At 34.2% G+C, this 124,001-nt stretch overlaps 2 protein-coding genes, 1 long non-coding RNA gene and 1 pseudogene across 20 annotated transcripts; 2 read left to right on the top strand and 2 right to left on the bottom strand.

The window, feature by feature from the left end:
- Nucleotides 1–57,240: 57,240 nt before the first annotated feature.
- LOC115979754 lies at nt 57,241–57,948 on the top strand (annotated as a pseudogene).
- Nucleotides 57,949–61,629: 3,681 nt separating this feature from the next.
- On the top strand, nt 61,630–65,667 carry LOC115979018 (alanine aminotransferase 1, mitochondrial-like). 9 transcript variants are annotated; one of them, XR_004088917.1, is made up of 7 exons: nt 61,630–61,963; nt 62,871–63,023; nt 63,191–63,253; nt 63,352–63,462; nt 63,931–64,001; nt 64,436–64,543; nt 64,686–65,667. XR_004088917.1 is itself a non-coding variant. In XM_031100955.1 (6 exons), exons 2-6 carry the CDS (start codon nt 63,000–63,002, stop codon nt 64,467–64,469), a joined length of 303 nt encoding a protein of 100 aa, XP_030956815.1. In that variant the 5' UTR covers nt 61,630–61,963; nt 62,871–62,999; the 3' UTR covers nt 64,470–65,667. The 9 variants fall into 9 exon arrangements, 3 of the variants coding, with proteins under 3 accessions (XP_030956815.1, XP_030956816.1, XP_030956817.1); XR_004088921.1 differs by adding an exon at nt 63,661–63,797 and having other exon boundaries at nt 64,436–65,667; XR_004088919.1 differs by adding an exon at nt 63,661–63,797 and having other exon boundaries at nt 63,931–64,874; nt 64,982–65,667.
- A 1,941-nt stretch (nt 65,668–67,608) lies between these two features.
- On the bottom strand, nt 67,609–70,512 carry LOC115979709. Its single transcript, XR_004089162.1, has 4 exons — nt 70,262–70,512; nt 69,703–69,796; nt 69,499–69,616; nt 67,609–67,953 (listed from the first exon to the last, which is right to left on the bottom strand). It is a non-coding gene; the product is annotated as an uncharacterized LOC115979709 (long non-coding RNA).
- Nucleotides 70,513–70,522: 10 nt separating this feature from the next.
- Nucleotides 70,523–111,649, bottom strand: LOC115979708. 10 transcript variants are annotated; one of them, XM_031101768.1, is made up of 13 exons: nt 111,523–111,649; nt 110,930–111,341; nt 107,792–107,860; nt 99,766–99,996; nt 99,239–99,307; nt 94,854–94,888; nt 91,713–94,769; nt 88,095–88,607; nt 81,727–82,464; nt 78,486–79,565; nt 71,988–72,503; nt 71,285–71,839; nt 70,523–71,109 (listed from the first exon to the last, which is right to left on the bottom strand). In XM_031101768.1, exons 7-13 carry the CDS (start codon nt 94,548–94,550, stop codon nt 70,693–70,695), a joined length of 6,657 nt encoding a protein of 2,218 aa, XP_030957628.1. In that variant the 5' UTR covers nt 94,551–94,769; nt 94,854–94,888; nt 99,239–99,307; nt 99,766–99,996; nt 107,792–107,860; nt 110,930–111,341; nt 111,523–111,649; the 3' UTR covers nt 70,523–70,692. The 10 variants fall into 10 exon arrangements, with proteins under 10 accessions (XP_030957628.1, XP_030957636.1, XP_030957627.1 ...); XM_031101776.1 differs by having other exon boundaries at nt 91,713–94,888; nt 107,792–107,879; XM_031101767.1 differs by having other exon boundaries at nt 91,713–94,888.
- Between the last annotated feature and the right edge of the window lie 12,352 nt (nt 111,650–124,001).

Genomic DNA, 124,001 nt, shown 5'->3' with positions numbered 1-124,001 from the left:
TAAATTGTTTGATGCTAATAATCTTTTGAACAATGTGAAAACTGAAAATATGATTTTGCTTGATAAAGTTAAATCTTTGGAACTTGATTTATCTGTTGTTAGATCTGCTAGTTCTAAACTTGATCAAATGCTGAGTGTTCAAAAGTCTTCTTTTGACAAAACTAGATTAGGTTATGTTGATAGCATCTCTGTGTCCGCTCCCCATTCCACAAAGTTTGTTCCTTCATCTTTTTCTTCTGAACCTTCAGTGAGTGAGATAGTGAGTGAAATTGTCAAACCCCCTGTGAGTGAGGTTGTTAAACCCTTAGAAGGTTCATCATCTAGGAAGATTAGGGTTGATCTGAAAGAGTCTAAGTCTAAGAAGCCTACCCTATCTAAGGATAAGACACATGATAAGCCTGCATGGGTTTGTCACTTTTGTGGAAAGTTTGGACACATCCGTCCAAACTGCTACAAGCTGCAAGCTGCTAAGAGAGAAAACAAACCAAAAGTACCTGTGCCTCAAGCACTTGATCCTATGGTACTTATTGGTGATTTGGTAAAGGCTTTAAACCTTTATTCCAATCTTGGAGTTGGTAATCATTCTCATGTGAATAAGAACTTCAATGCTCGTGGTGCATCTAAAAGGTTTTGGATGCAAAAGACTCGACCTAACTGAGTCTTTCTGACATGGTCCTTGTGCTTCATTGCTCTACCCTTTGTGACCATTGTTCTTTGGTTTTGTTTTGTTTTATTGTTTCTAGGATTTGCATAGCATAACATTCATGCATTTCATTCTAAGTGTTTTTTTTTTTAATTTTTTTATAAAAAAATTTAAAAAAAAAAGGAAGAAAAAGGAAGCACATTTTGTTTTGTACTATTCTTCTTGGCTTTTGTGAACAAGGTTGGTCAATTTATTTTCACATAACATGTCTTTCGTACCTTGTTTAGCTTTGATGAGCTTATTTATTGCACTTTACTAGTTGAACTTTGTAGTGCATGTTGTGTGGGAAAGATGTTTATGGCTTTTGATTACTATGTCTTAATCTTGAAGTCACATGTTTTTAAATGTTTGACTTGAACTTTTAGAGAAAGACATAAATAACCATCTCACCACTGTTCACTAGCCAATCATGAACACCTTAGTGCATATCATAAGATTTTGTGCTCGAGAAAGTGTAGCACATGCACAAAAAGAACATAAGGTGAAGCCTCGGGTTAAATTGCTTAATTCTTAAAATCAAAATTGGTGTGTACTATTAGGCTTGATGCCAAACTCACATAACTTAAAATTGGAATGTATATTATGAGACATAAATACAAGAAACTTACATGATTGCAAGCTTATGATCTAGGAGATATGGGAATTATATGATGTAACTCTTTAGGAAATAGTCTCTTTTAAATTCTTTGTGATGAATTTTGTAGACTTTGTGATTGATTGCTATTCATATATCACCTTACATGTATCTCAAGCTTTTGCTAGTTGCACACACTACACAAGTTACTCTTTGCTAAACATTGTACATGTTATTGTGTGTGTTTATGGTCTGACCAACCAAGTTGTGCAAATACTTTGAATTTTGTGCAAAATTAATTTGTTGCTTGAAAATTTGTGGAGAATGCAAGAAATTTTGTTTTGGGAATTTTGGGCTTAAAATTCTTGTTTTGAAAATCATATCATCTCATACTCATGCATTTTTGTTCTTAAATTTCAATGCTTTGAGTTAAATCAAATTGTTTTTCAAAAATTGTGTTTTTCCTCAAAAATATGGTGAGCCTCTGCCTAATTCGATCGATCCATTCTATTTTTTGATCGATTGAAAATTTTTAAATTTGAGAGAGAAAGTTTCTGTCTGTTTCAATCGATCGAGGCTGATTTTCAATCTATCGAAACTCGTGAATCAGGTTTTTTTAAAAGACAGATTGGACTTTTTCAAAAAGTTTTCAACTTTTCTCCCTCTCCGCGTTGGCTCTAGGCTCCACCATCAAATTTTTTGTCGTTCTCCTTCAAGAGTTTTGCAAGGTCTTTGTCCTTGGAGGCCAATAAGTCCTTTTTGCCCTTCCTTTTCAATTTTATTTCTTGATTTCATGCATTTTTCATGCATTATAATGGATATTTTCGGCACTTTCAAAATATTGGAGTTTTTGATGATTCGAACCTATTTTGGTGAAATTGATCAATGAGTTTTTGTTCTATGATGCTATAATGATGTTCTTTATAGTTTAATTTGATCAATTTTGTGATTTTTGAAAAATTGGAAATTCTAGGGTTTTGAATTTGATCCGAATTGGAGATTTTGTCTAATTAGGGTTAAATTGATGAAATTGGCTTATCAAATTGATGTATTTGGTCATTATTTTTGTTTTTCTATCATGTGTGATGATCAATTCGTCAATATTTTTTCAAATTGATCAAGTGGTTTTCCAAATTTTGGGGTTTTTGTGTTAAAACCTTAATGTTCAAGCCAATTTTGTAAATTTGAACCTTTTGGACTTAATTCACTGCATTAGAACATGCATCATGTCATTTACCTTGTTCATGCATCATATAGATTTTTATTCTATATTCTGTTTTTGTGCTAACTTGCAGTCTGCCCTTGATTGTGGTTTTGTGTTTTTGTTCTTTTGTTCTGTGTTTTGGTCCTTATCTTAGCACCATGCTTAGGAAAACAAGAGCCAATAGGACCCCTTCCTATTCCTCTGTGTCTCCCTCTAGGGTTGAGGAGTTTAGGAATGAGAAGTGTCGTGAGGCCTATGAGACTTTGAACCGTAAGCGTAAGATTTGGGCTGAGTGAGCTATGGTCTTAGATGAGCTTGATCCGGCCATTAGGGCCAATTTTGAGTCTAGAGGTTGGTTGCCTCTCTTAGAGATAGATCATCCACTCCCGACCGCCCTGATTAGAGAGTTCTTCTCGAACCTCTCTTGCCATATCTATGATTCCAACACCCTTGTTAGGAGTTGGATACGAGGTGTAGAGTTCACCATTACCCCTCGGGTAGTGGCTGAGGCTCTTGGGGTGCCGGTTGTTCAGGATGCTGACTATCCCTATGATGAGTCACCCTCATTAGATGTTGTCATGTCTTACATCACTGGGTCATCTATCCAGTGGGGTTCTGATCCTCGGATCACGTCTGCTGAGCTTACCGAGATGACCTATCGCTATCCTTGTGGCCTATCTCTCACTTCCATACCATCCCTTTAGAGTGATGTGTGTTTTTGTATGCCTTTGTTTCTGGAGCGTTTATCAGTTTTCCTCACTTGTTCCTTTGTTCTTTGAACGAGGTTCATAGGAGTTCTGCCGTAGGGCATGCGCTGATTCATCCTATTTTCATTCATAGGATTTTGCTCTTCTTAGGTCTAGATGATTTTCCGTTTGGTGAGCCTGTTCATGTAATTGCTCCGATAGGTGCCACCTTTCTTCGTCAGAGGGCTGCTTAGTTGAGAGTTGCTCCTTCTCATCCTAGAGGTGCATCATCTAGTGGTGTTCCCCCTCCTCCCTCTTCTACAGGTATAGCTACTGCTGAGACGTCAGGTGCTACTGCTGATGTTGATGTTCCTCTACCGACTGCTTCGGATGATTCAGACATTCATCGCACGTTAGATTATATCTTGACCGTTCAATGGGCTCAAGGACAGATTTTGGTGGACGTGCTCGATGAGATCCGTGCCTTGCGTGTGGATTTGGCGCAGTTTAGACCACCTCCCTTTTGATGATGGATATCTTGTTTGCCCTTTGGCATTCCATCACAAAAAGGGGGAGTACTTTGTAGAGTTTTTGTTTTCAGGGGGAGTTTATTTGTTTTTGGTTGGAGCTTATGGAGTTTAGATTGTATCTAGGTGCTTCACTTTGTACTTACTTTTTTAGCTCTTGCTTTGTTTTTGATGGGATATTCATGTTAGGGGGAGTTTTATGTTTTGTTGGTACCTTATTTGTTTCTTGTTTCAAACTGCTTATTGATTTATATTTATGAGTTATTCATTGATATATGTCTTTATTTGTGTGTTGTTTGAAATCAAGAAGTTATTTTGTTTACTTGTATTGTTTCCACACATGCGGTTATGCATTTTGTTTAGTGTTTCAAGAAATATACAGGTTGATTCAATTGAGCTGCTGTTTACACTTGCAACTGATGGATAGTAGTTAGGATTGAATTTGCTTTATGAGCATTATTTTGTAAAGGACTTTTTATTTTGTAAACTTTGAGTTTCTAGTTGTGTTTTGTCACGGATTGCCAAAGGGGGAGTTTGTTAGGTTCTAAAGTTTAGGATTTTATGTATTTAGAACTCTAATTTGTATTGTTGGCAAACCATAATAAAAAAAATGTGTTTAGAAGTGTCTAAGTCTAGCTCAAAGTTGTGCGTCTTTGTAAAGTTGGAATCGAGTTAAAGCAGGAAAGGATTGTGCTTTTTGGCCTGGCTCGATCGATCGAAAGACAGGCTCGATCGATCGAAGCTCGGGTAGAATGTTTTATTGCAGATTCCTCCAACTCAGCCCTAAGTGTTTTAAAATGTTTTTAGGGTTTCTTATTTGTCCTAAGTATAAAAGGCAAACCCTAACCACGTTTTAGTGTTGCTCATATTTGCGGTTTGTGTAAATCTCTTATAAGATCTAGAAGAGCTTTCCTTTACACAAACTTAGGGTTTTCAAGGAGAAGATTTATCTACGCCTTGATGATCAATTCAGTTTCCGCCATTAAAGCTTAAAGAAAACACAAGCGGGTGTGCTTGTAGCTGGTGGTGAATCCAAGAAAGAAGGAGTCCGTGAATTCAGAGCTTGCACATGGTCGTGTCAGTAAGTTCTACTGGTTGGTAGCAATAAGAAGTCGAGCGTGGGGGCTTATAAGTCTTATTGTATGAACTTCGATTCTTTCAAGATAGTGGATTCAAGTTTACCTTGAGGATAGCTAAGTTAAATCCTCCCCAGGTTTTTACCGGTTTGGTTTCCTGGGTGATCATATCTTGTGTTATTTATTTTCCGCTGCTTTGCATGATTTGATCTTTTATATTGTGATAACCTAGACTTATTTAATTGGACTAAGTAACAACTTGGCTAATTACCTAGGTTTAATAAATTGTTTAAGGGGTCTAAAAACTATCAGGGGTTACTATGATTATGCATGTTTATCATGTTTTGATAATTGAATGTGTTTTACATACTTTTCCCCATGAGTGTTTGTTCATGCATTGATTATGTATCTCACATGCACACTAGATGTACACACTCTAACACTTGACATGTTTTGCATTCACTCATACTAGTTAAGTCTTTTTAGACCTTTTAGCATATATAATATGTTCTTGTGTCTATGCCATGCCTTGGTCTATATCTTGTTTTCTCATCCTAGCATGTCATGTTTTTCTTTATGCTTTGTAGCATTGTGTTTTTAAGGTGTTTTGTTTTTGTTTGAGCTTCATTTTCTTATTTATCTTGCACCTCTCATGCATCATTTCCCTTCTTCATATTTTCTTTTCTTTCCCTCCTTCCTCTTGATTCATTTGTCTACTCATGACAAAAAGGGGGAAAGTATACTAGAAAGTATACCGGAGTGTATTGTCATTTCTATATGACTCATGTACATATTCTCAGGGGGAGAAATTCTATTTCAAGCACATTCGTAGGAGGAAAAAGACATAGGGGAGATGCATATATCAAGGGGGAGAAGACATTTTTTTTATGAGAAAACCTTGTTTTGTTTGTTTTATATTATGTGTGTCTTCTTGTTTGCTATATGGTGCTTTGAGTTACATTTAGTATCTATGCTTTGTTGCTCTCATCGCATCGTGTTTATGTGTTGAATATGCATATATCTTTATGCCATTGTGCTTTATTGGTTGCATATTTAGATGAATGTTTTGTGTTTAATCAAGTTGCTTATATGTTTCACATTATGTGTACTTGATCGCATTTTTACTTATTACATTATACTTATCCTTTTATTACTTGCTTTACCTTGAGGGTCTAATGTGTTTTGTGCAAGTGTTTTAAGTTACAGGTATATATGTTCCAAGTTCATCATAGGTTTTAGATTTAGGTGTGAATGAGTTTTGCCATTGTTCCCAAATTCATGTTTAAGTCTAGAGTCCGTTCTAGGGTGTTTTTGTCATGGAATAGCCAAAGGGGGAGATTGAAAAGTTGTGATTTACAACTATGTTTTATGTTGGCTTTATTCCATGACAAAAAATGTTGTAATTACATTAATTTATTTCCTTGTATTTTGTGGGATTTTATTGTATTGGGTTTAGTATTAAGTTCGTGAAGAATCGAGCATGAAATGAAGATCAATGCAGTTTCACGACTAGCTCATAAGAAGTTCGCGAGTAAAGGTTCTTGCGAAAAAGCCACATGAGAAGCACATGTTGGAAACTAAAGAGTCAAGTATCAAGCTGCATTTTACGAGTACTTCGGGAGACAAGCTATCACGCGAGGTACCCACGAAACTCTTTGCTTAGAGGATTTTAAGTGTGACTTTCTTACCTTTCACCCATATTATATATACCCTCATTACCCGCAAAAGTAAAAGAGATTATTCAAAGAGAAAATCCTAGATAGGTTTCTACAACACAACACACCCACCTTTTAGAGAGAGAGCTACTCATCCTTTAGTAAGAAATCATTGTAGCCTCTTCTCATTCCCTCTCCCATTGTCATACCTTGAGAGGAGATTTGTACCCAAACACAGCCTATACCTTTTCAGGGTGTAAAGAGTGTTTTAGAGATTGGGAAGCTTTAGGGATTTGCCAAAAGAAGCCAGTGAGGCTTGGCGGATGCAATCGGGTGGTATTGTGGGATCCGGAAAGCTAGTGAAGATAAGACTTCGAGAAGTCCGTTGGTAGCAGGAGCTTAGAGGGCTCAAGTACTTTGGGTAGACTAGGATTGGAGGGTCTTTTGTTATTCGTGTACTCCAAGTTATTCACTAGTGGTGAGTTCTTTGGTTTCCTTTTCGATAACACATCTCGGTGTTATCTTGTGTTTGCATTTCTCTTTCCTTAATTTTTAAGCTTTATATTTATTGTTGCTTGCTTGCTTATGGCTTAGAGAGTAGATCTGGTGATTGCGCTTCATTTACTCTTGTTCCGCACTTAGGTAAGTTAGAGTAAAAACAATTAAGTCGTAATTTTAAAATTTGGGGTTTGAATAAGTTCTTGTGTTTTAGCACAAATCGGAGCTTTCAATTTTGATATGTATTAATATGATTTTGGGTTGATTATACTCTGTTCTATTTGTTCTTGTGTCTTTATTTTATTCTTATGTTATATTTAATATGTTCTTGGTGTGATGTTAGCTTAATATTTATGTTTTGTTTAGTTCAATGATTATGATATTGGTTTTGTAATATTAATCTAACCTTGATGTAGTTTTTATTTAGTTTTGGTGTTTCCATCTCTCTCTCTCTCTTTCTGATTTAAATCAAGAAAGCATATGATTCAATAACATGTGATTTTTACTGTTTCTGTGTTAAGGATGCGTACGCATACTCGAGTATGTGTACACATGTTTTTAAACATGCATATGCATGGTTAAGTATGTGTACGCACCCCGAACCCAGATTTGGGCAAAAATCTTGTTTCTATTAATTTAGTTATTTTTCATATGTTATTTGATTCTGTTTGACTTTGTTTAAATGAATTATTTATGTTTATTTTCTTTCCATATTTTATTTGGTCAATCTTGCCATGTTTTTTTTATTTGATATTTTTTCCTTGTGTGTTTCATTTAATTGTTAGTTTTCATGTTTAATAATATTTCTTTAATTTAATTTTAATGTGTTTCCTTTTCAATTATTGTGTGATATTTAACATGTTATGTGTGTCATTTTAATTCAGGGCATGATGTATGTTTAGGTTAAGGATCAGGGCTCTCTTAATAAACTTTTTAATTAAATATGGCCTATCAACACATAATGGAGGTTGGCCCACAAGCCGGCCGATCTTGAATGCCTAACACATTCCCAAGTCGTACCTAAACTTCGAACCCACAATTTGGTATATAAGCATATGCGTGTGATAACGCCTTAAAATGTATACTTGTTATATATTTATGTTGGCGTTATCTCCTTATTACTATGCTTAATTTGTATAATTAGGCCATGATTTGCATTGACCCTATTATTTATCTTTATATAATTTCTTCAATAAGATGCCATTCATTGTGTGTAATTTTCTACTTTTAGGAAATCATGTGAGAAAGATGAGTTTACAAGAGTTTGTGAGAGAATGGAGGTCAAACTAGAATTAAAGTGGAGCTAAAGGACCATGCTTAAATGTCTAAGGAAGTGCAGCTGGAGTGCTTGGGTCATCTACCATGTTTGGAAGCTTCAAATAAGGAAAGAAATCAAAGAGGCAGAATTTGAAAAGGAAAAATCAGATTTGAGCACTGATCAGTCTTTTGGGTGTATCTCTCTCTTCAAAGATTCAATTGACACAAGACTAGATGGGTTGGAACCGTGACTTAAATATATACAACTTTCCAGTTTTGAGTTTTTCAAAATTCACAATTTTTGAAGGCCGAAATTGACTCACAAGTTACTGCTGTAAATTTGGACGAAAATTAAAATAGTAAAAGTTTTATTTTCTTGGGCCACTTTTTACGTTAGGGTTTTAAAGGGAGGCTGTGGAGAATGAATTTTGTCAGAGAAAGCCTTGTATTTTTCTTTCTCTAATGGTAGCTTAAACTCTTTGCTAGGGCTAGGGGTTATGTTTCTTCTATATGATATGAATATTCAATGTGATTCTTTCTAAGATTTTATCAACAACATATTTGATTGTTCAATTAGATTTCTTTTGATGTATTAGTTCTTCCATGCTTTCAATAAGTTCAATCATGTTTTTCTTATTGTTTAGATGAATTTCTAATTGTTTCAAATAGAAATCAGGTTTTAAAGTGAATAGGTTTTTCTGAAAACTTTTCTAACCACATTATTAATCTAGGTTATCATATGTTCTTGAATTGTCTCAATTCAACCGAATCATAAATATTTAATTGTAAAAGAACAATCAATTATGAAATATATAATTTCTTAGATCAGAAAGAATTTCATATCGATATAGGGAAACACCCCGATGCCCTAGTATTATTCTTGTTAACAATCACCAAGCAAAAGTATTTTTCTTCTTCACCCAAATTATTGTTTAATTATATTGTCTTTGAATCTGTCCTGCTCCTTGTAATTTCGACCTCGGCACTCCAAGAATTATATTGCTACAATCTCCTGCACTTGGGAGTGAGCAAGCAATTTTGGCGTCGTTGCCGAGGAGTTGTTGCATATTCAAAGGCAATCTTTTTGGAGCAAAGCATAACTAGTGTAAATTCTTCCATTGGTAACTTCGTTCCATTTTTCCCTTTTTTTAATTTTTTTTTTCTGTTTGTTTTTATTTAATTGTGCATTCATTGTTGCATGAGCATTTGGGTTAGAAACTAGAGAGGCAGATTAGAAATTTTTGAAACTTACTTTGGCAATCTTTTTGACACATCATCACCTTCACCTTCTTCATCAATCATGGGTGACGAAACATGTAATAATCATGAGGAGAATAGAAGAACTATGTATGAACTGTTGCATCTCACACAAAATTCTGTTCCTTCATGCATCATGTTTCCTCCTAATGCACCACATGTAGAACTGAAACAAGGTTTATTAGCAATACTTCCTGACTTTAGGGGACAAGAAAATGAAATTCCTTATGTCCATGTTAGAGCTTTTGAAGAGGTAATCAGTAGTTTCTATGCACAAAATGTTATTGAGACTGCTAAGTAACGTTTCTTTCCTTTTTCTCTTAAGGGTAAGGCAAGAAGTTGGTTTTACAACTTGAAACCTAGGTCTATAGTTTTTTAAGGCAAGAAGTTGGCAAGAAGATGGCCCAAGAGTTTTTTAAGAAACATTTTCCTCCCCACAAAGTCCAGCAAGTAAAAAGAAGGATAGCTAGTTTTGTCCAAGGAGAAAATGAGACCTTATACCAAGCTTGGGAAATGTACAAAGATCTTTTCAATTTCTGCCCAACTCATGGGTATGAAGATTGGAGGTTGGTTAGCTATTTTTATGAAGGACTTACACCTAGGGACCGACAGTTTGTTCAACTCTCATGCGGAGGGGACTTTTTACAAAAAAGAACCCGAAGATGCAATGGATTATCTTGATGAGATAGTTAAAAACTCTAACACATGGACTGGACCTAGCCCTATGGACTCCACTGATAGGACTAGAACTAACGTTACCACTTCTAGTGGAAGTGTTTTCAAGTTGAGGGAAGATGATAACATGAGTGCAAAAATCAGCATGTTAACTAAAGAAATAGAGGCACTCAAAATGAAAGGAAGTAAGAGTGTTAGTGCTACCTTTAGAGAGGACCCAATGGAGGTGTGTAAAATCTGTCATGATATAAACCATGCTACAAATGAATGTGCATCACTTTCATCATTCTTGAATGTGCCAGAAGAACCATTTCCTGCATTTAATTCATACTGGCCAAATAATTCTTCATATTCTAACAATTATAACTCAAATATATGAAACCATCCGTATTTGAGTTATAAGAGTGACAATGTGCTAAATCCTCCTGCTCCAAGGAATTTTAATTCACCACATGCATCATCATCATCTAGACCTTCCTTGGAGGATGCACTTAGTACTTTCATTCAAAGGCAAAGTGAGCAAAATCAAAAGTTTGAATCCATGCTCACTAGGCTAGATGAAGAGGTAAGAGAGACCAAGAGTCATATAACTAGGCTTACAAATTCATTGAGTGGGATAGAGAGAGGGAAGCTTCCTTCCCAAACTCAACCCAATCCCATCAATCAAAATCTAAAAATTGACTTTAAGGATAAACATGAGGAAGTAAAAGTTGTGACCATTTTGAGGAGTGGTAAAGAGATTAATAAAAGTTCTCCTTTAGTAACTAAGAAATCTAACGAGACCCCAGTTGAAAAAGAGAAGGATGAAACTGAGTCACTTGGATTTGGTGAAATTGAAAAATGCCCAATCCCTCCACCATTTTCATAAGCCTTAAAATTACCTAAGAAATTGGACACCACATTTGAGATATTAGAGCATTTGCATCAAGTCAAGATAAATTTGCCATTATTGCATGTTATCAAGCAAGTGCCTACATATGCCAAGGTAATTAAGGACCTATGCACCATCAAGAGAAAGCATCATGTGAAAAAGATCGCATTCCTAATAGAACAGGTAAGTGCAGTTATCCAACATAAGACCCCACCAAAGTATAAGGATCCAGGTTGTCCAACAATCTCTTGTACTATTGGAGGTTACATCATGGAGCATGCATTGCTAGATCTTAGGGAAAGTGTTAATTTGATCCCTTTTAGTGTATATCTAAAACTTGGACTTGGTGAGTTAAAACCTACTTCAATAACTTTACAGTTGGCTGACTACTTTGTAAGGGAGCCGAGAGGGATTGTTGAGGATGTGTTGGTGAAAATTGAACAATTATATTATCCAGTTGATTTTATTGTTCTAGATTACCAACCTGTTTTACATCCTAGTGTTCATACCCCTATTATTTTGGGCAGACCTTTTCTTGCCATAGCTAATGCTTTAATTAATTGCAGGAATGGAAGAATGCAACTCACTTTTGGTTCCATGACTTTGGAGCTAAACGTATTTCATATGGCTAAACAACCACATGAGGATGATGACTGTGCTTATGTGAACCTTGTTGGGGTGGTGGTTCAAGAAGAGTTTAATAAGAATTGTTTTTCCAATCCTCTTGAAACTCTTCTTAATAATTCTGTTGGTTCTTATGATTTAGAATGTGTTATTCATGTATCTGAAAATTTTTCTTTGTTGGATTCTTCACAGGTTTTGGAAGAACAACAGATGATGGTAATTAATAAAGGATGGAAGCCTTGCTTTGAGGAGCTACTAAAAAATGAAAAAAAACTCGTGCATTCAAGTGAAAAGGCACCATAGCTGGAGCTTAAGCCACTGCCCGGTGGTCTTAAATATGCATATTTGGGCCTAGGTAAGCTAAAACCTAGGTGGGATGGCCCTTTCATTGTAGGGGAAGTATTTAACCATGAAACTGTAGTAGTTGAGGACCCATGGGATTGTAGGATTTTGAAAGTATATGGACAAAGGTTAAAACCATTCTTAGGGGTGAGTTATACCAAAGGAGGAGACTATGTCACTGGAGATCCCTACCTATTGGGATGCTACGTGAAATCTGAAAGAGCCTTATGAAGTTGTACCATATTTGTTTTAATTTTCTTTTCTTTCTGTTTTTTTTTTTCCTTTTTACCTTTTGTTTTTGTTTTTGTTTTTTTGTTTTTTGTTTTGTTATTATTATTATTTTTTTTTTGTGAGCTAACATTTGCAGGTGTGAAAGAAATTTCAAAAAAAAAAAAAAAATTAAATGCTTAATGTAACTTCTTCCCTTTATACTTGAATTTATTTGGCTTAGATACATTGAGGACAATGCAATATTTTAGTTGGGGGGAGAGGTCTATACATTTTGATGCACCTTGCATTATTTTTTTTTCTTTCTTTCTTTCTTTTTGGTTGCAACTTTTCAATTCTTAAATAAATAAATAAATGAATAAATAAATAACCTTGAATTTGAATGTAGAAGAGTTATATGCTTTATTTTTATATCATGTGATGGAATGAATAATGCTGAGTTGGTTATACTATTTGCTATATTAAGACTCTTTCATGAAGAGCATAATAGTCGGGTTAGCAGACGGTAGGATGTTGGATATGCATCAATCATAAACAAACTAGATATAAGTTGAAACTCAACCCATATAGGGAGTTCTTGAGACTTACTTTTTTTTGTGAGAGTATATCTTTGTTTGAACTCTTAAATTTCTCTCATATGCTTAAATTTTTGTAAAAGATCTCTATATTTTTTTGGTTGACTATGAGAAACATTATGTGGAGATATACCATGATTCTACTTATTTTTGTCCTTAGGAATGTTGGTTTATGTGGAATTTTAGGAGATGAGATCCTAAGGCCATCAATCTTTTGTCACCAGCTAAACAAATATTCAACCTACCTTGACATTAACCATTGTCACCGTCATTTGAGCCATGAAAAATATTTCCACAATACCAAAAAATATTTTTATTTATGAGTGTTCTCTTGGGGGTTCAAGTTTTGAGCTATTGAAGCATTTAGACACTACCATTGTCTCTCTTTTCTTACACCAACCAAAAGAAAAAAGAAAAAAAGAGAAGACATACATAATCAATCAATAAATCATTGGTGTCCTACACATCTATCTTTCATGTGTTTCAAAAGGGTTATATGGTTGAGTAAAGGTTATTTTGATTTAAGTTGGTTGTTACTGCTATGGGTTGGGTTTGGCTTGAATTTTCTGCATTTGATTCATATATCTCATATTTCAAAGAGAGCAGTTTGCCTTTACCTGGCCATAAGGTTATACTACCACTGAGCTTAAAGTCCTACTAGATCCTAAAGGTGCATGGTTGGTATGTGTTTGGAATAAAAACTAGGGATGAGAATGGTATTAAACTCATGTTTCCAAGAATTCAACATCCTTTCCAAGAGATCTTTTTCCGTAGTTTTAGCGGCTATTTTTTGTATACACATGTGATATTCTTAAAACTTCTTCTTTCCTTTTTGTTCACATGTGATTTGAAGAGAGAGAGAAAAAAAAGCCATTACTTCTATGTGTGTTCTTTCAGAGTGTTGATGACTTAAGAGAGGTTTTGGAGTAAAGGCTCTAATCTTGAATATTCTTGGTCTATGCATGTTTGGAAAAGCCGGTTTGATTGGATGGGCTATGCACACACACACTCCAAAAGTGAAGCTAGTGAAAACTCTTTAATATGATGAATAGTATCCTAACTCAAAACTGAAAGTTCATTTGTATGATATAATAATAAAGCATACTAACATTTGCTGCAGGAATTTTCAAGAAACCTTTGACTTTTGTGGGTAGAGTCACTACAAACCCTCATGAGAGTAAACTCATCTACTAGGGGTGACCTAGGGGTTCAAAGACTTGTTGCACATGGGAAGTGCAGTCGTGTAGCCTATGAAAGTGGCTTGTATTTTGGTTTTAATTTTTCACTTTTAGTAGACATGGGTGCTTTGTGGATTGCTAGTGTAAGGTTGAATTTAATCAACCATCTTGTTGGCTTTTTTTCGTGCCAAATTTGATTGTATTTCAGCAATTAGTAACCCTGTATTTAGGTGGGATTTTTGTAAGGGTAGTAAGTGAGATAGTGTGAAGAAATGCTTAAGAGTGTGCAAGAAAAACAGAGACTCGTGACTGGATCTCGCGGGTGACTCACGGCTGCAAGCCCCCAGAAGCTGCACACGTGCCAAGCATGCCAAAAGTTGAAGCGTCATGCTAGCTGGAGCACTACAGGACAAAATAGGACAACTGGCCGTTCAGTTATTTTGCGGTTGGATCTCGCGACTTAGTTAAGCCGCAAGGCCAAGCCGCGAGCCAGCCCTGTTTTGAAAAACCTGACTCTTCACATTCCATTCTCACCCAAGTATAAATACCCCTTATTCCCACGAAAGAAAGAGAGCTTCCAGAGAGAATTTTGAGAGAGAAACCCTAAAAAAAAACAAGATTGATTCATCTCCAATCTTCATTAAGAGACTCTTCAAATTCCTCAACTCTCTTCCTCTCCATTGTTAAATCCTTGAAAGGCTTATTACCAAAACCTTTTCTCACCATATCCATTTCTGTGAGAGGGTTGTTTGGTGCTTTGGGAAGCAGTTAGGAAGGAACCAATTTCACATTGATTGATGCTATGGTCAAGTAGCGGAATTCGGCAAGCTAGAGAAGAAATAGGTTCGGTGCAACCTCGTTGGAGCAAGAAGCTTGGAGGGCTTAGGTACACTAGGTAGATTAGGCTTGGATGGTCTATTGTTGTTCATATATCTCAACTACATTTTCTAGTGGATTACTTACCGCTTGGAGGGTGGTGGAGAGGTTTTACGCTGAGGGCTTCGGTTTCCTCTTCGATAACACATCGTGTGTTATCCTTGTGTTTGCATCTCTCTTCCCTTAATCTTTGCCATTTAATTTATGCTATGGATGTGATTTTATTTGGTTTAGATTTTTTATCAATTCTGTATTAAGCTTATTCATGTTCCACACACTTATTATTTGTCATAAAGTTTGAATTGGTAATTTTGTTATTGGGGGTCTAAATGTTCATAGTGTTTTATACACTATTTGAACTTTCAATTGGTATCAAAACAGGTACACTTGTTATGGTTTAAATACCTAAGTGTGATCCTTGACCCCTTATGTTTATTTGCCATGGATTGTACTTTGTATGCCTCTTTGTACAACTTGGTTGATGATAAATGTAGCATGTCACGTGTTTGTGAAAATGCCTTTATGAGTGTGGATCCTCATGATTGTGATGCTATGTTGCATGAATCATTTGATGTTGTTAATATTCCAAATGACGAACTCTTGAAGAAAAATGCTAAGAAGTTTCAAAAGAATTTGAGCAAGTTATTTTGTGAAAAGGATGATTTGATTGCTAAGCTCAATGAATCTAACAAATTGGTTGAGAAATATAAAAAACTTACTGAAGATTCTCTTGAAAAGCTAAAAGAGTTTGAATGTTTGAATATGGACTTGGATGCTAAACTTGTTTTGTCTAACAAACTTGTTGATGAGTTAAAATGTGAAAATGAATCTCTTAAGATGCATGCCAAGTGTTTGATTGTTGAACCCATTGATAAAAGGGATGATAATATTTGTTGCAATCATGTTGTGGTACCCGATCTTGTGCCTATTGTGTGTTCTACCTCTAAGGACAAATCGGTGTACGTTCCTCCACACAAAAGAAATCAAAAGGTGGAGAGAAAGGTTGTTAAGTCAAAACCTTTGTTTAGGTCTCAACTTAAGGCTTTGGATGGATCTAAGTTTGTTCCAACTTGCCACCATTGTGGTGTTATTGGTCATATAAGACCTCAATGTCATAAATTGAAGAGGGAACAAAACTATATTGCTAGATCCCTTCCTAAAAGGCCTAGTGGACCTAAACACATTGTGTGTCACCATTGTGGTGCCTTTGGCCATCTAAGACCTCAATGCTCTAAGTTTCATGCTTTTAAAAGAATCAAAAGAAAAGAAAAACTTGAGTTTTTTGGAAATTGTGATAAAAAAAGTAAACCGGTTTTGAGTGAAAATAGCATGTTGTTAAAGAAAATGTTTAATGCTCTTAACTCCTTAACTATGTGTAGCTCTGGTTCTCATTCTTCCAACCCTCGTTTCACTTCTCTTAAGACACTCATTCTAAACAATCGTTCCGTTTGGATGAGGAAGGGTTCCTATGGTTGAACTTTTGCTATTTTGGTCCTTGATCTAATTCTTTCGATCTTTGTAGGACCTTTCATGCATTAAATGTCATATCTTCATGTATTTTGTGCATCTTGCATTTATTTGTATGCATTGTTTTGTTTTTTATCTTACTTTTATATTTCAGTTTTGTATGAGTAAAAAATCCAAAACCACATAAAAAGTGAAAAATTCAAAAAGTTTGATCGTATATGTTTGAGCACATATCAAATGTGAGTTTGACCTTGTACCTTTGTACAAATGGCTTTTTGCATTTTTTAACTTAGCTTGTTATTTTTGTACTTATATCTTTGTGAGAAAAATCTTGATATCTTTGTGTGATTGTTGTAAATCGATCTTCACACTTGTCATAAATAATTAGTCAATAGTCATGTTGGTTTTGATAAATGTGTAGACTTGTGCTTATATCTCTTCCCATTCTTTTATTTTTATTGCTTAAAGAGCTCAATAAATGTAAATCTTAAAATGAAAAGAGATAATGAGCTGCAAAAGCCGTCGCACATACTAGTATTCGACTAGGAAAAATGGAAACTGACTTATATGAAAATGTATGATGCCCAAAAAGCCAAAGGCTTGTTCATCAAATTTAAATATCACAAATTTTAGGCATCGATCTCAAAATGAGATGTTTTGATCAAAATGATCAAATGTTATGAATTGTAAAGAAGCCAAATGAAAAGCTTCATCGTATGTAATCATTTTCTTGTGGGAGGTCATATATGTTCATTTTTATAATTGAGATAGACCACTTGACTTAGTACTAGTTGTGTATGACTTGATTGAATTGATCATTGAAGTTTCACTCTAGACTAAGGACTATTCCACATTTGATACACACACACAACACACATGCCTAATGTTCAATGAATGTCTTATTTATTTGTTAGATTGTACTTGTCTAAATGTGATGTGTGTGTGCTCAATCTTATATGGATTAATCCAAAAAGATTTTTGATCATTTTATATGTTTTTGGAAGTGATTTTTATCACTCGTTGTGTTCATGTTTAGTGCTTACTTTGTTTTTCATTGTTTAAACATGTTCTATTTTGAAAAACAAGTGTCAGAATGTTTGGCTACTTGCGTAAGCTACCAGTTTTGGCTACTCGTTTTGGTGACTGCAAGCTGAGAGTTCAAGCCGTGAGTTTTACACAGAATGGTTTCGCGACTCACTCGCGACTTAGCTCACGACTCGCCAGTCGCGAAATGCTCAGAATCAACTTTTTAAAGAGCCTTTTCATGGGAAACTTGTTTTAAACCTCTCCCATCCTCTCTAAAACCCCTTTTTCAATATTTTTACATCAAAACCCAACCAATTTGAATGGATTTTCATTCCATTAACATCTCTAAAGTAATTATAAACTCTTTTCATTAATTTTGATCCTTAGATTATGTTTTGGAAAGTTTTGTGCTCTTGGTTGGGATTTTCATCATAGGGGTTGGGAAAAATTAATTTTTGTTAAATTTTTTTCATGGGATTGGTTTCTTTTGTTGATTTACATTAGATGTTGGCCCCTTGTGACAAAAAGAACATGTATTAAGGGTGGATTTCATGTTGTTCATGCATTGTTTCACATTATTGTTCATAGTGTACATGCTAGGTGTTTGATAAAATGTCTCTTAGACATTTTCTCGCTTGTTTGGACTCCGATGAGCACCAAACTTTGGGGTTTCTCATGTTTCCTCATTAGGAATATGATTGGTTCATTGGTTGTGTATTTAACACACCTTGCCCCACATGTGCATTTTTCATACATTGGTCATGCATTGCACATAGCCACCTCTTGCACACACCTTTACTACCCTTGTCATGCATTGGTCTATACCTTGTTTATTCATTCTAGCATGTCGTGTTTACCTTATGCTTTGTAGCACTTTGTTTTGTCTTAGGATTGAGCTTCATTTTCTCATTCATCTCACACCCCTCATGCATCATTATCATTGTTCGTTCCTTCATCTGTTGCCCTCTTTTCTCCTTGACCCTTTGTCTATTCCTGACAAAAAGGGGGAGAGTATACTCTAGAGAGAATACCAGAGTGTTTTTGTTATTTCTATATGACTCTTATGCACATCTTTAGGGGGAGAAATTCTATTTCTCATGCACATTTGTAGGGGGAGAGATATTTCATAGGGGAGATGCATATACCAAGCGGGAGAAGACATTGAGTTAACAATAAAACTTTATTCTGTTTATTTCTCTTTATGTTTGTTTTCTTGTTTTGCATCGTGTTTGTGTTTTTGGACATGCATATATCTCTATGCTATTGTGCTTCATTGAATGCATGTTTGGATGATCATTTGTTTTGCTATGTGATTATTGTAGTCATTTCTATATGACTGTTTTGGTGTATGATCAAGTTGTTCACATGTTTCACATCATGTTTACTTGATCGCATTTTACTTGTTACATCATACTTGTTCTTTTATTACTTGCTTTACCTTGAGGGTCTAATGTGTTTTGTTCAAGTATTTCAGGTTACAAGTATATATGTTCCAAGCGCATCACAGCTTCTCATCATTCTGAAGGGGAGAAACTTTAAGCACTTTTAGTTTATATTGTTTAAGTTTATATTCTGTATTTTGTGGTTTGTACCCATGTTACTTCTGTAAGTTTTTAGGGTTTATTTTCAATATCTGTAGGCTTTATGGTTTGTACCATGCTTTATGTAGCCTTTATGCTTTGTTAAATCAGTACTTCTAACTAAATGTCATGCATTTCCTTATTAAGTACTGTTACTCTTGTGCCCTTGTAGGATTGTTCCTAGATGCATATACTTAGTGTATTATGCATTGGTTGAATGTTGGGCATACAAGTGACTTGCATTGTTCTTGTTAGCTTGTATGTCCAAGTGTCCATTCCAAGTGTGAATGAGCATTGTGGTCACTACCTTGTAGTGATTAATTGTTTGATCAAGCCATGGTTTGTTTCTTAACTCCATCTTTGCTTGATCACATCATGCCTGCTTCATATGCATTTCATACTTTTCTGCATACAATGATCATGGTGTATTGTTATGTTTCAGGAGATTCATGTTCATATGATTCAAGAGCTTCATAGTTTCTAGAGTTAGGTGTGAGTGAGTTATGTTCAACTGTTCCCAACTCACATGTTAAGTCTAGAGTCTGTTTTAGGGTTTTGTCACGGAATAGCCAAAGGGGGAGATTGTAAGGTTGAATTTAATCAACCATCTTGTTGGCTTTATTCCGTGCCAAATTTGCTTGTATTTCAGCAATTAGTAACCTTATATTTAGGTGGGATTTTGTAAGGGTAGTGAGTGAGATAGTGTGAAGAAATGTTTAAGAGTGTGTAAGAAAAATAGAGACTCGTGACTGGATCTTGCGGGTGACTCGCGGCTGCAAACTGCCAGAAGCTGTACACATGCCAGGCATGCCAGAAGTTGAAGCATCATGCTAGCTAGAGCACTACAGGACAAAATAGGACAACTGGCAGTTCAGTTATCTCGCGGCTGGATCTCGCAACTCAGTTAAGCCTCGAGGCCAAGCCGCGAGCTAGCTCTGTTTTGAAAAACCTGACTCTTCACATTCCATTCTCATCCAAGTATAAATACCCCTTATACCCACGAAAGAAAGAGAGCTTCCAGAGAGAATTTTGAGAGAGAAACTCTAGAGAAAAACCAGATTGATTCATCCCCAATCTTCATTAAGAGACTCTTCAAATTCCTCAACTTTCTTTCTCTCCATTGTTAAATCCTTGAGAGGCTTATTACCAAAACTTTTTCTCACCATATTCATTTCTATGAGAGGGTTGTTTGGTGCTTTGAGAAGCAATTAGGAAAGAACCAATTTCATATTAGTTGATGCTATGGTCAAGTAGCGGAATTCGGAAAGCTAGAAAAGAAATAGGTTTAGCGACAACCTCATTGGAGCAAGAAGCTTGGAGGGCTTAGGTACACTGGGTAGATTAGGCTTGGAGGGTCTATTGTTGTTCATGTATCCCAACTACATTTTCTAGTGGATTACTTACCGCTTGAAGGGCGGTGGAAAGGTTCTACGCCGAGGGCTTCGGTTTCCTCTTCAATAACACATCGTGTGTTGTTCATGTGTTTGCATCTCTCTTCCCTTAATCTTTGCCATTTAATTTCTGCTGTAGATGTAATTTTATTTGGTTTAGATTGTTTATCAATTCTGTATTAAGTTTATTCATGTTTCGCACACTTATTATTTGTCATAAAGCTTGAATTGGTAATTTTGTTATTGGGGGTCTAAACGTTCATAGTGTTTTATACACTATTTGAACTTTTAGCTAGGGACTAGCAAGATTAAAGTTGGGGGGGGGGGGGTGTGATAACGCCTTAAAATATATACTTGTTATATAATTATGTGGGCGTTATCTCCTTATTACTATGCTTAATTTGCATAACTAAGCCATGATTTGCATTAGTCCCCATTATTTATCTTTACATAATTTCTTGAATAAGATGTCATTTATTGTGTGTAATTTTCTACTTTCAGGAAATCATGTGAGAAAGATGAGTTTACAAGAGTATGTGAGAGAATGGAGGCCAAACTAGAATTAAAGTGGAGCTAAAGGACCATGCTTAAATGTCTAAGGAGATGCAGCTAGAGTGCTTGGGTTATCTACCATGTTTGGAAGCTTCAAATAAGGAAAGAAATCAAAGAGGCAGAATCTAAAAAGGAAAAATCAGATTTGAGCACTGATCAGTATTTTGGGTGTATCTCTCTCTTCAAAGATCCGATTGACACAAGGCCAGATGGGTTGGAACCACGACTTAAATATCTACAATTTTTCAGTTTTGAGTTTTTCGAAATTCACAATTTTTGAAGGGCAAAATTAACTCACAAGTTACTGCCGTAAATCTGAACGAAAATTAAAATAGTAAAAGTTTTATTTTCTTGGGACACTTTTTATGTTAGGGTTTTGAGGGGAGGTTGTGGAGAACGAATTTTGGTAGAGAAAACCTTGTGTTTTTCTTTCTCTAATGGCAGTCTAAACTCTTTGCTAGGGCTAGGGGTTATGTTTCTTCTACATGGTTTGAATATTCAATGTGATTCTTTCTAAGATTTTATCAACAACATATTTGATTGTTCAATTAGATTTCTTTTGATGTATTAGTTCTTTAATGCTTTCAATAAGTTCAATCATGTTTTTCTTATTGTTTTGATGAATTTCTGTTAGTTTCAAATAGAAATCAGGCTTTAAAGTGAATGGGTTTTTTTTGAAAATTTTTCTAACCGCATTATTAATCTAGGTTATCATGCGTTCTTGAATGCCTCAGTTCAACCGAATCATAAATATTTAATTGTAAAAGAACAATCAATTATGAAATATATAATTTCTTAAATCACAAAGAATTTCATATCGATATAGGGAAACACCCCGATGCCCTAGTATTTACATTATTGATTCAAATCAGTTTTTATTATTTATCTTGTTAACAATCATCAAGTAAAAGTATTTTTCTTCTTCACCCAAATTATTGTTTAATTATATTGTCTTTGAATCTATCTTGCTCCTTGTGGTTCGACCTCGGTACTCCAAGAATTATATTGCTACGATCTTCTACACTTGGGAGTGAGTAGGCAGCATGTAAGTAAGTGGCCTAAAATGCCTAATTTGGTTCCTGGACCTAAACCAGGTGGTGACTCCATTTTCGCCCTCTGCCTGGTCTACTCAAGGCCTAGGCGTACTTCCCACAAGAGAACCCCTTGATCTATCAAGACAACCTTCCGCCTTCATGGTAGCTAGCTTGATACTTCTCGATCTATTGAGCTTCACGTTTCATCAAAAATTGGCAACACAAAAAGGCCCATAACTTGTCCTTTTGAAACCCGAATTGAAATCCATTTGAACTGGTATTTAAGGGAAATTATAAGACATATATTGGAAGGCTTTTTAGAGAGAGAAAAACTCTTTTTGTGCTGTTAGGGTTTTTGTAACCAAGTTCTCTCAAATTCACCATATTGAAAAGTTTCAAAGTAAATCTGAAGTTCGTTTAGTGAAGAAGTTGAAGCCATAGCAACCACCATAGACTTGCTGCTATGAAGAAAACCCTCAAGAAGTTCTTGAAGTCAATCGGAGGTTCTAATTGTGTTTATGGGTGTGTCATCCATGGAGCGTTCATATATTATAGAGTTCAAAGGTTCTTATGTGGTAGAAGGTTTCTATTGTAAGTTCATCTATTGAGATTGTAAAGTCTAGAGACAAAAGTTTTGTACTAGATCTTAAACTTCTCTTTACTATAGTGGATTGCTTCTTGGAAAGGTTTCTGCTCAGGTTTGTTTTTGCTATGAAACTAGTTTATTTCATTGGTTCTTCTAGGTCATCATATCTTGTGTTCTTTACTATTTCGGTGCACTGGATCCAATGAGATGCCAATACATCACAATTTCTAGATATATGGTAGCATCTTATTGGGTCTAGTGCACAGGACATTGGACCCAAGCCAAATCCTTTTTATAGTGTGTTTGGATTATCTTTTTTTTTTTTATTTGTTTAAAGTTGACAAAAGAACAATATCTTAAAAACCAAAGGCTTAAAAAAGATGTATATAACAAATAAACTAAAAGATAAAGTTAATCCAAATGCATGCTAAATGGACTGGATTTAAAAATATATATATATATATATATATATATATATATAATAATTTTTCTTATGACAATATTATTACTAGATCTCAATTTTAAATAAAAAATTGAATATATAGGGTATTTCATAAAATTTAGTGAAAATTTCTTTTAACTTAGCGTGCGTTTGGATTGCAATTAAAATTATAAATTATTTCACTATTCAGCTTATTTTTGCTATTATTCATGACCCCACTGCACTTTTTGGTACTATTCATAGGCTCCACTGTACTATTTCAACTAACTTTTATATTTATCTACAGTACTTTTAGTAATAAGTTTTCAATTTCAGTAAAATAAGCGATATCCAAATAGACCCTTAATTTCATTCTTTCTAATTTCTCCCAATTTTTGGGAGAATGAAAATATGAGGTTTTGAGGGAATAAATAGCAATTAGTGTTTCCTCCTATCTATTATATTTTGTTAATTGCATCAACAACTTATTGTGCAAAATGAAATTTTTTTGAAACTCAGTGACCAAAATGAATGCTTTTATAAGTACCAAAATAATAATTTCCCAAAAATATAGGGGGGAAAAGTGTTTTTGTCAACATTTTATTCTTTCTTTCTTTCTTCTTCAGCCCTTTCTTTTTCGGGGACAGTAGATGCGAAGTAAAACCAATTGGGGGCTTGACTATGATGAGTTAATGACTACCGATGTAAAGCCAGATAATTGAATCAAACGACAGATTAACGAGTAAAAGGAAGAGTATCATTGCCCATATAAAAAGTACCTTTCTCTATGCTACCAAATATTGACAATTGAGCCAAAAAGCAGGCTGTTTACCATTCCTTCACACAAACTGCAAAGAAATTGATCAACTACAGTAAAAAATAAATAAATAAACATTTTTCAGTGTTTCACTTTCACAATAAAATGATTACTAAAGAACAAAATATCTTTAACTAGTCTGGGATTTAGTAGGCCTTGTTATCTATTACTATTACTAAAAATAAAAGCAGTTGATCAAGTACGGTCAATATGCTGAAAAATAGATACAATTTTTTTTTTTTTCTTTTTAAACTTTTTTTTAGAGAAGTAGAGCAAATAAAATCAATTTAGAATGGCTATAGTCAGCAACTGCAATAAGAATAAAAAATTAAAATCACCCATCAAATAGAAAATCCCAATGGGTAGCACAATTGATCGAGAACTGCCCTTATGTTTACAACAAAATTAAAATCAAAGAAAAATTAAAATAAATAAAGATTCTAAAGGAAGTACCTCTCTCCTTCGCAAAAAAGTAGCAAGCTATTTTTCTGGAAGATCACGTTGTTTACTGTGAAAGTTGGGACTTTTTTTTTTTTTTTTTTTTTTTTTTTTTTTTTGAGTTAAGTGGAAACAAACTGAGAGGATGACAGCATGAAAACTGCGACGAAAATTAATTCAAAGGAAAATGAAAACAAGGAAAGGAAAACAAAGAACGTATTCTCCTTCAGGCTTCAGCTGGAATCTATGGAATCAAAACAAAGATGAGGGTTGCACTAATAACCAAATGAGAGTCAAAGAATGATATTTAACTTGTGAACTTGGAAGGTAAGAAAAAAAGTAGTCTGTGAATTGCATGGTGTCTAGATGCAGAAACTGCGTATGTGTAATTAAGAAAGAAAGTCAACCATCAAAGCATATTATTAAAATTTCAAATCCAGCTACTATGATAATGACAATTAACCTAATACTGTATAATATAATTTGAAAACAACCTAATCTCTTCTTGTTAACAACAAGAACGGCTTGATGTAGTTGGAGGCTTAAAATGAAATTGAAATTGAGGTCTTTTATATATTTAAATATGACTTTTAAAATAATTAAATATTATTAAACTTTATTATCTTGTTTTAAATACAAAATTATTTTGAATCGACATGAACCACGTAGAATTTATTTTTTAAAAAGTCTATAGACACTAAAAATTTGACAAAACTTTTCACAACTGTTGATGTAAGGACACGATTCCTTTGCGGCCCACTAACATTCTTGGGCTGACACAATAAAGGTCCCTCACAATATGATTTGTAGAGAGTGGGCTTGAGAAGCTAGCCGCTGGCCAGATGGCGATGCCCGGTCATGGCTCTAGAGGAATTCATGTAGAAAAAGGGAATTGGGTGTGAACGTTTAAGCCCTAAGGCATCGTTCCTCGTGGGGTGGAACTCCTCGGAGCTGATCCGAGGACCTTTTGGGGCCTTATCCCGGTTACCCAACGACGGACTTTCTTCCGTGAAGTCCGGTGTTGCTGAGATGTTTTCCCCATGTCGTCTTTCTTTTTCTCCCTCCAGGTCTCCCCCCCTTCCCAGATTTACTTACTTCCTTATTTTATACTAGTTTGCATTCGCTGTCCTTCGTCCACGTGTAGGGTCAATCTTTACAAACACTGACATTTGTCCCATCAGTCCAATCCCGGAATTGTTGGGGATGGTTTGATAAAGCTGCAGAGTACGGCTCTGTCAGGCGCTGGGTCTAGTCTGGAAGGGTAGTAAGGATAACCTCCCCAAGGTATTTTGGATCTCCTCTTGAATCCGTCACTATACCAGTTTCACCCCTTTATTCTGGTGGGATTATGGATCTGCCGAGGACTAAACTGTCCTCGGCTGCCTCCCCAAAATTGTTGTGTGTTCTGCGTTGTAGAGCTTGGGCCACAGCTCTCCTCGGATTGGGCCTTCGGACTCTCTAAGGGCAAATGGGCTTGGTCCACGAATTGTTGGGCCCCACAATAGCCCCTCAAAACCCTTCTATCTGACTTCCGGGTTGGAAAGGAGGGTTTTGGCAAACCCGGGCCCTTAATATGGCACATTTAGTTTGACCCCGCATTTATGTGAGCGGTTTCCCAGGAAGTCAGCCGGTTTTCAAGGGATTCCGTTTAATCCGCTCGTGATCTACTCCTGCCGCTTGGATATCCCAGACGCGCCCTTAAATGAATTCCCTTCACGAGGCATATTTATGTCCGGCGGCTCATCTGATAAGGTGGGGAAACGGAACGGGCGCCTCTTTTTTCTTCAGATTCTTTTGGAAACTCTGAACGCATTTAATTCCACCCGTTTTGCCCCTCCTATAAGAAGGCAAGCAGGAAGCAATGACTTTCGTACTGACTCCTCTCCTTCCTTCTGAAATCTGAAACCCGCATCCTCCTTTAGCGTCCACTTAGCCCGTTTGTTACCATATCCGCATACGCCCTCCATAACAAATGATGAAGGAAACACACTCTTCCTCAAAACACCATATTCTGATAAAACTTGAAATGGCTCGGTCAGGGCAAGGGTGGCGCAGACTTAAGATCTGTCCCACCTCTCTTTTAGCCAAAATCCGAAGCAGGGGCTCGTCATGTCGAATTCTCGGCGTGACTGAGTCGAGAACAACCAAGACCAGCACCACCCGACTCCTCACGAGCGTACCTAATATGGCACCAGCGTGTTAGGAGTCAGGGCTGAGGCAGAGGCTAAGTGCTTCTGCTTCTCCCTCTTTTGCTCCCTGGTGCCCTCCCCCGCCTTCTTCTTATAGTCTTCCCAGCACCAGTTCCGCCCTGGTGCTGTCTTTTTCCCTCTTTTGCTCCTCTCTTTGTCTCTTCATCTCTCTCCCTCTTCTTCTCCTCCTTCTCTTACTCATGTCCTCCATTTTCTTCATTCATCTCCTTCATCTTCTTCATTGATTTCTTCCTTACTATTTCCTTCTTCTTCATCCATTTTCTTTTTGAAGTGAGTTCCCCTCTTAGTACGAGCAGCAATGAGGCAGAGATTAGAGAGACTTTGAAGACGAGTTTAAAAGGCACCTGACCGTTTGCTTATCTGTACTGTGGATGTTAGTGCCGCTTCGGCAGCCCCTCTTTTGTATAGGCTTGTTGAAGCCCCTTTTTGTACATTGTAATAATCTTTATATTAATAAAAGTTGTTTCTATTTCATTTTGCACGTTTTGTCTCTGTTTTATTAATTTGCAAGCGCCGCTCGACACAATAATATAGTATTTATATCAATGTCAACTAAAACCAAAATACTTGATAACAAAAAGATGTCGTTAAAACTCTAATAAAAGCGCTCGGCGCAACAAGGCCGACCAGTGAAAAGTAATAATTACCCATGCTAGCCGAGGAGAGAGCTGAAGGCTTGATGCCGTGTGAGAAATAACCATTTGAAGACATATCACCCACCAGATGAACAGCCCTCTTGGGCCAATAAATACTGGGGCGTTCTAGCACCTTCCTTACTCCTTCGTTGGGCCTAACCCTTTAGGGTTTTTAAGCCGTGGATGAAATGACCTGACCTTTTTATCAAGTAGCCCATATTGCGAAGTTCAAACCTTTTATTATCCGAGCAATTGGTTTCCCCGTAGGTTTGGGTCCGAGGAAAGTACAACGCCTTGGTTCTGTCCAAAGCTTATAATAATAAAAATTTTTGTACTTGGTTTCCCCATAGGCTTGGGTCCGAGGACCATGCAAGGTCTTGGTTCTGTCCAGAACTTGTAATAATAAAAAACTTTTGTACCTGGTTTCCCCATAGGCTTGGGTCCGAGGACCATACAAGGCCTTGGTTCTGTCCAGAACTTGTAATAATTAAAATTTTTGTACTTGGTTTCCCCATAGGCTTGGGTCCGAGGACCATGCAAGGCCTTGGTTCTGTCCAGAACTTTATGCCCCTTTTTTTTTTTTTTTTTTTTTTTTACGCACCTGGTCTTCCCTTAGGTATCTCACAAGTTTCCGAGCGGGAGGTTGCCCTTGGCAACAGTTATTCCCTGGCATGGGCCGTAGTTCGGGGGCCTCCATGTAGAACGGGCCTGAGACGCGAATTAACTAAGCCCACAGATTTAGAGGCATTTCCTTGGTCCTTGGTCACGCGGTACTTCCTGGTGTCCCGGTGTTCGAGGTGCGCCTTCACGAGGCTCCTTTAAGGTTGCAGATGGCATGGGAAATCGAGCCGGAGACATTTTGTCCTTAGCGTTCCTTGGGACGTGCGTGCATTAAATGCCACCACTTTAACTTTTTGAATAAATAGGAGTGAAAGCTGTCTTACTTGAACGCAGGTCCCTCAATTTACTCCCTGAGTTTATCATGTTTGAGGCGGGAGTTTGGGAAAAAGAGCTCTCTCCGCCATGGAGGCGCCGTGTCCTCCTGAGACTCAGGGTAGTGAGTTACGGGCAAAGGAGGCGTAAATTCAAAGGAGCACTCTGCTTCGTCAAAGGGGAAAGGGTATTTCTCCCTCTTTCAGCCAAAATCCGAAGCAGGTTCTGTTCACGCCAGAATTTTGGTGTGTCAGAAGAAAGATTCTCCGCCGTCAGCACCTCTGCCTCTTTGCAGGCAGATTTTTGGTGAAGGCTCCTCAACTTCCGGCTCCCTGCACCTTTCCTTCAGCGGCGTGGGGCTCGAGTCGGGTTCTTTTGCTGCCTGAGTTATGGGCGTGCAAAGGCTTTGAGGAGGAATAAAGCCTCGAAGCAGTAGCCAACCTCTCGTCTGAGATATCTCCTCGGCTTTACCTTCACTCTCTTGTATTCTTCTTTTACTTACTTAGTCAGCTCTAATGTGAGCTCATTTCAGCTTTTCATTGTACATTGTACTGTTCATTCGTCTTAATAAAAGATGTGTTTATTTCTTTATACATACTTTTCTCCTCTGCAACATCTACTTTGTGCATGGACATTAAATCTAAGTCTGCTTTTAATGATACTCCGGGCAGGAAAATGCCTTAACACAGATTCTTATTGGTTTAAACTCACAAATATCATCAAGCATAACAATGGTAATCCTCAATAGATTAAACTTTTGGAACTAACCGGGATAACTGCTGAGTGTTGCGCGACGCAAGTTAGACCAACGTCCGAGTAGCGAGGGAATTTGACGGTGCTTTTGGGTGATATGTTGTACCGTATCGCATCAACCCTTTTTGCACTGGAGATCCGAGGGTAGACCGGGGAACCCGTGCAATTGAGGAACCCGTGCAATTGAGGGAGTGACCCCGCTGTCAACCAGGAGTTCTCCTCGGATGGAATTTGAGGTTTATATGCCATAGTAGTTTCTTTCTTTCTCTTTTGTAGTTGGTTTCCCTATAGGCTTGAGTCCGGGGACCATGCAAGGCCTTGGTTCTGTCCAAAACTTAAGATCCTTTTAATGTACTTGGTTTCCCCATAGGCTTGAGTCCGAGGACCATGCAAGGCCTTGGTTCTGTCCAAAACTTAAGATCCTTTTAATGTACTTGGTTTCCCCATAGGCTTGAGTCCGAGGACCATGCAAGGCCTTGGTTCTGTCCAAAACTTAAGATCCTTTTAATGTACTTGGTTTCCCCATAGGCTTGAGTCCGAGGACCATGCAAGGCCTTGGTTCTGTCCAAAACTTAAGATCCTTTTAATGTACTTGGTTTCCCCATAGGCTTGAGTCCGAGGACCATGCAAGGCCTTGGTTCTGTCCAAAACTTAAGATCCTTTTAATGTACTTGGTTTCCCCATAGGCTTGAGTCCGAGGACCATGCAAGGCCTTGGTTCTGTCCAAAACTTAAGATCCTTTTAATGTACTTGGTTTCCCCATAGGCTTGAGTCCGAGGACCATGCAAGGCCTTGGTTCTGTCCAAAACTTAAGATCCTTTTAATGTATTTGGTTTCCCCATAGGCTTGAGTCCGAGGACCATGCAAGGCCTTAGTTCTGTCCAAAACTTAAGATCTTTTTAATGTACTTGGTTTCCCCCTAGGCTTGAGTCCGAGGACCATGCAAGGCCTTGGTTCTGTCCAAAACTTAAGATCCTTTTAATGTACTTGGTTTTCCCCTAGGCTTGAGTCCGAGGACCATGCAAGGCCTTGGTTCTATCCAAAACTTAAGATCCTTTTAATGTACTTGGTTTCCCCATAGGCTTGAGTCCGAGGACCATGCAAGGCCTTGGTTCTGTCCAAAACTTAAGATCCTTTTAATATACTTGGTTTCCCCATAGGCTTGAGTCCGAGGACCATGCAAGGCCTTGGTTCTGTCCAAAACTTAAGATCTTTTTAATGTACTTGGTTTCTTTTTCGACCATAAGCCCCTTCACCAGGGCGAGAAAAGTTGGCCTGAGGCTGGAAGCCCCTAGAGATGCCTGTACCCTTAGCACTATGAGGCGTAGCCCCTAGCAGAAGTTTAGGTCGGAGCAGCAACCATATGCCGCCGGAGATGGAGGAGACCACAAAAATTCGTGCTTGCCAATGAGCTGATTCCACCGCCACCTGCGCCCGCGCGCAAGCTTTCCCACAGACGGCGCCAATTGTAAGGACACGATTCCTTTGCGGCCCACTAACATTCTTGGGCTGACACAATAAAGGTCCCTCACAATATGATTTGTAGAGAGTGGGCTTGAGAAGCTAGCCGCTGGCCAGATGGCGATGCCCGGTCATGGCTCTAGAGGAATTCATGTAGAAAAAGGGAATTGGGTGTGAACGTTTAAGCCCTAAGGCATCGTTCCTCGTGGGGTGGAACTCCTCGGAGCTGATCCGAGGACCTTTTGGGGCCTTATCCCGGTTACCCAACGACGGACTTTCTTCCGTGAAGTCCGGTGTTGCTGAGATGTTTTCCCCATGTCGTCTTTCTTTTTCTCCCTCCAGGTCTCCCCCCCTTCCCAGATTTACTTACTTCCTTATTTTATACTAGTTTGCATTCGCTGTCCTTCGTCCACGTGTAGGGTCAATCTTTACAAACACTGACATTTGTCCCATCAGTCCAATCCTGGAATTGTTGGGGATAGTTTGATAAAACTGCAGAGTATGGCTCTGTCAGGCGCTGGGTCCAGTCTGGAAGGGTAGTAAGGATAACCTCCCCAAGGTATTTTGGATCTCCTCTTGAATCCGTCACTATACCAGTTTCACCCCTTTATTCTGGTGGGATTATGGATCTGCCGAGGACTAAACTGTCCTCGGCTGCCTCCCCAAAATTGTTGTGTGTTCTGCGTTGTAGAGCTTGGGCCACAGCTCTCCTCGGATTGGGCCTTCGGACTCTCTAAGGGCAAATGGGCTTGGTCCACGAATTGTTGGGCCCCATAGTTGATATAATAGAATGATAGTGGCAAGTAAAATAATGATGTTGGTGGTGGACCTAAGTGAGAACTAGTTAAAGTTGGCAAACTCAACTATTATGAAAAATGTTATGAATTTTTTGTATATTGCTTTTTTTTTTTTTTTTTTGGAGAAGTGCTACATTCACATTATTTTTCACAACAAATTTTAGTTGTTAAGTTATTATTAATTCTAACTTGAACTCATCATTGAAATTATTTTTTTGCCATCAATAACAACATGCTATTTAGGATTTGTTGTAAAAGTGTTGTAAAAGTGTTATGAAAAATGTTGTGAACGTAACATTTCTATTTATCTTTTTTTCTTGTTTTTCATTAGGGGAAAAAAAAAAGATTTTACGTCTACAACATTTTCACAACAAATTATAAGTGGTTAATTATTATTGGTTCAAATTTGAACCTAACACTAAAATTACTTTTTTGCCCCAACAATAATAATCAGTAACAACTTGTCACTTAAGATTTATTGTAAAAATATTGTGGGCATATCATTTCTATAAAAAAAAATTTATTTATGGGCTAATGTTTGAGTTTAATTAAATTAAAATTTGGGGTCTCTTTATACTCGTGGTCATAGGCGACTGCATCAATGACTTATATTGTTAAGCCGGCAATGGTTAGCATTCCAATAATTTAAATCCTTATTATCTGTCATTCACGTTACCCCCCTGAACTTTCTTAACTATAATTTATAACATTAAAAACAAAAATTATAATACGGTTCATTGCCAAGTTGCAACTAACAAACTATATTCAAATTATAGCTCAATGCCAAGTTTAGTGAGGAAAGAAAGTTCAAACAAAGAAACAAAGCGTGCTATATTTAAAGTTTTGAGTTGTGCCTTTTATTCAGGTGAAGATATTATTTTGGTCACTGATGATGCCGTAATATCACCAGTGAGCAGCACAATCCACGCTCGCTCTAATAACCTGCAAAAAGAAAGAAGTGATCTCGCCGTGGGCACCGGTGTGGTGTCGACTGTCGACCAAATACCCTCCGACGGTCAAGTTAGAATTGTTTTCAACTCTAGAGTGCTAGAGAGGGTAAATTATGCGTACCTTGATTTGCGAGGGTATTGAAGCTTTTATAGTAGAAGAAAATCGACTTCCCTTCCTTGGACTAGAAGTCTTTTCCTTATGGGACTCTTCCTCTAACAATCCCAAGCGTGATGGACAAGTATTCCTTGTAGAGTGGGTTTTTTACTAAGGCGGATCTTCTAGAATTCTCTTTGTGCGAACATCCTGATTTTCCTAGGGTTCCCTCGGATTCCAAACGTGTACACCAAGTATTTTAAGTGACGCTAAGTCCTCGGCCCACGCTTAATATTGGCCCATGAGTCCGAATCCGTCAGGCCCAATGTTCCGCGATTTCTTACCCCATCAGTCACTATATTTTAGAATTACAGTCAATTTGATCCATGTTATTTCCAATTTGCAGTTAATTTGATCATGTTAACTCATAAATAGAAAATGTGTACACGGTAAATGGTGTGCATAACTGGCATACTTAGTGTTGACGTAGTTAACAAAATTTTTTAAAAAATTAATAAACATTAAAAAATGCGTGAAAAAACAAAACAAAATAATTTCCCACCAAAGTTCTTTCATGTTCTGGAAATCAATAACTCATGTTTCTTGCAACATCTGATTATACAGATCATAAAACACCCATTAGCTCGGATTTACAAAGAATTGTTTCACAAACTTGGCTCTAATCTACTCAGATTTACGAACAAAAAGGCAAAAAATTAAAGAAATATCTGAGCCTAAGATCTGAGGGTGCCACTACCGTCATGGAGGTTCAAGAAGATTGAAGATTTTTCGCTCTACTGATCTAGACTCGATCTCTGCCACTAGCAAAGCTAATCAACATCAGTGCATCAAATTTCCACTCATTCACGCAAGTGACTAGTAGAAAAAATCAACATCGAACCCATTTCTTGGTCTCCTCGATGATAATGCAAAACGTCAAAGTTATATATTTTTGAATTATATCCTGGTCAAGGTCAAGATTGGATTATGCCTAGGTTAGAAAATTTTAATTTTTGTACTAGGAATATTCTTGCTGAAATGTGTGACATATTTGGTTGTTCAGTGGAGGCGTTGGCCGAAGCAGAATATCACTCTGAATATAGTACGCTAGGCTTCAAAGTTTTGTTTTTCCTCGTTTGGTTTCTAGGAAAATATGGGAAAATTGATGAAAGTTTATTTTTCAGTTTCGGTTTTCTTTTTCTCGTATCTTTTACAATTAAGAAATAATTTTTCTTTTTCTTTTTCCCTTTAAATGTTGACATGGAATTTTTAATTTTTATTAAAAAAATTTATTATTTTTTATGAAGAGTATTATGTGTGGTAAGTTGTTATTAATTCTAATTTGAATTTACAACTTTTTTGTTATTGATTTTAATTTGAATTTATAACTTTTTTTTAAGAGAGTTTCAACTTATATCGGTTTTTGATGTTGATGGAGGAGATTAAACTCCAGATTTCTTATTTAACCATTAGAGACTTTACCAGTTGAGCTAATTGGAATCCACTGAATCTTCAACTTAAATTACCCATAACAACCAATAATAACCAATAACAATCCACCACTTAGGATTTGTTGTAAAACTGTTGTGAATATTTCTCTTATTTTATTAATTAGTTACGTAAGATTTAAGTTTGCCAACTATATACACAATTTGTCACTTAGGTATTTTTTGTTAGTGAGTTAACAGTAGAAACTAAATTGACTGCAAATTGAAAATAACAAGAACTAAATTGACTGTTACCAAAATTTAGGACCAAATTATCTGTGACCCCAAAATACAGTGACCAAAATAGCATTTTCGCATATATTTTATTTATAAATTTTTTTTTTTTTGGTATGCATTGACTCTCTATTTAAAATTTTAACCCCAATACTCTGGAACTCATAGTTCAAGAAAACCACTTGTAAAATTGGGAAAATTCTTAGGTACTGCTGAAATATGAACAAATTATGCTCCCTCTTCTCACATTTGTGGTGGACCCTACCATGAATATAATGAGTGGACCCTACTATGAATGTGAGACGAGAGAGCATCATTTCTCGTGCTTCGAGAGTATTTAAGAATTACTTGTAAAATTAGATATTCTTTTAAAAAATAAAAATTATATTATCTAAGAATTTAATGAGTGGACCCTAAGGTTTTTTTCTATCTTACCCATTTAATTTTTATTTGCAACTCTTTCAAAATAACCAAAACAAAACAATATTATCTGCAATAAGCCTTTTATTCTACGGTACATGTTGGGAGAAATTACCCACTTCTTGATAGGAGCAAAGTCTTAACTAATATGATTAACCAAGTGTGAATTTACCAACACAAAGGTATTCTTATAAATAAAAAGAAAACCAATGCAAAGGTATTGAAAGTTAGCTACAATAAATAACGGCTATGCTACTAGCAAGATATATAAATTGGAATCCTATAAATTGGAATCCAATTATCCAAGGGTGTAATTATCAAACATATAGAAAGCATCCACTGTTAGGTACAATAGGTTTAGGGTCACAAGAACAAATTCGAAGCAGGAATAAAATATCATATAAGGAATTTGTATGGTAATAATTTACAAGTAAAAGTGGTCACTACAACAAATTTGTAAAGCAAAGTAAAGATGGACAGTAGAAACACTTACCTCTCTTTACTCCTCTGATTTAAGAGTCCAAAGCGAATGAACAGTTACTAGCCTTGAACACGAAGACCCAGATTAAAGTTTTGCAATGAGGCGTGACGGGTAGGGAAATAGGCAGAACGTAGAGCGTGAAGAATGAATCATAGAAGATGAAAAACAAGTCAACACTGAAAATTCATGGAAGAAAGGGTGGAAACAACGCATCCATAAACAAAAATTCTAGGAGTACATTGTAAACCAAAATTTTTGTTACAACTATATTCACATGACAAAAATGTGAATGGCAAAGAAAAAGTAGTAGGTCTATATGAAAATTACAGACATCCAGTTATACTCTGCTATGTAAAATAGTTGATGACATTTTATGCGGTACTAAAATTACTCATTAATAAATTACCCAAAAGAAAAAAAAATAAAAAAAATAAATAAATAAATAACACAAACAACTTATCAAAATAAAAAGGCACAAATAAAAGAGAAAGATTAATGCTAGAGATATATAAAATGACACAACTTGTACCACAAGGACCCACCACCACACTTCTATCACTTACAACTCACCACGTTGGCGAATAGTGGCACAAGTTATGCCATTTTATGTGTTCCTAACATTACTCAAAGAGAAATGATGTGACCAACTGGATCCCACCACAATAAAAATCCAAATAATAATAATATAAAGGTAATAATATGACTTTTGTGTTGGGGAGATAAATACATTTGAGAGCTTTCATAAATAATTAATACTAGCCTCATCACACAAGATCTGCATGTGCGAGGAGGCTCTTTTTAAAAAAAAAATTATTTTGAGTTTAATGTAATTTTTTTAATTTGAATTTATCTATTGTTAGTGAGGTTATATAGGAAAAGATTTTAAGAAACTAAAATTTAGGATTTCAAATAAAGTAAACGGTTAGGTTTAGTATATGCTAGTTTTTAGGAAAAAATGAATCAAACATGCGTAAGATATATTTAAATAGAGACTGTGCTAATTTTAAGGAAAAAAGTTATCTTGGTAGTTTTTTTTTTTTTTTTGGTGAGAATGATTCTTGAATTTTGTTGAATTGCAATATTAACCCTAATTTTTATTTTTTAAGAATAAGGATGATCTAATTAGATTTGGGGTATTTTTGACATTTTTTGAAGTAAAAAATGACTCTTTATTTAGATAGTTTTTTTTTTAATAGGAACTTGGGGTAGTTTTATTTTATTTTATAGAATATGGGATAGTGGGAAGTTTTATAGAACTTAGGGTAGTTTTGGTTGTTTCTAATTTTTGTCAATTTACAATTTTAACCTCATTTTTATGCTTTAGAAATAAAGATAAATTAACTAAATTAGGGGTATTTTTGGAAGTCAAAAACACAATAACTAACTCTTTTTTTTTTTTCTTTTTTTTTTTGAGAAACCAACCTGGAAGTCCAGGAAGGAGCTTTATTGAAAAAACAAGAAAACAAACTTAGCATATATCAGCAAAAACCAGAAGGGCTATTTCCCCAGGCATGTCATCTCGCCGGACCTGTAGTTCTAAACCAGACTTAGCTTTCTTTGCCAAAACATCGGCAACTTTATTACAAGACCTATTAACGAAACAAAACTCACTAGAAGTCAAGACAAATGAATGATGAGTGATATCATCTATAATATGCCCATAGGACGAAAATTCTACAGAACCACAGTTAATAGCTTGAATCACCACAGCAGCATCACCCTAAAAAATGACCTTGCGAAGACCAATTTCAACTGCAAACAAAACTGCACGTCGACAAGCAAGGACTTCCACATCAGCAACAGATTGAGGAAGGGGAACACACATCGGAAGAGCTCCTATGACCACTCCACACCAATCTCAGATCACCATACCCAGGCTAGCAGCGTTGCAGCTTCGAAACACAGCTCCATCAAAATTGGCTTTGTACTGGTGTGAGGCTGGTGGGCACCACTGCATTGGGCTTGGCATCTGGATAGCTTCACCCTTCTTTTCTTAGACGCTGAGGAAATCTTGCAGCATGCCTCCTGCAACCGAGATGATCTGTGACAGAGGCTTGGTAGAGAGACCAAGGCGCAAATTATTGCGTCTAGTCCACAGCAGCCAAGTCATAACGATGAAGATCTCTACTCTATAATCGTCGGACACCTGTAAAAAAACCAGATAAAAGGCTAGAGAAATCCCCTGGTGGGGGATTAGTTGCAGGGTAAGCCCAACTCAGTTGTCTCCACACCACTTCTAGCTCCTTGCAGCCCCATATAGCATTAAGGGTGTCTTCAGGCAGTGAATTATAGACTTCACAAACATCAGATGCAACAATGTGGCGGCAAAGGTGATTGACCATCGTGGGAAGGGCATCATTACAAGCTCGCCACGCAAAATGCTTCACCTTAGAAGGTATACGTAGCATCCAAAGACCTCTCCAAAAAGATTTCTGGGGGCTTAGATTTGAGCTACTAGGATTATTGGCCATAGCATCACAAGCCAATAACTTGTAGGCACTTCGGGTAGTGAACAACCCAGAAGGTGTTTTAGACCAAATCAGACGGTCACATGGGAGATTTAAGCTCAAAGGAATTCCCAAAATGATCCTAGATTCATATGGTAAGAACAATTGGTGGATCACATCTGTTCTCCACTCACAGGAGGCCGGATAAATGAGACTGCTCACCTTGGCATTAGGTGGAATGTCAGGGAGAGGTCAGGCCACTGTTCTATAGCATTGGTTAAGGATCCATTTATCCTCCTTGATACTAACCGAAGCACCATCCCCAATAATTAACTTTCTGAATCTTCTTAATATATAGAGATAATATATAGAAACATACTTTAACCCAAAATGTCTAAGCCTAACAAATATGTGCTAAATTTTATATATATATATATATAGCAAAAGTTGAGAAAAAATTTAATTAGATTTCAATTATGGGCTAATTTTGTGCCATGTGTCTACTTAAATTTTTTAATCTTTGTGTCAAATGAGTTAATGAGTGCAAAATACTAAGAGTTCAATATTAATGAACTATAAAAAATAAAGAATTAAAACCAATCGTATATCTACCTAACAAAAATCACTATATGTTCTATCTTATTAAAATTAGAATAAAAATGATCATAAGTAATAATGTTAAATTTAAGCAGGAATTTTAACATGCATCTAATTACATTTATTTTTTTTCTAATAGTTTGATTAATTATGTTTATTTTTATGATAATAAAAAAATGTGTTTATTTTTAAATTTATTATGCACGAGTTACAAGCTAGTGTTATAGTAATTACTCATTCTTGTCATCATTACTCAATGTGAGACTTCACTCACATGTGTATACCCAACAATCTCTCTCTTATTTGTGAGTCTTTGTCTTTCTGTGGGCCACGAACAAGTAACACTCACTCCCCCTTGCCTAAATGAGCTTTTTCATTTATTAGTGCATCATCCATGGGCATTCACATGTCAACTCCACACCTCACTATCATTATTGTTTAGCACCATTGACAAATATCCTTTGTTGGTCCTTTTTCCAATATCATCAAGATCGTTTGTGTGGGCTTTATGGGCTTTTCTTGTGTCCAATATACCATATCTACTCATTCTTCTTATCATTATTTAATACAGGACTTCACTCACATGTATACTTAACATTTTAACTCAAAAACCAAAGATATGGTTGGTACAATCCACCACCCAATATGAGCCATCAGATTCACAGTAGTTTGTTTCTTTGACATGGCAACTACTTGAATTCTAGCACAGCTATAATTATCCAATAATGGTTACTTGTAAATTTATACTTAATTATAAGATAAGTGTATGTTTGGTAATGGCTTATTTTCGATAGTTTATTTATATAGTATTTATCAAAGATATAATTTTTTATGTTAAATGTGTGACAAAAAAAAAATTAATATCTAGTTTATTTCAAAAAATCTAAACATTAAAGCAATAAGCTTTTAGCTTTTAAGCAATTCACAAAGATTATAATGTATTTGTAAACAAAAGAAATTAGATTTAAACATACATAATATTATATATTACATGTATACTTATATAAAAATATATTTATATAAATTAATAGTAAATTTTCTAATTCTATAAATAAATTCTTAAGATATCAAATTAGTATTTAAAATTTATTGATAATATAAATACTCAATTTTTAAAGATACAATATTAACAAATCTAATTTTAATAAGTTCATAAATGAAAATCATTTTATCTATATAACTCAAATAAGTAGTGCTGACTTTCATTCAAAATAAAACTAAATGGACAATTCTGAATTTTTAATAATTAGCTTGATTCAGTTCATTTACAACCCTATTTATAATAGAGTTCACTTACAACCATAATTATAATAGATTTGTGGCTTACATTTGAAAACCATGTTTATTTGATGTTCAAGTGACTTTGTCAGACTTTAGTGGCTGTTTAACAACTGTTTCTCTTCCTAATCCTTTTCAAAACCTCACATGGCTGTTTAACAACTGTTTCTCTTCCTAATCCTTTTTAAAACCTCACATAATTCCATGAGGTGCATGATTAAGGTTGGGCTTGGCTAGGCTTTTAAACTAATGGCTCATTTGGATGAAGGGGGGAAGGAGGGAGAGTGGAGGGGAGTAGCGTAGAGTTAACTAAAAATAAGCTAATTTTAGGCTATTTTATTTTTGCCTAAATCTACTTTATTCTACTCTATTCCCCTTCCCTCCCCCTTAATCCAAACAAACCTTAAGAAACCTCCACCCATGGGAGGTCTTTGAGTCCACTTCAATTACAGGTGGGCTACATGCCCGGCTTTGGTTGGGAATGGAAAACTTTTTAATTTAAATTAAACAATTTTTTTTAGAAGGAATTTAAATTAAACAATTAGTTCCATTTGTTTAAATTAAAGGTTTACTTCCTCCCAACTAATCTTTTTCCTATTAGTTTATTTAGTAATTACATATCAGATTTTTATTTTAAGATGTAAAATGACCATATTTGACTTATATTTTTCTTCGTGTAGCTAGAGTAATAATAATAATAATAATAATAATAACTAGTCGCTAACCCGTGCGATGCACGAGAACGCTACCAATTTTTAAAAATCAAAATAAATAAAAATTATATCCGTAATAAAAGGACATGAAATATCATTGCTGTCCAAAAAAGAGCATCAACTATAGTAGAAACATTAACTCGTATTATTCATTCCAAACATCATTTTTTTTTTTTTTTTGTGCAAAACTAATTACTCAAACAATTAAACTAAATAAAAAACCAAGCTTGAGATAACCCAAACTGTGCATATCATGAAGACAAGCATGTAGAATGGTAGATAAGAAGGGCTGCCATGTCATAGTCCACAGAATAAGAAGGCTTATGCACCCTATAAGCATTACCTCAGCTGCTTATAACCATCTTAATATCCTTTGCTTTATAAAAAAAACTTTGAAGCAAAGCTATATCCTCTAATAACTAAATATAAGAGTTTAATTCCTCTCTATTTCAATTTAAAACCAAACTGTGCATAAAAGCAGAAAATTTTCCTTTATTCCAATATGTAATCATCATCTATTACATAGTGTGCATACTGAGAACTCCTTCCTTTATAACTACTGCATAACCTGCATTCCACTGTTTGTCTAATACCCGCAGTACGTTGACTACTTGTTGTTGGGTACATTATCAGAAAATTTTAAATTGGGGATCAAGCACTTCATACAGCTTTACTTTTGAGTTTTTAGGGGGGAAAAAAAGAAGAAGAAATAATTAGTAAAAATTATGACACGTACAGAAAAGTAGGTGAAGCTTTTTGGCCAATCTTCTTGTGATATGGTTCACTTTTGGAAGGCAGAGAAGTACCACATTGGCTGTAAAGGCCATTGAATTGAACGCTGGAGTTGTACTTGTTAAAGATAGTGCTTAAGCTGGTGCTCATGTCAGTGGAATTTTCATTCCTTCTCTCTTTGTTTTGGGATTGGAGAAGTTCAAAGCAAGTGTAAATTTGATGAACATAGATGCAAAATGAGCAGTACAAATAACATATGAATCCAACAGGAACTACAATCAGAAATGAAGTCCTACTTGTTGTGAAAATCATTTATCCTCTGAATATTTAGATTCAAGACTTAGCTTGTTAGATAAACCCCTAAACCCTTTAATTTACAAAAGTAAAGCAATCTGAAGAGTAAAAATTAAATTGAAAGCATAAGTTTGAGCAATACATGCAGTTTTTGGATTTTATATAGCAAATACTTCTGGTATAATACTTCAAAATCCAAATAGAGCCATGGTATTGCATATATAGTTTAGATTAAACTTAAATAAACCAATAATGATATAAAAAAGACTCCCACAGATACACATAGTCTACTCCAACCCTGCCCCAAACAAAAAATCTACAGGGCATTCAATAATCAAATAGAAAATAACAAACTAAATCTGAGTTTCCAGCCAGTTGAACAACTTCTTAATTGGATGCTTACATAATAATTCAGCCAATATGTTTAAAATAGGGCATTCCCACCACAATTAGAAACCTAAAATGAACTTAAAAGCTCAAGTAACCAACACGCAATCGTGCATAAATTACAATAAGAATTCAGAGATTGGCAGCCATACATGAACCCAAATAAGAATTCACAAAATTAAATCCAAAATAAACTGAATAGAAATCAGAATTATAAAGAGAGCAATAAAAATTCAGAATTATAAAGCGACGCTAATGTCAAAAGTTTTAGAAAAAAAATATTATGCTGATGTGGAAAATTGTGGGAGCTCCAAAAGCTCCCACAATTAGAAACCTAAAATGAACTTAAAAGCTCAAGTAACCAACACGCAATCGTGCATAAATTACAATAAGAATTCGGAGATTGGCAACCATACATGAACCCAAATAAGAATTCACAAAATTAAATCCAAAATAAACTGAATAGAAATCAGAATTATAAAGAGAGCAATAAAAATTCAGAATTATAAAGCGACGCTAATGTCAAATTGGTGAATGAATCATAAGTAGATTGTATACACAAACATCTAGCGACGCTAATGTCAAATTGGTGAATGAATCATAAGCAGATTGTATACACAAACATCTAATGCCTTCTAATGGCAATATCTAGATTTAACCTAGTCAAGCACAAAATGCAAAGACACTTAGTTGAAAGAACCAAAGGCTTGACAGGAAATATTCGGCAAATACATCATGGGGCAGCATTGAAGTTTTATAGGTCAAACCTCATACTCAACTACTTTAAATTTCAAATTCACAAATAATAATAAAAATTTCCAACCAAATTCAAAATTATAAAATCTATAGAAAAATTATAATCAACATTAACATTTTAACAGAATATTGATTTAAAACAGCAACCATATATTTGCAGTGTTTTTAGAAGAGAGCATACCCAAACAACCTTCAAGAATATTAGATCTAAATAAAAGTGAATGGAAGAACAAAAATTAAGAATGAAACCTATAAATTGAACAACCGTGAAAAAAGAAGAAGAAGAAGATCTCTGCTGGTTTGCCGTGGGTTTGACGGGCCGGGTTGGGTGTGATGGTGCTGGACTGGGCTGGGTGTGATGGTGTATCGCCGACCGAAGAAGTTGAGGTTGCATGTGGTGGTTTGTTGGTGGGTCTGCATTTTGGAGGAAAGAGAAGTGGTCTTTGCCGTGGGTCTGAGGAAGGAGATCTCAATGTGCAAACCAATGTGCAACTCACTGTATATCAAACAAAAGCAATTTTGATTGCCATATAATTTGATATGGCACATATTTTTCAGTTACAATAATATATAGTCCACACTACCACATCTGTCATCCACGGACTCATAAAATCTAATGACTTGAAACTGGAGTTGAGAACATGAGAAAGATCTAGGATAACTTAGTACTCCATCAAATTCTTTATTCAACTATGGAACAGAAACATATATTGGCAAATGAAATAGCAAAGTATGAGATTTATGTAATAAGCGTGAGAGTGAGAATAAGTTGCTATGACAATGAGGTGACTTACTTGAAGCTGAAGTTCCAAACCTAAGACTTATCTAAGTGCGTGCACAAACTCAATTACAGATACAAAAGAAACATAGCTAAAACAGCACATAAGAATTCCATTAGCATAATCATATTTATAATGAAAGTGGCAGAACACAAAGTGCTTTAGAAAATACCAAGTCTTGACACATGGAACAATGAATTTTAGACTTGAATTGGAAACATCAGAAGAAGTAAAAGAAAATCCAACAATAAGAATTGTTAATATTACATAAAGTAGCCAATAAAGGTTGTGATGTTGGAAATCAAATTGTGATTAGACAAAAATGTACCACCATTACTGGAATCTCCGACCAAAAGTCATCAAACTATATAAAACTCTGATCTAGTGACTGAAACTCAGAGAGAGAGAGGCAAAGTTTTGGTAGCTGTAAATCAAGAAACAGAATGTAGGACTTTCCCTGGGAGCTGAAGGGAATGTCTTCCAGAATATATAAAAACCAAACTGATCTTCATAAAATCATAAATCAGCATTGCAGAAAGAATTATGGATACAATTAAAAAGAATAAATTCAATTATATTAAATCATGAAATTACAACAGGCAAGCAGATGTCACAAACAACCAAATCGAATTTTACAAATGAATAAAAAAATATAGATGCTGAGAACATAAAACAACAATCCAACAGAACCACTTATAAGCTTGTCTAACATACACCGGAGTATGAGTAGTTTAAGCCTCAGCAGAACCACTTTTCAAAGCTCTGTCCAACCTTGCCTCAAATGGAGTAGAGTGCCAATTCACTCTCTTATCCTGCACACCCACAAAAACTTAATCAGAACACTACTCCATCCCCTAAAACAAAAATCTCACTAATCTTTAAAACCTCAATAATTCTTTTTTTTTTTTTTTGCTTTTTGCTTGGAAATAGATTGATCATAGTTGATTTCTTTAGGTTTTAACAATTATGCATAAAATAGCATTGTTTAGGAACACAGCCTTCTTTTTACAAATTGAAGTATTTTTTTCTACTAAAATTGAAATAACTAAACTAAAATTCAAAAAAAGCTAAGTAATCCAAACTATTCTAAGTCTGAACTTGAAACAGTCAAAACATAAACCTACCAACTGTATTTTTTCTGCACAAACTGATATAACTACACTAAAATCACAGAGGCAAACGTTACAATTCAAATTGAGAGAACACTAAAATAGTTAGAAATAAAGCAAACGAATACAGATGTGCTAAAAAACCTAGATAGCAAAATAAAACAAAACTTGAAGGTAAAGCAAAACCGGATTGTTGTTAGATTTTGAAGGTTAGGAGGCTCTTCAATACATCTCCACTTTCTTACAAGAATTTTAATTTCTATGAGTGTTTCCCTGACTTCAACAAAAAAGAATAGAGAGAAGAAGGGGTTAGGAATTGAAATCCCTAAATTGACAAAAAAAAAAACCCTAATTAAAGACGAAATCCTTAAATTGACAAAAAAAACCTAATTAAAGACAATAGGAAAGCCACGAAATCGATGGTCTGAAGAAGTTTGTGGCAAATTGGTGGTCTGAAGAAGGTGTCTGTTGGGTCTTGCCGTGGAGAGGGAGAGGCAGAGGATCGGGAAAGGTAGGCCAGATGGGTTGGGTGTAGGAAAGCCACGAAATCGATGGTCTGAAGAAGTTTGTGGCAAATCGGTGGTCAGTTTGTGGCAAATCGGTGGTCTGAAGAAGGTGTCTGTTGGGTCTTGCCGTGGAGAGGGAGAGGCAGAGGATCGGGAAGGGTAGGCTGGATGGGTTGGGTGTTGAATTGCCGTGGGTCTGATTGGCTTGCTGTGGGTGTTATTGAGGAGGAGCTGATGGCAGAGAATTCGTAAAAGGGAAAGCTGGGAGGAAGGTAATGGCAGAGTATTCGTGAAAGGGGAAGCATGGAAAGAAAAGGCAGAGTCGGGTAGGGAATGGGTTTATGACGTTTTTGTTTTTGGTTTTGGTTTTATTGTTTTTTGTTTTATTATTTTTTTTTAATGCAGTGCTGATGTGGAAAATTGTGGAAGCTTGAAAAGTTTCGGTTTTATATATATATATAGATAATAATAATAATAAAAGAAGAGTAGAAGGTGGTTGTGGTTGTGGTGGTAGTGAAAGGTGGTGTTGATTGTTGAGTAAAGAGCTGATAATGAATTGAAAAACCATGCCTACCCACTCAATAAAATTTTGGTAGCCAGAGTGAAAATTAAAAGAAACCGGTAAATTAAACAATTAGTTCCATTTGTTTAAATTAAAGGTTTACTTCCTCCCAACTAATCTTTTTCCTATTAGTTTATTTAGTAATTACACATCAGATTTTTATTTTAAGATGTAAAATGACCATATTTGACTTATATTTTTCTTCGTGTAATAATAATAATAATAATAATAATAATAATAATAATAATAATAAAAGAAGAGTAGAAGGTGGTTGTGGTGGTAGTGAAAGGTGGTGTTGACTGTTGAGTAAAGAGCTGATAATGAATTGAAAAACCATGCCTACCCACTCAATAAAATTTTGGTAGCCAGAGTGAAAATTAAAACAAACCGGTATACTCACAAACACAACACACTTATTATGTAAGTTATATTCTATTCCGAGTAAATTGGCTAGAAATAACATAATGACTAAAATACCTCTGAAAATTTATAATCTATATATATATATATATATATATATAACTGAAGCCTTCAAAACTCCCACAATTTTCCACGTCACCACTTTTTTTTTTAAATTTTATTTTAGATTCTTTTTATTTTAGGTTTTATATCTTATATATTTATTATTAGTTTAAATAAAACTCTACTAAATATATGTTTTAAGAGTTTGAAAATTCTACTTCAACTAAAATTCTATAACAAAAATTTCAACAAATATATAATATAAAATCATTATCTATATATATATATATATATTTCAACAAATATATAATATAAAATCATTATCTATATATATATATATATATATTAAACCATACGGATCCTATGTAAAGTCAAGTTGCTCAGGCTTTTACGGCATCTGGATATTGTTGAAATTAAGCGCATCATGTTGCTAATGATGACTTGACTTGTGAACATCATCAGTTTTATATGCATACAGGTAATTTTCTTAATATCTTATCTTTCTTTTCTTTTCTTTTCTTTTTTTTTTTTTCTTTTTTTGTGCTTTTCTTTAGTTTTAGTCTTTGTTTAGCTCCCGTGAAATTTGTGGTACGAAGTACTTAGCATCATAGGTAATACTTAGCCTCTTATTCAAATTTGAGAGAGTCTTCAATGTCAGCTTTGATTATTTTTATTATCAAGTTGAGATTTTAATTGGTTTATCAAGCATGGGTTAGTTGAGAAATCCAATCCTCATATGCAATTGACAGATGATTAATAGGAGAGACAATAACTTATTATAAATAGAGGTTGTGGAGTTTAACAAGGTTTTGGGTATGTGGAAAGCATGGTTTAATGAGTAGCAACATGAGAGAAGTCGATGGAGGGGAGGAGACTGGAGAGTTTTTGGACCCTTTTTTTTTTTTTTTTTGTGAGAATTTTGTAGTGTATTATTTTGGGTATTGGGTATTTTATTATCCAAGTAGGAAATAGAAAACCTAGGTATAAATAGTTGATTTGTTATTTGTTGTTTCATATTTCTAAATTGTTTCTATAGTTTGTAAGTGTATGGAAGGGATTAGGGTTATATGAAGTGTGGTTTTTGGTGGATAAGGCTAGAAAAATATATAGAGGTAAGGTTTAGAATATATAGCAATGTATAGGTCCTACGAAGTGCTATGCATTTTTCTACAAGGAAATATATGAACTTAATTGAAATTTTACATGATGAATAATGTTATTTATTTTTTTATTTATGGATTGTGGCAAGATGGTTGAGATTTCTATGCAAGATACAGATGGAGTAAATACAAAAAAAAAAAAAAAAAAAAAAAAAAAAAAGAAGGAGAAGGAGAAGAAGAAGAAGAAGAAGAAGAAGAAGAAGAAGAAAAGCTAGAGGTAATAAATGCCTGAAATTATTTAACATTTGTTAATTATCCCGTGCATCGCACGGGTTAGCGACTAGTCTATATATATATATATAACCAAAATCTCTGAAACTCCCACAATTTTTTACGTCAACATTATAAAAAATAAAAAATAAAAAAAAAAACTATTTTAACCCAAAAATTTCAGCTAAACAGTTTTGTAATATTAACCTCCAAAAGGACTAGAACTGGATAGTTCTCTAATATCACAGCCTTCACCTTGAACCTCTCTCTCCCTCGCGCACAACCTGTCTCTCTCTATGTTGAGTTTTTCTCTCTCCCATGGCAAACCCAAATACAGACCTCATGGCTACAAACCCATACCCAAACACAGATCTCATGGGTACAAATCCATTTGCAATCTGTGGTTTCATTGTAAACCCCACCTCCAACTCTCACCATCTATGAAGTTCCAAAAACGTCCCAAAGCCATCACCTCTCTCACCACTTCTCATCCAAATCTCAAGCAAAAATTCTAGAAATTTCATGAGTTAAGGTCATTGAAGTCTTTAAATTGAGGAAAATTTTCTAATTTATGTTTCTAGTGTAGTAAACAGAACATCAGTAGTGTCTTTAATTGATGGTGGCTTTTTGTTATCATGATAAATTCATTCACTTAAGTTATCTGCTACTTTATGAAGGAAGCATTGGGTTCTAGTGTGAATTGGCACATGTTGATAGTATTGCCAGTCAAAGGATGTTTTCAGTGCATTGGTTTGTTGTGAAGGGGAAAGGTTTGGTTCATAGAACTCAATCATCCCCAAAGTGTTTGATGAAATGTCTGAGTTATACTCTCCACCATCAAACTCAAAACTCATAATATTATTTTGCAACAAAGCATATTCCATATCCATTAAATAGGATTATGTATATATTTTCTTTGGATTTTACCTTGATTTCCATTATTGAGTTGTTTTCCTATCCTATTTGTAGCAGCCTTGTCGCAAAAATTAATACCAACTTGAAACATTGAGCATTCTTTTTGGCATGTTAGAATTTTTGTGAATGAATCAAGAAAATAGAGGGTCAATTCTTAACCAAGATTTTTGTGAACTCCAAGACTAAACAACCTTCTCATAAGCTCATCTCTTATTTATTCAACCCCCGGTTTAAGACGAAAATAGGAATCATCATCATGTATTAAACTCAGCATATTACTTGGGGTTGGCCTTAGAAATTACTTTTGTCAATTTGATCTATAAAGGATCATATTCAGTTCAATCCATTAAAAATATTATAATTTTTTTATTTAATAAGTTTTTCCTAAATTTAGTCAATGTTTCTTTTCCAATTATTTATGTAATTATTAAACAAAGACTTAAAGAGTAAAATTCCTTAGCCTCAAGTCAAAATCATTATGTCATGCGACCATAAAATTTGTGTTCATATAACTATGCTAGAGTAAATCTTCAGAGTATTTAAGCTTGACCTAAACCTATTCCAGGCCTATAATTTATGAAGTAAAACATGTCATATCAAGAACAAATAAGACATGTATAAAGCAAAAGTATAAAGACATATTTTCAAGTGTAGATTAGGAGTTGTACATTAAGAATTATGTTCCGCCGTCATGTATAAAAACAAACCATTCCATTGTTTATTGCAATAGTAAGAGAAAATAGCATAATATCTTTTGAAGGGGCCAACAATGAAAGCAATGGTGCAGCCCATGCCTTTATTTCCTTGAGAATTTTCGATATTGTAGTTAAAGCCATTTTGGTAGCTGTTGTATCTCTATTTACTACCAATTACTTGAATAACAGTTTCTTTAGTTTGCGAAAGTGGGGGTGTTTATAACTTTTTTGGATGAATTTAGCAATAAAATTATCTCTAAAAGTAGTTAAATCATTAAATTATTATCCCTAGGGTTTATTATGAGTTTCTTCCTTTATATTTTTGAGACAAATTGTATTCTCTTAATACTTTTTTTCCCTTAAGCTCTTATATTTTAACTTTTTTTGTGCTCATATAAATTATGAGTATCATCTATGTTCTAGATTATAGAGGAAAATGAATATATATTTTTTTAATTAGTAAAATAATGAATAAAAAAATAGTTAAATGATATATTTGCCTATCAAGGTTTGTGCTCTATCATAAAGTAAGCATTCATATATATATATATATATATATATATATATATAGAGAGAGAGAGAGAGAGAGAGAGATATTATTCAATTAATCTAATTTTTTTTCGATAATTGATATATAATTGTTTAGTTTCATTTCAAATATAATAATACTTTCATAGTATGCTTTGAGCCATAGTATGTAGAAGATGAAATCTTATTCTTTCCAAGTGATTATTAATTTGAGAAAGTAAATATCTATAATTTTCTCTAAAATAGTCCCGTGTATCGCATGGGTTAGCGACTAGTTAGGAAGAGATTCTTATACCTAAATCTCTAATTAACTAGCTAGGAATTAATCATATAGTGTTGATGCTTTATAAAGTGTTAAAGGGTGTAAAAGGTATCCAAGCACAACACTGGTGATGGCCGCCATACAAACAAATAGAAGAGGAAATCCGACTCTTGAGAGTCTCCTCTGATCTCTCCTCTTCTGCTCAATTCTGCCTACATGATAAGGATAAAGAAAAATGCAAATGCCACAACTAAGAAGTAAATGACATGTTTAATACAAAGTAAAGCGATAAGACAGTCATTGAGGAGGGTAAGTGAAGCATTTGCACATCATAGAAAAAGTTGACTACATTGCTGCAATCAGTCAAACGGATATCCTAGGAGTTCACTTTGTACAGCCTAATATGTAATACTATGCTATATATAATGTTATGAAACAGACTAGTACATTATTGACTCTCTCTTTTGTTGTTTTTGAATTAAAGGTACCACCTGCTCTTTAGATACTTGAAAAGGCACACCGCAGTGGTTGCAAATGAAGTAAGTTTTAGGAGAATAAATTAAAAAATAATATTTACAAATCCAATGCCAAATCATCATCAGAATGTTTTTCCCTGATGTTCAAGATTTGCTCTCTCTATCAATACTATAAAAATGTAACTAATCAAGAAATGCTGGGTAGAGACTAGATGTAATGAGCCCACTAGTTTCTATGGAAAAAGAATGAGAATTGATGTAATTCTAAGTAGTCGCACTCCACAAAGAAGAGTAGAACAGGAAAATCGAGAAAGAAAGTGAGAAAGTTGCATCTTACTTCAATGCTAAAAGGCTATGGATTGCATTTATACAAGTTTCTTGGAATTCTTATTGGGTCATGTTAATGAGTTCACTTAGGATAATTGTTAATAAACCATTTTAGGAAAATTTAGACACCACTCTCAGGGAAAATATAAAAAACCGTTAAAAAAATTAATTTCTTTATCATTTTCCCATAAAATATTTATAAAAATTGTTCCTAAACTAAGGCATCTATTAATATTTCCCATTCTTATTTGCCAAATAACCAACTTGTAACGAACTTGGCTCCACACCTCTTGAAATCTTACCACTAACTAACTAACTTGAGATTGTAAGTGTCCTCCACAACATTACAAGAAGAAAGAATTTTTAGTTTATCCTCAACAAAGGCCACCACAACATTTGCTTTTGTTTGTGGAAGAATATTAATGATCATTGCAGTTTCCATTTCCTCATTGCCATTATTAGTAATAGGTACAAGAATCTTGGGAAAATAATCAAATGTTCACTCCACTGGATTTAGTTCGGTTTATGGCATATTCATTCCCATGGTTGGAAAGTATAACCAATGGCTCATAAACCTCTTTAGATTTCTCATTCCCATACAATTGCTCAACCAATGCAACAATAAACTACATGGTTGTGCCAAGTTCCCAATTTGTCACAACTCTGCCATCTACTCGCACTCTTTATTCTGCAGCAGTTGCACTAGGAGCTAATTGCTCCATAAATGATAGATAACAGGTAGTTTTTTGAGCCCTTCAGTACAGCCTATTACCCAAGCGCCATAGCAGCAGACAAATCACAAACTGTACCACAAATCCTCCCATATGCTGCCTAATTCTTCACCAAGTTTCTAGAATAACAAAATCTCTAAGACTACGGATTATAAGTGTTTATAGAAGTTGATTGCAAATCTTATCAGCCAAATAAGCAACCAACAACTTGTAACCAACTTCGCTCCACCTCTTGCAATCTTACAACTAACTTGACTATTCTTGATTACGAGGCTAATGATGTGATTACAAAAATTACACCGTATGGTACGTTTGGGTTCATTACACTAGGGAGATTTATTAAGGATAAGCAGAGCCACCACATTTGTTAATATTTCATAGAGATACACTATACATCCTAATACAAAAACCTTGTATGCATAATAATAGGATCTTCTCCCACAGACAAAGTAATGAGTTTCTCAGAATCACAAACCCAGCTCCATGAGAAAGATAAATTAAAGGCAGTTCTAGAAGAAAAATTCTCCAGCTGGGTCAAAAATCCATTTTCCTTTCATCTGAGTCATTCTTCTTAGAGGTGCTATTAAAAATTTAATAGTACTCAAAGCTATACCATCCTTTTTTTTGGGGGGTCAAGCAAAGAAGGAATTCATAGATGCTACTGGTCTCTACAGAAAGGGGCAGGACCTAAAACTTTTTAATAAACTTAATACTCACTGATATGCAGATAGTGAACATATAAGATTTTTATAGTTAATAAATCCTATTACACTAGGAGAGGGAAAAAAGAAGAATCATTGCAATGCTTATGGTAGAACTCACCGACTTTAAGCATATCAAAAGAAACTATAAGAAAAGAATGGAGTTCAAGAAGTAACAAGTTTCTCTTTGTTAGACTCTTATATCTTGAATGCTTGAACTCCTCTCCTCTGTTAGCTTTGAAATGGTAACTTCAGCCTGCAAAGGAGATCCAAAGACTTGATCGTGATAGAACAAGACACCAACCATTTCCTAAACATATTTATTATAAATTTTATAAAACAACAAAATTGAACTAATATCAAAGTACCATATAAAACAAAGGAAATATAAATGGTCATTCCACAAATGATGACTACTCTAACTAATCAATTTGTAATGCAAAAAGAAGAATCCAGTAAGCTCCTCCCACCCACTCATACAGCTTCAAAATAAAAGAGAGTAAAGAATTTGATATAATCAGGGAACAAATAACACACAGTCATCCCCATCACCACAAAAGTTTGCAAGTTCCAAATATTAGATGATCTTGTTGGTAGAACAAACAATAAGGGGCCTGAGCCAATAAGGATTGCAAAGAATTAGAACAAACTTCATTTTCAATACGGGCTTCATCAAAATATTTCAACCTTACCTCCAATTGAGAAGTGATGGCAACAATGGACCCTGCAGATACATAAGATTATAGAAAACAAATCCTAATAATTCATTGGGAATGACAGTGAATGAACATGGAACCAGTGCATTTATTTTCAGATGTCATACGATGGGCTAGCCCTACAACTGAAAGCAATAATGAATGGATATGCATCAACCAATTCCTTTTACTTGATTTCTAAATTTTAGTTGATCTGATACCAAAAAACTCCTAGGGTCTAAGATTGGGTAGCCATTGATGTCAATGGTTGATGATGATCTGGTTTTCTGTTGCAATCTCAAAAGCATACCTTCATGTGCTGCCTAATAGCCAAGAAAATGTTATATACCCATGATAGGCCTGCTAATGGGGTAACAATATCGATCCCCTATGTTTGTTCTGCATGGAAAATTTGGAGTGCAAGAACCATTTATTTTATGAATGCTCATATACTGAAAGACAGTAGCAGCTAGTGTTAAATTTTTGCTTAATTAACTAGCATATAAATCATTCAAATTCTATGCTAAATTGGGTATTCTCACTGATGCAAAAAAACTCCAAAACCACAACATACAAGCTAGATTAGGTTGCCTTCTATGTACAACTCTTTTAGCTTAAAATGCCAACTTATTTTCCATATAAGATTATGTACAACTTTTTAAATTACCATCCTTTCAAGGTACAAATCTACTTTTACAGAGCTTATCTCTTAAACAAAATAAGCCAATAAAAATAAACTCATCCAATTGCAGAAGGAAATCAATTTGAAACAACGATATTGGATTGAGACTTTGAGTTCAAGCCAAGTCCAAACTATATACCAACTTATAAATTCAGTTGCTGTAAGCTAATCCAATCAATACATGAATATTCCATGTCAATAGCATACACAAATGATTATTAGCAGTATATTATTCAAAAAAAAAAAAAAATGGGTCATATAGTGTATGTCACATAATCTACATGGTAAAAGATTAGAAATTCAATGTTCCTTTTATATGCATATGCATGTGGATATGGATATTAGCAAAACAGCACAGTTATCAGATACCTTGTTGAGGCAATGCTTTATTATAAATGCACGACTGTCATCTTCATATATTGCTACACTAGTAATTACTTTAAACATTCTTAGCCACTGGCACCCACATTACTGAAAAAACAATCAGGTAATCATCCTAGCCTCCATAATTTTTGCATCTGAAATTCATGACATACATGCAACAGAGGTTCCTCTCAAAATATTCTTGACTTTGAATGTGAGATGACCTAATATTGGCGCAGTGTAATTCAAAAATCAACTGTTGTTTGAAAGGAAAAGGGGAAGATCACAAGTCCTAATTTAAACAATAGCCAACAACCCCAATCTTTTGTAGAAATAGGCCTTTATGTGAATGACAAATGAACCTGTTCAATAATTTCTAACAAGCATGATTAAAAGAAAGCATGCAAAAATTGTAGGGAAGAGAGAGAGAGAGAGAGCATGCAAAAAGTTGTATTCAAAAGATCATGATTTATATAAGGAAAAACCTAAATTTTAGGTTTAAACAGGGCATGGTGCATTCTTCTGAAAGGAGCAACCAAAGTAACTAGAACACATGAGCAAGATACATAACTTTGCAGCAGTGCCAAATAGTCAAAACATAATAAAGTTTATTTATCAATGACATTATAGATATGTATCTCACATCAAATGGCATAAAATCAAGAAAGTCAGTGAGATTTTTGTCAACAAATGAAAATGAAAAACCACAAATTTCTGAAAGCCACAATCAAAATCAGAAACCACTTTTGCAATGTGAAGTACTTCTTTGTCATAAGTAGTTTAGTCTGGATAGCTTTTATAGGTGGTCCAGGTTTTCTCCTTTTTTTCCCTGAAATAGTTGTGCCAAGGCTGAAGGCACACATAATAGGAGGTTCTAGTGAAGGATGCTAATTCAGTTGATTCAGTCCAGTTCTCACCATGTTACATGCATCCTAATGGTAGTTTCAAGCATTCAAAATACAATAATGTGGCTTCATCCCTGGCTTAAGTGTCTCTCAGCAGTACTGAAGGGTATGAGTGGTTGACTTGAATGAGTACATGGTCTCCAAGAAACCAGTACCTACCCAATGGTGGCTCAAAACAATTTTTGACGTCTGTGAAGGGCTACACATGAGAATCCAGCCAAAACTTGAACTTTAGACCATGTATTCAGAGTGATTTGCATAAAAAATGCAAGGAAAAGTGTCAGATATTGACATCAAATAAAAATGCAGAACAAACAAAACCAAGAAAAGAACTTACATCATCAATGGCAAAGTCGTCAATGTGTAGTGTCGGCACCAATCTTGTACAGGGTGTCAATCTTTGCAACCTCATACTTGATTGCTTGAAGACCATCGGGTAATACAGGGGTAGACATTCTCCTTCTGCTCCATTACAGCTTGGACCTCGCCAAAATACTCATATGCCTAAATCTACAAAAAGAAGAAGAAGAAGATGTGACTAATCATAAGAGCAAGCAAGGACTTAAGCAAGAAGTTACCTCCCATATAGTCACAAGGTCACCAATGCTCTTTGTGGCACATTGGGAGAAGGAGAACTGTACTATAATGTAGTATAGTGGCATAGGCAGCTCCACCCAATCATAATTTTCAACTCAATCTACGTTTTCGAGTGAGGGGAGATACTGCAAGCTCACTATCTCCAATGCTAAGGATCAATACACTTCTAATCATGCGCAACATAAAGGTCCTTACATGAAAATTAACATTTTGGCCTTCAACTTAAGCATGATTGTATAAAAGCCAAAAGAGTCACATTTGCATCTTGTCCGCAAATCCTTCTGTTCTTGGACACCATCTACTTGGATCTTGTTACCAAATTGAGGGTCTTTGTTTCTCCAACGTATCCACAAATTCTTCAAGGAACCTCTGTTCTCGCAAGTTATGGTCTTCTGCATTCAAGATCAAATCCGCACAAGTCAATCTTACACATGGCATAAACTGGGCAAATACAAAGGAAAAAGATTAAATGCAAGAAAAACCTAATCTTTGTAGCATGAAAGTCACATTCACAAGAGAAGATGTGTGCAAAAAACTTCATTCCAAAGTCATTCATGTGAACACATTGAAGCCTAAAATCAATAATGAAATGACATTTGGAAAATAATGCCAAGAAAACAAGGTGAAAAGCTTCCAAGGCAACACATTTATATGAGTGTCTCGGCAAATTCTAGCTTAGCATCAAAATTGTGGTCATGGTGAAAATGGCTAAAAGGCTAAACAAAAAAGGTCTTCGCAAGTTGAACTCAGGGATCAATTGTTAAGTGAATAATGAGCCCAAGCAAGCTTCTAAGCAAAAACAAAACCCAAAACTCAAAATTTCAACTCATGAACAAGTTGGTTCTTACACCCATTCATCAAGAAAAACACATTTACCACAAGCTCAAGCAAACATCCAACTCCAAAAAACCATTCAAAATAGCTCCACAACTCAATGGGCACATCACTCCAAAAATAAAAACTCTCCTTACACCTAAGGAATTTGAAACCTGTGTTCACACCATCAACCCACACACACCTCACACCCAATTGCATTCAAAAAAAAAAACACCATCATTATCAACTTGAACTCACACACACTACGGGCATCACATTCCAAGACCACTCAAAAGCCTCACACCTCCCATGAAAGTAAACTTTCAACTTCTAAGGACCAAGACAGTCAACATAAAAATTTTCAAAACTTCATTCCAAGTTCAAGCAAAATTTGAAACACAAAGTCAAAAAGACATGACAAAATTATTGAAGTCATTTAGAACACTTAAAAGTGCAACCAAATTATTGAGGGTGACTATCTTCGTATTATTCAGGCTTTGCAAGCTTCCAATCGGTGTTATACTCTCTATGGCCACATTATAGATGAGACAAAAAAGTTGGGAAGTCTGTTGCGGCGATGTTAATTTCAACATGCTAAACAGGATGGGAATAGGTTGGCTCATGGCCTTGCTAGACGAGTGGCTTTAGCTGCAGATACTGATGTTTGAGTAGAAGATTTACCTAGTGATTTGGATGTTGTATTCCAATCGGATGTATCTTGATTTTTTTTGCTTTTTTTAATAATATCTCGCTTACATTTTGCTCAAAAAAAAAAAAAAGTGCAACTGCAACCAATGACAACAATTCAAACCACCAACATACACCTTGAACCAATCATCAAGAGAAAAATTCCAAACACACTCTCAAAGGACATAAACCTTCACACGAACAAACTAGCCCTAAAATCATTTCATTCCCACTCAAGGCAATACCAAAGAATTTGTATCAATAATCTCAAGTCACCCATTACTTCAAAGAAGGAACTTTAAAAGTCGTAGTGTCTAAGAATGGGTTTTGCATTCAAGAATTTTCTCTAGGAACTTTAAAACTCCTAGGATCTAAAAATGGTAGCCATTGATGTTGGTCGAGCATGATCTGGTTTTCTGCTGCAATCTTTAAGCATACTTTCATATGCTGGCTAATAGTCAAGAATATGTTATATAGCCATGAACACTTGCTAATGGGGTAATATTATTCATCTCCTATGTTTGTTCCGCATGGGAATTTCAGAGTGCAAGAACTATTTGTTTTATGAATGCTCGTATACTAAAAGATAGTAGCAACCAGAGTTAAATTTGTCCTTAAATGACATTTGAACAGTTCAAATGCTATGTTAAACTGGTGATTATTGCTGCAGTGAAAAAAATTTCAAGATCACCATATACAAGCTAGATAGGGTTACAAAAATCTTTTAGCTAAAATGCCAACTTATTTTCCCTGTAAGATTATTTACGACTTTTTAAAACCCCATCCTTTCAAGGTACAAATCTACTTTTACAGAGCTTATTTTTTAAACAATATAAAGTCATCCAATTGTAGAGGGAGGTTGATTAGAAACAACAATAACGGATGAGTATAGGATAGATCCTCCAAAGTCTATCCTTACTTATAAATTCAGTTGTCAAAAATAATTCCTATAGTATGTGTTATTCAGCAAAAAGTAAAAAAAAGGTCATACAGTATATGTCAATCTTCATAATATTCGTGGTGAAAGATTAGAAATTCATTGTTCCTTCTACATGCGAAGGCACACATAATGGGAGGTTCTGCATGCATCCTAATGATAGTTTCAAGTGTTCCATATACATAAAATCTTGGTTGAAAGCATTCCCTTAAAACTCATTAGAGGTGCAGTATGTTGATAACAGAGTGCAACAAACAGAGAGTTGCATACTAGAGCAATTACGAAAAGAGGTATGCAGGATTTGCTCATTGAAATTGGGAAGTGGCCTAGCATTCCCCTCTGCCGCCCACTATTTATTCGACTTCGGCCATGGATGACCTCCATACCCTCGAAACAAGGTTGTGCATCACTGGGAAGTGGCCCAACTGCCCATACCACTGCCATATATGACCATTGCCGCAAGCAATTGCTATGCTTTGGCACTCAGATTCTAACTGAGACAATCAACAAGGTGGATTTCTCCTTCTCCACCACCCCTTTCATGGTTCTGGAACCGAGGCATATCGGTTTGTGCTATGTGCAACTGTGCTACACCCATTTTCGGGAACAAGCTCTAATCCTAAGATTCAAGTTCTATGGAACTTGGTGGTCGTGGAGGCATATGGGGACAAAAACGCTAATAATAGGGTCTTGGGGGGTTGAAGGTGAAGAATGTGCTGAGTGGGGAGGTTTCAGAGCTCAAGGTATCGGGATTGTACTTTGCGATAATGCATGAGCCAGCCACCAAGTTCTTGGATGGTCAGCTGGAACTCGATTCTGGTGGCTATGTTGTCATGATTCCGGAGTTTTTGCCGCTGGAGATGTCCAAGATAAGAAGTATAGGCAGGTTGTTTCTTCTGCGGGCACTGGTTTGTCAATATCCTCTATCTCTCCCCTTCATTATTTATATTTCGATTTTGGAACTTCTATGTTTGCACCACTGCTCGTCTTCATTTTATTTGGGATCATGTGTTTTGTGTGGGGAATAAGGTGTATTTGTTTCTGTGGCAATTTTTTGTTGCTCTGATTTCAAAACTTGTTTAAAAAGTGTTCGTGAAATAAGTGTTTTTTTTTTTTTTTGGGCTACAGTGAAAATATGTGTATAAAGTATTCCTAATGCAAAAATTATGTTTAGTATTATTTTTCAAATAACATATTTTAAAATTTGAAGAAAACATAATTGTATGTTTGGTATATGTATGTATTTTTTTTCTTTTTTCAAAGGATGAATATAGTAAAAGTGTTATTATTTTATTTGAGGGGAGAGAAAATTTCCACACCAGATAGGGCCTATAGTTTGGTATATGTATGTGTAATCTCCTATCAAGTGGGGCTTACAATTTTTATTATATTTACAAAAATATCATTAAGCGATGTTATTTGAAAACTAAAAATGAGTATGAAGGGGATTCTTTAAATACAGTGTTCAAACATCCTAAAATAAAAAATGTAATTCAAACACTCCTAAAATTAATTTCCTACCAAACACGTTTTGTTTTGTTTTTTTTTTTTTTTTTTTTTTTTTTTTGGGCTCACAAATAGTATTTAAATACTGAAAATTGTTGTTTGAAATTTCTTACCAAACAGAGCCTAAGCTTTCTACATTTGCCAGTGTCTCTAATTTACTTGTTGCCAAAAACAAAAACAAAAAAAAAAACAAAAAAACAAAATTCTTGATAATGATATGTGGGTGGGTTCTAGTTAGCTCAACTGGTAAAGTCTCTGATGATTGTATAAGAGATTTGGGGTTCAATCCTCGCCTACACCAAAAACTGATTGGTGTAAAAAAACTGAAAACTGTTATTTAAACATTTGTACCAAACGGACCCCAAATTTCATAATGCAAACTGGAAGCAAACTGTTGAGAGAACTATTCCCAGTTCAAAACCCAAGAACACCAACTTCATCAATTAAACTCCACTCTCACAAGCCCATACATAGCTTCAAACAAACCCAAAGCCAGACCCAATTAAAAGGCACAAACTGACCAAATCAACTAAATCAGCCAACCCATATGATAAAAGTGGATATCCAACAAATCAAAACTAAGCAACCAAAGCCCAATGAATCTGTTTATTAGATTTTATAAAATAAAAAAAAATGAAAATACAAACAAATAAATATTTTTAATATAAAATTCAAAATTAACGAGTAACTGCATCACAAATAATCATTCAAAACTAAAGTATATCCCAATTTTTTTTATTTCCTTTCTTTTTAAATTAATTTCTAAATTTTAGGTGATCTGATATGATACTAGAAATATAGAAGACAAAATAATATAGAGATTTGTTGTTATAAAAAAAAATTCTTGATAACGATATGGTCACTCACGATTGAAGTAGAATAGTCAAATTTCATAATGCAAACTGGAATCAAACTATTGAGAGAGGTTGAGAGAACTAGAAAAGTATTAGGTACTTTGAGAGTTTAGTGATGTAGTGTTCTCTCCTCTTACACATATGATGTATTGCATAATAAATATAAGAATAAAATGCAAAACTGACCCTCTAAGTTTCTTCAAATTTCATTTTAGTCATCTAACTTTGTTTTCATTCATTTCAGTTCTTTAAATTTCAGATTTATTCAATTAAGGCATTTCCGTCAAATTTTGTTATTTTTTTATTTTTATTTTTTGTAAAAAAAAATCTAGAAAATATTTTTCATTCATTAATTGAATTTATTTTTTAATTTTAAAAATTGAAAAACTTGCCACAACATTTAAAAAAATTTGATGGAAAAGCCTTAATTGAATAAAGTTAAAAGTTAAAGGACTGAAATAAATGAAAACAAAGTTAGAAAACTAAAATAAATTTTGGTGAAACATATACGAGGGAGTTTTTCATCGTTTTAGCCTAAATTTAATTATTTTTAAATAAAAGCCTAAATTTAATTATTGAGACCTAACATAAAGATGAGAGAAGAGAGCATGAGCACTGCCTGGTCCGCCTCACCATACTCTTACCTGTGTATTCCTTGTGAAAATTATACCCGGAACATTGTTTATTAAGAATACTAGCCCCAACAGTCAACACCCTCATCAATTAAACTCAATTCTCACAAGCCCATACAGCTTCAAACAAACTCAAAGCTAAGCCCAATAAGAAGGCACAAACCCATCAGTTTAGGACCAAATCAGCTAAACCAGCCAACCCATATCCAAAAAATCAAAACTAAGCAACCAAAGCCCAACGCAATCTTAAGTCCAACCTGAAATAAGACTAAAAATACATCAACCCATCTTACTCTGAAATTAACTCATCTGCTCAAACCACAGAAGCCCAACCCAAATCAAACCAAGCTCTCACGTTCTTCACTGTTTTCATTACCATCCTTTAGCAACCTGATCCGATAAAGTAAGAACCACCATATGATATTTTGCAATCAAATTTGGTGTCCTAAACTCATGAAACAAATTAGTGATAACATACATGATATACCAGGACAATTCTTCCATACAAAACTCAAAATTAGGGGTAGGTTGATGACTGTAACCCAAGAAATATGACAAAATCAATTTAAAAACAAAGGCAATTTTTTTTTTTTTTTAATATAAGTATTCAAAAATTATGGGAGAGAGAGATAGTAAACCCAACATTGCCAACTAATAAGAGTTTCATTTGCTGCGTTTCCACTCTACCCAATTCTTGAATTTCCCCCCCTCAGTTTTGAAGCTTCATGAGCCAGCCTCTGTTTTCAAAGTCTAGTAATTGGTGACAATACTGGTGAATTGACATAATGCTGAACTTAAGTCTCTGGTAACTGGTTTACTCCTCTTCTCTATATTGATTACTCAAACACATATTTCAACTGCGAGCTGCAGGCTTGCATTTTTACTTGTTCTTGATCAAAGGGCCCATAATTTGATCAAGAACAGAGATGATAAAGCCTTAAAGGGGCTTGTCCACAAGAACAGAGAAGATTAATGCTTTCTTAAATAGCCAACGTGTCTAATTTATTTGTTGCGTTATGGTGTTTTCTATGTGCAACACATTAGTAAATGAAGTTTCCCTTTATTGATTAAACTGATAATTAAAAAAAAGGAAATTCTAAGCTTTTTTTTTTTTTTTTTTATTTTCACTTCTAAATAGGGATATAGTTAAGAATGTACTAAAAAAATTATGTTTCTTGCCCATTCTATGCTAGTGGATTTACAAATAAAATTAGTCCCACCTCGTGTAACCATTTACTTCTTCTTTTTTTTCTTTTTTTTTTTTCATCTTCTTAATTAAAATGATGAAACTTGTGCTCTAAGGTTGCGAAGAAATTAATCAATTCATGATCTGTTTAATACTCCATGTGAGTAATGAAGTGCCGTCAGGGAATTTATCTTATGTCTATATATGAAGTTGTACAGGAAAGGTGAAACTGAACTGCATGTAGTACAAAATGCCATCGTACACATATAATGAAACTCTGAAAAAGAATTTTTCGTTCTTATAATTTTTTTCAAAGACAACCTCCCACATTCACCATACTTTTCCACATTGCATATTTCTATCACTACAACAAACTTGACTTGTTTCAACCCACTTTTCTCTAGGGTTGACTAAAAAGTGCCGAAATCATCACTAAAAACTGGGGTGTGGGGTAAGTTTGAATTAGCTTTATTTCGAGGGTCATTAAAATCCTCGAAATAAACCTATACAACCCTTGGAATTATCTATTAAAATTAGGCGCGCTAGTTTTTACACTCCAGCGCTAATTAGCTCCAAATTTAAACATTTTTCAACGCATCCTATCACAACCTTTGATAGAAGATATCTCAAAATTTCCAACCCTTGAAATAAAGTCCAAAATTAAAATACAAAAGGGAAAGCTCATTTTTGTTCACGTTCCACAATCAGAAAATTCTCTCAAAATCGGAGCTCATCTCAGAAAATTCTCTCAAAATCGATCTGAGCTCATCTCAGGAAACTCAAAGATCGGAGCTCATCTCATCTCCGACGGGTTGATTTGCGGTGGTCAGCTATCTCATCTCCGACGACAAGCGAGCCGTTGATCGACTGAGCACTCTTCGCCACCCCATTTTCCGATTACAGGTCTGTCTTTCTCTGTTTGTTTCCCGACAAATTATGGAAATTACATAGCAGAACTATCCAAACAATTTTTGGTATTCTCTCTCGTTTTCTCTCTCTCCATCGGTAGATATTTCTCTTCCTCACCATCGGTATAATTTGGGGGCTAGGATTTGGATTACATGTCCATTGGTATAATTTGGGGGCTAGGGTTTGGATTACATGTCCTTTGGAATCTGAAGTATGGGTTGGATCTAAGAGGCTTGAACATATTATATTGAAGAAATGCTTAAAAAGGAGTTTCTAAGTGTTAATGGTGTGGTATAACAATAGTATCAATTTAAGAATGGGTTGGATCTAGGAGGTTTTTGGCGGTGCTATGTTTGTTAATTTTTGTTTTCCAGTATTTTATCTGAGAGTTTGATGCTGATTTTGAAAATTCTATGTGTATGTTAATTATTGAAAATCAGCTATAATATAGCTTTTCCCAATGGATATATTGATTATACCAGTGCAGTGCAAGTCTTTGTGTGTCTCAAGCTATTTAAGCTAAAATCAATGCAATTTGATTAACCATTTTTATTGGGTTTTTGTGTTATGGAGTATAAATTAGAGTTTTTTGAGTTCCCTAATTTTGAAAGGACTGGACTATGTGATATCAAGAAGTTGCTACAAATTTATAATTTATACATTTGAAACTTGTGTTAAATAGTACTCTTCTCTGTAGGAAATTTGGAGCATACACAAAAGCTTTTGTAACCGGACTTCCAAAAATCATTAACAATGTCATATCTAGCTCATCTCCTAGTGTAATCTACGATTAAATCACAAAACAATCTTCATTTGTTTGTCACACATGATTCAGATCATAGACAAAGCCTTTTAGATTTTAATCATTTTGCCAACAGATTAACTTATACAATATGGATAGATTATTTATGGTAGATAATGAAGATCAATCTCAAAGAGAAAACCCTATTAGGAAGGTCAAGGATTTAGCTGAGGAACAAAATGAGCATAACCTCTACGCATTCACTCCCAAAGGAAATTGAGGAAGATAATGCCTCTCAAAATATCATATATGGTATATTTTTCTCTTAACTTCTGTTTCATTTTGTTTGATTGTTGAATCCATAGTTATTGCTGCTTCTCATTTAAATAAAGTGTTTGGTAGCTCTGTTTTATTGTAGGAAATAAAAATGATATTTTTTGGGTTATTCTTATGTGATACTATTGCTGCTGGTATTGAAGCTCGCGATGGTTTTCTTAGCTGATCCAAATGATATCTTCTTGACAGATGGAGCAAACCCAGCTGTAAATTTTGACTTCACTTTCTTTTTGTTTCTATAACTGCCAGTATTTTCCATTTCCAATTGTTATATTTACAACAGATCGTGTTTCTCTCTTACCAGGTCCATATGATGATGCAATTACTGGTAAGATCAGAAAATGATGGAATTCTTTGTCCCATTCCTCAGTACCCTTTACACTCTGCTTCAATTGATCTCCATGGTGGCACACTGGTATGCTTCTAATTTGTAGCACTTTATTCAGAAGCTCAAGATTGGTTGTACTCAACTGCTAAGTGAAAAGACTTTATTTTTTATTTTTTCAGCATAGATTTAACACTGACCTGACTTGGTAACTTGGAAGTTGGAAAATGGAAATTTGATTTATTCTTTTTTGAATTTTCATTCAATCTTGAAGTATGGCCATTTTAGGTTCCTTACTATCTCAATGAAGCAACAGGATGGGGATTGTAAGTCTCTTCACTTAAGAAGCAATTGGAGGTTGCCAAGTCCCAAGGCATCATAGTTAGGGCTTTAAATGTTATAAATCCCAGAAACCAAACGGCCAGGTGTGCTATTAGTAGGTTTGAAGAAGTAGAGATTTGACTAGCAAAGTACCTAAAGTTCACGTAAAAGAGAATGCATTGCTATGTGTCTATTTTTGTCCCTGTACATTATATGATTTTTCTGTTGTACCTGCAGGTTCTTGTGAGGAGAACCAGCGTGACATTGTGGAATTCTGCAGGAAAGATCTTGTGCTACTGGCAAATGAGGTTGGTAAATTCTTATTAGCAAAAGATGTTGAAACATCATGCAACTCTAGTAACAAATAGAGATTTGAGTACTTGTAGGGAACTAAATTTGGTTTTGTTTGCTCTTTATTGACTCCCTTTGCTTGCTTGGAGCCCTACCAAATAGATCTGATTTGATTTGCTATGTTAAAGTTACAACTTATGTCCAATGAACTTTATACAGGTATATCAGGAAAATGTTAATTGTGAATAGATCATGTGTAATGTACTTGAGCTGATTTTTGTGGAATTTGAAATTTGGATTAAGTGTCAGGTGTTAATACCATGTTCTATTACTTGGAGATTTAAACTGGATAATAAGGTGTTCACTTGTTTGTAAACTTGGTTCAAAGCCATTATGATCTACTTAACAGCTGTGAAATTATTATTTTCTAATTGAATCATTTGTCTTTAAGATCAACAAGACTATTCTGGTGCTCATACGTATGAAAGGATTGATGTGGAGGGATCTTTCCATACTGAATGGTTCAAGCTTGCCAAACAGTGTAATATAAGTTTTGGAGGTATTCCACTTGAATGAAACTCAAAATAATCCTAATAAATTTCTGCCCAAGACTCTGCTGGGCAGAGCTGACACCACCTCTGCCTGTTGAAATGTATCTCAATTATTACATACTCCGATTAAACACCCCAGCTCTTGCGCAGTTTTATTTCGGTGGTCTTTTGGCCAAGGATGTTACGGTGGAAAACCTCCCCAACTTGGTTAAATCAGGTCTTAAATTTGAGGAGATAGAAAATGATGTGAGTACTCGAGATTATATAAAAAGGATATGGGACTTCACGGGATCACTCTATAACATTGAATTGATGGAATTCAGCATAGAAACTGCAGAGGTATGGACATGTTACGTTTTTCATGCTCTAACTCTCTTATCATTAATTAAATTGCTCAATGCTACTTAATAATATTTGACTTCCTTGACGTTTGGTGGTTGTATTAGGTCTTGTTATTATATGTGGGCTGCAGTGCAATTCTTGTTTTGTCAGGCTCCAAAGGTACAAACACTTGTCTTTGAATTGACATTCCTAGGTAGCCATGATGGTTACCCACCTGAAAATCGCTTGGAAGATCGCTTGGAGAAGTGGCTTTACGTTCCTGAATGTTTGTCATCACATCTTACAGTCTGTTATAATAAGGAATTTTCAGGGCATGAAGTTGAGATGAACTTGTTCGACAAGTCTTGAAGGAAGCAAATATATTAGAGACAATGAAAATCACTTTTGAAAGTTGTCTAGACTCAGAGATAAAGCTTTGTGCTCGCAAGAAATTAAGAAAGCTTCAAAGGAGGTATCCTACTTGTCAATTTGAATTTGACGAAGGACAAGTTGATTTTTAAGTTCTCTTTCTTAATTTGTGAGAAGCAATAGCTTTATGGGAATGGCCATTGGTCTTTGCATCTTTCATTTTAGTTTGGAAATGTGTATTTTGTCCATTGGTTTGTTTAGTGCAGCTATTTGCCCTATGTTTGTGTTTTTGTTGAGGAGGTCATTTGGACTTTTTATAGCAGCTTTGGTTGTGTTTTGTGCAGCCACTAGGCTGATTTGGGTGTTGTATGGCTACTGGCCTTTTGTTCCTGCACAAAGTAGTTTGTTTTCTTGTGCATGATTTAAATTCTTGTATTTTGAAGCATCTTCTAATCTCTTGGAATGGCCTTGGGAAATCATTCTTTGCCCAACACTCTCAGCATGCTATTAAAGGTGTTGGGTAAAATAGTTTATTGGTTTCAAAATTCTATAGTTAAAATACCAAGTTCCTTTAGGTTAATGTGAAAGTGTCTCCATAAACTTCAAAAATGAAGGGTTTAATGATTTAGAAAGCTAATTGAATTTTGTTTTGTTATAATATAGATTTTGTAATATGTGGTTCTTTAAAGTCTATGTGTATGGTTGTGTTTTTTTTTTTTTTTTTTTTTTTTTTTTTTAGGAGAAAATCCTTATTTTAAGGGTCGGGAGACTCAAAATAGGTTATTGTGCTTTTATTTATTTTTGAATTTTTCTAGGGTCGCCAATCCTCCCTAAAGAGGAAACATTTTTTTCAAGGGTCATGTAGGCCATTGAAATTTCTGTTTCAAGGGTCACATAGGCCATCGAAATTTTTGTTTTGAGGGAATTTGTTTCAAAGGTTATCAAGATCCTTCTAGACCCTCAAAATGATTTTTTTTTTTTTTGGTTTCTAATACTTCTTTTGAGGGTTTTGACCCTCGAAACAAATCAGCTTTGTATATGGATTAGAGACTGCAACTTGAGTTAGCCAGATAATTCTTAGTTCATTCATATAGGATTAACCAAGACGAGCAAGTTTTTGATTCAGCTTGATTGGGAACTTTTTTTTTTCCATTTCGTTTTTTCTGTGATATCCGTGAGAGATGGGGGGGAAGGCGAGAAAGTAAAAACAGGAAATGGATAAGGGAAGAGAAGAATTTGTAGAGATTTTCCCATAATCCCAGTCCAGCCTACCCGACTGATATAATCTAAAATCCAATCTCTGTCCTTTTTAGTAGTAATTGAATAGTGACTCTATTTGTAAGTTCAATGGAAATTACTACGTAGACATTCTAAATTAGCACAACCTAATGCTTAATATATTGGCTGACTTTAACTATTAAGCTCCTCTAGGCTTCTTAATTTGACAAGAACAAGTTCATCAAGGCTTATACATCGACCAAATGAAGCCCGAGCTTGAGTTTTGAGTTAATTTCTAACAAGCCAAGCCTGAGTGATTCCATGCTCAATTTGAATAGGATTTGCTAACAGCTAAAGTGAACACATTGCTCTATAGGGGTAACAACTAAAACAAGTCCTTAGGAAACCCACTAGAAAGAAACAATAAAAACAAGAAGGATGTCATGATTGCTATTTTTCACTCGTAAAATTAAGAGTCCAGGAAATATATGTCCATTTTAGTCATTCTCATGTGTACGGAATATAGGATTTCCACCATCTAATAAGGTAATCACGTTACTATTACAATAATTAATAGTAATGTGCATCTTTTAGTAATCTACATTACTATAAAATTGTGTACAAATAAATGAACCAAACATCATAATTTCACATTTCTATAATGTTTGCCTTATCATTGAGAACCAAACACCACCTTTCTGCCTTTGTCCATTCCATCTTGAGATGACTGCAACTCAGATGATACGTCATTGCATATAGTTAAGGTTTATAGGGTTTTATTAGAAGGTTTTATCTTACAAAATAGAAAAGATGTCCCTATACCCTATGCGTTGAATATAAAGGCTCCCTGCATTGAATGGATTTTTCTGCTATGTTGATCATTCTTTAGGGTTCTTGTTGTCATGCAGTTGTATGCTACATTCCTTATGAAATAGTTTTAGCACTGTGAGATAATTATCCCACTTGTGATTATAATTTGCACAATATTCACCCGTCCTACCATAGTGAAATGTGATCCTAGCTATTTCAACAATATAAATGTCTAAAAAATCAGAAATCCTCATCCATTTTCCCAGATAACGAAATCCTCTTTCCAGTAGACTGAGAATATGCAGCAAGAACACTACTCTAGGCATTTTTCTTTACACAAAACAGTATGATCAAATTGACAAACTAAACCATCAATATTGATAATATATAAAGAACTGAATTTAGTCTGTGCCACCTCTCTTGGAAACAATACAACTCATTTACAAACATAACTCAATGATAGTTGAAAATAACGATATCACAACCATGATTCAATCATCAATGACATCAACGAATTGAACTTGCTGGTAAAAGCTCAACAGGGTTCAATGTAGTCATCATCCTTCCACAGAATTTTTATCTGATTTCTAGCAATCACGGCCCCACATTCACCTCTTCGACAGAAAACAAGGATATCATTTTCTTTTCAGTTTTCTTGATTTCTTGTATTCTCTCCGTTTGTCTTTGAATTGACTTACACCTTCAAGGAAATAGGGGGAAGAATCATAAAATTTATAGACTGCCAGATGTGCAAGTCACAGAGAAATTCAAAAGAAAATTTTCTTAAAACGCACGAGCCGACGCGCCGTACGTGCGCACATTGTTGGGTTATAGAGTAATTATAATTCTTTGACATGACAAATGCATCTTCTTGTGAGGCAACTTGTACAATCAACTTCAGATTACAAATGCTACCTTCAATAAACTAGAATAACCCTCAACATCGTAAGCATGAATGGAATACTTTTTTCTACAAAATCAAGTAAGAAAACCATAATCATATAATTCCAACATGTTGAAATATTCCCATGTGAGTAGTAAGGTTAGTTAAATAGTGAAGTCCTGCATTGAATTTCAATGAAAAGAGTAAGTGGTTAACATAACACATAATTGAGTCCAAACTCATAGGTTTAAACTTTTGACTTAAGTAGTTTTCCTATATATTATTATTAACTTCTCAATTTGAGTCTTTCTAAGCCTAGGGTATTCACTTCTCAACAAGTGGTATATTAATTAGAAAATGTCTTCCGTTCAAAGGGAAGACTAATTGAAGTACTACAAGTGACTTGATAGAAGGCCCCAGGGGGAGATTTGTTGGAATATTCACATGGTCAAAATGTTGGAAAAGAACACAAATTTGTACCACTAACATCCCTATACTTAGATTCAGTATGTCTTAGCTAAATAACTATTCATATGAAGGAAAAAAAAAACCATTTCAACCCATCTTAGAACAAGTATCTAACACTCTTATAAAATTTCCTAAAATTCAAAATTTTGAAAAATAACATATTCTCAGAGTTCATTTCTCATTTGAATTAAGAAACTACCAACAAATGAATTGGATACAACCAAATCACAAAGAAAAAAATCCAGTGGAAAAAAATAAAATTGATACACTGAAATTGCAAAATTTCAAACCAAAAGACCTGTTCCTCTTTCCAATAGGTACTCCTTAAACATTCATTCCCTAAACTAAAAAGCTATTACAAATTTGGAGAGTACTGCACTTGTCTCCAAACATTTGAGTAGGACTCTTACCCTAAATTTTAGAGACAAAAAGCATTGTTATCAGCCCCCCATATTCATGGAAAGTTGTCTAACACTAACAATTAAGACAAGGGGCTCGTTGAGTCTTTTATGTCACAAAATATTCTATTTATTATATATAATTGAATTAAAATTTTTATTTTGTCATTGGATTGACCATGATTTAATCTCAATCCGACCTAAAAAATCTTTATTTTTTATTTTTTAAACAGTTTTGTGTTTCAAAACTACGACAAATAATATAATTTATCCTTTTCCCCCCTCTCAGTTACACCTCGTTAAATGCATCATAAACCCTAATGCAAAAAATAGAAAAACAATCCCATTGTCCACCCAGTGTCAGGGATTGAATTTGAATGAAACAAATCTCTAATGACAGGTCAACATACAATTGGATAAGCTCAAAATATTTTCAATTGCAAAATAAAAAAATAAAATAAAAAATAAAAGAAGAAGAAGAATGAGGAAGGGGAACCTGGTCATAAGGGTCATCTTGGTCGTTGAGAAGATCAAAGGGATTGATTGAGGAAGGAGTGCCGGAATTGGAAGACTCAGATTGATTGTCATTGATTCGTTCAGGTTACCTACACTTCCTGTTGAGTATTACAATAGCTTTTGTATAGATAAATACATTTTAAGATACAGTGATGAATGAGAGATGGGACAGAGAAGAGAATACCTAACATTAAAACACATCAAGATGGGCTCGGCTTTTTCTCAAACACCTTTTACACAAAAAGATCTATGCACAACGTTTCCTCCAATCACAAGCCCTTCAACACCACAAAGTTCATAAACAAAATTAAAAATTAAAACCAAGCAACATTTCTTCTTCTTTTCTTTTGGTTTCTTTTTTCAATCATTCATTTGTGAGTTCAAACTGCTCTAAGAACACGAAATTTACAAAAAAAAAATTTAGATAAAGAGTAAATAAATGATAATCTGAACAACAAACAAAATACAAAGATTTCTTTAAGGCAAAAAAATTTCAAAACAAAACAAAAAGTTTAAAACTAAAATTCATAAGTGGTTTATGAACAAATAGTTGAAACTAATTACTCAGTGAAAACTACAAATGAATTAATCATCCAAAGCTCTTACTACATGCATGAACACAAGGATTCAACAAATTTTTTATCACATCAAGAAGAAAAACTTTTCTTATAACTTCATAAAGAAGCAACATCTCTTCTATCACTGCAACTCAAACATTTAAAAAGATTAGTTAAGGCTTTTACCTCTTACACCAAGAAAATTTGTCGAATGAAGATATCAACTTTGCTCTCTTTTAGAGTTTCTTGAAAGCTTCGACGTTCAGATGCAAATATCTCAAAATTTTCACCTCCATGAGTCCATGTATCTTTCCGCATTAGTCCTAGTATAAGATTCAGGATTTTCTCGAGGTAGCACAAATCTAGCAATAGCTTTTGCTCCTTCCGCTGCAACAATTTTTTTTTTCTTTTTTTTTTTTTTTTTGCTTTTTTTTTTTTTTTTACAACAAACAAACAAGACTCCTAAAAAGGCAAGCCAACAGCAACAAATACCAGTCTACCAGAAATACAGCAGCTACTATAACCTACATATACTAGAGCAGGAGTACAACAACAAAGAAAAAATTTATTCCACCCCTAAGACAACTATCTGAAGATTCTCCAATTACGTGAGACATCTAGACACTAGGCACTGAGTCTGACCAGTAACTTCTTAAACCCGTACTATCAAGGTTGAGATTTGGAAAATTAAAAATTCCTTGAGGGTCCTTATTCCATACATATTTCAATTTGGGTACTCGATCCAAACGCAATTCTTTCAACGGAATGACAGTTACATCATGCGTTTCTTTAGCATCTTGCTCCCGCAGTTGAAATACTTCTTGTAGTGAACCACAATCAGTTATGATGAGATTCTCTAGGCAACGAAATCTTGTCAGCACATCAGATTGAAAGATGTTCATAAGATTTTCACAGAATTCAACTTTCATTGCCCGAAGCTTGCAAAAGGAATATGGGGGGATTTGGTTGTCCCATATGATTTTCAAGTCATCCACGTAGGATATTTCCAAATCTTCCAAATTAGGGAATGCAACCTGCAGGGTTCATCCCATGTGTTAATGAAACACCTAATAATAATAACTCACATAATGGAAGAAAAGAGTGTTAGAATATTCGTGAGTGAGTACAATGGTTGGTTAAGTGGTCAACTCTTACATTGGTTAATAAGCACAAGAAACTAAATCAGGAGGAAAATTGAAAAATATCTACCTCTTCACTGAAGAGAGGTTTTATAGCAACAGTGCGAGGGATTTCCTCTGTATTCATTTCCTTGATTTCTTTGCAGACAGTCATCACTGTGTCTGAATTGGAAGGGTTGGATATGAATGTCTTCAATTTAGGGCAACGTTCTATGCACAGTGACCTCATGGATTTAAATTCAATATTACCTCCGACGCAGAATCTTTTCAGAATTGGTAGACCATTTAGTTCCAGGACTTCCAGTCGAGGGAACAACATCTTAGGAATTATATCTTCTTCTTCTTCTTCATCTCCTAAATCTTCTATGAATAGTATCTCTTCCATAGCCTTGCAATTCACTATGTGAAGAAACTTGATCAGCTCCATAGATCTTGCTATGGAGGATGACAGTAGATATTTGAAACTATCAGAGCCACACACGCCCAAAGACAACAAATTTTGAAACGTTATGGATGTTTGCATGATTGTTATTTTGCAAAAGGACCTTGCCCAATGTTGGTTTTGCTGTTTCTCTTCCAAGTCTATTAGGGACTGTTCCAAACTTTCCAAGTTGGCGAACACAGCCTGCAGCAATAATAAATTCTTATTCAACTCTAACAAACTCAAATCCTCATAAACATATGTACAAGTTAAATAGGCTAAAAGATATTTAATTTTAGCATTTAAAAAAACTCAAAAATAAGAGAAGGGGGAAAGTTTAAAAAATATCTACGCTCTCATTGATTTGTGATTGCGAAGTTGTATGACGATTGTCCTCTGAATTTATTTCCATGAGTCCTTTACGAACCTCCATGTTTGAACTGGCATGTCTGAATGCAAATGTCTTCAATTTAGGGCAACTGTTTGCTCTAAAATTCTTCAATAATGGAAATTCCACATTACTGTCAATACAGAATCTTTTAAGAATTGGAAGATCTTCTAAGACCAAGCATTCTAGTCGAGGAAACAACGCATCTGAAAGTATTTCTTCTTCATCTATGTGTAGAATCTCTTCCATAACCTTGCATTCAATTATGTGAAGATGCTGGACATTCATCATAAATCTCGCTGTAGAGGATGACAGTAGATATTTTAAACTGCCAGAGCCTTTCACGATCAAGTTTCGCAAATTTTGAAATCTCGGGTCTGTTAATTTGAAAGAGGAGCTTGGCCGATGTTGGTTGTGAAGTAGTATCTCTTCAGAGTGTATAGAGGACAGTTCCAACGTTTCCAAGTTGGGGAACACAACCTGCAACAACAATTAATTATCTACTTCAGCAAACTTGCTAAAAGAAATGAAGAAAACGGTGTCGTATTTGCCTAATACAACAACGCCCAGACCTCAAACGGTGATGAAATCCAGACTCAAAACGATGCCGCAAAGACTTGGGAGTACTTAAATGACGCCTGCGTTTACTCACACGATCATTTAACTCAAGTTGTCATTTAATTAGACACATTGCCTAATTCCATTGGTTGTACAAAGAATTCATTGTAAGTAATTTCAAACGGCTAGATTAATTAGTTACCAAATTCTCTTTTTTTTTTTTTTTCCTTTTTTTTTTTTTTAAGAATTTCAACTTATGGCATTCGCTCCTGATAATAACTCTTTATTATTAGACTAAGACACTAATCAATTTTTGGTGTAAACGGTGATTGAATTCCAAATCTCTTATACAACCATCAGTTACGAATTCAGTTTCTCATTTTTGGTATGATAGGTGGTCTTATCATTAATTGTTTATGATAGACAGTCTTATTCTCAATTATGTTAGTGAGGTTGATTCATGCACTCAAACTTATGACGTATCATGGAAGACACTTGTTGTCACACACACAAAACTCTAAAAAGTAATATTTGGCTAAATTGCAAACTATATTCTTTAAGTTTAAAAGTCCTTGAATTTTATGTTTTGAAATTTCAAAATTTGGATTTTACCCTTTGAATTTTTATTTTGTTTGCATTAGTAGCCACTCCGTCCCTATTTTTTGTTAAGTGCCACATAAATTTGTCACGCATATTTAGTTCTTCCAATAAAATAATGTCACGCTATTTTTATCATGTCATCTCATTTTTAATTTTTTTAGACTACACAAATAACGTCACATTATTTTATTGGGCAAACTAAACACATATGATAAGTTTTTGTGGCACTTATCAGAAAATATGGATAGAAAGGTTGCAGATGCGAATGGAATAGAATTTTAGGGAATAAAATCCTGATTTTGAAACATTAGAGTATAAAATCCAAATACTTCCAAACTTAAGGGATATAGTTTGCAATTTAACATTAATATTTCTTAAAACATAAAGTATGAAATAGTGATTTTTTTATTATTATTTAACTAGGTTAATTACATCTTAATTTTTATATTTTAAATTTTTTGAGATCCATACCCAACCCCATAATTTTGAGTTTTTTTTTTAAAATTTATTTATTTATAATATAGGGAAGTAATGTCCCAACCTTTAGTCGATGGTTGATAAAGACAAAAGTCTAAATAACTAATTGTATGATGGATTGAATTTGGAACCTTCTATGTATACATCACTCCTCACATCAATGTGCCCACCACATGGATTTTTTTTTTTTTTTTTTTTTTTTGAGAAACCAAATGGATGTTTTCATGATGGTTCAAAAATTTTGAAATTAAAGAATTTTAATGTTAGATTTTTGTTGTTGTGATAATATTAATAAAGGTTTCATGTTTGGTTTTCAACATTTTGCGTACTAAAATACCCTCACACAAATTCTTAGACTCTCTAAAATACCCTTATTTTTTGGTTCAATAATTTTAAATTTAAAAACAAAATTTGATTAAAAAAGTAATTTACTATTTTTAAAAGAGTTCATAAGTTTTAGGCTTTCAAACTTGTATCAAAATCCTAAAAATTAGGAAATTTTCTTTATCTCACTTTTAAACTTGAAAATTTTTTTAATGGTGGCGGCAAAAAAGAATTACTCCTAAGTGAAAATTTTTTGTAATATTTCATTGCCTATAAAATTCTCATACGTAAGATTGAGTCTTTGATCAATTTTTTTTTTTAAGTGTTATTCTTAATGAAGAAACTAAAAAGGTGCCCAATTAGTTTAATATTTTAAATATTTGTTAGTTTTCTTTTCAAATTGTTTTGGAAAAAAAGTAGGGGTATAATAGGAATTTTAGTAAATTAATGACTTCTAATTTTAGAAACATGACAGTATTTTGGGATATTCCAAAATGGAATGGATGACAAATAAATTGGAACGGAAGGAGTATTTTACTGAATAAAAAAAAAAATCTTATTGTGCACGCAAAACGCATGTGATAAGTCTAGTTATATAATAATTCTATTTGTGTTATAAGCTTTTATTACAAGAACATCTTATTAAAATTTGTAAAATTGCACTGGGAGGTTACTAAAATTACTTTCCCTCAAAAATAAAAATAAAAAGTTACTAAAATTACACTAACTTTCCTTATTGTTTTGGACTATACAGACCTTACTTTCCTTCTTCCAAAATAAACTAACACTTTCTCCCTTAAGCATTCTTAAAAGTCAGTAATGAAAGATGATTTATTTAGGATTTGTGACAAATCTAGCTTCTTTCGTTTACCACCCAATTATTCTTATCCTTGGCACAGTACACCTTCCTCTCCAATCTCCATGTAGCTCTACGGGAAACTTATTGTATATTTTGTACACTAGTTATTCAAATCTGTCCCAAAACAGCTTCTGGCTACCAACCCACCTGTTCTGCCGTTGCATAAGCATATATGTTAATTAGAGACTTGAATAAATTTCAATACCACATGCGTGGGTAGGTGTGATTCCAATTTTGAATTCCTCTAATCATCGAGTAACAATCACCTAAAATTCAAGAAAAACCCAAATATCTAATTCACCGAATTGTCCAAGCTTGTATACTCGATATGCCATTGGTTGAACCAACTTGATTTACCCCTCCTTGATTAATCAACCACCAGCTTTGGAATCACATCTATTTATGTGTCAAACTGATTCAAACACCTTTAGAAATCTGCCACCATCCACAAAACCTACATCATAAAATCGAAACTCACACCTCAACTCTCAATGGAGATTGGAGACCGAGGGAGGGAAAATCAAAATCAAAGAAAAGGGGGTTCAATCATAAGGGTGCGAGAGAGAGGGACTAGGTTTCAGTCACAGGGGAAGACAGAAAAGCAACCATACGATGGTTTTGGAGGGTAAATGATTATTTCAATTGGAAAGTGATGGTAAAAAGTATAATATATCAATTTTTGCTAGTGACTTTTTAATGGTGTAATGCCAAGGGTAGGCTTGTCCACAAGTCGATCCAGATCGGGTTTGTGCCCAACTCAGAACTGACTTGCCAGATTTGGGTGGCAAAGAAGCTAACTCGCCATCAACCAACGAAAACCACAGGTCGAGTTGGCTTCGGTTTGAGTCAGCGATGATTTTTGTTGGGTTGAAACTGACGAATCTCAATGGTGGCGATCTCAATGTCAGCAGTGGAGATCTCAACGGATCTCATTGAAATCTTTACGAATTTCGACTGATCTTGTTGAAATTTGGCCGGATCTTGATAGATCTCGTTGAAATCTAGTTAGATCTCGACGGACCTCATCGAGATCTAGTCGGAGTTGCGTATGGAGAGAGGAGTCCAGTCGGGTCAATTGGACTCTGTTTTTCATGTGAAGACCTGCCAACTGACTCATCGGATTCGGGTTCTGAAAATGAAAATCCACTGCCAACTATCGCCGGTGGCGGGGTGGGTGGGTTTCAGTTTGGGTTGGACGGTTTGGGCGGGTGGGTCAGGTCCTGGGTCAGGATGGACAGCCCTAGCCAAGGGGATTTGGATGAAGTGCAATTATTTCCTCTTTACTCATAAAATATTTTTACTATTTTTATTTTTTAATTTTAATTTATTTATTTTTTCTCATTTTTTTATTCAATAATTAAAATTGAAAGTTTCTTTTTAAATTCTCAATCTCAGCCAATGAGAGTTATTGCGCTTGATCTCAAACTTGGGAGATGATAGTTTATTTTTGAAAAGCAATTGTATCAGTTCATGCAAATTTTTTTATTTTATATCTATACTATTTATAAGAGAATTCCTCTCTTTGGACTAGACTTTTATGTGATTTAGAAATACCTATAAACCTTACTTTTAACATGAAAAAAACTTAAGGACAACTTATGTAAAAATATATCTCAAATTTCACTTAAAATGCCTATAAAATAGGGCAGTATTCTACTAATCCATGTCTTCAAAACAAACTTATCCAAAAATTAAAATTAGAAGGAAAAAAAAACTTCTCAGTCCACTTTGATATTTCGCTCAAGACCACATTCCAACTTTTTTTCTTTTTTTAAACTTTATCAAGACTCATTGGTTTCTTTTATTTAATTTTTTGGTTTTTTTTTTAATTTCCATTTTCCTTAATTTTTAATCTCACATACACTAGACCCCCCCCCCCCCCCAAAAAAAAAAAAGAGAGAAAATGAGGCTAGTTTTAGAATAAGAACCTACTTTTTTCTATTATATATACTTATTTTTCAAAATACCCCACATTAAATTCATCTATTTTATTCTACATTTCATTAAATTATCAATTTTCTTGATTTTTTTTTAATTGTTTCTCTTTCTTTACACATAACAACCACCATTATCTCTCTTTTTTCATCCTTGAGTTATGTAAAGAAAGAATAAAAATTAAATATAAAATGAATAATATTAGTGTAAATTTGTATGGTTACCATAGCAGTTATGTATTTTTATATAACTTTCCACGACTTGATGTGGGTGAATTCTAGACTAAGTTGGCTAACATGTTGTACTTTTTCTATTATATAAATTATAAATATTGATGTGAGTTTTCTACCCAAAAAAAAATCGATGTGAGTGCTCAGGGAAGGTTTATGTACAATTCTTTTTTGAGGGAGGTTTATGTACAATTCAAAACAATCAAGAAGTAAATGAACAAAGTTTCTCTCCAAACTAGTTTGGAATTTTGAAAATCTAACCGTTGAATTTTATGTTCCTTATGTTTTTAACATACGTATCAAATTTTGTTCAAATTGGATGTTATTTACTATTTAATCAATTAACTTATTTTTTATATACAACTTTAGATCACAAAAACTTGAAATTATAACATTTATTTGCTAACATAGTAATTGATCTTTGATCTTCTTTAAATTTTGTAAGCATTGAAAATGTAATAAGAACATGCAATCTAACAGTTAAATTTTCAAAATTCACACTCAATATAAAGATTTATAATGAGTTTGTAGGGTTTCTAGTTTGGAGAGAAACTTTGTTCGAAGTAAATGTAATTTTAGTAAACCTGGTTAGTTTAATTTTTTCCATTAAAACTGATTTGGCTATATAGCTAATAGGTGAGACCATATCCAATACACTAGTCATTTAATTCCTCTCTCAAAAAAAAAAAAAAACAAAAAAAAAATCCAAACTCAATAGTTATTTAAAGTCTCATTAAAATATTTAATTAATTAATAATAGGGGTGATTAAAATAAGTGCGGCCTTATTTTCTTCAATTAATTACATTCAAGTCTTAAAATTTGCAATATTTAAGTGTCAGGTAATCTCTTATTTTCAGTAACTTTTATGTTACTGAAAATATATTTAAGTGTTTATAAATAAAAAAGCATATAGTTTTTAGTAATTTTTATGTTAAATATGTGACAAAAAACGAAAAAATAGATTTATTTTCTGAAAAACTAAAAGTTAAATTATTTAAAAAAAGAAAGTTAAAAAAAAAAGTAGACAAAAAGCAAAAGTTTTTAACAAATAAGAAAAAGCCAAACGGACTCCAAATTTAGATTCATATATAAATTAGGACACAAATAATTTTCAACTATATATAAGGCTATAACCTCACTTGAGGCACATGTCTCTCTCACGTCCAAGGATTGTTTGCCCAGGAGAAAGGTCATGTGACTGTCACAAGCACCCGCTAGTGTGTTACTTCCTATACACTTCAATTAACAGTAGATAAATGACTATCAATATTTTACTGGGGTATTAATACTATTAATGGTTCATGATTTATATTGCAATGGAAGGTATAAAGAATTTAACCACTGCTATGTAGAAAAAAGAAGCATATACTCCAAAATACTAAATTGGTTTGTTTCCACGGACAAATTGGACGAGCAATCTATGTGGGTGTGTGCCACATCTTTGGGATCATTATATGCAAATCTAAACTTTAATATACCTGTTCCTGTAGGATTGGCATGTGAAAATCCAGCTCGCAATCGAGAATGATTTCTCCAGCATCATTTATGACTGACTTTTGTGTGTTTAAAAGGCTCACGAGCTTTGGAAGCTGATGGAGTTCTAAGAGACGCAATTGAGGGAACAAGATCATATCTCTGTCTTCTATTTCACCCTCTTTTATGATTATTGCACCCATTATGCTGCATTCTTTTATCACCAATTCTTGAAGTTGTGGAAGGCCCTTGGCTATGGTTGACGAGAAGATAAATTTTAGTTTCTCACAATGTTCCACTTTCATAATGCTTAAGTTTCGGAAGGATGCCGAGGGAATTTGGCCATGACATATTTCTTCCAAGTTGATCATGTTTTTGAGAGAAAGCATCTCCAAGACAGGAAAGACACCATCAGAGATAACCATCCCTCTTGAGTTGATGATGTACTTGATCTCGACATTGTTTTGGACATGGAGATGCTTCAGTTGTTGGAAGCCTGTCATATCTAATTCATAGATGATGCTCTTAACACCCTTTAACTCATCCAACCACAGATTTTCAATACCATTCAACAACATTTTAATCCCCCTCTCCAAATGAAAGCTTGTATTCAACTTGAGTTTTAGTGCTCTTGAGTTTTCATGTTTATCAGACCAATCCCACACATCTCCTACGAATATTTTGTATCTTTGCAACTTCTTGAATAACAGATCTTTTGGCAACATGTTGGAATCTGGAATGTGCACTTCTAAAGTAGTCAATCGTGACAAATGCTTTAGCTCTGCAAGGCTAGCTCTTTCATTGTTGAGTCCTTCAACCTCCCACTGAGTGAAGCTATTGCCGACATGTAGCTCTTCTAATTGTATCAAACATGATAGGACATTTGGTGGAATCACTTTAAGTTTGGTACAATTGTTTAAATTTAAAATCCGTAAACGAGTCAAAAGCCCTGTTTCTTTCGGCAACTGTTCAACATTGGGGTGAACAAGGCTAAGAATTTTTAAATTTCTCAGCTCTCCAATCATAGCTTTGTCTTCCAACACACACTGATCCAAAAATAATGTTTCCAAACTAGGGAATGCAACCTGCAAGTCCATTCCGTGTGTGTTAATAACATAACTAATCATAGTAACTCACATAATAGAAAATAAGATATATACGAAGTAAAACAGGGGATTATAAAAATAGAATTACCTCTTCATTGAAGAGAGGTTGCACAGAGAATTCATTTTAAGTAATTAGGAAGCAATTAATTCTCTCAAACGACTAGAATAATTAAACTTTTGATATCAGTTTCTAATTTTTTTTTCTTTAAAAAAAAAAAAAAGTTTCTCATTTTTGATTGCTCTGTTTACCACATAAAGAAACAGAGCCTCTCACTGTAACATATACTCTCATTTTCTTCTTCAATAAAGATCACATCAATTCTATTTAAAGAGACGGTATTCTTGAAAAACCAAAACATTGCATAAGCTAGGTGCCTATATTATTGCTATTTCATTTGAGGCAACTTGGCAAGCAATGTGAGGAAAGAGTCATCAAAAGATATCATACGATAGCACATTATGATCCCGCCAAATAGCTAGGTTATAAATACGGGTTGCATCTTACTTTTATTAATTAATTTTTAATGTTTTTATAATACTATTTGTGCTATAAGCTTTTGTTACAATAAGATTTTATTAAAACAAGGTATACATATACATATTTTTTATCACAAAAATATGAGAGGTGTTATGTTCACAACATTTTCACTACAAATTATAAGTGATAAATTACTATTAGTTATAATTTAAATCTATAACTTAAATTATTTTTTTGCCCATTCATAACAACCAATAACAACTTAACATTTAGGATTTGTAGTGAACATGTTGTGGACATAGCATTTCTCTAAAAATATACATTATTTAATCAAATCATTAAAAAATAAATGTAATTAAATGCATAATATATTTCAAATTTGGGGCCAGTTTTTCCTTTTTGAGAGGATTTATGTTATACCATTAGTCTCTTACCTCCTCAACCAAGAAAAGTGGTTATTGATATAGGAAACAATCATAAACGTAATGCAAGACAAGAAATAAACCAAAAAAAAAAAAAAAAAAAAAAAAAAAAGATGCCAAGGAATTCTATGTTTATATGAAAAATGTATTTATGGTTTTGCATGAAAATATTTTTGAATACGGTCCCAAAGTGTCAATGGATCATATATCTTGATGAAAAAAAAAAAAAAAATCATGAAGACTTGTTCATAAATTAAAGAGTAATGAAAAATGTCATGAATATCCAATAAACCAAACTCTCAAAAAAAGAAGTATCTACAAAATATGAGATGAATATATGCTTGCAAATCAGATGCAAGGTGGAGTCATTTATAAGAAAACCATCTTACACAGATGCATTAAACAGCACTTGTGATTAAATTTTTATGTTTAACATGATTGCCAAAATTTTAAATTTTATAATGATGCATATAGAAGCTTAATTATGAGATTTTGTTGATATTTGTTAATTTGATAAACTTTTCGATGGACAACATCACAGTTTTTGTATTTGTTTTTTAATTGGCTCTGTTAATCATTGTTGAGCAAAATTCCTTATATGATATTTTGTGTTTTGTTTGCGAAGCATCTTCATATATGTATACTTTGATTACATAGATTTTAGAGATCCAAAAGGGGGCATGCAATTTATAGAATCTCCACATTGCATAGGAAAGCACATGAGGACATGCTTTTAAGGAGTGATATCCCTTCAATGTGTAGAGATGTCTATAGGAATATAACTAGATGAAAAATAAAAAGAAGAAATTAACATAGATTGAATTTTAAAGAAACATGTCATGAATCCTACAACTAACATAAATTAACTAATTGCGAACCTTTAAATTAAAACATAGTGGTGTAAGAGTCATTTACAAGAAAATCCTTTTTTCCAAAACCATGTTAATCAATTAGTAGTTGTTGTCGATCAATTGTTTCAATTTGTCACAATTTGACACCTGTAGTACTTTCATATTTCTGGACACGTTGACCAAAAAAAACACACCAAAGGTACCTATATTTTGATGCAAGAAAGATTAAGGATTTTGTTAAAAATAAAAAAATATATAGATATATGACCTTTATTAAGAACTTCGCGTTTGAAACTTGTTTTTTGCGTGAGAGACGAGTATGAATCCAAACAAAGTTATTATTTCTCGTAAATATAAATATTATAAGAGTAGTTAAATTAGCCTCTTACCTCTTCAACCAAGAAAAGGGGTTGTTGAGTGGAGGTCTCTAGTTGGCTCTGTTCAACTGTTTCTTGAAAGTTCAAAATTTTTGAAGCAAATATCTCAATTTGATCACATTTAGACACCTCCAATTCTTTTAGCAATGGCCATTCTGAAGTATGCACCCCTCGGCAAAACCACTTGAGCTTTGGCAAATTACGAAGAAATAGGAGAGTTACTTTAGGGAAAACAAATCTTGCTGCTGCTTCTGTAATTTCTTCCCGTGAAACAATTTCCTCCACTCCACAATCAACCATCCGAAGATCCTCCAATTGCATGAGAAATCTAGCCACAGATGCTGGGAACAAACTTTGCAAACTCTCACATTCCCAAGCACTTACTTCTTGTAGATTTGGAAAGTTAAAAATTCCATGAGGGTCCTTATTCCATATCTGCTTCATCTTCGGTAGATGACGCAAATACAATTTTTTCAAAGGAATGACTGTCACGGCATGTGTGTCTCTATAATCGTGCCCTTGAATTTCAAACACTTCTTGTAGTGAACCACAAGTATATACTTGTAAAGTCTCCAGACTTTGGAATCTTGTCAGCATATTAGATTCAAAGATGTTCACAAGATTTTCACAGTATTCAACAGATAGAGATTGAAGCTTGAAAAAGGAATCTTCAGCTACTTGATCATGCCATATGATTTTCAGGTTCTCCATGTGCATGATTGTCAATGTTTGCAAATTAGGGAATGCAACCTGCAAGTCCATCCCATGTGTGTTAATAACATAACTAATCATAGTAACTCACAAAATAGAAAATAAGATATATTCGAAGTAAAACAGGGGATTATTAAAATAGAATTACCTCTTCATTAAAGAGAGGTTGCACAGAGAATTCATTGGAAGTAATTAGGAAGAAGTTAGTTTCTCAAAAGACTAGATTAGTTAAACTTTTGATATCAGTTTCTCATTTTTTTAATTAAAAAAAAAAAAAAAAGTTTCTCATTTTTGATTGCTCTGTTTACTACATAAAAAAACAGAGCCTTTCATTGTAACATATACTTACAGTTTCTTCTTCAATAAAGATCACAGCAACTCTATTTAAAGAGACAGAATTTTTGACAAACCTAAAGTTTCATTTGAGGCAACTTGGCAAGCAATGTGAGGAAGGAGCCATCTAACGATAAATTCATTAAAATAGCACATTATGATCCTGCCAAATAGCAAGGTTATAAATACGGGTTGCATCTTACTTTTATTAATTAATTTTTAATGTTTTAATAATAGTATTTGTGCTATATGTTGAAGATGATAAAGCTAAGCACACCATTTCATTAAGTCTGCAGACAAAAGGCAGTCAGATGCATCATTTCATTCAAGTAAATAGCTAACGTATTGGTATTGCTCAAACAGTGTCCTATTGAAGATTCAAGAATCAGTTGGTATTGGCGGGCTTTTCAGTTAGGAAGCTGTGATCAACCAACTCAACAAACTCCACCTTTCATGGATCTAATCCGTAATTCCAGGGGTTCTGTTTTATTCAGTTAGGGAGATTTACTTGTATAAATACTGTATCTAGCACCAGAATGTAATTAAGCAAGATCAAATACAATTTCTCTTTGATATCTCTCTCTCTTTCTCCCTTTTCTTCTCTCTCTGCAATTGTTTGTCGTTCTTCAATCTAGCTAAACACTGTTAGATTCTCTCTTTAGAATTTCATTGCCATAAGCTTTTATTACAATAAGATTTTATTAATACAAGCAATGTATATACACATTTTTATCACAAAAATATGAGAGGTGCTATATTCACAACAAATCATAAGGGATAAGTTGCAATTAGTTCTAATATGAATCTACAACTTTTTTTTTTTTTTTTTTTGCCCATCATGGAAGATACTCGTTGTCACACGTGCAAAACTCTAAAAATTAATATTTGGCTAAATTACAAACTACAATCTTAATTTAGAGGTGCTTAGATTTTACATTTTGAAGTTTCAAAATTTAGATTTTACTCTTTGAATTTTTATTTATTTTGCATCAGTAGCCACTCCATCCCTATTTTCCGTTAAGTGTCATATAAGTTTGTCAATCGTATTTAGTTTTTCTAATAAAATGATGTCATGCTATTTTTATTATGCCATCTCATTTTTAATTTTTTTAGATCACAAATTATGTCACATTATCTTATTGGACAAACTAAACATGCATGAAAAAATTTTGTGGCACTTAAAGGAAAATATGGACAGAAGGGTTACTAATGCAAATGGGAAAGAACTTTAGGGAATAAGATCTTAATTTTGAAACTTCAGGGTATAAAATCTAAATACTCCCAAACTTTAGGGGTATAGTTTGCAATTTAGCCTTAATATTTCTTAAATCATGAAGTATAAAATAGTGTTTTTTTTTTATTATTATTTAACTAGGTTAATTACATCTTAATTTTATATATTAAATTTTTTGTGATCCATAGCCAACCCCATAATTTTGAGATTTTATTTATCTATTTATAATATAAGGAAGTGGTGTCCTAACCTTTAGTCGAACTATTCCACTCTCCTACCCATCATATGTCCCAAAAATTTAAATAACTGATTTTTTGGTGGATTGAATTTGGAACCCTTTGTGTATACGTCACAGCTCACACCAACGTGCCCACCACATGGATATTTTCATTTTTTATTTTTTGAGAAACCACTTGGATATTTTCATGATGGTTCAAAAATTTTGAAATTAAAATTTTTTTAATGTTTGATTTTTGTTGTTGTAATAATATTATAGTATAATAATACTATTTGTGCTATAAGCTTTTATTACAAGAACATCTTATTAAAACTGGGAAAATTGCATTGGGAGGTTACTAAAATTACTTTCCCTAAAAAAAAAAAAAAAAAAAAAACTAAAATTACACTAACTTTCCTTATTGTTTTGGACTATACAAACCTTACTTTCCTTCTTCCAAAATAAACTACACTTTCTCCCTTAAACATTGTTAAAAGTCAGTAACAAAAGATGATTTATTTAGGATTTGTGGCAAATCTAGCTTCTTTTGTTTACCACCCAGTTGTTCTTCTCCTTGGCACAGTACACCTTCCTCTCCATATAGCTCTACCGAAAATTTATCAAATGTTTTCTACACTATTTATTTAAATCTGTCCCAAAACAGCCTCTAACTACCCACCTACTTGTTCAGCCATAGCATAAGCATATATGTTAATTAGAGACTCGAATAAATTTCAATACCACATGTGTGGGTAAGTGTGATTCCAATTTCTGAATTCCTATAATCATCAAGTAACAATCACTTAATACTCAAGAAAAACCCAAGTATCTAATTCACCGAATCATCAAAGCTTGTAAACCCGATATGCCAGTGGTTGAACCAACCTGATTTCCCCCTCTTTGTTTAATCAACCACCAACTTTGTAATCACATCTATCTACATATCAAACTCACTCAAACACCTCTAGAAATCTTCCACCATCCACCGAACCCGCATCAGACAACCAAAGCTCACACCTCAATCCTCGAGGGTGGGAAAATCAAAATCAAAGTGTTAGGACATATATGAATCACTTGTTAGGAACATATGTTACTATTTTATGTAATTGGCTAATCCTTTAACAAAGTGCACTTTACTTGTAATTGGGTTGATCTAGGTGTTTTTAATACTTCAAGAAACAAGGCTTCAAGATCAAGTATTGAAGTCATTCAAGCCTGTCCAAGAAACAAGCTGAATAGTGCAAATTCATTAAATCTCGACACTTGGCTCGACAGCTGCATCTATCGAGCTTAAAAAAGCTGTTTCAGTTCATGTTCTTGACACCTACTCGATAGCTTCTTGACACCTCCTATCTGTCGAGGTTTAAGAAAGAAACAAAAATTCTGATCCGTTTTCTTGGAATCCATGAATGTGTCTTTGGGACTTCTTTTCTCCTAACCCTAGACATATAAAAGGATTGATTTAAGGGCCGTCAAAGAGTTCACAAGTTGCACAAGTGTTGAGCAAAGTTTGTTCAAGCAAATTGTGACTGGAGACAAAGTTTTGCTTTAGTTCATCATTTTTGAAAAAGTTGCTGTGTATATGCACTGTAGGGTTTTGTGACCAAGCATCTTATTGATCTTTATTGTTGGGATGAACTGAAGAACTTTGCAACCAAAATCTTCTTCTAGTTGGTGTGTTATTCACGTATTGAGAGCCGTGCATCATTGGTTAGTCACATACTGGGATCCGTGCAACGAAAATGGTGGCGTTCATATATTGAAGAGTTCAGAGATTCTGAAGTCGTAAAAGGCTTTTGCTGTAAGTTCATCTACAGTAATTGTAGAGTCTAGGGACAAAGGTTTTGTACTAGATCTAAAACTTCTCTTTACTATAGTGGATTGCTTTTTAGGAAGGTTTTTCCCCAGGCTTTTTTACTGTGAAATTAGTTTGTTTTATTAGTTTTCCTGAGTCATTATATCTTGTCTTATTTATTTTTCTGCTGCATGAATTTGACATGATATTGATATTTGTTTGTTTTAACAAGTTTTATTCATAATAAATCTAACTAACAACTTGGGTTTAAAACTTGTTAATTCTATCAACCGGGGTTTAAATTTCCCAACACAAAGAAAAGGGAAAAGATAAAAAAGGGGGGGGGGGTTTCAATGTAAGGATGAGAGAGAGAGAGAGGGACTAGATTTCAGTCACAACCTCACAGGGGAGGACAGAAGCAACCAAAAGATGTGTTTTGGAGGGTAAATGATAATTTCAATTAGAAAGTGATGGTAAAAAATATAAATTTATTAATTTCTGGATAGTGACTTTTAAGTTTTAACAGTGTTAAGCTAACGGGATTTGAATTAGGTGCAATTTCCCCCTCATCACTCATAAAATATTTTTACCATCTTTACTTTTTTTTCTTTTTTCCTTTTTTTTACTTTTTTAATTTTATAACTTTTTTATTCAATGGTTAAGATTTGGAAGTTTCTTCTTAGCCATTGAGAGTTATTGCACCTAATCTCAACTTTGAGAGATGATAGTTTATTTTGAAGAGCATTCATATTAGTTCGTGCAAAAATTTCTTTTTATTTTAGGATAAGAAACTACTTTTTCTATTTTACATTCTAACTTTTCAAAACAACCCACATTAAATTATATATTTTACACTACATCTCATTAAATTTTCAATTTTCTTGATTTTTTAATTGTTTATATTTCTCCACACACAACAACCGTTATCCTCTCTTCTTTCATCCTCAAGTTAATCAAAGAAAGAATAAAAATAAATACAAAATGAATAATGATAGTACAAATTTATATTGTTACTGTAGCGACTATGTATTTTTACACAACTTTACATGGTCTAATATGGGTGAAGGTTGGACTTGGTTAAAATGTGGTTTTCTTTCTATTATACTAGCATTGATGCAAGTGCTCAAGGAAGGTTTATATACAATTCAAAATAATGAAAGAAGTCAATGAAATTTAGTAAACTTCAGATTAGGTTAGAGTAATTTTTTCCATTAAAACGGATTTGGCTATGTACATAAAGGCTAATTGGTGAGACCATACACAATAGTCATTTAAAGTCTCTTTAAAAATTTTAATTAAATAATAGGGGCGATTAAAATAAGTTTTAAAATTTTCAATATTTAAGTGTTCATTTGGTAACCTCTTATTTTTAGGTAGCTTATTATCGTAGTGTTTATAATATATATATATACATATATATATAGTTTTTAGTAAATTTTAAGTTAAATGTGTGACCAAAAACCAAAAAGTAAACTTATTTTTTGAAAAATTAAAAGTTAGATTATTTATTTTAAAAAAAGTTTAAAAAAATTAGACAAAAAGAAAAAGTCAAACTGACTCTAAATTTAGCTCCATAAATTTGGCCACAAATAATTTTCAACTATATATAAGGCAATAACCTCACTTGAGGCACTTGTCTATCTCACGTGTCCAAGGATTGTTTGACCAAGAGAAAGATCATGTGTTTATCACAAGCACCCACTAGTTTGTTACTTCCTATACTCTTCAATTAACAGTAGATAAATGACTATCAATATTTTAGTGGTATTATGATTAACACTTCAATTACCATTAGTGGGTGTTTATCACAAGCACCCACTAATGGTTCATGATTTATATTGCTATGGAAGGTGTAAAGAATTTAACCACTGCTATGTGGAAAAAATTAACAGTATATGATTTCAGTTAATTGATCGTGCTATATGATTTTTAAGTTTCCCAAGTGCAAGATTCTCAATGTTTCCAAACTTGGGAACACAACCTGCAAGTCCATCCTGTGTGTCCTATTGACATATCTAATCATAATAACAAACATAATAGAAAATAAAATATATACGAAGTAAAACAAGGGATAATAAAAATAGAATTACCTTTTCATTGAAGAGAGGTTGCATGGCAATTTGAGAGATCTCCTCTGAATTCACTTCCTTAAGTTCTTTGCCTGAACTAACAGTTTTGAATATGAATGACTCCAATTTAGGGCATTTTTCTATCACCATATCCTTCAATGATGGAAATTTGATATTGCTTCCTACGCAGAATCTTTCGAGGACTGGAAGATCTTCTAGAAACAGGACTTCCAGTCGAGGGAACAACACCTTTGGAATTATTTCTTCTTCTCCTAAGTCTTCTGTGAGTAGTACCTCTTCCATTACCTTACAGTCCTCAATGACAAGATATTTGAGCTGAATCATAAATGTCGCTGTAGAAGAAGACAATAGGTATTTTAAATTGCCAGAGCCTTTCACGGTCAAGTTTCGCAAATTTTGAAATCTCGGGTCTGTTAATTTGAAAGAGGAGGTTGCCCGATGTTGGTTGTGAAGTAGTATCTCTTCGGAGTGTATAGAGGACAGTTCGAACGTTTCCAAGTTGGGGAACACAACCTGCAACAACAATTAATTATCTACTTCAGCAAACTTGTTTAAAGAAATGAAGAAAACGGTGTCGTATTTGGCTAATACAACGGGGCCCAGACCTCAAACGATGATGAAGTCCAGACTCAAACGATGTCGTAAAGACTTGGAGTACTTTTTTATTTTTTAGAGAGTTTTAACTTAAATGATGCACGCCTGATCATTTTTTCTAGGGTTGTCAATGTTTGACCCAACCCGCGAACACGACACGAACCCAACACGGGTTTTTTCGGGTTAGGGTTGGGCCTTAATGGGTTTGGGTCATAAACGGGTCAACCCGAAAGCAACACGATAAGAAACATGTCATAAGCGGGTCAACCCGTATAACCCGCAATAGACACGTTTGACACGCCAATTTATTTGTGTCAACCCGAAATGACCCACTTAACACAACCCGTTTAACTCGTATAACAAATAAATATTTATTTTATTTTAGATTTGTCAAATACCTTTTATATCCAACATATATTTTAAATTTAAAAAGCAAAGTGAGTAATTATAAAAATTTACAAGGGATATAATTAGAAATTGAAACTTTCAGATCCTAGAACTACTAATACTTTTTTTTTTTTTTTTTGGCATAGAACTTGCACAAATAAAATTGGATGAGCTTGTGGAAGATGTTATGAATTTTGACATCAACAAAGAATCTATGGATGATAATCGTGGTCATAGTTAGGATTAGTTTACTGTTTGCTCAAATTCTTTCAATATTGATACTTAGCATCTGGCGAGTTCCGAGGATATTATATTTTTGTTGAACTATGTTATTTTATTTTTGTTAAACTTTGTTATTTTGAATTTGGGTTGAAGTGTATGCATTTCTTTTGGAGTGTAAAGAACTTATTTCTAGATGAATGTTATATTTTTGTTGAACTATATTATTTTGAATGTGGGTTGAAGACTTGAGGTGTATGCACTGCCTTTTGGGATGTAAAAAAAAAATATTTCTAGATGGATGTTATATTTAATATTATGCAAGTTAAAATGGGTTGTGTTACATTTGTGTCAACCCAACACGACTCATTTATTAAGTGCGTCAAATGGGTTGGGTCAGGTCAACCCGCCTTATTAACAGGTCGGGTTAGGGTTGAAGGACCATGACACGATTATTAAATGGGTCGGGTTAGGGTTGAGTCATTTAGTCGAATACCCCTACCTCGACACGACACGAACCCGACACGCTAACCCGAATTGACACCCCTAATTTTTTCCATTTAGCTCAAGTTGTTAGTATTTGATTAGACACGTGTTCTAATTCAATTGGTTCAAGTAATTAGGAAGCAGTTAATTCTCTCAAATGGCTAGATTAGTTAGACTTATGAAGGAACAGAGCCTCTGCAACAACAGTTAATTCACTCAAGCATTTTTGGTCACTCTGTTTTCTATATAAAGGAACAGAGCCTCTCATTATCTTATAAAAAAAAATTAAAAAAAAAAGCCTCTTATTGTAATTACATATACTCTCACAGAAATCCTATTTATAGTGAGAGAGTATTTTTGACAAACCTAAACAGTGCATAAGTTAGGGTACGTATATTATTGTTATTTCATTTGAGGAAATCACCAAATTTTTTTTTTGAACATAGTGGCATGGCAACTTGGCAAGCAATGAGAGGGAAAAGTCATCAAAAGATAAATTCATTATAAAGTCACATTATGATCCTGTCACATATCTACACCTTTTTTTCTTTTTCTTTTTTGGGAGTTAGAGAGAGGGGATTCTAAAAATGGAGTTAAAACAGGAAAGAATAGTGATTTTTTTTAACTAACTAGGTTATAAATACAGGAGACTTTATTATTATTATTATTATAGATACTTTTATTATTTTAATTTTTAAATAATATTATTTGTGTTATAAGCTTTTATTCCAAGAAGATTTTATTAAAACTGAGATCTATACACAAAACTAATATGTGGGACCGTACTCAATACTTTTTTTTTTTTTTTTTTTGAGAAACAATACACAAGAAGTTGAAAGCAAAATTTAAATAAAAATCCTTTGTCTTAATTAATGTTATACTTTATGTATTGTTTTAAAAACGGGACTGCCTAGCCGGTTGAACTAGGAATTGGACTCAAAATAGGTTTGGGTAAAACTTGAAAACTGATCAAAAACAGGAAAAAATCAAGTAGTCCCTTTTTCAGTTCTCCAAGGAGGGGCATTAAAGTCTTTTTATTTTCGATATATTTGAAATTGGCAAAGGAGGAATGTGAACCCTGGGTGTCTTTCATGAAAACACAAGAGACTATGAAGTTAAGCTATAGGGCTCTTGGAGATTTGTATTCCCAAATTTGCAAACAACTAACATTGAAACTCAATAGTCATTTAAGTCTCAATATAATTTTTGATTGCATAATTAGGGTGATCAACTAAGTGTAACCATGCGACTCCAACCAAAAGAAAAAAGAAAAAAAAAAAACTAAGTGTAACCATGTTTTCATCAATTAATAACTTTCAAGTCCTAATAAAGATGCAACATTTAAATTTAGCTTCACAAAATTATAAATAAATAAAAAATCAGCTTCATAAAGTAGGACACAAGTTACTAATTGTGTGACATACGTACCCTTTCTTACCTAACTAATATTCTTTAGCTATAAGCCTATAACCTCACTTGAGGCACATGTCTCTCTCACGTGTCCATGACTTATTTATGCATGAGAAAGGATATGTCTGTCACAAGTGCCCACTGATATTTTACTCCCATTTGCTTCAATTAACAATTGATAATAGAAACTATCAGCATTGCCATGTTTCTAATGGTCCAGGATTTTTTTTAAGAGCGTTACGTTTGGAAGGTGCAATTGTGCAAAGAATACTTATGTTATGAAAAAAAAAATCTGCTTATGCTAGTATAAGAAAAAATTATTTAATGCTCTAGGGTTAATTTTTCCCTCTGCACCCTAATTATTTTGAATTTAGCCACTGTTGTGTGAAAAGGGAGCATTACTCTAAAATAATAAATATTAATTACTTTAGTAAACATATCCCAAATTGATTTTAATTTGGTTATTTACTACAGACAAATTGGACTAGCAACCTTTTAATTCATAAACTTTAATTAATGTACCTGTTCGCTTTGAGGAAAGACTTCTCCAGCATCAATTATGTCTGAATTTTGTGTACTTAAGAAGCTCGTGAGCTTTGGAAGACAATGTAGTAGTAAGTGACGCAATTGAGGGAACAACTTCATATCTCTGTCTTCTATTCTGCCCTCTTCTTTTTCGACTATTGCACCCATGATGCTGCATTCTCTTATCTCTAATGTTTGAAGTTGTGAAAGGCTTTTAGCTATGGATGATGAGAAAATAAACTTTAGTTTCTCACAATGTTCCACTTTCACAATGCTTAAGTTACGAAAGGATGTCAAGGGAATTTGTCCATGACATATTTCTTCCAAGTTGATCATGTTTTTGAGAGAAAATATCTCCAAGACAGGAAAGACAACATCAGCAATAACCAACCCCTTTGAATGGATGATGTACTTCATCTCAGAATTATTTTGGACATGTAGATGCTTCAGTTGTTGGAAGCCTTTGCTATCTAATTCAGATATGATACTCTTAACACCTTTTAACTCATCCAAACACAAATCTTCTATTCCACTCAACAACATCTTGATCCCCCTCTCTAATTCAAAGCTTGAATTCAACTTGAGTTTTAGTGCTCTTGAGCTTTCAGATTTGCCAAACTGATCCCACACATCTCCTATAAAAATTTGGTATCTTTTCAACTTCTTAAACAACAAATTTTTTGGCAACATGTTGGCATTTGGAATATTTACTTCTAAAGTGGTCAACAACGATAAATGCTTTAACTCTGCCAGACTAGCTCTTTCATTATTCACTCCTTCAAGCTCCCATTGAGTGAAGCTATCACAGACATATAACTCTTCTAATTGTTTCAAGTTTGATAGGACGTTGGGTGGAATCACTTCAAGTTTGGGACATTCGCTCAAATCCAACAACCGTAAATGAGTCAAGAGACTTATTTCTTGTGGCAACTGTGTAAAATTGGAGGAAAGAAGGCTAAGAATTTCTAGATTTTTCAACTCTCCAATCACAACAATATCTTTCAGATCACATTGATCCAGACACAATGTTTGTAAGTTTGTGAGGAGATTAATTGATGAAGGAAGTGATGAAAGTCTCATTTTAGTCAAATCTAAAACTTTGAGCCCCCTCATTCCTTTAAAAAAAGTGTCTGGAATTTTAAAATAATGATCTTGGCCATGCACATACAAGAATTTTAACTTCGGACATACCAACCCGTCAGGAAGTTCATGGATATCCTTAGCACGAACTGAGATTGATGTGCACATTTTTAGTGCATCTTCATCTGGCCATTTTACTGGATCATCATTTCTCACCGAGAACATATTTTCAGCCTTGGCAATTACTATGGCGACATCACGAACAAGATCATGCATACGGACATACTCCCTCGTATGAGGGTCTTCTAGTAACAAACAAGAGTCTTTGAGGTTCCGAACCAGAGTAGATACTTTATTTCTAGCTTCTTCCAATGTACAGATGCCAGGAAACAAACACAATCCGAAACAGTATCTTAACAAGTACTGGTAGTAAATGGTAGAACTCATTTGACCACATAGCAAGAAGAAGGACTTAACCACTGGACTTCCAAGATGTTTGTAACTCAACTCTATTTTTGAATATAAAGCAGCCTGCATTCCTGTGAAGTGTAGAGGGGAGGGCCTCCTTAGTTGCTGTAAGGCATCTTCCCATTCAAACAAACTCTTATTTTTTAATGCCGTTGCAACTGTTACAATTGCGAGAGGCAAACCTGCACACACTTCAGCCACCTGCGTTGCGATAGATCTCAAATTAGGATCTTTGAGAGAATCACCCGCCATCTTCTCAAATAAGCTCCACGCTTCAGCAGGGGATAAAACATCAAGCTCAAAATTTTTTTGTGTGTTCATCTCACAAGATAATATATCTCTATCTCTGGATGTCAATAATATTTTACATCCATTACAAGGAATTCCTATCGCCTCCAAATCAAGTTTATTCCATATATCATCTAGGATAACAAGTACTTTCTTGTTTCTTTTTAGCCTCTCTTGTACGCGAATCGCTCTTCCAGGTACAGTCTCCACATCAAACTTCAGATCTAGCATGTCCGCAATTTCTCCTTGAATTCTTCTCAAGTCGGGGCTTTGCATCACAGCAGCCATAGCGACCTCGTCAAATAACTTTTCTTCCTTGGCTTGCCAAACAACTTCTCTCACAAGTGTAGTCTTTCCGGCACCGGGCATCCCCCACACTCCAATCATGTTGATATTAACATCTCTCAGTGCCCCCATAAGTCCCTTCAGAATTAACATTCTTGAGTTGAAGTTCATGTAATCCGTATAGGAAACCTTATCAAATTCACCATTTTTCAAGGCTTCATCAATATCTTTCTCCATCTTCTTCGCATTCTTACTTAGCTCATGTCGTAGCTTCAAGTTCAAGCATATCCCATAGGAACACTTAATCTTTGCTTTTGCTTCATCTTCAAGAACTTTCCTAACCTTTCCCATAATCACATCCACATTTTCTAACCACCTGTTAACATCAGCTTTATTTTCACCGCAGTTTCCTATACCAGCATCAACTGAATGTTTCACCCTTTCTCTAACCTCCCGCAGCTTCTCTGCCTGTTCCTTCATATTATCAATGTTGCTGCTGTAGTGAAACGAATAACCCAGCCATTGTCCAATTGGTTCAACCATGTAACTGGTAAGCCACTGTCCAACAGGTTTAAGTAGTTTTTCAATGAGAAACTGACCAAATGGATCAACCACTTTCTCGATGAGCCACTGTTGAATGGACTCGCCAATTTGTGTTGCCACTGCAGTAGCAATGACAACAATCACAGTAGCAATCACATCAAGAGTGTCCATTCCTGTTTCAATATCTTTCTCCCTTTTCCTTTTTTTTGCTTTATTTTTTTCCTTCGTTTAATTCTTTTGGGTGGCGAGTGTGGAAGGTAGCTACAAACTCAAAACCAAGAAAAAGAAAACCAGAAATTACTGGGAATTAATTAGTAAGGAAGTACTCTCTCCTTAGGATACTGATGGACGGAGTAAAGAGGCCGCTAGAATGAAGTTGGAAAATCAAACCTACTTAGGCAAAGCAAAAATGAAGTTAGAACAGATATAACTGATTGACCACACCAATCACAATTTAGAGCTTGACTTTCACACCTCAATTTACTGCTTCACCATCCATCCAGTCGTGCCTAGTATTAGATATTCAGAGCGTAATATTAGAAAACAGGAGTTGGTAAATGGTAAGACTCAAAATATTAAAATTCATATATAATGAAAGACACTGTTGTTTTTTTTAATAAAAAAGGCCTGGGACAAATTCGGTCTCAAATAAATTAATTACCAACACATTTTTCTTACTAATAATTTTTACAAAAATCTTACATTTTATACAAATTCTTATCCATCAAATCTTTCTGATTTGTAACCCTTTGTATTGACAAAAATCCATGTGATATAAAATAATCTGAATGTTATTTTCCGTTTTTAGTATATTAGATAGTTTTTTATACACCTAATAGCCATAATCTGAGGAAAAAATTTGCATGAATTGAATGATTAATATTGTTCCATTAATGTTATGATTTTTGTTTGTCATACATACGATAAAAAACTAACAGACATATAAAATACAACACAAAGGAGAAAAAACTAAGAGAAGGACAACGGAGAGGCCATACGGTAGTCAGCCAAGGGTAATAAAGGAGTTCATAATAGTTTAGAAGTAATTACAACTCAAAAGTGTTCAAATAGCTTTGAAAATGATGTTGAAAAATGATATTTTTTTCACTGTTTTGGTTATAACTTTTGATCCACAAATAATTTTTGAGTAATATTTATTTCATTGGAAAGTAGACATCCCGTAATTTAATTTGAAAATAAATTTTGCATAATTTAGATTTATTTTGAGTGAGTTATGCCCGATTGAAGTTGGACAAAAACTATAGTCAAATTTAGGGTTTTTGGGAAGCATGCGTATGCATGCACGAAACTTGCATACGCAGGCTCATTCCCAGGTGCTCAGAACTTGAGTTTTGGGCCCTTAAAAACATCATTCTTTGATTGGACCCGGCCCTTAGACCCTTGGGAACATCTAAAAACCTCTAAAAAGCCCCAAAAACCCTTATTTTAAAGTATAAGTACTCACCTTATGTCTCCAATCTAAACCCTAGATAAAAAGAGTTTATTTTTTGTCTCCATCTTTTCTAAAACCTATTCCCTCTTTTCTAAACTCACACAGCAGCACCTAAGCATTGTTTTTTTTTTTAATCTTTGCAAACCTCTCTCTAGTAGATTTCTAGGGCAGAAACTAGTTTTTAACATTGTTCTTAAAACCTTTTTGTTCTTGAGTTGTGATTACTATGTTCTATTGTGTTCTTTAATTTCCTTTGTTTCCTCAATCTAATCATTGTGTTTTAGATACTGAGGGATCAATTAAACAAACTTTAAACTCATAATCTTATGCAAGGTGAGTGTTCTTTCCATGAACCCCTCCTTTTCTTAACATGATTCACATGAGTTTCTTAACATAGTTTTTCTAATTGTTATTTGATATGCTTGATGTTCTTTATTCATTTTGATATGTATTAATATGATTTTGGGCTGATTATATTTTGTTCTATTTGTTCTAGTGTCTTTATTTTATTCTTATGTTATATTTAATATGTTCTTGGTGTGATGTTAGCTTAATATTAATATTTTGTTTTGTTCAATGATTATGATATTGGTTTTGTAATATTAATCTAACCTTGATATAGTTTTTATTTAGTTTTCGTGTTTCTTTTTTTTTCTTTTTTTTTTTCTTTGATTTAAACTCAAGAAAGCATATGATTCAATAACATGTGATTTTTACTGTTTCTGTGTTAAGGATGCGTACACATACTCGAGTATGTGTGTGCATATTTTTGAACATGCGTACGCATGGTTAAGTATGCGTACGCACCCCGAACCTAGATTTGGGCAAAAATCTTGTTCTTTTTTTTTTTTTTTTTAATTTAGTTATTTTTCATATGTTATTTGATTCTGTTTGACTCTATTTAGGTTAATTATTTATGTTTATTAGCTTTCCATATTTTATTTGTTCAATCTTGCCATGTTTGTTTTATTTGATATTTTTTCCTTGTGTGTTTCATTTCATTGTTAGTTTTCATGTTTAATAATATTTCTTTAATTTAATTTTAATTTGTTTCCTTTTCTATTATTGTGTGATATATAACATGTTGTGTGTATCTTTTTAATTAAGGGCATAATGTATGTTTAGGTTAAGGATTGAGGTTCTCTTAATAAATTCTTTATTTAAAGATGGCCTATCAACACATAATAGAGGTTGGCCCACAAGCCAGCTGATCTTGAGTTCCTAACACATTCCCAAGTCGTACCTAAACTACGGACTCATAATCTGATATGCAGACATATGCATGTAAGTAAGTGGCCCAAAAGGCCTAATTTGGTTCCTGGACCTAAACCATGTGGCAACTCCATTTTCACTCTCCGCCTGGTCCACTCTAAGCTGAGGCGTACTTCCCACGAGGGAACCTCTCGATCTATCAAGACAACCTTCTGCCTCCACAGTTTCTAGCTCGATACTTCTTGATCTATTGAGCTTCACGTTTCAGCAAAAATCGACCACACGAAAAGGTCCATAACTTATTTGTTTGAAGCCCGAATTGAGATCCATTTGAACTGATATTTAAAGGAAATTATAAGACATATATTGGAAGGGTTTTTAGAGAGAGAAAAACTCTTTGTGCTGTTAGGGTTTTTGCAACCAAGTTTTCTCAAATTCACCATATTGAAAAGTTTCAAAGTAAATCTAAAGTTCATTTGGTGAAAAAGTTGAAGCCATAACAACCACTACAGACTTGCCGCTATGAAGAAAACCCTCAAGAAGTTCTTGAAATTAGTCGGAGGTTCTGATTGTGATTATAGGTGTGTCATCCATGGAGCGTTCATATATTATAGAGTTCAAACGTTCTGATGTAGTAGAAGGTTTCTACTATAAGTTCATCTATTGGGATTGTTGAGTTTAGGAATAAAGGTTTTGGACTAGATTTTAAACTTCTCTTTATTATAATGGATTGCTTTTTGGGTAAGTTTATGCTCATGTTTGTTTTTACTATGAAATTAGTTTATTTTATTGGTTTTCTTAGGTCATCATATCTTGTATTATTTACTATTCCGGTGCACTGGATCCAATGAGATGCCGACACATGACAATTTCTAGATATATTGCAGCATCCTACTGGGTATAGTGCCCAAACCGAATTCTTTTTATAGTGTTTGGATTATCCTTTTTCTATTTGCTTTTAAAGTTGACAAAAGAACATTATCTAGAAAACCAAAGGCTTAAAAAAGATGTATATAAACAAATAAACTAAAAGATAAAGTTAATCCAAATGCATGCTAAATGGACTGGATTTAAAAAATATACATATAATAATTTTTCTAATGACATGCTAAATGGACTGGATTTAAAATATATATATATATATATATATATAATAAATTTTCTTATGACAATATTACTACTATATCTCAATTTTAAATAAAAAGTTGAACATATAGGGGTATTTCACTAAAATTTAGTGAAAATTTCTTTTAACTTAATTCCTAATTCCTCCCAATTTTAGGAAGAATGAAAATCTGAGGTTTTGAGGGAATAGATAGCAATTAGTGTTTTCCCCTATCTACTCTATTTCCTTAATTGCAACAACAACTTAGGTTCCGTTTGGGAGTTCATAAGGGAATGGAATGGAATGTATTTAAGTAAGGGAAGGGAATGGAAAAGAATGAAATGGAATGGAATTAAATAACCTTGATTGAATGTTTTAAAATAAAAGAATGGAAAGAAATGAAAATGAATGGAATGTAAGTAATCTTGTTTGGGAACAATATGAAGAGAATAGAATAGAATCATTTTATGACAACATTACTATTAGACCCCTATTTTAAAATAAAATGTTGAATATATAAGGGAATTTTGGGAGTTTTAGTAAAAAAAATCATTAAATCTAATTTCATTCCCTCTTATTTCTCCCAATTTTGGGAGAAATGAAAATTTGAGATTTTAAGGAAATAAAGAGAAATGAGTGTTCCCTCCTATCCATTCCATTCTCTTCCACTTAATAGGTCTTCCATTTCCTCCATTAAAACTCCCAAACAAGAGAAGAATATTCTAAAATTATTCTTTTTATTCCTTTTCATTCCATTCCATTCTATTCCCTCCTCCCAAACAAAGCCTTATTGACAGCAAGTTGCAAAATGAAATTTTTTTGAAACACAGTGACCAAAATGAATGCTTTTATAAGTACCAAAATAATAATTTCCCAAAAATATAGGGGGGGAAAGTGTTTTTGTCAACTTTTTATTCTTTCTTTCTTTCTTCTTCAGCCATTTCTTTTAAGGGACAGTAGATGCAAAGTAAAACCAATTTGGGGCTGGACTAAGATGATCTAATGACAACCGAAGTAAAGCCAGATAATTGAATCAAACGACAGATTAACGAGTAAAAGGAAGAGTATCATTGCCCATATAAAAAGTACCCTTCTCTATGCTACCAAATATTGACAATTGAGCAAAAAAGCAGGCTGTTTTCCATTCCTCCACACAAACTGCAAAGAAATTGATCAACTACGGTAAAAAATAAATAAATAAACATTTGTCAGTGTTTCACTTTCACAATAAAACGATTACTAAAGGTCAAAATATCTTTAATTAATCTGGGATTTAGTAGGCCTTGTTATCTATTACTATTACTAAAGAATAAAAGCAGCTGATCAAGGACGGTCAATATGCTGAAAAATAGATACAATTTAATTCTTTTTTTCTTTTTTCTTTTTTTTGCTTTTTAAACTTTTTTTTAGAGAAGTAGAGCAAATAAAATCAATTTAGAATGGCTATAGTCAGCAACTGCAATAAGAATCAAAAATTAAAATCACCCATCATAAAAGAAGGCAATCAAATAGAAAATCCCAAGGGATAGCACAATTGATCGAGAACTGCACTTATGTTTACAACAAAATTAAAATCAAAGAAAAATTATAATAAATAAAGATTCTAAAGGAAGTACCTCTCTCCTTCGCAAAAACGTAGCAAGCTATTTTTCTGGAAGATCTCGTTGTTTTTACTGTGAATGTGTATAAATGTAAAAGTTGGGACTAGTTTTTTTTTTTTTCGAGTCAAGTGGAAACAAACTGAGAGGATGACAGCATGAAAACTGCGACGAAAATTAATTCAAAGGAAAATGAAAACAAGGAAAGGAAACCAAAGAACGTATTCTCCTTCAGGCTTCAGCTGGAATCTATGGAATCAAAACAAAGATGAGGGTTACACTAATAACCAAATGAGAGTCAAAGAATGATATTAAACTTGTCAACTTGGAAGGTAAGACAAAAAGTAGTCTGTGAATTGAATAGTGCCTAGATGCAGATACTGTGTATGTGTAATTAAGAAAGAAAGTTAACCATCAAAGCATATTATTAATATTTCAAATCCAACTACCATGATAATGATAATTAATTATCCTAATACTGTATAATATAATTTGAAAACAACCTAATCTCTTCTTTGTTAGCAATCCAATAATTTAAATCCTTATTTTCTGTCATTCATGTTACCCCATGGACATTCTTAACTATAATTTATAACATTAGTGGGCTCAACTGGTAAAGAGAAAACAACAATCACTAGACTTGAATACGAATACCCAAATCAAAGTTTGGCAGCAAAAAATGAAGTAGTGTAGCGAAAAACACAAAATGTGTAGGGCGTGAAGAATGAATCATGAAAAGAAGTAAAGTAACACCGATAATTGGAGCCCGTTTGGTAACATTATTCTAGTAATGTTGTTTGTATTTTTTGAAAATACGTATGGGTTAAAAAGTATGTAAAAATATATATAATATTGTTTATAAACTAAAAATTATTACTTAAAATGCCATACCAAACAACCCCTTAAAGGTTGAAAACTGAAAATAGGAAATTCTTAAACACACGGATGGGAGAGAAATGAAGTGACCCACTAGGTCCCACTACAATAGAAAACGAAAAAAAAAAAAAAAAACCGATGTATGTATCTATTGTCTATTCTTTTGACCCAAAAACCAAGGATGACTAATGAGACCTGCCACAAAACACACAAATCAAAGATTTGACCTGTTTGAAAAAGAAAAATTTTCAAAGATGTCACACCAGTTGACGCATCGGGGAAAAAAAAAAAATTACTCCTAAAAAACTTGTTATTTTCATTTGTTTAATAAATTAATTAAGTTCACGCGCAAGTTTACAGTAATCTAATAACCTTTGGAGTCCAGCCCTCCCCCGAATAATTGCCCACCTACGAGACCGGGTGGGCAATACCACGGAGCGCAATTCACGCACTTTTTTCTCACAATATTTTTTTTTTTTTCACTTTTTACTTTTTTTAATTTTAATTTTTCTTTTTTCTTAACATTTTTTAATCAATAGTTGAGATTAAAAATTGCTTATTGCAATTATTAATCTCAACCATCCATATGTATTGCACCTGATCTCAATTAAGGTACTGTACTGAATCTCAATTCTTTTTAAATTCATACAATCTATGAATGCCGCATGAATGCTGATAGAATAAATAAGAGAAGAGAGAAGGCCAATCAGTGAATGCGTAAAAACTGCAAAATGAAAACAAAGAAAGTAAGAGCTAAGAGTTTTTTAAGATTAGAATAAGTGAAAATCACGTGGTATCATAAATAACCGTCTTTTTTTTTTTCCTTTTTATCATCAATTCATGCCCATCTGGAGAAGAATTCCAAGTGAGAGAAAGGAGCAATACTATTAGACCACACAATAATTACTCCCTCCGTCCCACTTTGTTTGTCCTGTTTGAAAAATCAGTTTTTTTAAGGGAACATCATTTATTGTCTTGTCTACATTTTAAAAATGTATAAGTTTCCAAAACTACCCTTAAATAAATTTATCAAAAATTTGAATTATTAATAAAATAGGGGTATAATAGGAACATTAGTAAATTAATAACTTTTATTTTTAGAAACAGGACAATATTTTGGGACATCCCAAAATGGAATAGAGGACAAACAAAGTGGGACAGAGGGAGTACTTTATTAAAAGTTAGAAAAGTATCATAAACAACTTGAGAAGATATTGTAGTTACCCTATTAATTTATTTAGGGCTTGACTATTAATTTTTTGAGTAAAATGTTTATTACACTCTTAAAATTTTGAGATATTTGAATTTCGCATGCTAAAATTTCAGAGATTTGAATTTTAAACTTTTAAATTTTATACCAATTTAATTGTTAGCCTTTCATTAGTTTTTTATTAGAGAAATGATATGTCTATAACACTTTTACAACATTTTTACAACAAATTCTAAATGATAAGTTGTTACTAGTTGTTATTGTTGGAGCAAAAAAGTAATCTTAGCGTTAGTTTGAAATTTGAACCAATAACCACTAACCACCTGTGATTTGTTGTAAAAATGTTGTAAACGTAGCATCTCTCTTTTTATTAATGTATTTGTTAAGTCCAGGTTTGCTTTCCACGTATCCTAATTAAACCGGTAAATAATGACACTTGTCATAAAGTATTAATATTCAATGTTATTAAATAAAATTTAAAATTAATAATCTTTTAGAATTTATTTTAATTTTTGATAGGAAAAAAAATAATAACTCAAACATACGTATGGAGAGAAATTCTCAAGAAAATTGTTGGAGACTATGGAGAGGTCACTCAAGCAGAGCTTGAACCTCAGAAGCAAAAGTTATTTTAAATTCTGGATTAAAAAAAAAAAAATCAAACTTCATTAATAAAAACTTCAATCCGATTGTAAATTTTTTACACACAATCCAATTTCTAAATTTCACAAAAATATCAAATCTATTGTCTTCAACACCCTATCAAAATTCTTCGAAATCCTTCGACTCAGCACCAGCAGAAAGAAACACTACCCCAATATTAAAAAGGAAAAAAAAAATTTGTGGTTACAAACAAACCCAGCAAAGCAAATTATCATTCAACCAAAACCCAGTATAAAGATTCAACCAAATTTTTTTTATTACAAAAAAAATTTATAGGGTGGACAAATGAACGTCTTCCCATACAAGAGACCCAATTTCTTCACTAAATGCACTGGTTTATGCTCTCTTTGCAGATAAACAAAGTGGGGCAAGCAAGTTGACGAAGATCCATTTTCAAGAGTCGACCAACCACAAATTTGCATCGAAAACAATTATTAAAGAGTAGAGAAAACAGAACTAAACAGAATAAAGGGGTTTTGGGTAGGAGGAGTTGAATTGGACTAGTCAGTATCAACTCGAAGCGATTCCTTTTTGGTCTTGAGTTGAGTATTGATAACTGGTGAGACTCATCTGGTTAGCCTTTTGGGTTCTTGGTCAGATTGAAAGTTCTTCTCTAACGACTGAATCTCCCCCGTTCTGGTTAGGGCCAGAGGAAATGACTTTAGAAAAAGAGTGAGTTAGATCTAAATTGAGAAGCAGGAGAGGAATGTATGTTTTTACTAGTAATTTCATGTTTGTGTGAGAGATTTAGGTCCAGATGGTGTTGGGTTTGATTTGGGACTTAAATTTTCTTATTAAAAAAAAAAGATTCCCTTTATGTGTTTGTTTGGAAACAAAATTTTGAAAGTCCAGGAATTTTTTGGGGGAAAAAAATTCAATATGTTCATGTTGAAAATTTATGTAATAGATTTTAAATATTTTTTTGGTTTTTGTTTTTGTTTGCTTGTTTGTTTGTTTGTTTTTTTTTTTTTTTTAAGTTGCATGGGATACTTTAATAACACATGTCATGATCTAATTGGCTTAATTAGCATAGGTAATGGTAACTAACATGACACTTAAAAGACACATTAGTCAAAAACTAACAGAGGGCTACCCATCAAAATTGTACTCTTGTTAAACTTCCAAGTGTAAATTTCAAGTTCTGAAATATTAATGTGTAAAATTTAAATACTCTTAAACTTTAAGGATATTTTTTTTATTTTTTGTTTTTTTTTTTTTTGAGGAACAACTTTGGTAGTATAGTTTGCATTTTAGAGAAAGAGAAAAGATAGCCCAAACACCCTCTCATGTTCTTTGAAGTGGAATAAAATGTGGAGAGTCAACCCCAATATTCCAATACTTAGTGGTGCATTGCAGGAACAAGCCTAAAGTGCTAAACAACAAAAGAATGGATGAACATGCAAAGTGCATTAAACTAGAACCATTTTACCCATACAACAGGGATGAGAATTTTTTTTTTTTTTTTGGGAACCTCAGGGATGAGAATTTAATAGAAGTGGAATGAGAGTGAGAGACAGGGTTCTACTATATTGCCCCATTCACCCTCAGACCTCAATATCCTGATGCTCTTAAGTTGCTGAGAGGGTTAAGTGTAGCAAAGGAAATAATGAATGAACTCGTGTGTTAGATATGATGGGAGCTTTATAGCATGCTTGAGACGTCTTTAGGAACTGATCTTATAATAATGAGTGAAATTATGGGCCTCTATGAAGTTAAAAATATGGTAAACCTCAAATTTCTTTTAGCTTAGGTAAAGGAATGGATTGTTTTAGTCATGACCAAAAAAAATATTGACTAAACCTGATTAGCTGCACATTCCCAGCTAATTGCAGCGCTCGAGTAAGTTGCTTTATTTGAAAGAATTCATTAGAATTCAGCCAATAAATTAAGGAAGAGGCTTTTGTCCAGTGGCCAATTTCACTGGACACGTTAGGACACGGACACGTATCCAAAACTGGACACGTGTCCGCATCTCAACGTGTCCAGTGAAACTGGCCACTGGACACAAGCCCAACCCATAAATTAAAATGCTTGAAAGTAAAGGAGTTCACAATAGTTTGGAAGCAATTACAACTCAAAAGTGTTCAAATAACTATGAAAATGATGCTGAAAATGATTTTTTTTTTTTCACTGTTTTGGTTATAACTTTTGATCCACAAATAATTTTTGAGTAATATTTATTTCATTCGAAAGTAGACATCATGTAATTTAATTTGAAAATAAATTTTGCATAATTTAGATTTATATTGGGTTATGCCCAATTGAAGTTGGACTAAAACTATAGCCAAATTGAGGGTTTTTGGGAAGCATGCGTATGCATGCACGAAACTTGCGTACGCAAGCTCATTCCCAGGTGCTCAGAACTTGAGTTTTCGGCCCTTAAAACATCATTCTTTGATGGGACCTGCCCCTAGACCCTTGGGACCATCTAAAAACCTCTAAAAAGCCCCAAAAAACCCTTATTTTAAAGTATAAGTACTCACCTTATGTCTCCAATCCAAACCCTAGATAGAAAGAGTTTATTTTTTGTCTCCATCTTTTCTAAAACCTATTCCCTCTTTTCTAAACTCACACAGCAGCACTTAAGCACCTTTTTTTTTAATCTTTGCAAACCTCCCTCTAGTAGACTTCTAGGGCAGAAACTAGTTTTTGACATTGTTCTCAAAACCTTTTTGTTCTTGAGTTGTGATTACTATGTTCTATTGCATTCTTTAATTTCCTTTGTTTCCTCAATCTAATCATTGTGTTTTAGATATTAAACTCATAATCTTAAGCAAAGTGAGCGTTCTTTCCATGAACCCCTCCTTTTCTCAACATGATTCACATGAGTTTCTCAACATAGTTTTTCTAATTGTTATTTGATATGCTTGATGTTCTTTATTCATTTTGATATGTATTAATATGATTTTGGGCTAATTATACTTTGTTCTATTTGTTCTTGTGTCTTTATTTTATTCTTATGTTATATTAAATACGTTCTTGGTGTGATGTTAGCTTAATATTAATATTTTGTTTTGTTCAATTATTATGATATTGGTTTTGTAATATTAATCTAACCTTGATGTAGTTTTTATTTAGTTTATGTAGTTTTTATTTAGTTTTTGTGTTTCCTCTCTCTCTCTCTCTCTGATTTAAACTCAAGAAAGCATATGATTCAATAACATGAGATCTTTACTGTTTCTGTGTTAAGGATGTGTACACATACTTGAGTATGTGTGTGCATATTTTTGAACATGCGTACGCACGGTTAAGTATGCGTACGCACCCTGAACCCAGATTTGGGCAAAAATCTTTTTTTTTTTTTAATTTATTTATTTTTCATATGTTATTTGATTCTGTTTGACTCTGTTTAGGTTAATTATTTATGTTTATTAGCTTTCCATATTTTATTAGGTGAATCTTGCCATGTTTGTTTTATTTGATATTTTTTCCTTGTATGTTTCATTTAATTGTTAATTTTCATGTTTAATAATATTTCTATAATTTAATTTTAATTTGTTTCCTTTTCTATTATTGTGTGATATATAACATGTTATGTGTATCTTTTTAATTAAGGGCATGATATATGTTTAGGTTAAGGATCGAGGTTCTCTTAATAACTCTTTATGATGACCTATCAACACATAATGGAAGTCGGCCCACAAGCCGGCCGATCTTGAGTGCCTAACACATTCTCAAATCATACCTAAACTCAGGACCCATAATTTGGAATGCAAACATACGCGTGCAAGTAAGTGTCCCAAAAAGCCTAATTTGGTTCCTGGACCTAAACCAAGTGGCAACTTCATTTTCACTCTCTGCCTGGTCCACTCCAAGCTGAGGCGTACTTCCCACGAGGGAACCTCTTGATCTATCAAGACAACCTTCTGTCTCCACAGTAGCTAGCTCGATACTTCTTGATCTATTGACCTTCACATTTCAGTAAAAATCGGCAACACAAAAAGATCCATAACTTATTCGTTTGAAGTCCGAATTGAGATTCGTTTGAACGGGTATTTAAAGGAAATTATAAGACATATATTGGAAGGGTTTTTCGAGAGAGAAAAACTCTTTTTGTGCTATTAGGGTTTTTGTAACCAAGTTTTCTCAAATTCACCATATTGAAAAGTTTCATAGTAAATCTGAAGTTCGTTTGGTGAAAAAGTTGAAGCCATAACAACCACCACAGACTTGCTGCTATGAAGAAAACCCTCAAGAAGTTCTTGAAGTTAGTCGAAGTTTCTGATTGTGATTATGGGTGTGTCATCCATGGAGTGTTCATATATTATAGAGTTCAAATGTTCTAATGCGGTAGAAGGTTTCTACTGTAAATTCATTTATTGGGATTGTAAAGTTTAGGGATAAAGGTTTTGTACTAGATTTTAAACTTCTCTTACTATAGTGGATTGCTTTTTGGGTAGGTCTATGCTCAAGTTTGTTTTTACTATGAAACTAGTTTATTTCATTGGTTTTCCTAGGTCATCATATCTTGTATTATTTACTATTCCGATGCACTGGATCCAATGAGATTTCGGCACATGACAATTTCTAGATATATGGTAGCATCCCACTAGGTCCAGTGTGGTCCAGTGCACAGGACACTAGACCCAAGCCAAATCCTTTTTATAGTGCGTTTGGATTATCCTTTTCTATTTGCTTAAAGTTGACTAAAGAACAATATCTAGAAAACCAAAGGCTTAAAAAAGATGTATATAAACAAATAAACTAAAAGATAAAGTTAATCCAAATGCATGCTAAATGGACTGGATTGAAATATATATATATATAATAATAATTTTTCTTATGACAATATTACTACTAGATCTCAATTTAAAATAAAAAGTTGAATATATAGGGGTATTTCGGAAAATTTAGTGAAAATTTCTTTTAACTTAATTTCATTTTTTCTAATTCCTTCTAAATTTTGGGAGAATGAAAATCAGAGGTTTTGAGGGAATAGATAACAATTAATGTTTGCTCCTATCTATTCTATTTCCTTAATCGCATCAACAACTTATTGACAGCAATGTGCCAAATGAATTTTTTTTTAAACTCAGTGACCAAATTGAATGCTTTTATAAGTACCAAAATAATAATTTCCCAAAAATATAGGGGGGAAAAGTGTTTTTGTCAACTTTTTATTCTTTCTTTCTTTCTTCTTCAGCCCTTTCTTTTAGGGGACAGTAGATGCGAAGTAAAACCAATTTGGGGCTGGACTATGATGAGTTAATGACAACCGTAGTAAAGCCAGATAATTGAATCAAACGACAGATTAACGAGTAAAAGGAAGAGTATCATTGCCCATATAAAAAGCACCTTTCTCTATGCTACCAAATATTGACAATTGAGCAAAAAAGCAGGCTGTTCTCCATTCCTCCACACAAACTGCAAAGAAATTGATCAACTACGGTAAAAAATAAATTAAAAAAAAATTTGTCAGTGTTTCACTTTCACAATAAAACGATTACTAAGGTCAAAATATCTTTAATTAATCTGGGATTTAGTAGGCCTTGTTATCTATTACTATTACTAAAGAATAAAAGCAGTTGATCAAGGACGGTCAATATGTTGAAAAACAGATACAATTTAATTCCTTTTTCTTTTTTCTTTTTTTGCTTTTTATACTTTTTTTAAGAGAAGCAGAGCAAATAAAATCAATTTAGAATGGCTATAGCCAGCAACTGCAATAAGAATCAAAAATTAAAATCACCCATCATAAAAGAAGGCAATCAAATAGAAAATCCCAAGGGGTAGCACAATTGATCGAAAACTGCACTTATGTTTACAACAAAATTAAAATCAAAGAAAAATTAAAATAAATAAAGATTCTAAAGGAAGTACCTCTCTCCGCAAAAAAGTAGCAAGCTATTTTTCTGGAAGATCACGTTGTTTACTGTAAAAGTTGGGACTAGGTTTTATTTAATTTTATTTTATTTCATTTTTTTGGAGTTAAGTGAAAACAAACTGAGAGGATGACAGCATGAAAACTGCGACGAAAATTAATTCAAAGGAAAATGAAAACAAGGGAAGGAAAGCAAAGAACGTATTCTCCTCCAGGCCTCAGCTGGAATCTATGGAATCAAAACAAAGATGAGGGTTGCACTAATAACCAAATGACAGTCAAAGAATGATATTAAACTTGTCAACTTGGAAGGCAAGAAAAAGAGTAGTCTGTGAATTGAATAATGTCTAGATGCAGATACTGTGTATGTGTAATTAAGAAAGAAAGTTAACCATCAAAGCATATTATTAAAATTTCAAATCCAGCTACTATGATAATGACAATTAACCTAACACTGTATAATATAATTTGAAAACAACCTAATCTCTTCTTGTTAGCAGCAAGGGTGGCTTAATGCATTTGGGGCCAAATATAAAAATTGAAATTGAGGTCTTTCATATATTTAAATATGACTTTTAAAATAATTAAATATTATTTAAATGCTATTATCTGGTTAGTTGTTATTGGTTCAAATTTGAATCTGACACTAAAATTTGTTGTAATAATCAATAACAATATCCTATTTAAGATTTATTGTAAAAATATTTCAAAAATGTTATAAACATACCATTTCTCAGAAAAAAATATTATTTTATTTATGGATTAATATTTGAGTTTAATTAAATTAAAATTTGGGGCCTTTTTTATACTATAGGTCTTAGGCAACTGCATCAATGACTTATATCGTTAAGCTGGCACTTGTTAGCAATCCAATAATTTAAATCCTTATTATCTGTCATCCACATTACCACCGTGAACTTTCTTAACTATAATTTTTAACATTTGTCAACTACGGTAATTAGAACATTTGTCAGTGTTTCACTTTCACAATAAAACGATTACTAAAGGTCGATATATCTTTAATTAATCTGGGATTTAGTAGGCCTTGTTATCCATTACTATTACTAAAGAATAAAAGCAGTTGAGTTTTCTCTGCTATTTAAAATTTATTGTAAAAATATTGTGAAAATGTTATAGACATATCATTTCTCTGAAAAAAATATTATTTTATTTATGGATTAATATTTGAGCTTAATTAAATTAAAATTTGGGACCTTTTTTATACTATAGGTATAGGTCTTAGGCAACTGCATCAATGACTTATATCGTTAAGCTGGCACTTGTTAGCAATCCAATAATTTAAATCCTTATTATCTGTCATTCACATTACCACCGTGAACTTTCTTAACTATAATTTTTAACATTTGTCAACTACGGTAATTAGAACATTTGTCAGTGTTTCACTTTCACAATAAAACGATTACTAAAGGTCGATATATCTTTAATTAATCTGGGATTTAGTAGGCCTTGTTATCTATTACTATTACTAAAGAATAAAAGCAGTTGAGTTTTCTCTGCTAAAAACAAAATTGAAATTTATAATTTCTCTGATAAATTTGAATTTTTTTTGGCAAAAAATTTTATTTTGTTTTGACATTATTTTTTTGGGTACAAGAGTAGAGAGAGAAAGAATGGGAGAGAATCTCCGGCCGAATATTCCGGATCCTGACGCAACTCGGGGTTGCCAGGTCGAGTTGACTCGGATGATCTCCGACTCCTCCGCCATCACCGTCGACGCCGTTGCTTCCACACAACCTTCGCCTCATTCTCAAATTCCACCGCCGGTAATTTCCTTTTTTCAACGTACACGTTCAAAATTTCCCGATATTTCATAAATATCTTTTTTTTTAATTTTTATTTTTATAATCTGATTTTTGTGTTAGCACTGTACCTATTTGTTTGATTGCTTGAGATTATCTGCTGAATCATACAATTTTTTTTCATCGCATTGGATTTTTTAAAAATATATATATTTTTTATAAATTTTATTAGTAAATTTTGTTTGAAATGAGTATTATAAAAAAAGAAAAAGAAATATATAAAATGATTTCACTTATTTTTTTTTTAATTTATAATTTCCCTTTAAAATGTTCTAATTATCTGTGTTCATAATAGCTTTGTGCCTTGTCATTTTTTTCTCCACACAAACTGCAAAGAAATTGATCAACTACGGTAAAATAAAAATAACAAAACATTTGTCAGTGCTTCACTTTCACAATAAAACGATTACTAAAGGTCAAAATATCTTTAATTAATCTGGGATTTAGTAGGCCTTGTTATCTATTACTATTACTAAAGAATAAAAGCAGTTGATCAAGGACGGTCAATATGCTGAAAAATAGATACAATTTAATTCTCTTTTTTTTCTTTTTTTTCTTTTTTGCTTTTTAAACTTTTTTTTTTTAGAGAAGTAGAGCAAATAAAATCAATTTAGAATGGCTATAGCCAGCAACTGCAATAAGAATCAAAAATTAAAATCACCCATCATAAAAGAAGGCAATCAAATAGAAAATCCCAAGGGGTAGAACAGTTGACCGAGAACTGCACTTATGTTTACAACAAAATTAAAATCAAAGAAAAATTAAAATAAATAAATATTCTAAAGGAATTACCTCTCTCCTTTGCAAAATAGTAGCCAGCTATTTTTCTGGAAGATCGCGTTGTTTACTGTGAAAGTTGGGACAAGGTGTTTTTTTTTTTTTTTTTTTTTGAGTTAAGTGGAAACAAACTGAGAGGATGACAGCATGAAAACTGCGACGAAAATTAATTCAAAGGAAAATGAAAACAAGGAAAGGAAACCAGGGCCCTGTTTGGTTTGGAGGTCACTCACCACCCCTCACTCAAACTCCTAACTCAATTCTTATAACTCTAACTCAAATAAACCCATAACTCTGCTTGGTGGGTCGTTTGGATGGAAGATCTCAATGGGTTTTCCAATTCAAAAACTCAGCTTTATGTCACTCACTGAGTCCCACAAAATTTATTGCAGAGCAGGTGTAGAAGATCGGTGAATATGAAGCAGATCTGAAAAATAAACCAACAACAAAGGGTAAAAAAAATATTTGCTAGAAATTCCCTTATGTGAAGTAGTAGAGAGAGATATGAACAAACTTATAAAATGAGAACCAGCTTCGGCAAAGAAAAAAAAAAATCGGAACCAGATGCGTGAAGAACAGAGCAGATGATTTGAGGAAACTTTTCTCACCTTTCGGTACAGGAATAGAGCAATATGTGAAAGTGAAGAGAGAAAATCAAAGTGAATGAGGTGATTGCACTAAAGCTGAAATTGAATAGTGCATATGACCGCTGGCTCCATAATTTCTCTGCATTTGCTCTGTATATGATGGGACTTGACCTTCGGCTGGGACCCACTTGCTTTTAGTTATTTACACATGATCCGGAAACAAGCAAAATGTGTTTCCATTTTCCATGATCCCGAAGTTTAAAAGTAGAGGTTTTACACTTTCCAAAATTGCAGTAGTGTAATGTATTTACTGTATATTCAATTTTTCTTTGGTAAACGTACTGTATATTGAATTTAGACCATAAAAAGTAACTAATTTTACCCCCTTAATTTTTTGGTAACAAATTTTTTTTTTGTCCCTTTTTCATTATCATTGTCGGTAACCTTTTGCTGTGAGTCCGCTTCTGTGCTTGTTCTTGAAAGCTTTTTCTCGTGCTTGTACTGTATGCTCTAAGTATTTGTATTTTTTTTGTTTAGTTTTTCTTTTCTTTTCATTACTTTCTTTTTTAAATTTCTTATAATATATGATTTATTATTGTAAGGTTGAATTTATTCAACCATCTAATTGGCTTTATTCCGTGTCAAATTTGCTTGTAATTCAACATTTAGTAACCCTGTATTTAGGTGAGTTTGATGTAAGGGTAGTGAGTGAGATAGAGTGAAGATTGCTCAAGAATGTGCAAGAAAACAGAGACTCGCGGGTGACTCGCGGGTGACTCGCGGCTGCAAGCCGCCAGAAGCAGCACACGTGCCAAGCGTGCTGGAAGATGAACAGTCATGCTAGCTGGAGCACTACAGGACAAAACAGGACAACTGGCCATACGGTTATCTCGCGACTGGATCTCGCGACTTAGTCAAGCCGCGAGGTCAAGTCGCGAGCCATCCCTGTTTTGTTAAACCTAACGTTTCACATTCCTCTCCCACTCTAGTATAAATACCCCTTTTACCCACGATTGTAAGAGAGCTTCCAGAGAGAATTTTGAGAGAGAAACCCTAAAGAAAAACCAGATTGTTTCACCCACAATCTATACCTTAGAGTCTCTTCAAATTCCTCAACTCTCTTCCTTTCCATTGTCAAATCCTTGAGAGGCATTATACTAAACTTGGTTCTCACCATCATCATCACTGTGAGACAGTTGTTTGGATTTCTGGGAAGCAGTTAGGAAGGAACCAATCTTCATTGGTTGATGCTACGGTCTAGTAGCGGAATCCGGGAAGCTAGAAAAGAAAAAGGTTTGGCGCAACCTCGTTGGAGCAAGAAGTTTGGAGGGCTTAGGTGCACTGGGTAGATTAGGCTTGGAGGGTCTATTGCTGTCCTTGTATCCCAACTGTATTTTCTAGTGGATTGTTTACCGCTTGGAGGGCGGCGGAGAGGTTTTACGCCGAGGGCTTCGGTTTCCTCTTCGATAACACATCGCGTGTTGTCTTTGTGTTTGCATCTTCCTTCCTCTCTATCTTTGCCTTTTTATTATCTGCTGTGGATTTTATTTTGTTATGGCTTAGATAGTTTTTAACCAATTTCATATTATAGCATATGTTAAGTTTCCGCACACTAGTTGTTTGACATATTGCTTGAATTGGTTAAGTTGTAATTTGGGGGTCTAAACGTTCAAAGGTGCTTTTACACGTTTTTGAACTTTCAATTGGTATCAGAGTAGGTACACTTGTTGTGGTTTTATTACCTAAGTGTGATCCTAGACCCCTGTGTTGTGGTTGATTGTTTTGGAATATACCATGCTGAATTATAGCTTAAGTGTTTGTGAAAATGACTCTATGCATATGTCTGAAAGGTGTCTTACTGATGATCTTGTAGAGTTGTTAAAAACTAAGAAACATGCTAAAGTATTTGTTCACATGCTGGAATATCTTGAAAATCAGAATCATGTCTTACACAGTAGCATATCTGAATCTAAATCATTGATTAAGAAATATAAAAGAAAGAATAGAATGTTGTGTGAGATGATTGAGAATCTGAAAATGAAAAATCAATCTGAAAGAAGCATGAAAACTGATAATGAGTTTGTGTTTGAAAGTCAAGAATGTCTGTCACATGTGAACCTATTTGTGCATACCTCATTGAAGGTGTTTAATGTGTGTTTGTGGTATCTTGACAGTGGGTGTTCTTGCCATATGACAGGGGATAAGTCACTGTTTAAGACACTCAAAGAAAAGGTTGGTGACTATTTGACCTTTGGTGATGGAAGTCATGCTCAAGTCCTAGGCAAAGGAACCATTGAGATACCTGGTTTGCCGCTGTTGAAAGATGTGCTGTACATAAAAGGGCTGAAGGCTAATTTGCTGAGCATCACTCAAATTTGTGATGATGATTTCCTGGTACAATTCTCTAAGAAGGGATGTTTGATTATCAATGAAGAGGGGATTCAGGTTTTGGAAGGAAATCGGACTACAGATAACTGTTATGAAATAGTTCCCACGGCACCCATATCGTGTAGAAGTGCTCGTGTGGATATGTTGGAGCTGTGGCATCACAGATTTGGGCATGCCAACTTCAAACAAGTAGCAAAAGTTTCCAAACTTGAAGCAGTCGAGGGACTTCCTAAGTTTGGAAAAGTGAAGAAGACCGTTTGTGGTGCGTGTCAAATGGGGAAGCAAAATAAGGCAAGTCATCACAAGGTGAATGTGATAGCCACCTCTCGGTGCTTGGAGTTACTTCATGTTGATCTAATGGGGCCTACCAGAACTGAAAGCCTAGGGGGGAAGAGATACATTATGGTCATTGTGGACGATTACTCAAGATACACTTGGGTTGAATTTCTTAGAGAAAAATCAGAAGCTTGTGAGAGGTTGGAGATTCTGTGCAAGAAACTACAAAACGAAAAAGGGATTCCGATAGCCAAAGTTAGAAGTGATCATGGGAGGGAATTTGAGAATGCAAGATTCGAGTCCTTCTGTGAGAAGAATGAAATTAAAAGAGAATTTTCAGCTCCCAAAACTCCACAACAAAATGGAGTGGTAGAGAGAAAAAATCGTGTGATTCAGGAGATGGCAAGAGTCATGTTGCTTAACAAGCAAATACCTCAAAAATTTTGGGGAGAAGCTGTCAACACCTCGTGTCACATTGGCAATAGGATTTTCTTTCGAGTTGGTACAAAAAAAACTACCTATGAGATATGGAATGGGAAGAAGCCAAAAGTGAAGTATTTCCGGGTGTTTGGAAATAAATGCTATATCCTAAATGATCGAGAGAATCTTGGGAAGTTTGATGCGAGAAGTGATGAGGGTATTTTTCTTGGCTACTCCACTACAAGTCGAGCGTATAGAGTGTTTAACAAGAGAACAAAGACTGTGATGGAGTCCATAAATGTCAAGATTGATGATACCTTACCTAAGGTGGAAATGATTGATGATGTAGAAGGGCCGAGCACCAAAGAGCCCGATGTTGAGGTAGAAGCTTTGGATATAGAAGGTGAAGAACCTATACCAGAAGTAGAATCGACTCCCATCAACCCAAGAATGGAAACGAGATCGATGTCTAGAACATCAAGCCCTCTTACTCCTCCGGAAGTTCATCCTCCTATCTCCCGTAGTGATGAAGTTTCCACTTCAAAAAGGCCATCTTCAAGAGTTATCAAGAATCATCCGGAAAGTAACATCATAGGATCTCTTGATGACGGTCTTCGCCTCAGGAAAGGAAACATTCTGCTAGCTAATCATGTAACATATCACTGCTATCTTGCACAGTTTGAACCAAAAAGGGTTGAAGAGGCTGTTCAAGATGAGAATTGGGTTGAGTCAATGCATGAAGAGCTGAATCAGTTTGTGAGGAATGATGTGTGGGAACTTGCTCCACGGCTTGAGAACGTTCATGTTATAGGCACAAAATGGATTTTTAAAAACAAAACTGATGAAGATGGAGAGATAATTCGAAACAAATCTCGGTTAGTAGCTCAAGGATACACTCAAGTAGAAGGAGTGGATTTTGATGAATCTTTTGCTCCGGTGGCAAGACTCGAATCCATTCGAATCCTCATGTCCATTGCGTGCACTTTGAATTTCAAACTTTATCAAATGGATGTAAAGTGCGCATTTCTGAATGGATATCTAAATGAAGAAGTATTTGTTGAGCAACCAAAAGGATTTGAGGATCCTCATTTTCCAGATCATGTATTAAGATTGAAGAAAGCCCTTTATGGCTTAAAACAAGCACCTAGAGCCTGGTACGATCGTCTTACACATTATCTTCTAGATAGAGGTTTCAAGAGAGGGTATGCCGATCGAACTCTGTTTGTCAAAAATGATGAAGATTATCTCCTTGTGGCACAAGTCTATGTTGATGATATAGTGTTTGGGGCAACCATCGAAGATCGTGCTATTGAATTTTCTGAGGAGATGAAGAAGGAGTTTGAGATGAGTATGGTGGGGGAACTCACATTTTTCTTGGGTCTTCAAGTCAAACAACAAAAGGAGGGCATATTTGTATCTCAAGAGAAGTATGCCAGAAACATTGTCAAGAAGTTTGGACTAGACTCCAAAAAACATGCCTCCACTCCCATGAGCTCATCCACTAAACTGAATGTTGATTCATCTGGAGTCGAAGTAAGTCCTACATTGTATAGGAGCATCATAGGAAGTTTGCTCTACCTTACAGCCAGTAGACCGGACATTGCTTTTAGTGTGGGCGTTTGTGCCAGGTACCAAGCTAATCCGAAGGAATCTCATCTGACTGCTGCTAAGCGAATCATTCGATATGTGAATGGTACTGCAAACTATGGTCTGTGATATTCAAAAGACTCAAATGCTTGTCTTGCTGGGTATTCAGATGCTGACTGGGCTGGCAGTGTAGACGATCGGAAAAGCACTTCAGGCGGCTGTTTCTATCTTGGTAACAATCTTGTCTCGTGGATGAGTAAGAAGCAGAATTCAGTGTCTCTATCTACTATAGAAGCAGAATACATCGCTGCTGGAAGTTGCTGCACTCAGCTTCTTTGGATGAAGAAATTACTTCATGACTATGGAATTCCTCAAGAAACGATGTGTGTCTTCTGTGACAACACCAGTGCCATCAATCTTTCCAAGAATCCTGTCCAGCATTCAAAATCTAAACACATAGAGATACGTTACCATTTCATTCGGGATTTGGTAGAGAAAAGAGTTGTGTGTCTTGAGTTCATACACACCGACAATCAAAAGGCGGACATCTTCACCAAGCCTCTCGATGGTCCACGGTTTGAATCACTCCGTAAGACCATTGGTGTTGGTACAATTCCTTGACTCTCATGTGTGTTGTGTGCTTCATATATTTATAATATGATAAGTTTGTTTGTGTTGGGGCACACACTTCTTTGTTAGTTCTTTGTGCAACATGTTTATTGTTTGTTTGTCTACTTGTGCATATTTTTAATTTTGTCTTATCAATCTTTTTGTTTCTTGTGTCAAAAATCCAAAAATCACATAAAAAATCAGAAAATCAAAAAGCTTGATTGACTTTGTTGAGTTTTTGTCTCAAAACTTGTTTTGCCTGGTACCTTTGTGCTAATGGCTTTGTGCATTTTCGAGCATTACTTGTTTTCATGCACTCATATCACTGTGGGAGAAATCTTAAAATCTTTGTGATTGTTGTAAATAGATCTTCAAACTTGTCATGAATGATTAGTGAATGGTTTTGTTGATCTTGAGACATGCATAGACTTGTGTCTATATATCTTCCCACTCTTTATTTTTGTTTTGCAAAAAAGAGTTCACCAAATGTAAATCTCCAAATGAAAAGAGATATTGAGCTGCAAAAGCCTGTCGCACATTATAGTATTTGACTAGGAAAAAGGGTAAGCGACCTTATATTAAAATGAATGTTTATTCAAAAAGCCAAAGGCATGTTCATTTATGTGAAATATCAAATATCACTCTCACAATGAGAGATGATTGACTCAAAAGATCAAAAAGATCAAATGTTATGTTTGAAAGTGGAGTCAAATGTAAAGCTCCAAGTTATGTTATCAAGTTTTGTGGGAGGTCATATATACATATTTCTATAATTGAGATGGGTCACATGATCTAGTGCTAATTGTGTATGTCTTGGTTGAATTGATCATTGAAACTTCACATTAGACTAAGGACTATCTCATTGTTGATATCCACACACAACACACAAGTTTATGTTCAATAAATGTCATATTCATTTGTGTGATTGTACTTGATGAAATGTATTTTCACATGCTCAATCTTTGTTAATTCAAGCACAAAAAGATTTTTGAGTGTTTTAGGTGTTTTTGAAAAGTATTTTGTTTGAAAAATCTGAAAATTTCAAAAATCCAATTTTGTCCTGTTTTGGTGGCTCAGTCGCGGGTATGTCAAGTCGCGTGCTTCAGTCGCGTCTTCGCGGGTCTTTTTTGGCGACTTGTTCGCGAGTGGAAGGTCCAGTTGTGAGGTTTACTCAGAGATTTTCGCGGCTCAGCTCGCGACTCACTCGCGGGTAGACCTTCCAGTCGCGAAAAACACTTAGAAAAATTTTTCAAATTTTTGTCCTTGAGTGTTTTGGCGGCTTGATCTGGCGACTCTTTGGCGACTCGTTTCAGTCGCGAAAATCGCGTGTTTTAGAAATACAGGGGCAGTTTTTTAAACTTTTTGTTTTTCCCTCGATCTTTTTGTGACTGTTCATTGTCTTTCTCATCTGCTCTTACCCATTCACACCGTGCCTCCATTTTAGATCTCCATTGTTTGCCTCTTTTCAGCTCAAAATCATCAAGTAACAGGTATGGTTGTTCTGTCTTGAACTCTTTTCTACTTGTTGTTATGGCTTTCCCTCTGGATTATTCGCATTTGATTGTGTTTTTGAGATGGGTTTTTAGCTCAACTATTACTCTTTGTCCATGCTTAGCTTATGGTAGTTTCTGTCTCTGTTTTGAGCTATTTTATATTGTTGGTTTTGTTCTTCATCATGAGCTTAGCTAGGGTTAGCTATTTCTGTCTGATCTGCTGTTGATGTGGTGTTTCAAAATCATCCTGTGTGGTATCCAGTTGATGTGTTGTTGAATGTGGGTTCTTTTTCAGCTGATTGTGTGGTTTATTTTGTCTACCTCTACTGTGTAGTTCAATTTGGGCCATTTGTGTCCCTCTTTGCTATTGTCGGGCCATTTTCATCTAGCTATTAGGGTTTCTTCATTGTCCCTTAATTTCCACTAACCCACTGCTAATAAAGTCTGTTGGTTTGTGTTCTGCCATTTCTCTTGTTCATAATATAGACTAGTCATGTCACCATTCAAGAAAGCTGCTGTGAAAGGAGGTAGTTCCAAAGGGAAGGAACCAGTAATTGATGTTGATGATTACCCGCCTCAAACAAAAGGGACTCGCTCTTCATCAAAGAGTTTCGATCCCAACAAGTTCAGATCATATGCAGCCTATCAGTCTTATGAGAATTTCTTTCTACATGCCAAACCATTACTAGAAAGAGCTTTGGATCAGTCCTTACTTCATGACACTAACATTCCGAAATAGTTTGCTCACAAGGATTGGAATTACCTTCTCTCTGATCCGGATGACGCGTATGAAGAGTTGGTAAAAGAATTTTATGCTAACGCAATTGTGGAAGGAGATGAACTTAAGTGCTGGGTTCGGAAAAAGAGCTTTTCTGTCTCTCCTACATATCTGGCAGAAATTCTTCACATCAACAGACCAATTTTTCGACATTCACCGGTTTATGATGATCTCTGTCCTGATGAGGAGCTTCTCAAAGAAAGTCTTGGTCAAGACTTGGAGTTCTCACCCAATGGAAAATCCATCAGTGTTTCCTCTCTTTCTCCAAAACTGAGAGTGCTTACAATTGTGATGTTTCACAATTTGTACCCTTTATTAAGCACTGTGTATATGAACCTCGGACGTGCTTTGTTTCTTCATGATCTAATCTCTGATGTGGAAATAGACATCTGTGCTCATATCTTTCATGTTCTGCGCAAAACAGTTCTTCGAACTGAGTCTCGGATATGCGTTCCTTTCTGCAGTCTCATTTCACGGATCTTGAAGCTCAAGGGTATTTATCCAACGGCAGATGAATCTCCTATCCCAAAACCAAGTCTAATCAACATGCGAACATTCAATGCAAGCATTGGACATAGTCGGAAGAGAGCCAAACCAGAAACTTCTGCATCTCACAGTGGCTCTCATTTCAGCACTCTCTCCCTAGATGAGAAACTTGATCGCATTGTATCCTCTGTCCACGAGTTGAATACAAAGATGTCTGGACTCACAGCTTCTCTACACCATCAAAGCACTCGATGGGATATGAAATTTACTTCTCTTCAAACTCAACTGGATCAAATTCAGAGAAAGCTGGAAGAGGATGACTAGCCTATTCCATGACAAAAAGGGGGAGTGATAGGCATGATCAGAGGGGGAGGATATTACCTAAGGGGGAGTGTCTTTACCTAAGGGGGAGTGTCTTTACATTCTTCTTCAGTTTAAGTTTTCACTTTAAGTTGATATATTATGTTTTGTAAACTGTTATTCAGGATGTTTTGAGTTTGTACCCATGTGCTTTTGTAAGCTTTTAGGGTTAATGTTTTATGCATAGTTTGTAGGCTTTATGGTATGTACCTTGCTTATGCAGCCTTTATGCTATGTTGAAATCAGTACTTTAATCTAAATGTCTTGCATTTTGGTTTATGTACTGTCACTCTTGTGCTCTTGTAGGATTGTTCCTAGATGCATATACCTTGTGTACTATGCATTGGTTGAGTGTTGAACATACAAGTGTCTTGCCTTGTGCTTGTCAACTTGTATGTCCTTGTGTTCATTCCAAGTGTGAATGAGCATTGTGATCACTACCTTGTGGTGTTCACTTGGTTGATCAAGCCATGGTTTGTTTTTTAACTCCATCTTTGCTTGATCACATATTGCCTGTTTCATATGCATTTTATAATTTTCTGCTTACAATGATCATGGTGTATTGTTGTGTTTCAGGAGTATTATGTTCATATGATTCAAGTGCTTCACAGCTTCTAGAGTTAGGTGTGAGTGAGTTTTGTTCAACTGTTCCCAACTCACATGTTAAGTCTAGAGTCTGTTTTAGGGTTTTGTCACGGAATAGCCAAAGGAGGAGATTGTAAGGTTGAATTTATTCAACCATCTAATTGGCTTTATTCCGTGCCAAATTTGCTTGTAATTCAGCATTTAGTAACCCTGTATTTAGGTGGGTTTGATGTAAGGGTAGTGAGTGAGATAGAGTGAAGATTGCTCAAGACTGTGCAAGAAAACAGAGACTCGCGGCTGGGACTCGCGGGTGACTCGCAGCTGTAAGCCGCCAGAAGCAGCACACGTGCCAAGCGTGCTGGAAGATGAACAGTCATGCTAGCTGGAGCACTACAGGACAAAACAGGACAACTGGCCATATGGTTATCTCGCGACTGGATCTCGCGACTTAGTCAAGCCGCGAGGTCAAGCCGCGAGCCACCCCTGTTTTGTTAAACCTGACGTTTCACATTCCTCTCCCACTCCAGTATAAATACCCCTTTTACCCACGATTGTAAGAGAGCTTCCAGAGAGAATTTTGAGAGAGAAACCCTAAAGAAAAACCAGATTGTTTCACCCACAATCTATACCTTAGAGTCTCTTCAAATTCCTCAACTCTCTTCCTCTTCATTTTCAAATCCTTGAGAGGCATTATACCAAACCTGGTTCTCACCATCATCATCACTGTGAGACAGTTGTTTGGATTTCTGGGAAGCAGTTAGGAAGGAACCAATCTTCATTGGTTGATGCTACGGTATAGTAGCGGAATCCGGGAAGCTAGAAAAGAAAAAGGTTCGGCGCAACCTCGTTGGAGCAAGAAGCTTGGAGGGCTTAGGTGCACTGGGTAGATTAGGCTTGGAGGGTCTATTGCTGTCCTTGTATCCCAACTGTATTTTCTAGTGGATTGTTTACCGCTTGGAGGGCGGTGGAGAGGTTTTACGCCGAGGGCTTCGGTTTCCTCTTCGATAACACATCGCGTGTTGTCTTTGTGTTTGCATCTTCCTTCCTCTCTATCTTTGCCTTTTTATTATCTGCTGTGGATTTTATTTTGTTATGGCTTAGATAGTTTTTAACCAATTTCATATTATAGTATATGTTAAGTTTCCGCACACTAGTTGTTTGACATATTGCTTGAATTGGTTAAGTTGTAATTTGGGGGTCTAAACGTTCAAAGGTGCTTTTACACGTTTTTGAACTTTCAATTATTATAATAATCAATATATTACAAACAATATATACTCATGTATTTAGTTGTTGTTGTTGTTGTTGTTTTTTTTTTTTTTTTTTTTTTTTATGTATTGACATTTAAATGATTATTTATCTTTTATTTAGCAATCTTTGGACTATTAGTATTTTTTTAATATATTTTTTATATCTCAATCATTGTATTTAATAAGTGATAATTTAATTTGATAATATAGGTCATGGACAAGTTTAGGACTAGTGACTCATTCTTCAAAAAAAATAAAAAATGAAGCCAGTAATTCAGAAAATAGTGCACTTTTAGGTTCTAATGTTGAAGCGTCAACTTCTAATGAGCGTCCTTCCAAATCTTCAAGAATTGTACATTACTATTTTACATTTCATACACACAAAATATATATATATACATGGCTCCCCCAAATATAAACTCTTGGCTCCGCCACTGGTTGTGAATCCAGTGAACAGTGCATAATGTCTCCTAAACAGTGTAATCAGCATGCAAAAAAAAAAAAAAAAAAAAGGAAACGCTAGACACAGACATTGGCTTTTGATCCGTATCCAAACGAATACTTGAAGGAGAATACATTCTTTGGGTCATGTTTGGTTTGCCCAATTCTCATCACCCATTACTCAATTCTCATCATCCATCACTCATTTTTAGTGGGACCCACACCATTTGTGCTTGTTTGGCTTTGTTTTGGTTTTTCACTTTCCATCACTCATAACTCAAAAAAGTGAGTTGAGTCTGTTTGAATACCGCTTATTTTGCTGAAAACTGAAAACACTATAGCAAAATAATTTTTAAATATGTGAATAATGCCGTGAGACCCATTTTTAATATATTTTTCTGAATAAAGTGGTTGTGGGCAGTGGCGGAGCCACTTAAGGACCGAGGGGGGCCTTGGCCCCCCCAAAATTTTTGAAAAAATTTATAAATTTTTTTAAAAGAAAAATATGTTAAATATTTTGAAGATTCTTAAATAATCTTGTTATTTTGGCCCCCATCTCTGATAATATACCTATATAAAGTCTAAAAATAAACACAATTTTCATTTAAATAAAATACAATCTACAAATACATGTCAACAAATTACGATAATTACACATTTAGCATCTTTAAAATGAACACATAGATATTTTAACAATTACCTCAACAAATAAAAGAGAAAAAAAAAATAATTTTCATCCCAATACATCTAGGGCTTACTTGTACACGGCAAAAAAATTGAAAAGTCGGAAACTTTGGGTTTGTTTGGATACAACTTATTTTGCTGAAAACACTGTAACAAAATAATTTTTAAATATGTAAATAGTACCATGTGGCCCATTTTTAATTTTTTTTATGAATAAAATGGGTGTAGGGCCCTTGAAAAGTGCGTGAACAGTGCACAATGTCTCCTAAACAGTGTAATCCGCGTGCATGAACATTGCAGGTTATTGTTCATAAGCCTAAATGCACTGTTCATGAACAGTGCTAAAAAAAAAAAAAAAAAAAAAAAAAAAAAAACGCAACTCATAAACACTAAATCCAAACGCCACCTAAATAAGGTAAGACAAAAAGTAGCCCATGAATTGTTTTTTTCCTTTTTGTGCCTAATTTTGAAAAAAAAAATAGTCTGTTATTAAAAAAAAATTACTTCTACAATTTTTTTACAACAAATCATAGGTGGTTAGTTGTTATTAATTCAAATTTAAACGTAACACTGAGATTACTTTTTTGCCCCAACAATAACAATCAGTAACAACCTGCCACTTAAGATTTGTTGTAAAAATATTGTGAAAATGTTGTTGATATATCATATCTCAAAACAAAAACAGAAAAAAAAAGCAACAAAAAAATTTATTTATGGGCTAATATTTGGAATTAATTAAATTAAAATTTGGGACCCTTTTTATACTCGTGGTCTTAGGCGACTGCACCAATGACTTAATCGTTAAGCGGGCACTAGTTAGCAATCCAATAATTTATATCCTTATTATCTGTCATTCAGGTTACCCCCATGAACTTTCTTAACCATCATTTATAACATTAAAAACAAAAATTACAATACGATTCATTGCCAAGTTGCAAATAACAAACTGTAGGGACACAATTTTTAACGACCCAAGGATGACTTTGGGCTCGTATGTAAAGGGCCCTAATAATATGATTTGTAGAGAGTGGGTCTGGAAAGGTCTGCCGTTGGGCGCTGGGCAGGGATCTGATCCAGGTTTCATGAGAACTCATACAAAAGTAGGCTGGGACTGTGTAGCTGAGCCTTACGTTGATGTGGTTC

Source organism: Quercus lobata, chromosome 3 (assembly GCF_001633185.2).
Source record: "Quercus lobata isolate SW786 chromosome 3, ValleyOak3.0 Primary Assembly, whole genome shotgun sequence".
Taxonomy (NCBI): Eukaryota; Viridiplantae; Streptophyta; class Magnoliopsida; order Fagales; family Fagaceae; genus Quercus; species Quercus lobata.
The sequence above is the reverse complement of the archived record's forward strand: the minus strand, read 5'-3'. Positions and strand labels throughout refer to the sequence as shown.

Excerpts from the sequence above, each read along its gene's own strand:
- LOC115979708 (XM_031101776.1), bottom strand. The coding sequence starts at position 94,550 with ATGGACACTCTTGATGTGATTGCTACTGTGATTGTTGTCATTGCTACT. Across the intron at positions 79,566-81,726 it reads CCCTTTTCTTGGTTGAAGAG|GTTGCATTCCCTAGTTTGGA; the intron begins GTAAGAGGCTAA and ends ATGGACTTGCAG. Across the intron at positions 71,840-71,987 it reads AATCACAAATCAATGAGAGC|GCTGTGTTCGCCAACTTGGA; the intron begins GTAGATATTTTT and ends TTATTGCTGCAG.
- LOC115979018 (XM_031100955.1), top strand. The coding sequence starts at position 63,000 with ATGCCTCTCAAAATATCATATATG. Across the intron at positions 63,024-63,190 it reads CTCTCAAAATATCATATATG|CTCGCGATGGTTTTCTTAGC; the intron begins GTATATTTTTCT and ends CTGGTATTGAAG. Across the intron at positions 63,463-63,930 it reads ATCTCCATGGTGGCACACTG|GTTCTTGTGAGGAGAACCAG; the intron begins GTATGCTTCTAA and ends TTGTACCTGCAG.